The 118,374-nt window shown below is 45.9% G+C and overlaps 1 protein-coding gene across 2 annotated transcripts; it reads right to left on the reverse strand.

Moving 5' to 3' along the window:
* Positions 1 to 17,940: 17,940 nt before the first annotated feature.
* Positions 17,941 to 72,315, reverse strand: RNMT (RNA guanine-7 methyltransferase). Of its 2 annotated transcripts, XM_068127946.2 has the most exons (11): positions 72,216 to 72,315; positions 61,536 to 61,720; positions 61,249 to 61,381; positions 53,726 to 53,857; positions 31,795 to 31,901; positions 29,174 to 29,355; positions 28,456 to 28,695; positions 28,025 to 28,142; positions 26,818 to 26,922; positions 18,505 to 18,538; positions 17,941 to 18,369 (listed from the first exon to the last, which is right to left on the reverse strand). In XM_068127946.2, the coding sequence occupies exons 1-11, from the start codon at positions 72,247 to 72,249 to the stop codon at positions 18,335 to 18,337; spliced, it is 1,305 nt and encodes a 434-aa protein (XP_067984047.2). In that variant the 5' UTR covers positions 72,250 to 72,315; the 3' UTR covers positions 17,941 to 18,334. The 2 variants fall into 2 exon arrangements, with proteins under 2 accessions (XP_067984047.2, XP_067984048.2); XM_068127947.2 differs by lacking the exon at positions 31,795 to 31,901 and having other exon boundaries at positions 53,736 to 53,857; positions 72,216 to 72,295.
* Between the last annotated feature and the right edge of the window lie 46,059 nt (positions 72,316 to 118,374).

Here is a 118,374-nt window from a genome sequence, read left to right on the forward strand (position 1 = left end):
GATGAAAAGGGTATGATGAAAAGGGTATGATGGAAAGGGTATGATGGAAAGGGTATGATGAAAAGGGTATGATGAAAGGGTGTGATGAAAAGGGTATGATGAAAAGGGTATGATGAAAAGGGTATGATGAAAAGGGTATGATGAAAAGGGTATGATGAAAAGGGTATGATGAAAAGGGTATGATGAAAAGGGTATGATGAAAAGTGTATGATGAAAAGGGTATGATGAAAAGGGTGTGATGAAAAGGGTATGATGAAAAGGGTATGATGAAAAGTGTATGATGAAAAGGGTATGATGAAAAGGGTGTGATGAAAAGGGTATGATGAAAAGGGTGTGATGAAAAGTGTATGATGAAAAGGGTATGATGAAAAGGGTATGATGAAAAGGGTATGATGAAATGGGTGTGATGGAAAGTGTATGATGAAAAGGGTATGATGAAAAGGGTATGATGAAAAGGGTGTGATGAAAAGGGTGTGATGAAAAGTGTATGATGAAAAGGGTATGATGAAAAGGGTATGATGAAAAGTGTATGATGAAAAGGGTATGATGAAAAGGGTATGATGAAAAGGGTATGATGAAATGGGTGTGATGGAAAGTGTATGATGAAAAGGGTATGATGAAAAGGGTATGATGAAAAGGGTATGATGAAAAGGGTATGATGAAAAGTGTATGATGAAAAGGGTGTGATGAAAAGTGTATGATGAAAAGTGTATGATGAAAAGTGTATGATGAAAAGGGTATGATGAAAAGGGTGTGATGAAAAGGGTATGATGAAAAGGGTATGATGAAAAGTGTATGATGAAAAGGGTATGATGAAAAGTGTATGATGAAAAGGGTGTGATGAAAAGGGTATGATGAAAAGTGTATGATGAAAAGGGTATGATGAAAAGTGTATGATGAAAAGGGTATGATGAAAAGGGTGTGATGAAAAGGGTATGATGAAAAGGGTATGATGAAAAGTGTATGATGAAAAGGGTATGATGAAAAGTGTATGATGAAAAGGGTATGATGAAAAGGGTGTGATGAAAAGGGTGTGATGAAAAGTGTATGATGAAAAGTGTATGATGAAAAGTGTATGATGAAAAGGGTATGATGAAAAGGGTGTGATGAAAAGGGTATGATGAAAAGGGTATGATGAAAAGTGTATGATGAAAAGGGTATGATGAAAAGTGTATGATGAAAAGGGTGTGATGAAAAGGGTATGATGAAAAGGGTATGATGAAAAGGGTATGATGAAAAGGGTATGATGAAAAGGGTATGATGAAAAGGGTATGATGAAAAGGGTATGATGAAAAGGGTATGATGAAAAGGGTATGATGAAAAGGGTATGATGAAAAGGGTATGATGAAAAGGGTATGATGAAAAGGGTATGATGAAAAGGGTATGATGAAAAGTGTATGATGAAAAGGGTATGATGAAAAGGGTGTGATGAAAAGGGTATGATGAAAAGGGTATGATGAAAAGGGTATGATGAAAAGTGTATGATGAAAAGGGTGTGATGAAAAGGGTATGATGAAAAGGGTATGATGAAAAGGGTATGATGAAAAGGGTATGATGAAAAGTGTATGATGAAATGGGTGTGATGAAAAGGGTATGATGAAAAGGGTATGATGAAAAGGGTATGATGAAAAGGGTGTGATGAAAAGGGTATGATGAAAAGGGTATGATGAAAAGTGTATGATGAAAAGGGTATGATGAAAAGGGTGTGATGAAAAGGGTATGATGAAAAGGGTATGATGAAAAGTGTATGATGAAATGGGTGTGATGAAAAGGGTATGATGAAATGGGTGTGATGAAAAGGGTATGATGAAAAGTGTATGATGAAATGGGTGTGATGAAAAGGGTATGATGAAAAGGGTATGATGAAAAGGGTATGATGAAAAGTGTATGATGAAATGGGTGTGATGAAAAGGGTATGATGAAAAGGGTATGATGAAAAGGGTATGATGAAAAGGGTATGATGAAAAGGGTATGATGAAAAGGGTATGATGAAAAGGGTGTGATGAAAAGGGTATGATGAAAAGGGTGTGATGGAAAGGGTATGATGAAAAGGGTATGATGAAAAGGGTATGATGAAAAGGGTATGATGAAAAGGGTATGATGAAAAGGGTATGATGAAAAGGGTGTGATGAAAAGGGTATGATGAAAAGGGTGTGATGGAAAGGGTATGATGAAAAGGGTATGATGAAAAGGGTATGATGAAAAGGGTATGATGAAAAGGGTATGATGAAAAGGGTATGATGAAAAGGGTATGATGAAAAGGGTGTGATGAAAAGGGTATGATGAAAAGGGTATGATGAAAAGGGTATGATGAAAAGGGTATGATGAAAAGGGTATGATGAAAAGGGTTGATGAAAAGGGTGTGATGAAAAGGGTATGATGAAAAGGGTATGATGAAAAGGGTATGATGAAAAGGGTATGATGAAAAGGGTATGATGAAAAGGGTATGATGAAAAGGGTATGATGAAAAGGGTATGATGAAAAGGGTATGATGAAAAGGGTATGATGAAAAGGGTGTGATGAAAAGGGTATGATGAAAAGGGTATGATGAAAAGGGTATGATGAAAAGGGTATGATGAAAAGGGTATGATGAAAAGGGTGTGATGGAAAGGGTGTGATGAAAAGGGTGTGATGAAAAGGGTGTGATGGAAAGGGTATGATGAAATGGGTATGATGAAAAGGGTATGATGAAAAGGGTATGATGAAAAGGGTGTGATGAAAAGGGTGTGATGAAAAGGGTGTGATGAAAAGGGTGTGATGGAAAGGGTATGATGGAAAGGGTGTGATGAAAAGGGTGTGATGAAAAGGGTGTGATGGAAAGGGTATGATGAAAAGGGTATGATGGAAAGGGTGTGATGAAAAGGGTGTGATGAAAAGGGTGTGATGGAAAGGGTATGATGAAAAGGGTGTGATGAAAAGGGTGTGATGAAAAGGGTATGATGAAAAGGGTATGATGAAAAGGGTATGATGAAAAGGGTGTGATGAAAAGGGTGTGATGAAAAGGGTGTGATGGAAAGGGTATGATGGAAAGGGTGTGATGAAAAGGGTGTGATGAAAAGGGTGTGATGGAAAGGGTGTGATGAAAAGGGTATGATGAAAAGGGTATGATGAAAAGGGTATGATGAAAAGGGTATGATGAAATGGGTATGATGAAAAGGGTGTGATGAAAAGGGTGTGATGAAAAGGGTGTGATGGAAAGGGTATGATGGAAAGGGTGTGATGAAAAGGGTGTGATGAAAAGGGTGTGATGGAAAGGGTGTGATGAAAAGGGTGTGATGAAATGGGTATGATGAAAAGGGTATGATGAAAAGGGTATGATGAAAAGGGTATGATGAAAAGGGTGTGATGAAAAGGGTGTGATGAAAAGGGTGTGATGGAAAGGGTATGATGGAAAGGGTGTGATGAAAAGGGTGTGATGAAAAGGGTGTGATGGAAAGGGTGTGATGAAAAGGGTATGATGAAAAGGGTGTGATGGAAAGGGTGTGATGAAAAGGGTGTGATGAAATGGGTATGATGAAAAGGGTATGATGAAAAGGGTATGATGAAAAGGGTATGATGGAAAGGGTATGATGAAAAGGGTGTGATGAAATGGGTATGATGAAAAGGGTATGATGAAAAGGGTATGATGAAAAGGGTATGATGAAAAGGGTGTGATGAAAAGGGTGTGATGAAAAGGGTGTGATGGAAAGGGTATGATGGAAAGGGTGTGATGAAAAGGGTGTGATGAAAAGGGTGTGATGGAAAGGGTGTGATGAAAAGGGTATGATGAAAAGGGTATGATGAAAAGGGTATGATGAAAAGGGTATGATGAAATGGGTATGATGAAAAGGGTATGATGAAAAGGGTATGATGAAAAGGGTGTGATGAAAAGGGTGTGATGAAAAGGGTGTGATGGAAAGGGTATGATGGAAAGGGTGTGATGAAAAGGGTGTGATGAAAAGGGTGTGATGGAAAGGGTGTGATGAAAAGGGTATGATGAAAAGGGTATGATGAAATGGGTATGATGAAAAGGGTGTGATGAAAAGGGTGTGATGAAAAGGGTGTGATGAAAAGGGTATGATGAAAAGGGTGTGATGAAAAGGGTATGATGGAAAGGGTGTGATGAAAAGGGTATGATGGAAAGGGTGTGATGAAAAGGGTGTGATGAAAAGGGTATGATGAAAAGGGTATGATGAAATGGGTATGATGAAAAGGGTATGATGGAAAGGGTGTGATGAAAAGGGTATGATGAAAAGGGTATGATGAAAAGGGTATGATGAAAAGGGTATGATGGAAAGGGGGTGATGAAAAGGGTGTGATGGAAAGGGTATGATGAAAAGGGTATGATGGAAAGGGGGTGATGAAAAGGGTGTGATGGAAAGGGGGTGATGAAAAGTGTTTGATGAATAGTGTATGATGAAAAGTGTTTGATGAATAGTGTTTGATGAAAAGTGTATGATGAAAAGGGTGTGATGGAAAGGGTGTGATGAAAAGGGTGTGATGAAAAGGGTATGATGAAAAGGGTATGATGAAATGGGTATGATGAAAAGGGTATGATGGAAAGGGTGTGATGAAAAGGGTATGATGAAAAGGGTATGATGAAAAGGGTATGATGAAAAGGGTATGATGGAAAGGGGGTGATGAAAAGGGTGTGATGAAAAGGGTGTGATGGAAAGGGTGTGATGAAAAGGGTGTGATGAAAAGGGTGTGATGTAAAGGGTGTGATGAAAAGGGTGTGATGAAAAGGGTGTGATGAAAAGGGTGTGATGAAAAGGGTATGATGGAAAGGGTATGATGGAAAGGGTGTGATGAAATGGGTATGATGAAAAGGGTATGATGAAAAGGGTGTGATGAAATGGGTATGATGAAAAGGGTGTGATGAAAAGGGTATGATGAAAAGGGTATGATGGAAAGGGTGTGATGAAAAGGGTGTGATGAAAAGGGTGTGATGGAAAGGGTGTGATGAAAAGGGTGTGATGAAAAGGGTGTGATGTAAAGGGTGTGATGAAAAGGGTGTGATGAAAAGGGTGTGATGAAAAGGGTATGATGAAAAGTGTATGATGAAAAGGGTATGATGAAAAGGGTGTGATGAAAAGGGTATGATGAAAAGGGTATGATGAAATGGGTGTGATGGAAAGTGTATGATGAAAAGGGTATGATGAAAAGGGTGTGAAGAAAAGTGTATGATGAAAAGGGTATGATGAAAAGGGTGTGATGAAAAGGGTATGATGGAAAGTGTATGATGAAAAGGGTATGATGAAAAGGGTATGATGGAAAGGGTATGATGAAATGGGTGTGATGGAAAGGGTATGATGAAAAGGGTATGATGAAATGGGTGTGATGGAAAGGGTATGATGAAAAGGGTATGATGAAATGGGTGTGATGAAAAGGGTATGATGGAAAGGGTGTGATGAAAAGGGTGTGATGGAAAGGGTGTGATGAAAAGGGTGTGATGAAAAGGGTGTGATGAAAAGGGTGTGAAGAAAAGTGTATGATGAAAAGGGTATGATGAAAAGGGTGTGATGGAATGGGTATGATGAAAAGGGTATGATGAAAAGGGTATGATGAAAAGGGTGTGAAGAAAAGTGTATGATGAAAAGGGTATGATGAAAAGGGTGTGATGAAAAGGGTATGATGAAAAGGGTATGATGAAATGGGTGTGATGGAAAGTGTATGATGAAAAGGGTATGATGAAAAGGGTGTGAAGAAAAGTGTATGATGAAAAGGGTATGATGAAAAGGGTGTGATGAAAAGGGTATGATGGAAAGTGTATGATGAAAAGGGTATGATGAAAAGGGTATGATGGAAAGGGTATGATGAAATGGGTGTGATGGAAAGGGTATGATGAAAAGGGTATGATGAAATGGGTGTGATGGAAAGGGTATGATGAAAAGGGTATGATGAAATGGGTGTGATGAAAAGGGTATGATGGAAAGGGTGTGATGAAAAGGGTGTGATGGAAAGGGTGTGATGAAAAGGGTGTGATGAAAAGGGTGTGATGAAAAGGGTATGATGAAAAGGGTATGATGAAATGGGTATGATGAAAAGGGTATGATGGAAAGTGTATGATGAAAAGGGTATGATGAAAAGGGTATGATGAAAAGGGTATGATGAAAAGGGTATGATGAAAAGGGTATGATGAAAAGGGTATGATGAAATGGGTGTGATGGAAAGGGTATGATGAAAAGGGTATGATGGAAAGGGTATGATGAAATGGGTGTGATGGAAAGGGTATGATGAAAAGGGTATGATGAAATGGGTGTGATGGAAAGGGTATGATGAAAAGGGTATGATGAAATGGGTGTGATGAAAAGGGTATGATGGAAAGGGTGTGATGAAAAGGGTGTGATGGAAAGGGTGTGATGAAAAGGGTGTGATGAAAAGGGTGTGATGAAAAGGGTATGATGAAAAGGGTATGATGAAATGGGTATGATGAAAAGGGTGTGATGAAAAGGGTATGATGAAAAGGGTATGATGAAATGGGTATGATGAAAAGGGTATGATGAAAAGGGTATGATGAAAAGGGTATGATGAAATGGGTATGATGAAATGGGTATGATGGAAAGTGTATGATGAAAAGGGTATGATGAAAAGTGTGTTATGAAAAGTGTGTGATGAAAAGTGTATGATGAAAAGTGTGTGATGAAAAGTGTGTGATGAAAAGTGTGTGATGAAAAGTGTGTGATGAAAAGTGTGTGATGAAAAGTGTATGATGAAAAGGGTATGATGAAAAGGGTATGATGAAATGGGTATGATGAAAAGGGTATGATGAAATGGGTATGATGAAAAGGGTATGATGGAAAGGGTGTGATGAAAAGGGTATGATGAAAAGGGTATGATGAAATGGGTATGATGAAAAGGGTATGATGAAAAGGGTATGATGAAAAGGGTGTGATGAAAAGGGTATGATGAAAAGGGTGTGAAGAAAAGTGTATGATGGAAAGTGTATGATGAAAAGGGTATGATGAAATGGGTATGATGAAAAGGGTATGATGTAAAGTGTACGATGAAAAGTGTGTGATGTAAAGTGTATGATGAAAAGTGTCTGATGAAAAGTGTGTGATGAAAAGTGTGTGATGAAAAGTGTATGATGAAAAGGGTATGATGAAAAGGGTATGATGAAAAGGGTATGATGAAAAGTGTATGATGAAAAGGGTATGATGAAAAGTGTTTAATGAAAAGTGTATCATGAAAAGTGTTTAATGAAAAGTGTATGATGAAAAGTGTGTGATGGAAAGTGCAACCCCGCTTTGATGCAACCCCGCTTTGATGCAACCACCCTTTCATTGGACACGCTTTGATGCAACCTCGCTTTGATGCAACCACCCTTTCATTGGACACGCTTTGATGCAACCCTGTTTTGATGCAACCTCGCTTTGATGCAACCACCCTTTCATTGGGCACGCTTTGATTCAACCTCGCTTTGATGTAACCCCCCTTTCATTGGACACGCTTTGATGCAACCCTGCTTTGATGCAACCCCCCTTTCATTGGACACGCTTTGATGCAACCCTGCTTTGATGCAACCCCCCTTTCATTGGACACGCTTTGATGCAACCTCGCTTTGATGCAACCACCCTTTCATTGGACACGCTTTGATGCAACCCTGTTTTGATGCAACCTCGCTTTGATGCAACCACCCTTTCATTGGGCACGCTTTGATTCAACCTCGCTTTGATGTAACCCCCCTTTCATTGGACACGCTTTGATGCAACCTCGCTTTGATGCAACCTTGTTCGTGTCGAACCAAAACGTTGTTCGTTTGATGCAACTTTGATGCAACAACAACTTTGTTCGTTTCCCATTAATCGTACACTCTCTAAAATCCAATCTCACCCCTTCCCTCCAAATCTTCCCCATCACCCCTCCCCTCCAAATCTTCCCCATCACCCCTCCCCTCCAAATCTTCCCCATCACCCATCCCTTTCAAATCTTCCCCCTCCCCTCCAAATCCTCCCCATCACCCATCCCTTTCAAATCCCTACCCTTGTCCCTTCCCTCCGAAACTCCCCCCAACCCCTCCCCTCATAAACTCCCCCCTCGCCCCTCCCCTTAAAATCTCCCCACCCTCATTTCTTCTCCATTTCCCCCCTCTCACCCCTCCTCCTCAAAGCGTCCTCCCCTCTTCTTCCCCCTTCCAACTCTCACCTCCATCTCCCCCAACCTTCTGCCTCGCTCTTCCCCCTCCTCAAATAACACCTCATTGTGCCTCACCCAATCACCATCAAACCTTTTGTCCGCCACATCCTTCCCTTTCTCCAAGCTATTCTGAAATCTCTGACGCACCTTCAACAGCTCTCCCTACCTCTTCCACATCTTACCCTACCCCTCCTCCCCCCTGTTCTGTATCCGATGCTCCCCCTTCCTCTTCATTAACGGTATGGACCTCAAACATCCGGGGCCTTCATTCAAACTTAACTGATCTCTCCATACAGGTTGCTTCTGACAAACCAGACGTGATCTGCTTAACAGAATCTTTCCTCCTTCATGTCTCTGATTCCTTAGAATCTCTCCCGGGTTACTCCCTCCTCCGGAATGATAGACCTGATCCTTGTCCTGGAGGTGGGGTTGCTATCTTTATCAAAAACTCTCTTCCTCACTCGCCCTGCACTGCCCTCTCTCCACCACACCCCCAGGAATACCTCTGGCTTCGGCTTCCCCTTCGCTCCCACCTCTTGTTCATATGTGTTGTACCGTCCACCAAACAGTGATGACTCCATCTACATCTCGCTGTCTGATAATATGGACCAACTTCTATCTACTTATCCCAACTCTCTCTTCCTCATATGGTGATTTCAATTGTCACCATGCCAGTTGGCTGGGTGTGGGTACCTCTCTCACCAGCCATGGCTCCTCAGCAAAGGACTTATGCGACTCACTGGGACCGACACAATCTGCCAATTTCCCGACCCAGATCTCAGTCAACGGAGCATCTTCTCTTCTGGACTTCGTTATGACTAACTTCCCTGCAAATGTCTGCTGCTCTTCTTCTGCTCCAATCGGCTCATCTGATCATGTGCTTGTTAAAGTGGACATCTCTCTGACCATTCTCAGGGAGCCTGCTCAGCGTCGACGAGTCTGGCATTTCACTCTGGCCAACTGGCACGGTCTTCAAGCAGCCATCAATCATCTGGACTGGTCTCCCATCTCTACCACCTCTGACATCAACTCATCCTGGGAATTCTTCCAAAGTAAATTGCTCTCTCATGCACAGTTGCACAGTCTCTCATGCACAGTCTCGCCTTCAGTTGTCATACCCTTCCTCCCGTCCATGGTACACAGAATATTGTGGTGAGGCTGTTGCCCAGAAACAACCTGCCTTCGTCTCCTGGAAAGCAAATCCAACGGAAGGAAATCTCATTTCCTTTCACAAAGCCCGAAACATGTGGGTGTCCCCCCTCAGGAGAGCCAGGAAACAATATCTCTCCATTCTCAAGACCGAACTCTCTTATCTGTCTCCCTCTTCCAAATCCTGGTGGCGTCTGGTCAAATCTGTTTCTGGTGTTTGTTCCCCCTCCATCCCCTCCCTTACCTCAAACGGCTACACAGCTGACTCCGCACGTGACAAAGCTGAATGTCTCAACTCTGTGTTTGCCTCTAAATATTGTGTCCCAAACCCATCCCTCTCTGTACCCACCGTACCCAGTCGTACCCAGCTGCTCCTGGACTCCGTGTCCTTTCCTCCTGACAATGTGGAAAAGTTTCTGTCAACCCTCGACTCCGATTCTGCAACTGGACCTGACGGCATCAGCCCACGGGTCCTAAAATCCTGTTCTTCCGCTCTTTCACTCCCTCTCTCTGTTCTCTTCACCCTCTCTTTTGCTCAAGGTCAACTGCCATCTGCTTGGAAATCAGCCAACATCACCGCTTTGCACAAAAAGGTGCAAAAACAGATCCTAGCAACTACAGACCAATCAGCCTTCTCCCAATTATCAGGAAAGTCATGGAATCCATCATTGCTTCGGATATGAAAGCTTTCCTCTTCTCCAATGGCTTGATATCTGATCATAAATTTGGTTTCAGACCAGGTCACTCTACTCTGGACATGCTGCTTCTGCTGTCTCAACAATGGATGAAGGTTCTCAATGCCAAACAGGAAATTAGAGCTGTCTCCCTCGACATATCACGTGCCTTCGATACGGTCTGGCACCCCACTCTGCTCACCAAACACTCCTCCTTTGGTATCCATGGAAATATCCATGCATGGCTGGCGGACTTGCCCCTGAATGGGTTTCTCTCATCCCATCTTCCTGTTCAGGCTGGAGTTCCCCAAGGCAATGTTCTGGGCCCTGTGCCTTTTCTGGTCATCATCAATGATCTCTCTGACTCTCTTGAAAATCCTCTCTATCTCTTTGCTGATGACTCCACTCTCTGCCGCTCCATTCTTCATCCCTCAGATCGGCAGTCTGCAGCCTCCTCACTCTCTGCAGACATGGACAAAATCACAGACTGGGCAAACAAGTGAAACATGTCTTTCAATCTTGACAAATCTCACACTCTTACGATGTCTCTCCGAAAAGACCGACTGGACAACCCTCCCTTCCACTTTCTGAATAATCCTCTCCAAGAAGTTCTGTCTCTCAAGCTTTTGGGTCTCACTATCTGCCATGATCTTTCCTGGGAAAACCACATTTCCAAGCTGGCCTCCAAAGCCAGTCACCGACTGGGCATCCTCCGTCGTGCGAAGTCCTTCCTTGGCACACCTGAGCTCCTCACCACATACAAGGCTTTCATCCGCAGCTCAATGGAGTACTGCTCTCCCCTCTGGACTGGTGCTCCTGCCTCACACCTACCTCGTCTTCACGCTGTTGAAACCAAAGCGTTCAGAATCATTGGAATCTCCCGCGATGACGCTATCTCCGAGGGCCTTTCACTTACTCACCGCAGGCAGGTTGGTGGTCTTTCCGTTTTCTACCGACTCCTCTCCGGCCTTGCTCCCCAAGCTCTCTCTGGGCTCTGTCCCCCAAATATTCCTACAGGTCACACAAGATCTGCCTGCAACCCTCTTATTGTTAAACTGCCAAAATCAAGATTCTCTGCTCACCTTCAGTCCTCTTTTCTCCCATTTCTGGAACAAACTCCCTCACTCTCTTCAATCCCACTCCTCCCTCCAGGTCTTTACAACAGCTGTTCACCACCATCTCTTATGTTCCCCCATCCAAAACCTTGATCTTTTCTACCCCCGCTAATTTCACCCCAAATCCACTTTTTTGAAATACCAACTTCTTTCCTGGAAGTCCTTGGTGTCCTTGCGTTTTATACCTATCCTGCCTCCCCCCAAGCCCTCTCCCTGCCACACATCTCCTGATGTCCCTGCTCTGAAATGTTGTGTTTGTGTGCTTCCCCTTCTCTCCCCATCTTGTCTCCCACTCCCCTTTTTATATTCTTTGTTTGCTTGTTTGATTTGTTTGTTTGATAAATGTTAGCTCTTTCACGAGCCTCGATTCTGTATACAAAAAAAAAAACGTTTCATTGGACACGCTTTGATGCAATCCCCCTTTCATTGGACACGCTTTGATGCAACCCGCCTTTCATTGGACATGATTTGATGCAACCTCGCTTTGATGCAACCCCCCTTTCATTGGACACGCTTTGATGCAACCCTGCTTTGATGCAACAAAAAACAAAAACGTTTCATTGGACACGCTTTGATGCAACCTCGCTTTGATGCAATCCCCCTTTCATTGGACACGCTTTGATGCAACCCTGCTTTGATGCAACAAAAAACAAAAACGTTTCATTGGACACGCTTTGATGCAACCTCGCTTTGATGCAATCCCCCTTTCATTGGACACGCTTTGATGCAACCCGCCTTTCATTGGACACGATTTGATGCAACCTCGCTTTGATGCAACCCCCCTTTCATTGGACACGCTTTGATGCAACCCTGCTTTGATGCAACCCCGCTTTGATGCAACCCTGCTTTGATACAACCTCGCTTTGATGCAACCCCCCTTTCATTGGACACACTTTGATGCAACCCTGCTTTGATGCAACCCCGCTTTGATGCAACCCCACTTTGATGCAACCCTGCTTTGATACAACCTTGCTTTGATACAACCTTGCTTTGATAAAACCCCACTTTGATACAAACTTTGGTACATTATGGGTGATGAAGGTTGTGGTGAAGTTTCATCAAAAGTGTTTGTAGTTTCAAAGGAAAAATCTAATTCCTTTTTTGGGGGTCAAGCCTGGATCCACTCTGACCCCCGGTGGACCCCAGTTTTTTTTAATGCCGTGAACAAACTTTAGTCACAACATAACAAATATCATTTGTGCCAAATTTTGTCGCAATCCCATCAGCAGTTTCGGAGAAGTTTCAAGTGTTTACGGACTGACGGACGACACGCCATCGCAGAAGCTCTCCTGAACTTCGTTCCAATTGAGCTAATGAGGGAGGAGGTAGGTTTTAAATGTTTATGCTTCAAAAAATCATAGCTCACAAACCATGTGACCGACGACGTCATCACCCCAGAACTTTTGTTGGTCATGGTTAAAACATTATGCATGCAAAATTGGCCTCGATCTATTCAGCCGTTTCGGAGAAGGGTTCGTGGTTTTTATGGCTTTTCCTTTCAATCAATATGGTGGCAGAACCACGTGACCTTTGACGTCTTATTTTTTTCTGCGTCAATTTATACCGAGATGATGCTCAAGAAATTTCATCCTGACCAGATGGGTTTTTATTACTTGTCAAATTATGATGTCATAAGGGAGGCACCTATGACATCATTCACATGTTATTCTGCATGGAGAGTTCTTTACAATGAGCCATGTCTCTCTTTTCTATGCAGCGCTTTTGGAGATACAGAGGCGCAATGTTTTTTCATTTATTCCAAGATGGCGTCCGTACCACGTGACCTATGATGTCATAATTGCCATTATAAGATTCTGCAGTCCGACGCGCTCCTATGGTGAAAATTTCCTGTCAATCGGTCCAACGACTGCAGAGGAAATCTATATATAATTGAGCAAGTGTTTGTATGTATGTATGTCTGCTCTTCACCCATCGGTTGGACAGCGGACTTGATGCCACCCACAATTGTAACTTGAAATACTTAACCTTAAGTACCCAGAGGACCCTAAAGACTGCCCCCCCCCCCTTCCTACCAAGGACCCAACAGACCGAGAAGGTCCCCGAGGACCCAAAAGTACCCCAAAGACCCAAAATATTCCAAAGACCCTTAATGACCGCAAATTCCCAAAAGAGCCCCGAAGACCCTTAACGACCCAAGAGAACCAAAAGACCTCGAAGACCCTAAAAGACCCAGATGGCCCAAAGGACCCCGAAGACCCAAAATACTCCAAAGATGCTTAAAGACCCAAAATACCATGAAGACCTAAAATACTGAAAAGATGCAATGGACCCCCAAAGCCCAATAAATACCCTGAAGACTGACATTACCCCAAATACCCTTAAAGACCCCGAAGACCAAAAATACCCCAAAGACCAAAAAGACCCAGAAGACTGAAAAGACCCTTTGGAGTTTAGACCCAAAAGACCCTCAAAGGGGAATCCAAACGCAAATAATTTTTTTTCTGAAAAGCCATTGGCAATCATTAATCCTGGTCTAATTTGAAAGGAATTTTATTTTTTGGCATTCACAAAGTGCTGAAAAAAAACCCCTCGAGTCCTAGACTGTCGAGTTTGCCAGTGACGTGACATTGCGAACTCGCCGTGATCATGCCAGCGACGGTACATAGAGAAACGGTGCATTGAGATCTCGGATTCCGATATGGTGGACGGGGACGGGGGACGGGGGGGGGGGGGGCAGAAGAGGTGTGGGGGTGGTCGTGGGTATTGTTAGTTCGGGTGACTGTTGAAGGGGGATTGTGGAGGGATGGTGTGGGTTGTTGTAGGTATTGTTAGCTAGGCTGATGGTGTATGGGGGATTGTGAGGGGATGGTGGAGGGGGTTGGGGGTGGAGGGGTGTGGGTCAGGTCGTGGGTATTGTTAGCTAGGCTGATGGTGTATGGGGGATTGTGAGGGGGTGGTGGAGGGGGTTGGGGGTGGAGGGGGTGTGAGTCAGGTCCTGGGTATTGTTAGCTAGGTTGATGGTGTATGGGGGATTGTGAGGGGATGCTGGAGAGGGTTGAGGGTGGAGTGGGTGTGCTAGCTAGGCTGATGGTGTATGGGGGAGTTTGAGGGGATGGTGGAGGGAAGAAGGGTGTGTGGGTCTGGTCCTGGGTATTGTTAGCTAGGCTGATGGTGTATGGGGGATGGTGGAGAGGGTTGAGAGTGGAGGGGGCGTGCTAGCTAGGCTGATGGTGTCTGGGGGATTTTGAGGGGATTGTGAGGGGATGGTGGAGGGAAGAGGGGTGTGTGGGTCTGGTCCTGGGTATTGTTAGCTAGGCTGATGGTGTATGGGGGATTGTGAGGGGGTGATGGAGAGGGTTGAGGGTGGAGGGGGTGTGCTAGCTAGGCTGATGGTGTATGGGGGATTGTGAGGGGATTGTGAGGGGATGGTGGAGGGAAGAGGGGTGTGTGGGTCTGGTCATGGGTATTGTTAGCTCGGCTGATGGTGTATGGGGGATTGTGAGGGGATGGTGGAGGGAGAAGAGGGGTGTGTGGGTCTGGTCATGGGTATTGTTAGCTAGGGTGACGGTTGTTTTTTTTGTCTGGAAAATTGAGATGCCTCAAAAACCAAGAACACCAAAATTGAAGAAAAATGAGCAAGAGCAATATTACCAAACAAAATCAGCAAGAAATCCAAGTCAAAGTAGTGTCAGCAGAAAATCTCCGACAGCAGACAAATGTGTTGCACGCTTGGAACAAAATTGCACGTTGGGCAGGTATTCTGCTAATGGTTTTTAAAGGAAATAAATCCGAAAAATGGCAGCGGCACAATCATTCACATGGCCTGAGAAGAAAATAAATGTAGAGTTTCTTCCAACAATACCAACTTCTAGCTTCCAGACCGTTCAACCAATCATGTTGAAATTGTAAATATTTATTCCCCTTGACGAGAGCTACATTACATTAAAGCTTCAGGTCAATCAATGCAGCGGTTCAAGAGATAGAAGGTTTTTAAGATTGTCGTTCAATTACTTACTGTGGCCAAACCTTGTGACTTATCGCAACTTCCCAAATGACGTTTTAACTTCCCCACATGGGGAACATTTGTATAAAGTTTCCACTCGATATCTTCAAAAATGAGGGAGGATCTAGGTTTTAAAGTTAGTGCTTCAAAACGTTACAACTCCTAAACCATGTGACCTATGATGTCACGTGACAAAGAAGAAGAGTAAATTATAGGAAAAAAACAATAGGTATTCCTCTACATTGTATGTAGAGGGAACCTAACTAGGAGCGTGCATTATAACTGAGCAGTATTAGAGGTTAACAAGTCGCTCCACTTTGATCGCACACCTGATCCATGTCGTCACCTTTATTAAATTAAATTCTGATTACCCATTCTATCACATCTTTAAAGTTTAGCATTCATCAGACACAGATACAGTTTTTATCTAATGTGGCAGCAAGACCATGTGACCGATATCAAAATTTTCAACCAATATTCCCTATGCCTAGTCAATCTGCATATTAAAAAATTCCCTCTGAAACCGCTTAACCTATCGATGCGATACTTCAAAAACATGATCCACCAGCGTTGGTGCAAATCAATAATGATAAAAGACAATGTGTGTTAGTCGGTGTGTCCTCCATAACTCCAAAACAAAGAAACCCAGCGGCACCAAACATTGCATGCATGCTTCCCGACCTCCAAGGGAACGAATGAATGAATGAATGAAAACTGGGTGTTTGGGTGTTTTTGAAGATGCATCAAAAATACATTTAAATTGTTCCAGTAAGGAAATCCAGTTCTGTCCCCAAGTATCCCTAAAAAATCCGTCTAAGAGGAGGTGTGTGTCATTGTCCCCCGTCGCACAGCGGAGCGAAAGGGGGAATATGGTTTTCCCCTCCGTCCGTGTGTGCGTCCGTCCGTGTGTGCGTGCATGCGTACGTAAGCGAAGGACCGAAATCTAATTTGGTGTGTGGGTGCAACCCACGTCAAAATCCAAGATGGCCGCCGCCATGTATGTCTGACGCCATGTATGTCTGAACCATGTGAGCGGAATATCTTGAAAAATAAGCGAAGTACCAACTTCTAATCTGGTGTGTGGGTGTATCTAGGCACAAGGAAGAACGCTATTGAAAATTGGGTCGCCACGTCAAAATCCAAGATGGCCGCCTTGCGTCTTCCACTTTGTCAACTCGCATCACTTCACCGACGGGTGACCTAGGCGTAACGCTCGTTTTAATGAGTTCGTTAAACAAATGGACGCATTAAGGAAATGACATCAAAGGTGGGAAAAAGGTGGAAATACACATTGTACAGATTAAGTTATTATTTATATTCATCTTGAAAAAAGCTGGAACTTGTAGACTGAAGCAATCCAGTTGGTCGAGTGCATTGTCCGTTGGGAGTAGAACTTTATTAACCATTTGTTGTTCTTTGCACAATTTTGTAGATCACGTGGATTTTCTGGGAAGAACTGCCATTGTTTTACATTTTATCGCATGTCTAGGGACAGGATTCCATTGTAGTTTTCCCAGGTACCACAAAATTGAAACGTTCACAAATAAACACGACAAGTTCAGCAAGTCTGGGGCCTGATGAAAACGTTCATTTATCCAAATTAAACCTTTCGACATTTCCATCCACAACCTCAACCGTGTCTAGTAATGGAAAAACAATTTCAACATTTTATACAAATTATTGATGTAAAATGGTGTTAGACTTGCTCATCGGTCCTTGTGAAAGAATCACGGCGTCACGTGTGAAGTCATTCAGTCAACAGTACAGAGGAGCACGGAGGGCGGCGCCATTGATCGGATAAACATTGGTTTTGATAAACGCTCTACAGGGATTCTTTTCGAAACAGACTAAACAGTCCAACCAGTTTCTCCGGTGCATTCTTGTGTTTATTGATGACATTCATAATTTAAATTGTAATTATACACCTCGGTATGAATTATACAGACTTGTACACCGACGTATCTTCAGTAGTGGGATGAACGAGTTGTTCCGAGTTATGCGATAGATTATGACCAAAATTGACTAACATGGTCCTCAAAGATCATGTCACAGGACCTTCTTGATATGAAAGACCAGGTGCTATCTGCTGACAGGAATTACAGGAAGACTTGGGCAGAAAAAACCATAGCAGTGTTGCTCACGCTTTTATCACCTCCAGCTAAGGGGCCCCACGTGATTTTAACATGGCTATCTGGCTTTTTTCTTGTCATTCTCATCAAACTGTGTTACATTGGTCGGTTCTATTTCATCATTTGTCACTGATGGTGCGGATCAAAAACCCGCCTCACACAGAATACGGTGGATTAACAAAGGCCTCAACTAGAGACATCGTGTCACGATGTTATCATGTTCATCATGGTCGATTGTAAACACAACCCGGTTAAACACCCATGTCGCCACACCACTGTCTAACAATACCTGCTATCGTTGGCTGATAAAGCACGAGCTTCTCAATAAAACCTATCGGCATCGTACGTATCACTGCAATGTGCTAACTGGAGAGGCGGACGTACCAGCGTCAAGCCAATTGTCACACTGATGCACCATTGTGAGTGTGCTTCAAAACAAGGCAATAAAGGCATCAACTTGGCCATATTGCTCCGGTACCCAGCCTCCATACCCAGCTCACCTCATCTCATTGTGAGCAAGAAGTTTCAGCCTCTTGGACTAGCTTTGTTGAAGGTAACCAGAAAAAGACAAGCCATGTAATTTCTGCTGGAAATCAATTCCACCACCACAGCTGCACGCTCAAGGTCCATTTCATAAGGAAGATAGTTGTAAATGTTACTCTTCCTCTCAGTGAGCAGCTTTATGCCAAATGACATTCAAATTTTTTTTTAAAAAAGTACAAAATGAATTCCAGAAAATGGAATAAAAAAATAATATAACATTACAGGTGATAACATCCCAAAATGCTCTGTGGAAAAAAAACAAGCCAAAAACATTTTATTTGAAAATAACAAACTGAACAAAATAACAGGGGTAGGTCTACTACTACGACTACTACTACTACTACCACCAATAATAATAATAATAATAATAATAATAATAATAGTAACAGGGAAAACAAGAACAGTGATGAAGTGAACAAGATGATAACCATAACAACTGATTGCAATGATGAAAAATAAAAATCATTGCATTCCTCATCCTAACGAAAGAGGGTAAGGAAGTAGAGAGTGAAACGATATTTCCAAAACAACAATACTAAACACAGCATCTCTAACCCCATTGCTCACTATTTGCCAACATTTGTGGTTGATGGAGAGAAAAACAAATCGATGACAGAGGCTTCGGCCCAACTGCTGTGGTGTTTACTCCTTTGTAAATGCAAACGCAAGATACATGCCTGGGGAAGAAAAATACATGAAGAGCATGGTGAAAAACAAGCAAATGAGATGGGAATCTCCAATGAAGAGGAATACGATAAAGGAAGATATGTGGAGGTGGTGGGAAAGAAAAGTGAGTGAAAGAAGGAACTCACCTGCAGCTTCCCACTCTGATTTGGACATGGTACCCTGAAATAAAGAACAAAGAAGATAGTTTATGATCATAATCTTGGTTAGAAACGCTGTGGGGATGGAGGGGGGAGGGGGTACGGCGTGGAATCTGCAAGGGAGTCAATCAGGCAGGGAAACGGGGAGGGAGAAGTCAAATGACCAAGGTCATAGAACGTGCAATAGCAGAAGGCCTGTTGGAGGGTACGTATGGGGCCAATCTGTCGTGACTCGGTGCCAAGCCGAATCACCACACAGTGATCCATTTCTACTCACAAAATAAACAAATTCAAATAAATTCACTTTTTTTTTTTCCATTCTTTTAGATTCAACAAGAAGACACAAGACATGTTTAAGAAAATGCCAAATAGAATAAGCAGAAAACCTCAATGAAGGCCTACTAAATGTTATCTTCAAGTCAGACACAAACGTGGTTTTTAAGAATGCTGTTAAAGAAAAATGGCATTTTCTTTAAAAAGAAGGTGTTTGTTCATCAGTAAAATAGATATATTTTTTCCATAGTGAAGTTAAGTGAATATTGTTCCTTGAAGAATTTCAGGAGAGTGCACACAATTATGCGGTGATATGCGGTACCGGACACACAAAACCAAACATGATCATTTGGCCAGAGAATGCCACGGTGTATCGGGGAGAGTTGTTTAACTTGTAACTAACGGATAGCAACAAACTCTCATACTGATCTAATCCACCAAGTCACAAACAGACAGCGCAAAATATGGTAAGGATTACTGTAAGGATTACAAACATGCAAAATATACGCAATTATCGTAACCAAAAAAACTACAAACGCTTCCCTCAACCAAATAAATATAACTTTGTAAACTACAAACATCCGCTGCCTCCCAGGGCAAATTGTTTTGGGGAGCAAATTATTTTTTATCCCCATGCAGAGAAATACCCACTCCCTTTGGCAGGAAACAACGTCCACAGTTGAAAACCCAGAAGTGTCAACCCACCCTGGTGGGTAGGGTGCATCAAACGCCCTTAGGTTCTTGGATTTTAATGTCTATTCTCTCAAATGTTACACTTGTTGGTAGAAGTATGTATGCAAAAAATAAATGAAATCAGAGGTGGTCCTGGGTGGCCACCGGCCACTTTTATATATTTAGGGCCATTTTCGGGGCCGCACTATGTAAAAATGTTTGATTTTGTTATTTTACACCCAAACCTAGTCATGTTTGGTATCAAATTGAAGGTCTTGATGAGAGGAATACAAATATAACAATTTTATGCAAAAAACGATGGTTTGATAATTAGTTTGTATTTTTACATGAATGAAATTGGAGGTCTAATCGTGGGTCCCATACTAGTAGTCTAATAATATCCTTTATTTTCTTTCAGATGGCAGATAAGAAGACCAGATTAGCAAGTGCCATTTTTGGTCTTGGCAATGCTTTTACAGAAGCAGATGGTACATTGACAGGAGTCCGCCTCCCAACTTGCCGGCAGGTTCTTCGATGCGTGATGTGGTACATCCAGAAAGAAATATGTGAAGGCAAACAAACTCAGCCACTGAAATGGAAATCTGCCAGCATCGTCCTTATCCAGCTGAAAAAATTCTACACTAAAGCAAATATTCCTATGCTTTCAGACCATCAATGCTGCAAACTAATACTTGACCTTCTTAATGACAATAACAAATTGCGTCAAATACCTGTTTCTCGCCGAGAATCTCCAAGCACTTTGGCTAAGTTGCAAACCATGAATGAACGTCTTGATAAGACCTTTGGTGTATGGACAAAAGATGCAATGACAAACATTAAGAATGAGGAAGATAGAGTATTTTTAGAGTCAATGAAATCTGACAGAGTAGCCTCATTTGGTGGTGTTGACAAGAAGAAAGTTGATAAAGATCATAGAAAAGAAAAACGCCTCTTAGCGGAAGCTTCAAGACGAGAACGTCATGAATCATCCAGTGTACAAGAGATGACAATTAGTTCTGTATGCTCTGATGATAGTGACTCTGCAGATAGCTTGGAAGAAACTGAAGAAGAGGCGATTCCAGAGTTTCAAAGGAAGCGTAGTCACCACAGATCAACATATGCAGGTACATCTGCCTTTATTCCTCATGATATTCTGAAAAGACATTCAGTTGTGTCTGTTGCTACTCGACTAAACATAACTCCTGTTCAACAGGTTGCGCTCACCAAAGCTGTAATTCAAGAGGCAGGAGGTGATCCACGTCGTGTGGCCAAGTCGTACTCAACTGCTGATAAGGCTCGACGATCAATAACAAGTGCTATCGCCAAAGATATTCAAGAAAATTGGATCGCCCCAACAGCTGCAACACTTCACTGGGATGGCAAGCAGATACCAACGCTCACAAACAAGAATGTCAAGGAAGAAAGATTGCCAGTGTTGGTTGGGAATGCCACTGATGTAAAGCTACTGGGGGTGGCTAGATATCCTCCTGGAAGTGATAGGTCATCAGGTGACATCATTGCCGAGCACACTTACACGTATCTACATTCATGGAAGTGCAAACAATCAGTTGTCAACTTATGTTTTGACACAACAGCATCAAACACTGGACACGTTACAGCTGCCTGTGTTACCATTCAATCAAAACTGGACCGTGCTCTTCTGTGGTGTGCATGTCGCCATCATGTTGGAGAGGTAATCCTGGATCATGTGTTTGACGTTCTCAAAATTGAGGCATCAAAGTCTCCAGAAGTATCTTTGTTCCAAAAATTCCAGAAGAATTGGGAACGCATATCGCATGCAAAGAATGAAAGTTTAACCAAAATTGACATTTCCATGTACAATGACTATGCACAACAGCTGCTTTTATCCTGCAAAAACAAGGTTTTAAGCACAATCCGCACAAGCGCTTCATACTGTAGGGAAGACTACAAGGAAATGGCACAACTCTGCCAGGTAGTCCTCGATGATGATGTCACAAAACAAGGAACACTCCACAGACCAGGGGCCATGCATAAAGCAAGGTGGATGTCAAAGATTCTTTATTCCATCAAAATATGCCTACTTGAAGAGCAAATTTCTCTACTACCTCGAGGAACTGTAACAACACAACATCAACAGAAAAAACTGAAGGAGTTTGTTGTTTTTGTTGTTTATATTTATTGTGATTGGTGGCTCATATGTCAGTCTGCTTCAAATGCCCCATGGTTTGATTTGTGCTTTTACAAGACTCTGCTCAACTATAAAGCTGTCAACTCAACCATTTCAGTCAGCGCTGTGAAAGCCTTTGATAGACATTTGTGGTATTTAACCCCAGAACTGGTTGTTTTGGCACTGTTCAGCAATGCAATTCCTCAAAAGGATCGTCGTGCCCTTGCAGATGTGTTACTGGCCATACAACCAGATGAAATGCCAAGCACTCCAAAACACCGCTACGGTTCTGGATATGGCAAACCGTCATTTCCAAAAATTACAGAAGCGACAACCCTGGCTGATCTTGTGAACGAGGACTCGTGGTTTACAGTAAACCTTCTTCACCTAGATATGACCTTCCTAACAGAGGATGTTGACACTTGGCAGAACAATGAGCACTTCAAGGCAGCCAAGTCCATTGTGGATGGGCTTAATGTTGTGAATGACCCTGCGGAGAGAGCAGTAAAGCTCGCAACTGATTTTGTCTCAACTGCAAGAAGAGAAGACCACTTCCAAAATCTTCTTCAAGTGGTTGAATGTGACCGCAAAGCGAGGCCAAATTTGCGGAAACGAGCAAAGTTGGAGTAGTGACATTGGCGTTGTGCTTAATACATTTTCAAACTTTTAATCAATGAAAGTACAATACTACAACACTGTACTACAACTTTGTAATATGAAGAACGATTTTGGTTAATTTTACATTGACATGTAAGGTTGTTTTAACTGTTTGATATTAGGCATTTAGTAAAAGTAGGACTTTACTTTTGTATATAGGTATAATGGTTAATTTTACATTATCTTGTAGTTAATTTTACATTATCTTGTAAAGTAGTTTAGCTGTGGCCCTAAATGGCCCTAAATATATAAAAGTGGCCGGTGGCCACCCAGGACCACCTCTGATTTCATCTATTTTTTGCATACATACTTCTACCAACAAGTGTAACATTTGAGGGAATAGACATTAAAATACAACAACTTTTTGAAAATCATGGGGCGTTTGATGCACCCTACTGGTGGGGGTAGTGAGGGGAACATTGTTTTGTCTCCATGACCTGAGAATGGGTACCCCCAGTACGTACCGGTATGTAAAATTTTGTGGCGATCCACCAAGCTGAGTCAATAAGCGAACAGACAGACAGACACACAGACAGACAAACATCAAACTGACAGGAATGCTAAATTTGGTGGAGATTGGCTCAGCCATTTTAATCATGATCAAACGTACATGCATACATACACTTCATGGCCAAAAGTATGCGGACACCCCTTCTAATTAGTGTATTCGGCTGTTTCAGCCACACCCCATTGATGACAGGTATATATTGTTGCGAATATGGAATTTGGCCTCCATATCCGCTTGTAAATATTCCCCTATTTTCTCCAATACTCCCCAACTTTCCCCGATCCCCCATTCCCTAGTCCCATTGCATGTAAATAACAATCAGTAGAGCCGACCTTCCCCTTATTCCCCCATTAAATGTCGTGCCCAGGTCCACCGCACCACACGTAGACAACTTTCGGACATCTTCCTAGTTATTCTTAATCTATGTCAGTTAAGGCCTCGTCTCCATTAATTATGACTCTTCGTTGCACCAGAATGTGATTATATGGCATCAGTAGTGAGTTTAGGACCTTTCCCATACCTCCTCCCATCTTCTTCCCCAAACAACAACAATAACAACAACTACAACAACAATTACAACAACAACAGAGGAGATGGCGGCGGAGGGGGGGAGGATGCGTCCTCACACCGGCTCGATTAGCTCCAGACCATGCGCTCCACGGGGTTACCACGAAGGGGCTCCTTGTCAGCTCCTCGTCAAGGGCGGAGCCTGGTAAACCCCCCGCACGCACCCAATGAGAAGCAACGTGCCGATTCCACGAGGCGGAGCTAACGAGCCGAGGGCGTGTCACTCCCCGCCGGATATACGCGGCCCCGCGCCGGATGTGACGTCAGATGCGCACCCAGCTTGGAGAAGGAAAGCCACCTGCGAGCGCTGAGTCAGATGCGCCTCAGCTTGGAGAAAGAACGTCGCCTTCCGAGCGCTGTGACCTCCCTGCATCTCTGGACCGGACCGAGTCGATTCTGCCTTGAGCCAAGAGTGCACCTTGAGCCATCGATACCCGCTGTCCTTTTCATCAACCCCCGTGTGAGTCAGCCTTTTGTCCCGTTTATCTGTCGTCTGTTGGGGTTAATATAAGAGTGTGTCTAAGTGCTTGTCTTTCTATGCTGTCCCTCTTGTAGTTGTAATCTAACCTTCCGCCTTAATATAACCTCCTCCGGAGGTCTTGAGAACTGAACCCCTGGTGTCGTATTGTGTTATTGTAATCCAGCCGGGTGTCTTCTTTTTCTTATTGAGCCAGCATCGCGCGACTTCGTCAACGTCGAGTATAGTCGGGTAATTTGTGCGGACACGACGGCCATTCCGCTCGGCCCACTTTAACATCAAAGTCGTGTCTGTAACAATATAATCAAGCACACAGCCATGCAATCTCCATAGACAAACATTGGCAGTAGAACGGGCCGCACTGAAGAGCTCAGTGACTTTCAACGTGGCACCGTCGTAGGATGCCACCTTTCCAACACATCAGTTCGTCAAATTTCTGCCCTGCTAGAGCTGCCCCGGTCAACTGTAAGTGTTGTTATTGTGAAGTGGAAACATCTAGGAGCAACAACAGCTCAGCCGCGAAGTGGTAGGCCACACAAGCTCACAGAACGGGACCGCTGATTGCTGAATCGAGTAAAAATCGTCTGTCCTCGGTTGCAGCACTCACTACCGAGTTCCAAACTGCCTCTGGAAACAACGTCAGCACAACAACTGTTCGCCGGAAGCTTCATCAAATGAGTTTCCATGGCCGAGCAGCCGCACACAAGCCTAGGATCACCATGCGCAATGCCAAGCGTCAGCAGGAGTGGTGTAAAGCTCATCGCCATTGGACTCTGGAGCAGTGGAAACGCGTTCTCTGGAGTGATGAATCACGCTTCACCATCTGGCAGTCCGATGGACGAATCTGGGTTTGGTGGATGCCAAGAGAACGCTACCTGCCCGAATGCACAGTGCCAACTGTAAAGTTTGGTGGAGGAGGAATAATGGTCTGGGGCTGTTTTTCATGGTTCGGGCTGGGCCCCTTGGTTCCAGTGAAGGGAAATCTTAACGCTACAGCATACAATGACATTCTAGACGATTGTGTGCTTCCAACTTTGTGGTAAAAGTTTGGGGAAGGCCCTTTCCTGTTTCAGCATGACAACGCCCCCGTGCACAAAGCGAAGTTCAAGCAGAAATGGTTTGTCGAGATCGGTGTGGAAGAACCTGACTGGCCTGCACAGAGCCCTGACCTCAACCCCATCGAACACCTTTGGGATTAATTGGAACACCGACTGCAAGCCAGGCCTAATCGCCCAACACCAGTGCCCAACCTCACTAATGCTTTTGTGACTGAATGGAAGCAAATACCCGCAGCAATATTCCAACATCTAGTGGAAAGCCTTCCCAGAAAAATGGAGGCTGTTATAGTAACAAAGGCGGGGATCAACTCCATATTAATGCCCATGATTTTGGAATGAGATGTTTGACGAGCACATATAGGTGTGATGTTTGGGTATCCACATACTTTTGGCCATGCAGTGTACATGCATACATACATACGTACGTACATACATGTAGTGGACAAAAAATGGAAACACCAATGTAAAGTCACTTAATAGGGCTTTGGGCCACCACATGCAGCCAGTGCGGCCTGTATGCGGTGCCATAGAGTCTGCCAGTGTCTGGAATTCTGCAGGAAGGATGCGGCACCATTGTTCCAGGAAAAAGTCAATCAACTCATACCTGTTTGATGGAGGTGGAAAACTCTGTCTGAGGCGTCGTTCCGCAATATCCCATAAATGCTCAATTGGGTTCAGATCTGGTGACTGAGAAGGCCATGATATATATGGATAACATCAGTGTCATGCTCATCAAATCATTGGGCAACCACATGTGCTCTTTGCATTGGGGCATTGTCATCTTGGAAGACACCTCTCCCAGCAGAAAAGAAATGCTGGACAAAGGATGGAAAGCGCAGAGGTGCAAGGAGGAGGTAGAGGAAAGAGAGACCCCCAACCTGTCGGCGATGGCGAAGTGATAGGCCCTTAGACTCAGCTTCATTGCATGAGATTCAAAAAATCTTGAAGGCCTTGGTTTCCACAGCATCAAGCTGAACAAGATGGGAGGCAGGGGAGTCAACCCAGAGGAGAGAGCAGTACTCCATCAAGCTGTGGATGAAGGCCTTGTAGGTGGATAGGAGTTCAGGTGCTCCAAGGAAGGACTTGTTCGATGGAGGATGTCCAGTCGGTGTCTGGCTTTGGACGCCAACTTTGAAATGTGGTTTGCTCAAGAGAGATCATGGCTGATAGTGAGACCCAGGAGTTTGAATGAAAATCGAAAAAACAAAAATATGATGAGACCGAGTTGGTCTTGGTTTCTGGAGGAGCTAAAAGACAGGTACAGGCTGGCACCAAGTCACCCTGGCACAAGCAGAAATGCAATTTTGCCTTAAAATGAAACACTTCTTCAACTGGAGACTTCACAGAACACCTTCCCAATGCGGTATTGAGAAAAAGGGACATGGGCGGGGTCTGCAAGCGGCAAATTTGATTGGTCGAGATGATGTAAAATGCCGTGATATTTTGTCCAAGTACAGCTAAATGGAAGGTTTTTGAAAGTGCCAAAAGGACTATTTGTGTTGTGTGCAGTGTTCACGTAGGAAATGCTTCAAGTCAAATAAAGTAAAGAGTTTCAAGGTTGAAGAAAATACATTCTTGGAAGTTTACTGCCGATGATGCAACGTCTTTTACACTACCTTATTTAACATGTTACATTAGTTATTTGTGCCTATTGTTTCCTATTTGGAATAACTTTCAATTCTGTTTGTCTGCCAGACAGGCAGAGTAAAAATATGACCCATCTTCTCTTTGCGTATGTCTGATCGGGACAGATCCGGAGCCAAAGTACTGAAAATACACGGTTGGTTTACGATTAATGTTGAAAATAAAACGTTTAATTGAAATTAAATTGTTCCTCAATCATAAACTGATGTTTGTGGACAGACAGGATGAACCAATTGCGTAACCCCGCTTTTGGCTTAGCGTGCGTGGGGTAAAACCATTCCCTGAGCCTCCTCACCACAGTGCCACTGGGGTTAGAGGAGTTCTGGAGGAAATCGGCTGCGTGTTTATACTCCGACTCATCTGCACTCAGTAGCTGAGAGCCATTGCCGGCCGGATACGTCTGCAAACACAAAAGCAAATAGAAATCGCAGCAAATATTGTGGTGTCAACCCGGAAATTGTCGTTATATGAAGCAGTTCACATGTCACTTTCATCCCTCGACTCTTCCTTCCCCTCCCCGACATAGTTTAGTTACCGACATAGTTTAGACCTCGTCGGGGTGCTAATGCATTCTCCACTTGGGTGCATTTTATGATCAAATTTGGCTTTAAGCTGGCTATCCTCAAGGCCATCGACTTCCACAGGCTTTGCCATTACTGCATTCATGCGGTTGACATGGAGACCATACAAATAACAATATAGAAGCATCCGATTTGTTAGCTCCATGCTCTTCCCTCGTGTCCTTCACCCCTACCCACCTCATCACCTTCCCCAATTCTACACCTTCACCCCTACCCACTTCATCACTCCAGTCTCCTTCCCCATTCTTCACCTTCACCCTCCAACCACCTCATCACTCCCATCTCCTTCCCCATTCTTCACCTTCACTTCTCACCCCCACCCACCTCCTCACCCCCATCTTCTTCCCCATTCTTGACCTTCACCCCCTCACCCCCTCCCCCCCACCTCCTTCCCCATTCTTGACCTTCACTCCTCAACTCTACCCACCTCATCACCCCCATATCCTTCCCCTTTCTTCACCTACATAGTTGACAGTTCCCTGCTCTTCCATCCAGACCTGAGCCCCTTCCTCCCCGCCCCAAAATTCTCGTATACTGTATATGGAGCCTTCTGATTTGAGAGGTTCATGCTTTTCCCTCCAGTCCTTGACCCAGCCACCACTAACACCATGACCACAACCACCCACTTCCACATTCTCTCATCAATGGAACCTTCTGAGTCAATAGTTTCATGCTCTTCCCTCCAGTAATCTCAGATTGATGTGAGATAGTTATTGATCGTAGTTATCAAAAGCAGCAAACCAAATAACCATTTTGACATTAAATACACAAATAGATTTAAACATTAACTAACCACTTGTTGGCTAACACTACAAAAATTATCCAAACAACGTCATAAGGCATCACAAACACCAACGAGGCTGCTTGCTGTGCAAAGATTAAAGAGAAGATTCAGATTTTGAAATTTTCTCCAGCGAGTACCTCGAGTGCTTGCATTACGTTGAGTAAATGACGACCGTAGTCCTTCTTAGCAAATGTATGGAACAATTCGGAAAACGTCTTCTTCATCACAAGTTTCATTCCAAACTTCTTCGCCATGCTGTAGGTGGGCAAAGGTAACTTACTGTTTAGACACGAACAACATCAATGCATACTTGTATATTCCGTGCAGAGTCCGGGGAAAGGGGAAGGGTTGGGGGGGATTTTGATGATGTCATCAATATTCAATCAATGCTCAATGAAAGTTGGAAAGGGCTCGGGTGTGGGAGATGGAGATGACGAGGTGGGAAGTGGAGATGTTTGAAATGGTGGTAGCGGATGTGTGATCTGTATGAGATGAAGGGGTGCAGGTGAAGGGGTGCAGGTGAGGGGGGTGGAGAGTAGAGTAAAGAGGAAGCATATATCACACGTACCATTCTAAGAGTGGGAAGTGGACAAGGAACTCTGGGCAGTCGACTACACCCTCAAGGTGGAAATCGTACTTAGCACCAAAAATGGGAGGTGGTGACGTGCCAGAGTCATGGAATCGGACATTATAAACTTCATTTCCAAAGCCCACATTAGACCGAGCAGCAGTTCCTTCGTTTTCACGTTTCGCAGCCTCCCCATCACTCTCCTCGCTAGCACGCACATTTGTCATTTGATGGCGTCGCCTGGGAGGGGTTGGAATGCAAACGTTATTCTGAGGCCAATTCCAGGTTTATGAGTTTTTTGGGGGCTAATAATTTGGGTACAGTAGGAAATTATATAAAACAAGAAGGTGAGCAATAAAGACACCGTTACAACATTCCAATGTGAGCTTTGAAGAATCTGCACACATTGGAGAGGAAGAGCAAATATTGTCCGAAAACCGGGCCGAGGATCACTCTTCCCTTTGTCCCGCCTGTTATTTAAATTTTCCAACCACAAATTGAATACTTGTAAATACCATTTTTTAACTGATCAAGAATGGCCATTGAAAGTGAGCAGGAGATCATCACAAGACTCATGCTTCCAATAGGCAGAACATATAGATCTCATACAAATGAGTTGTAACATTAATGGCATCAAAACAACCGACAAGGACATACAACAGGAGAGGACCACAACCGGTAACTTTCCCCACTTGAGCCCTCTTGTCGTGTTCCTCACATTAGTTCACGGGCATCAGACGTGGTTCCAAAGAAGAATCCACCACGGCGCAGGTGAGCACACGCATTGCGTAACATCATCTCGACCTGCGCACGGCTCTCCATCGCATAGTGAAATGCAAACTGGCATGAGCAAAGGTCGAAAGGCTCATCTGGCTTCTGAAATTTGTTTCTGAGCTCGTTCTATGGTTCGTGCGACAGGTGAAGTGGTTGTAAGGAAATGTGGTTTATCAATGGAAAACGACGCAACAAAAACAAGGCGCATTCCGATGAGAAAAAGTCTCACCATGAAAAGAGCCTTTCACATCAGATAAGAAGCACGTGACATGGTCCACATCAGCAAACATGATGTACAGTGGACTGACTGGTTTACCTACTCTTTAGGGATTCCCTCCAGGCCATAGTCAGACCTTTCTTAAATATGTGAAGAGCACAACAGTTTTAAATGAGACAGTCCTGATGATAATGACAACTCTTATTCACATCTGATCATGAAATGAAGACATACAGTTACGTGAAAAAGTAAGTACACCCCATGTAAAGTTTTGACTTTTCCAACATATTTCAACATACAGCTATTTGATCTTCATTTCAACAATATTGAGAGATAAAGGTGATATAATATAACAAATATCATGAAACAATTACATTTTGTAGTCCATTGTATAATTTAAATAAACATAAATGCAAGTTTCGCATGTGGAAAAAGTAAGTACACCCTTGGCTCTAATAGGTGGTATTGCCCCCTTTATCAGAAACATCAAGTAGGTGTTTCTTATAACTGTCTACCAGTCTCTGGCATCGACTGGGAGAAATTTTTGCACACTCCATGCAGAATTCTTTCAGCTGTGCGATGTTTGAGGGGTTTCCTGCATGCACAGCTCGTTTCAAATCCCCCCACAACATCTCGATGAGATTTAGATCCGGGCTTTGACTTGGCCATTCCAGAACCCTCCATTTCTTTCTTTTCAGCCGTTCCTTGGTGGATTTACTGGTATATTTATGGTCATTGTCATGTTGCAAGGTCCACCTTCGGTTCAGCTTCAACATTCTGGGGTTCTTAGAGACTTCTTTCAGCATCTTGCGGTCTGCTCTCGGGCTGAACTTGCTGGGGCGGCCTGGCCTGAACAAGTTGGCAGTTGTTTGGAATCTTCTTCACTTGTAGATGATCTTCCGGACAGTCGAATGATTGATTTCAAATCGTTTGGAGATCTTTTTAAATCCCTTCCCAGACTCGTAGGCATCTCTAACCTTTTTTCTGAAGGCCTCAGAGAGCTCTTTTGATCGAGGCATGGAGACGCTGCACACTTCAACAACAAAGAGCAAACCAAACTAAATGTCTGAGGTTTAAATAAGACAGGTTTTTTTTTTTTTTTTGTGTACTGAATCGAGGCTCGTGAAAGAGCTAACATTTATTCCACAAACAAATCAACCAGACAAACAAAACATACAAAAAGAGGGAGCGGAAGACAAGATGGGGAGAGGAGGGGAAGCACACAAACACAACACCTGAGCAGGGAGAAGCGCGGGAGGAAAAGGGCCTGGGGGGAGGAGGTGTGGGAAGGGGGGGGGGGTAGGTGTAGGAATTTGGGTGAAATTAGTGGGGGTAGAAAAGATCAAGGTTTTGGATGGGGGAAGATAAGAGATGGTGGAGAACAGCTGTTTTAAAGACCTGGAGGGTGGAGTGGGATTGAAGAGAGTGAGGGAGTTTGTTCCAGAGGCGGGAGAAAAGAGGAATGAAGGAGTGAAGATGAGCAGAAAGTCTTGATTTTGGCAGTTTAACCATAAGAGGGTTGCAGGCAGATCTTGTGCGACCTGTAGGAATATTTGGGGGACAGAGCCCAGAGAGAGCAGGGGGGGGGGGGGGCAAGGCCAGAGAGGAGTCGGTAGAAGACGGAAAGACCACCAACCTGCCTCGGGGAGTGAGTGAAAGGCCCTTGGAGTTAGCTTCATCGCGGGAGATTCCAATGATTCTGAAAGGTTCCTCCAAGATCCTCTCTAACGATGTTCTAATCATATGCACCTGAGCTGGTGCACCTGATTCTAATTTTAGGTATTTGAAGTAGTGATAAATGTAGGGGTGTACTTACTTTTTCCACATGCGAAATTTACATTTATGTTTATTTAAATTATACAATGGACTACAAAATGTAAATGTTTCATGACATTTGTTATATTATATCACCTTTATCTATCAATATTGTTGAAATGAAGATCAAATAGCTGTATGTTGAAATATGTTGAAAAAGACAAAACTTTACATGGGGTGTACTTACTTTTTCACGTGACTGTACACTGTGAATGGCAGGCCGAAGGTGACTTCACGTCTGATTTTGGAAATGCATTTACAGCCTTGTAACCCAGAATATTTAAACCTTACAAGGTGTGTATTTATCGACTTATTTATGTGAGCACAGCTCTTCATTTTGATGATGTTGAAATTTCCACCAACATCTCAACCTATGAGTCTATGACCCCTTGCTTCGTTCTGACTCATCCCATGTCACATCACTACTCCAACGCCCTTCACCCTGCAAACCCCACCCACCCGTCCCCAGGGTGAGTCCTAGGCACAACATGCATTCCTGTAACCTCAAAAAATAATCAACCTTCCCAGCATGCCTTGCTGCAATCTGCACAGATGAACTCGGCTGTGAAGAGGCGCCCACCACGATTTTTCATTTCCGAGTATCGCTGATGGCACTGATCCACCGCTGTGCTCGCCATGTCTGCAACACGCAATGCGTCGTATGAAATGCACTTTGCAATTTCCTTATCGTCACAAGGAACCAAACAAAATTATTCAAATATGAGAGCTGAATAACAAGTCGAAGAATAATAAGTAGAACACATCGTACAATCTTGGGCTGGCAGGATGGCCTAGAGGTACACACCCTCGCCTCGGTTTGAATCCCACCCCAGCTATAAACTGTCATCCTGTTGTTACACAGGCAGAGCGATTCATCAATGTGCGTGCCGTCCTCGCATGGATGTTAAACGGGTGTCCCATATGCCAGTACTCCTTAGTGCACATGAATGACCTCATGGTGTGCTTTGCCAAGAGTAAGCAACCTATCGCTGGCACCCTGAACAAATTCCTGCCCAAACTGCTGCCGGGAAAGCAGTGGCAAACCACCCAGCATAACCATCGCTAGGGAACCTGCTTCGGTGGCACCGACGCTTTGTGAAGCATATGGTACATCAGGAAGCACAATCTTGGGGTACAGCTACCGAATATGTAAGCTTACATAAAAACGTTAACGTTATCAACCTGAAACCACCCAATTGTCGACTCGATCTTTGTGCCATTCTAGAAATAAGGTAGCACATCAAACAGCAACAAAGCAGCATCAGCTTAGTACACCTAACCTTAACATGACGGATGAGGCACACTGTAGAATTATAGGCAGGGTGTTGTGTGGTGGCCGAGATAATTGTCCAAAGGAACCTTAAGATTTGTGTAGGCTCTGTTTGTACTTATAGAAAAAATGAACAGCAAAAAGTTTGACGACATTTTGACTTGGAGAAAAGTAGTTTGCCACATCACAATCTCTCCGCAAACACTCACAGGCCTTCTCATAGCTCAAATATGTGCATATCAAATGGATGACCCAAAAGTAATAGCAACGGTTAGCATCACACAACATGGGGTGGGGGGAGGGGAAAACATCAAATGGAATGATTTAACTATGCATAGAAAAGTTACTTTCCATTATTTTAAATCCTGCATCCTGAAAAGGCCATTGTACAACTTCACTCAAATTTTTTTTTTTTTTAATAATCAGCAAGACGTACGGCTACTGTTATACCTAGATCCATGGAAAATGTCATGAAGGACAAAGATGAGCACAAACCTCGGTAGCGCACAAACCCCTGTAGCGCACAAACCCCGGTAGCGCACAAACCCCGGTAGCGCACAAACCCCGGTAGCGCACAAACCCCGGTAGCGCACAAACCCCGGTAGCGCACAAACCCCGGTAGCGCACAAACCCCGGTAGCGCACAAACCCCGGTAGCGCACAAACCCCGGTAGCGCACAAACCCCGGTAGCGCACAAACCCCGGCAGCGCACAAACCCCGGCAGCGCACAAACCCCGGCAGCGCACAAACCCCGGCAGCGCACAAACCTCGGCAGCGCACAAACCTCGGCAGCGCACAAACCTCGGCAGCGCACAAACCTCGGCAGCGCACAAACCTCGGCAGCGCACAAACCTCGGCAGCGCACAAACCTCGGCAGCGCACAAACCTCGGCAGCGCACAAACCTCGGCAGCGCACAAACCTCGGCAGCGCACAAACCTCGGCAGCGCACAAACCTCGGCAGCGCACAAACCTCGGCAGCGCACAAACCTCGGCAGCGCACAAACCTCGGCAGCGCACAAACCTCGGCAGCGCACAAACCTCGGTTGCGCACAAACCTCGGTAGCGCACAAACCTCGGTAGCGCACAAACCTCGGTAGCGCACAAACCTCGGTAGCGCACAAACCTCGGTAGAGCACAAACCTCGGTAGCGCACAAACCTCGGTAGAGCACAAACCTCGGTAGAGCACAAACCTCCACCAGGATGAACAGTTTACATTTTGTATTCCACTGATAGGTCAGATCTTGATCAGGACCTGAACCAAAAGCGAACGGCTCGTTCTTGTCACTTACACAACTCGTCAACCAACTTTCGTCATAAGTCGTCCACAACTCTTTGAAACATCATGCTATACAGGGTGTTCCAAAAATGCCTGGACAACTTTGGTTGCTAATATATTTAGTACCACAAATTATACGATACCTTTGTCTCATCAGGTCAGGTCAGGTATGGGAGCATGCGCCGGAGCAGCATGTCGCCGCATCCACTTTCCGACGGTACTCCAGGGGCCTCCGTCTGGCCATCCCCCAGGCTGATGCCTTGCACATCCCTATCTCCTTGAGATGCCGATCAACCTGCTGCAACCACGAGGTACGCGGTCGGTCCGTTAGCCTCCTCACTCACGAGGCTCCCTTGCTGAGAGTATCTGATGAGCTGGATCAGCATCCGGAAAACGAGCCACATGCCCATACAGCCGCAGCTGATGCTCACGGACCATACAGGAAACAAATCTCATCTGAGTCTCTCTCAGCAACCGCTCGTTGGACACAAAGTCTGACCAGCGATAGCCAAGGATTATCCAGAGACCTGGTTCCAAAGGAGTCAAGTCCCATTCCCTGGCCCCTGGTAAGGGTCCAAGTCTCGCATCCGTAGAGCAAGACTGGAAGCACCAAGGACTTAAAGACTCTGACTTTCGGCTTCCTGCATAGATACCGACAGCACCACACCCCATGATCCAGTGAATCCATGACTCCCCAGGCCCGACCCAGACGTCTACCAACCTCTGGCTCACAACATGCCGAGGAGACATGAATAACACTGCCAAGGTAAGTGAATCTCTTCGTGACCTCAACATCTTCACCACAAACAGGCACAGACAAGACACCAGCATCCAATATGTCATTGAAAGCCTGGATCTTGGTTTTGACCAAGGACATCTGTAATTCCAACGGCTCTGACTCCCCATTTAGTGCATGGAGGGCCCCTGTAATAATATCCAGCGTCTCCGCAAAGATGACTGCATCATCTGCAAAATCAAGGTCAGAGATCTTGACACTCCCAAACGATGCACCACAGCCTGACCTCTCTGACATCCTCCTTAGAATCCAGTCCATACAAGCACTGAAGTGTGTGGGAGCCAGTGCACACCCCTGCCGAACTCCAGTAACAACTGGAAATAAGTCAGAGATGGAGCCACCACACCTCACAGCACTCTCAGTACCAGAGTATAGTTCAGAGATCAGATTGCTCAGCGTTGGTGGCACCCCACGAAGACCAATAATCCTCCAGAGGGCATCCCGATTCACCGAATCGAACGCTTTGCAGAGATCAACATAGGCTGCAAGCAGCCGCTGACAAAAAACTCTTGCTTGCGTTCGGTGAGGACCCGAAGGACAAGGATACGGTCAATCCTTGACCTCTTCGGTGTAAAGGCCGATTGTTCTGGTCGCTGGTGCTTGAGCAGATGGCAGTGAACCCTCTCAAGAATGATCCAAGCAAAGACCTTGCCTGGCACCGAGAGTAGCGTCACCCCTCAGTAGTTGTTGCAGTCCTGGTGATCACCCTTCCCTTTCCAGAGGGGGACAACAACGCCCCTCTTCCAGTCAGTTGGGACGATGCCTGTGCTCCAAACAGAGCACAGAACTGCATGCAACGACTCAAGTACAGTATTTCCACCAGCCTTGAGAAGCTCAGCATGGATGCCCCAAATCCCAAGAGCTTTGCCCCCATTTCAGCCGGTTCACCGCAGCCTGCGTTTCCACAAGTGAAGGTGGGTCACAGTTAATTGGGGGGGGGGGGGGGGTCAGCATTTGGTACAGCAACACCCCGAACATCCAACGCAACAGCCGGTGGGTCAGCCTAGTACAGCCGCTAAAAGTAACCGGCCCAGCGGGTCTTCACTTCAGCCTCCACTGTCAAGAGGTCACCACCCTCTGCTCTAACTGCAGTACACTTAGGGACAGGCTTAGAGGAATGCAATGCATGGATTCCTCTGTCAGCAGGACGAGAGTCGCATGTCCACAAGTGATGCTCCTCCCTTTCACAGATTCCTCACACATATAGTCTAGTAGGAAGACTAGGTCCCCCTGCACCCCCCGGAGATATACTTCTAATCAGTGTTTCTAGATTGGAAAAAATGTGTAGAAAATGACTAGCTATGGCCCCAAGCTGAAAAAATGTCCCACATACCATTTTTATGCAAATTACTGCTGCAAATTTTATGCAAAATTATGCAAATTTTATGCAAATTTTTGATGAGGAGTAGAGTTGAGGGGTCTTTGAGGGCTTCATCGAGGTGCTCTCGGTTGCAAGACTGGGTCATTCTGAGAAGCACAGCAGGGTCAGAGATCATGATGTTCTCCTCCTCAGTGAATCTCTCCATCAACAGCCTCTCCATTGCCTCACACACTGTTTTGAGGCAAAAGAGGGACTTTGCGTAGGCCTTTCCACTGAGAACACCTTTGAGAGATCCACTTGTTACTAGTTGTGCCTCAAAGAGAATCTCTGCATATCCAGAACCACGCATCTTGTGTCCAGTGAGCATCCCGATGTAGTTCATGGATGTGTGGAAGGGTCCAATCGTTACTACATGACTAGCAAATTCATTTGGCCAGCGCCAGATGATGGGAAGGGCTTTCATGCAGACACCCAGATCAAATGTATTCAGGACCCATCTCTGACCCACCTCAGCAGTTGCTGCCTCGGAACGCTTCAGTAGCTCACGAACAACTGCGTTGTCTGTGATCGGTTGGTGGATAGGCGTGCAGTAGTCGACTGTTGATTTGCTGGGTGGGGGAGAACCAGTTGCAGAGGTGAAACCCCCTAGCCCAGGCACAGGCTGCAGGCCATTGCCATGCCATGCAGGCACCAGGCACAGACCGATCACAGACAACGCAGTTGTTCGTGAGCTACTGAAGCGTTCCGAGGCAGCAACTGCTGAGGTGGGTCAGAGATGGGTCCTGAATACATTTGATCTGGGTGTCTGCATGAAAGCCCTTCCCATCATCTGGCGCTGGCCAAATGAATTTGCTAGTCATGTAGTAACGATTGGACCCTTCCACACATCCATGAACTACATCGGGATGCTCACTGGACACAAGATGCGTGGTTCTGGATATGCAGAGATTCTCTTTGAGGCACAACTAGTAACAAGTGGATCTCTCAAAGGTGTTCTCAGTGGAAAGGCCTACGCAAAGTCCCTCTTTTGCCTCAAAACAGTGTGTGAGGCAATGGAGAGGCTGTTGATGGAGAGATTCACTGAGGAGGAGAACATCATGATCTCTGACCCTGCTGTGCTTCTCAGAATGACCCAGTCTTGCAACCGAGAGCACCTCGATGAAGCCCTCAAAGACCCCTCAACTCTACTCCTCATCAAAAATTTGCATAAAATTTGCATAATTTTGCATAAAATTTGCAGCAGTAATTTGCATAAAAATGGTATGTGGGACATTTTTTCAGCTTGGGGCCATAGCTAGTCATTTTCTACACATTTTTTCCAATCTAGAAACACTGATTAGAAGTATATCTCCGGGGGGTGCAGGGGGACCTAGTCTTCCTACTAGACTAATAGGCTTCCTTGTCTGCCCTCAGCGAGCGTACAGTTTTACGCCTCAGCTCCCGGAACAGTTCAGCTCTGCCATCGAGCCTGGCCCTACGGCTCTGGTCGATGGTATCAGCGTCTCCTGAGAGACAAAGTTCTTCTTTTCCTGACGGTGGGTTCCAACACAGCCACCGGTAACATCAAGGATGGTGGTCTTGAAGGCACTCCACACTCCTCAGAATCCCCCGAAGCATCCAGACCCCCCAAAACCCTACTCGACCTGCTCGCAAACTCCTCAGCTACCTTCTCCTCCTTGAGCTTGCCCACATCCAGCCTAGGCTGGGATGATAGCATTCTCTTGGATTTGAGCTGCAACTTCAGAGTTGCTACAACAAGCCTGTGGCCACTGTTGAGGAACTGAGCACTCCGGTAGACCCTGCAGTTCTGGAGCATCTGCCATCGACCATCAATGAGCCCATGGTCAATCTCCTTTGCCATACCACCAGCATTGGAATACTAAGTCCAGCGATCAGGCTGAGGGTGCTGAAACCATGAGCCAGCCACCCGAAGTCCATGACTTCTTGCAAAGCCGAGGAACTTAATGCTATTCTCGTTCACAGTCCCAGATCCATGGGGACCAACACATGCCTCATAACCATCCCTGTCAGTGCCAGTCGATGCATTGAAATCCCCCAAGACTAAAAGAGTATCTCTCCTGGGGCACTGATCAACCACAGACTCGAGCTTGGCATAGAATGCCTTCTTCACAGTGAGATCACCTTCCTCAGTCAAAGCATATACAGAGACCAGGGAAATGACACCCAGAGTGCAAATCCTGCCTCTGAGAAAGAGGTAACCCGACTGCAGGAGGACGTCCGCAGACACAGTTGGGCACCGGATATAGATGGCCGTTGGCTCACTACACAGGGAGCTCCTCCACCCTTTGACTTGTCTTGTTTTAGCCCTGCAAGGTGTCCATATCCAAACACCCCCTGGGGGCGACTATACCAGGTGGGAAAAAAACAAAAACTTTTTCAGACCCCAAGAAAATGTGTGACTAATCTTAGTCTGGCTCCTACCTATTGACCTGCCTGGCTAGGTAAGACATACCAGGAGCAAAGCTCCCGCCAGTATAGCCCAAAGGGTCACAGGAGCACGAAAGCCTCCCCACTACGATCAAAGTGGTAGTCACAATCGGGGAGGATCTGTTTATCTGATAGAGATTTGTCTTATCTGATAGAGAAACTAAAATTTTTCTTTATTTTCAAGTCTGGTGGTTTAATGCAAAATAAAATGGCGACGACACAGGAGAAAGCTCAGTGCGTCGAATGGTTCATCGAGACAAGATCTGACACACAAGTTCAGCATAATTTCCGTACAAGGTATGGAAGGAATCTGCCATCACGGACTAGTATCAGAGAGTGGTACTCGGGGTTTAAGGAGACTGGAAGTTGTCAGAAACAGAAAAGAACCTGTCGACCAATCACAAGTGCAGCAGACGTTGAACGAGTGCGTGAATCATTTCAACAAAGTCCCAGAAAATCAATCTGGTCCAAGAAAAGCATCAAGAGAACTGGGACTACCAACAACCACTGAACACAGGATTTTTTTCATCCAGAGAACTGGGACTACCAACCACCACTGAACACAGGATTTTTGCATCCAGAGAACTGGAACTACCAACCACCACTGCACCCAAGATTTTGCATCCAGAGAACTGGGACTACTAACCACCACTGTGCACAGAATTTGCATCCAGAGAACTGGAACTACCAACCACCACAGCACACAAGGTTTTGCATCCAGAGAACTGGGACTACCAACCACCACTGTACACAGGATTTTGCATCCAGAGAACTGGGACTACCAATCACCACTTTACACAGGATTTTGCATAAAAGACTGAAACTTTACACCCACAAGGTGCAGATTATGCAGGAACTCAAAAACCAAATGACGGACCCAAACGCAAGGCATTGTACAGTGACCTCAACAATTTACGTGAACATACAAACAACAACAACAACAACAACATGCATTTTAAGGCCATTTTCCCTGCTAGAGCGGGGGTTAGCCTTGCGGTCCCCATGACAATCTTCTCCATTTTGCCCTATTTTCTGCATCTCTCCTTGTTAACCCCCTTGCCCGCATTTCTTCTTCCACCATCTTTAGCAAAGTCTTTCTCGGTCTTCCCCATCCTCCACTTCCTTCTACATTCATTTCCATCACTCTTCTCAACCAGTCACTTTCATCCTTCCTCAACACATGACCAAACCATCTCAACCTGTTCCTCTTCACAGCATCAATCACAGGCTCTATTCCCATCATCTTTCGCAATTCATCATTTGTCTTCCTCTCTCAACGATACTCCGCACATCCATCGAACCTTACCCATGTCTCGCTCCCATAAATCATAACACTTCTCACACATGCAGCATACACCTTTCCCTTCAGCTTCAACGACACTCCCCTCATCAGCACGCCACTCAGTTACCGAAACTTCTTCCATGCACATCTCACTCTAGCAACCGTTGCCGAGAATGATCCACCTTCTCCATTCAGCATGTCTCCGAGGTAGCAAAATGTTTTCACACCTTCCAGCTTCACGCCGTCTCCAAGATCTAACTCAACATTTCCTCCATCTGCAGCTCCCTCTGTGCATACCTTACATTTGAATGTAGCTGCCACACTGGTTAATGACCCTCTCAGACCACTACATTTTTGATGAACCCACTCAGCGCACATTGTACATTGAAGGGAGTTCACTCCGACACCCTTAATGCACACAGCACAGAGCCACTTCCCAGTTCTTTCCACCTCACCACATGCTTTACCACTTGCCATCACCTTCGTCTTTCCGATATTCACCTTCAGACCTTTTGTCTCCATACATTCCTTCCACTTGTTCATCTTTTCCTTCAGTCCATCCATACTTTCCGCAATCAACAACTCCCACGGTAATCCCTCCTTTACGTTCTGAGCCAGCACCTCCATCACAGCTACAAATAGTAGTGGCCTTAGTACCGACCCCTGATGCACTCCCACCTTCACCTCAAACTCACCACTGTTCCCGTCCTTCGTCCTTACAGCTGTGCGTGCTCTTTTGTACATTGCCATCACTACTCTGAGCAACCATTCCTCCACTCCTAACTTCCTCAATGCCCATGTCAATACTTTGCGTGGAACCCTATCGAATGCTTTCTCCAGATCAACAAACCCAAGAAACAACTTCTTCCTCTTCTCCATGTACTTCTCCTGCAACTGCCTCACAATGAAAAGCACGTCTGTCGTTCCTCTTCCTGATATAAATCCAAACTGCATTTCGTCGATCTTCACTTTCTTCCTTATCCTCCTCTCCAACACCCTTTCCAATACCTTCATTCCATGCTCCAATAACTTTATCGCTCGGTACGAGCCACACTCCAGAGGGTCACCTTTCCCCTTGTATAGAGGGACGAGGGTACTCAGTTCCCAATCCACTGGAATGCGGCCTTCTTTCACCACCAGATTACAGATCTCTGTCATTCTCTTCACACCCCAACTTCCTGCTGCCTTCAACATATCTTCCACAACTACCGTCGGCCCTCCCGCTTTTCTACTCTTCAATTTACATGAACATGTTGGAAGGATTTGCCTTCCCATAGATCGAAGACCTGCAACCCAATATCATTTTCCAACAGGACTGCGCTCCCCTCATTGGGCCTTAGTCATTCGAGCCGTCCTGAATGAAAATTTTCCAGCTCGCTGGATTGGCCGAGACAGACCAAACGCCTGGCCCCCACGATCACCAGACATAAACCCCTTGATTTGTGTGGGGGTTTGTCAAAGATGTTGTCGTCAACATCAAGGTGGCAAACCTGCAGGATCTTCGTTCTCAGATCACAGCTGCATGTGCACTGGTGGACGCAAACATGCTGAGCCGAACATGGCAAAAACTCGTGAACCATCTTGATGTCCTGTACATGACAAACGGAGCTCACATTGGAGTGTATTGATGATGTTCACAAAACACTACGAGTTTCTGTATAATATAAACCAAATGGTATCGTTAGGGATAGTCCTACACGTGGTGGTGTCCCCACCTTTTCCCCTTCAATAGGGGGTGGTGCCTCCACTGCCGACGCAATATCACAATTTGTCGGGAATGACCTTCCCGACTTCCTTGCGTTTTATCCCTGTCACCCAGTGTGACCGTTCATCTTATTCAGAAGGGTCCTCTGAATAGACTGAATCTCACTCTGTGTACAGCAGGTGGATCCATTTGGACACAGTGACTGCCTCTTCCACAGTCATCGTAGAGAGGAAATAAAAGGCCAAACCACCTGCTGGGTGCACGGTGGGTGCAGGCCCATATATCTTAATGTTGATCATTTCTACGACCTACCCTCCAGGGGAATCTGCTTCCTTTTCTGCTGAGGCAGATCCCAGAGAGGTGCAGCAGATTGTGCAGGCAGGGTTGGCAGCAAAGGCCTTGTTACACCGATAGCTTCCTCAAGTGGCACCACAGACACTGCAAGCTGAGTTTTCTCCCCCTGTGATCTGTCAAGAGCCACAAGGGCCTTCAATCAGGCAGGATGTCCGGAGAAATCGGACTCCGTGCTGTTACAAAGAGAACAACGACCGATTTCACATCGAACATCCGCTCAACAGGGCACTCCTGGTATGAAACGTGCTTTACACTTTAAACCTGAAGATTACAAGAAGTTTTCTTTGCCATTTCCCATCCCTCCCCAATTTCTTCACTTTCCTAATCAAGCATCCTGTCCAAACTTGCTAGGTCCTTTATTTTTTTTTAATAATAAAGTTGTTTTTTTATAATAAAGTAAAATTTTGTTGTGTACAGCCTGAATTTAAAATGGATTAAATTGAGACTCTGTCACTGATCTACACATAATACCCCATAATGTCAAAGTGGAATTATATTTCGAAATTTTTAAACAAAATAAATAAAAATTAAAAGCTGAAATGTCAAGTATTCAACCACCTTGCTTTGATACTCCAAATTGAGCTCAGGTACATCCAGTTTCCTTTGATCATTGTTGAGATGTCTCTACAAGTTGATTGGAGTCCAGCTGTGGCTAATACAATTGATTGGACATGATTTAGAAATAAACACACTTTTCTATACAAGGCCCACAGTTGACAAGGCATGTCAGAGCAGAAACTCTACCATGAAGTCCAAGGAATTGTACGTAGAACTCAGATAGAATTGTGAGCAGGAGTAGATCTGGGGAAGGGTATAAAACAATTTCTAGAGTGTTGAAAGTTCCCAAGAGCACAGTGAGCTCCATCATTAGGAAATGGAAAGAATATGGAACTACCCAGACTCTTCCTAGAGCTGGCTGTCTGACCAAACTGAGCAACAGGGCAAGAAGGGCCTTGGTCAGGGAGGTGAAGAAGAACCCAAAGACCACTCAATGACCGACGACAAGAACCCAAGAACGAAACAGTTCCTTGGGTGAGATGGCAGAACCTGCCGGAAGTACAAGAGTCTCTGCAGCACTTCACAAATCTAGGTTTTATGGGAGAGTTTCCAGACGAAGCCACTCCTGAGAAAAAGGTGCATGACAGCACACCTGAAGTTTTCAAAAAGGCACGAGAAAGACCCTGAGAGCAATAGGCAAAAGATTAAGTGATCTGATGAGACGAAAATTGAACTCTTTGGCCTGAATGCAAAGCGCTAGTCTGGTCTGATGGAAACAGAGCACAGCTCATCACCCATCTGGCCATCCAACACCAACCCTACCGTGAAGCATGTTGGTAGCAGCATTATGCTGTAGGGATGCTTTTCAGAGGCAGGGACTGGGAGACGTACAAGGATAGAGGGAACAATAAATGGAGCAAAATACAGGCAAATCCTTGAAGAAAACCTGCTTCAGAGTGTAAAAGACCTTACAATGCGGCGAAGATTTACTTTCCAACAGCACAATGACCCCAAGTATACAGCCAAAGCAACACTGGAATGGCTCCAGAACTAGAACGTGAAAGTCCTTGAGTGGCCCAGCCAAAGTCCAGACTTGAATCCCATTGAGAATCTGTGGAAAGACTTGAACATTGCTGTTAACCGACACAACCCCATCCAACTTGACAGAGCTTGAGCAAATCTGCAAGGATGAATGGGAGAAACTCCCCAAATCCAGATATGTAAAGCTGATAAAGACATACCCACGAAAAGTCGAAGCTGTAATCGCTTATTAAGGTGCTCCTACCAAGTATTGACTCAGGTGGTTGAATACCTTTGTAAATTACACGTTTCTGTACGGTATTTTATTTTGTATAATTCTTTTAAAATTTCAAACAAAAAAAAAATTCTACTTTGACATGATGGGGTATTATATGCAGATCAATGAAGAAAAAAAATCTCAGTTTAATCCATTTTATATTCAAGCTGTAACTCAACAAAATATGAAAAAGTCAAGGTGTGTGAATACTTTCTGAAGGCCCTGCATCTCTGCTGCAAGTCACACATCTCGCTAACCCATATAACTCCCTGAATGAACCACTCTTGCTATACCAACACCGACTGCCACTTGATGCCAATCGAGTTTATTTGAGGTGAGTAACTTGACAGGTAGGTATAAATTATGAATGTACATTGTAATGTTCAGAAGTGACCATTCTATTTGTGAGTAACTTATACCTACTAGTCCGGGATCCACATGGCCAAAAAGGCTTTATTTTAGGATGGACCGGACACCTCTTCCTATACTTTGCAGGCCTCAATTATATCTTAGTTTAATGTCCATATATTCAGAATCAACAGGCCTGCTCAGCCACCTGTCTTGCAAAACCACAAGAACAGGGGTTTGAAGGTAGGTACCCCTTCGTAAAATGGGTGAGATTTTCGGCATCACTTGTTTACCAAATAATGTCTATAACTACATAATACATGAAGATAATCAGGTGTTTTGAAACATATACAAGAAATATTATATCCTATTTCATTTGGTGATCTAATGTAGCCAATACATGTGACAAAATGCAGCTAAACAAATTCTAGAATCATCTCCTGTAGATCCATGCATCGGTCACCTGCTACTAAATCCACAGACCAAATAAATCAGTGCTTCATTTGTACGAAGGAACGAGATCGCAAGGGTGAACATAAACTACTGCTTGTGAGCACGATGGATCGACAAAATGAAATATGGGAACAAGTCTGATTATTTAATATCTCTTCCTGGTTACTCCCTCTTCCGGTATGACAGACCTGAGCCTCGTCCTGGTGGTGGGGTTGCTATCTTTATCAAAAACTCTCTTCCTCACTCTCCCTGCACTGCCCTCTCTCCACCCCACCCCCGGGAGTACCTCTGGCTATGGCTTCCTCTCTGCTCCCACCTTTTGTTCATATGTGTTCTGTACCGTCCTCCAAACAGTGATGACTCCATTTACATCTCCCTGTCTGACAACATGGACCAACTTCTATCCACTCATTCCAACTCTCTCTCCCTCATATGCGGCGACTGCAACTGCAATCATGCCAGCTGGCTGGGTGTGGGTTCCTCTCTCACCAGTCATGGCACCTCAGCAAAGGACTTCTGTGACTCATTGGGACTGACACAATGTCAATTTCCCAACCCGGATCTCAGTCAATGGAGTATCTTCTCTTCTAGGCTTGGTATTGACTAACTTCCCGCAAATGTCTGCTGCTCTTCTTCTGCTCCAATCGGCTCTTCTGATCATTTTCTTGTTAAAGTGGATATCTCTGGCCATTCTCAGAGAGCCTCCTCAGCGACGATGAGTCTGGCATTTCACTCAGGCTGACTGGCATGGTCCTCAAGCAGCTATCAATCATCTGGACTGGTCTCCCATTTCCACTGCCTCTGACATCAATTCTTCCGGGGAATTCTTCCAAAGTAAACTGCTCTCTCTCATGCTCAGATTTATCCCATCTCGTCTTCAGTTGTCATACCCTTCCTCCCGTCCATTGTACACTGAATCTTGTGGTGAGGCAGTTGCCATGAAGCAACATGCCTTCAGCTCATGGAAGGCTAATCCAACTGAAGGAAATCTCAGTTCCTTTCACAAAGCTCAGAACAAGTGGGTGTCTACCCCCATGAGAGCCAGGAAACAATATCTTTCCACTCTCAAGACTGAAGTCTCAAACCTGTCTCCCTCCTCCAAATATTGGTGGCGTCTGGTAAAATCTGTTTCTGGTGTTTGTTCCCCTTCCATCCCCTCCCTTACCTCAAATGGCTACACAGCTAACTCCGCACGTGAAAAAGCTGAATGCCTCAACTCTGTGTTTGCCTCAAAATCTGGTGTCCCAAACCCATCCCTCTCTGTACCCACCATACCCAGTCATACCCAGCTGCTCCTGGACTCTGTGTCCTTCTCTCCTGACAAGGTGGCGAAGTATTTGTCAAACCTCAACTCTGATTCTGCAACTGGACCAGACGGCATCAGCCTACAGGTCCTAAAATCCTGCTCTGCCGCTCTATCTCACCCTCTCTCTGTTCTCTTCACCCTCTCTTTTGCGCAAGGTCATCTGCCATCAGCTTGGAAATCAGCTAACATTACCGCTTTCCACAAAAAAGGTGCAAAAACAGATCCTTGCAACTACAAACCAATCAGCCTTCTCCCAATTATCAGCAAAGTCATGGAATCCATCATTGCTTCGGATATCGAATCTTTCCTCTTCTCCAATGGCTTGATCTCTGATCATCAATTTGGTTTCAGACCAGGTCACTCTACTCTGGACATGCTGCTTCTGCTCTCAACAATGGATGGAAGTCCTCAATGCCAAACAGGAAATTAGAGCCGTCTCCCTTGACATATCATGTGCCTTCAATACGGTCTGGCACCCACTCTGCTCACCAAACTCTCCTCCTATGGGATCCATGGAAATCTCCACGCATGGCTTGCGGATTTCCTCTCTGGTCGTAGTCAACGTGTGGCCCTGAATGGGTTTCTCTCATCGCCCCTTCCTGTTCAGGCTGGAGTTCCTCAAGGCAGTGTTCTGGGCCCTGTGCTTTTTCTGGTCTTCATCAATGATCTCTCTGACTCTCTTGAAAATCCTCTATCTCTTTGCTGATGACCACACTCTACCGCTCCATTCCTGATATCTCAGATTGGCAGTCTGCAGCCTCCTCACTCTCTGCAGACCTAGACAAAATCACAGACTGGTCAAACAAGTGGAACACGTCTTTCAATCCTGACAAATCTCACACTCTTACAATGTCTCTCCGAAAAGACCGAGTGGACAACCCTCCCATCTACTTTCTGAGCAATCCTCTCCAAGAAGTTCTGTCACTCAATCTTTTGGGTCTCACTATCTGCCATGATCTTTCCTGGGAAAACCACATTTCCAAGCTGGCCTCCAAAGCCAGTCGCCGACTGGGCATCCTCCGTCGTGCGAAGTCCTTCCTTGGCACACCTGAGCTCCTCACCACATACAAGGCTTTCACCTGCAGCTCAAGGGAATACTGTTCTCCCCTCTGGGCTGGTGCTCCTGCCTCACACCGAGCTTGTCTTCACGCTGTTGAAACCAAAGCTTTCAGAATCATTGGAATCTCCCGCGATGAAGCTAACTCCAAGGGCCTTTCACTCACTCACCGCAGGCAGGTAGTGGTCTTTCTGTCTTCTACCTACTCCTATCCGGCCTAGCACCCCCAGCTCTATCAGTGCTCTGTCCCACAAATGTTCCTACAGCTCGCACAAGATCTGCCAGTAACCCTCTTCTGGTGAAATTGCCAAAATCAAGACTCTCTGCTCACCTTCACTCTTTCATTCCTCTTTACTCCCACCTCTGGAACAAAGTCCCTCACTCTCTTCAATACCACTCCTCCCTCCAGGTCTTTAAAACAGATGTTCACCACCATCTCTTATCTTCCCCCATCCAAAACCTTGATCTCTTCTACCCCCGTTAATTCACCCCAAATCCACCTTTTTGAAATACCGACTTCTTTCCTGGAAGTCTTAGCAGTGTCCCTTTGTTTTATACATCTCCCACCCCCACCCTTTCCCTCCCACAGATCTCCCAATGTCCCTGTTCTCCACCATTGTTGTGCTTGTGTGCTTCCCTCTCTCTCCCCATCTTGTCTCCTGCTCTCTTTATTATGTTTTATGTGTCTGTTCGTTTTGCTTTTTTTGTGATTGGTGTTAGCTCTAACACGAGCCTCGATCTTGTATACAAAAAAAAACCAAAAAAAAAAAACAATTACAGATACATTCAAAGTACACCGCCCCCATGCCAAATGATGAAGTATCCTACAGCGCGGCATTGCCGGGGCGCCTCTGGCGCCAGGCAATACTGCAGTGCAGCTCATAGAGAATGTATTGGGAGGGACAGGTGTACAATAATTGATTGATCAATTGCATAATTAAAATCAATAAAAGATTATCATAAAATATTTTCTTAATCAATTGGCTAATGGCATAACCAAACCACTAGTGCTTCATCCGAAGATGTATCTTTTAGAAATTTAATTAAATAATTCATTAATAAAAGTTAAATAATTAATTGATTAATCAATAAATAATTAATCGATTAAATGATTAATCAATAAATCAAAAATATCCTTTATAGCCACATCACCTGGTCATCGTCATGTCCAAATATTAGCTTCCCAGCTCAAAAGGTGTCTGAGATATTGCCCAGATGAGAAAGAAAATAAATAAATGACTAATAATAAAAATAAATAAATAATAATCATAAAAAAATTAAATAGTTCATCAATTGGCTCATAGAATACACAAGCGTTACGCCTAGGTCCCCCGTCGGTGAAGTGATGCGAGTTGACAAAGTGGAAGACGCAAGGTGGCCATCTTGGATTTTGACGTGGCGACCCAATTTCCAATATCGTTCTTCCTTAAGCGTAGATACACCCACACACCAGATTAGAAGTTAGTAGTTCGTTTATTTTTCAAGATATTTCGCTCACAAGTTTCAGACATATATATGGTGGTGGCCATCTTGGATTTTGACGTGGCGACCTAATTTTCAATAGCGTTCTTCCATATGCCTAGTTGCACCCACACACCAAATTAGAATTCGGTCCTTCGCTTACGCACGCAAGCACGCACGCATGCACAGGAAAACCATAGTCCCCTTTCGCTCCGCGGTGCGACGGGGGACAATAAACCACTACCAATTCATCTGAATCTGTAACTGAAAAAAAAAAATTAAACAAGTCATTCATCGAATAATTAAATAATTAATCGATTACTTAATTAATGAATAAATAAAAAATACCTTTTACAGCCAAATCACTTGGTCATTGTTGTCCAAATATCAGCTTCCCAGCTCAAAAGGTGCCCGAGATATTGCCCAGCTGAGAAAGGAAATAAATAATTAATAATGAAAATAAATAAATAATAATAATAAAAAAATGAAATAATTAATCAATTCGCTGAAAGAACACAAACACCACAATTTCATCCGAATCTAACAAAAAAAATTAGTCATTAATCAAATAATTAAATAATTAATCGATATTGATTAATCAATAAAATCAAAAATAGACTTTGCAGTGAAATCACTTGGTCATTGGCATGTCCAAATATCAGCTTCCGAACTCAAAAGGTGCCTGAGATAATGGTCAGAAGAGAAAGTAATTGTATAAGTACTTAATTAATCGCTAATAATTAAATAACTCATCAATTAATTGATTAATCAAAAAACAAAAAATAACGTTTTTGACAAAGTACTTGCTCACTATTGTGCCGAAATTTCAGCATCCTCGCTCAAAGGATGGCTGAGATATCGCCCGGACAAACAAGAAAACAAGAAAGAAAACAACCAGAGTGAAAACCAAGTACTCCCTTTGAGCGTGCGTCACTGCCGAGCCCCCTTCGGTGCCCAGCAGTGACGTTATGCAGCGCCTGGAGGTGGCATAGGAAAGGTGCGGTGTACAAAACAAAAAAAAAACCCAAGGCACTCGGTGATGATATGTTACATCGTATCGGATCCAGGGATATGGTGACAATTGTGTTGATATGATTGCTAATGACCAGGCACCACAAGTTGTGTCTGTGTGCATATTTGACAAAGTCCAACCTACAGATGAAACACACCTGTGATCCAGCACATGATGATGCTCTGCAGCGGATCACTTCTTACATAGAAGGTAAATTATCTGAAGATCCAAACAGCATCACCTTTCTGAGTTCACTTTGTGACAAATACAGGAGCTGGTTGTCCGAATGTGGTATAGTGAAATGTGGAATAGTGAAATGCCACTTTATACAGGACGTCCATTCTCAAAAAAAGAATTGACGATTTGTACACAGACGGTGGTTCAAAGATCATGATAGAACCACAAAAAGGCCAATCTTCCATAAATTGTTCACGAGATATGTCAATAGGTTATCTTGTATCAAAGATTATGAAAGATAATCACCGCCAACTTCACCGTCCCGCCAACTTCACCGTCCCGCCAACTTCACCGTCCCGCCAACTTCACCGTCCCGCCAACTTCACCGTCCCGCCAACTTCACCGTCCCGCCAACTTCACCGTCCCGCCAACTTCACCGTCCCGCCAACTTCACCGTCCCGCCAACTTCACCGTCCCGCCAACTTCACCGTCCCGCCAACTTCACCGTCCCGCCAACTTCACCGTCCCGCCAACTTCACCGTCCCGCCAACTTCACCGTCCCGCCAACTTCACCGTCCCGCCAACTTCACCGTCCCGCCAACTTCACCGTCCCGCCAACTTCACCGTCCCGTCAACTACACCGTTCCGTCAACTACACCGTTCCGCCACTATTCCGCTACCTACTTTGGCACAAGCTCACTTACCGTAACAGGAACAGTGATCGAAGCATGTCGAGATTTCAACAGCGATCCACACCAGTTACATGCCCACACCTTCTGACATACCCAGGGAAGTATAAAGAAACTATCTCCAACTGAGTGCCTTCAAATGCCATATGCTTCGTAGTCTTTATCAATCAGATTGCCGTATGCAAGAGAGCCCATCAGTGTGACCTCACCTTGCACGATGCCACATTGTTTGGTAGAAAGCTTGTAGACAGACAACTGGTTCCCATCATGATGGATAAACCACCAAGGCCTTCAATAGCCAAGCAAAAGCACTATTACCAAAGTGACAATAGCAAGTGCAAACGGAATTGCTCTTGTGCTGCTGAAAGTAAATGTTCAACGAATCCAAACAAGTGTGCTCGTATCATTGATGGCGATGATGAATAGGAGTAAACCTGTTGATACAAAATACCGGTTGCACTGATGAACTAGTTTGACGTTGTAAAATGTACTGTTGGGCAATGAGCAATGGATGCTACAAGGTTTGCTTTGCATTAGGTTCCTTCATATTTCACCCTGATGGTGAACCAGTCTTGGATCGTTTAAAACACGTATTCTTACTTTGTAATATTGTTACACTTGTCACCTCCATCACCGAAGGTGTATGGAGGTTATGTTTTCACCCCTGTCTGTTTGTCTGTGAACAGGATAGTTCAAAACGTTATGGACGGATTTGGATGAACTTTGGTGGGGAGGTAGGGTACGTGACAAGGACGAAAGATTAGATTTTGGTGAAAACCTGGATCTGGATCTGAGAATTTTAAAATGCTTCTTCTCCATTGAGTGACCGGGCCAAAACAGTACATAGCACGATATTTCAAAAAGTTGTGGACGACTTAAAACAAAACTCGGTGGATGAGTTGGGTCGGTGACAAGAACAAGCCGATTAGATTTTGGTTCTGGTCCGAATCCAGATCCGGCCCATCAGTGGGATACAAAACGTAAACGCCTGGTGGAGGTATGCGCTCCACTGAGTGCCGTTCTAGTTACTTGCGTATCAATGTATGATAATGACATCAACTGTTCACGAAATGAAAGTTCACAAGGTGAAATATGGAACAATAAAATGAACTGAACTGATAATTTGGGTTTCATAAACAGTTTTGGTGATTTTGGTAAGAAAACAGTTTCCTCCTGCATACATCATCCAACATGTAACCTCATCAAGAGGTTATCTGAAAATATATGAAATGGACAACCATTCGGCATTCATTCATACCAGTGATTCATTCGGCATATATTAGAATGAAAGTGTACTGTTTGACTAGATCATTTTAGTTTCATTAACGATATTGATGATTTTAGGACTAGAATTACCTCATTTTCACCTCTCAAGGTCATTAGAGGTCAAATATTAGATCACCAACTGAAAGGATACAATATTTCTTATACAGTCACGTGAAAAAGTAAGTACACCCCATGTAAAGTTTTGACTTTTTCAACATATTTCAACATACAGCTATTTGATCTTCATTTCAACAATATTGATAGATAAAGGTGATATAATATAACAAATATCATGAACATTTACATTTTGTAGTCCATTGTATAATTTAAATAAACATAAATGCAAATTTCGCATGTGGAAAAAGTAAGTATATAGATTATTTGGTAAACAGGTGATGCCGAAAATCAGACCTATTTTACGATGGGGTACCTACCTTCAAACCCCTTTTCTGGTGATTTACCAAGACAGGTGGCCTGTTGATTCTGAACCTACAGACATTAAACTAAAATAAAACTGCGCCTGCAAAGTATAGGAAGAAGTGTCTGGTCCATCCCAAACTTTTGGGTCTGGATCCCAGACTATACCAATCAAACCCACATATCCGCTCTTACGGACTGTATCTGCCGAGCGAGCGTTTGGTAGTCTAACAATATCTTGAGCTGGTGCTCCTCAAGATGAAGTGCCGGATCACTCGCAGTACAATGTGGGTGCGAGCTGGAATGGAACAATTGGAGTTATCAGGGGTGAGTTAAAATTTGTCTAATATTTGTTGGTATTTGGAGGACTTTTGAAGAGAAAAGCTCATTTGAAGAGACTTGACAGATAGGTAAAGGGTACGCGTACATATAATGATCACTCCTGATCATCATACTCTGTCTGCTAGCATTCACTGGTGGATGTAGAAGATTCTATAGCACAGTATTTTTTTAAATTTAAATGACAGGCCAATGTATTGTCGTGTTCCTCGCGATTTAAAAACCGACCAAGCAAACAGATTAACCGAGCAAGCTTTAACTCCGAAGGCGTTCAGTTCAAATATGACAGAGTTTATACACACGGGGAGGGAGGAGGGTGAGAAGGACGCTGAAGTTCCTGACCTCACAGTTCCGACGGCAGCCCTCAAACCTGTGAAGATTAAATCAAGCGAAAACCGAATTCAATGTACAAAAATAAACTATTTATTACACGGAAGCCGATAATACAAAATAAAACGCGCCGGTATAATCCCTCTAACTGGAGCGCTCCTATTACAGACACACACATGTACAGATGGGGAGGATATATGAAAAATAAACGTTGTGTGTTTTATCATGCACTTAGCTCTGATCGCTTCGGTGCGTCGTCTGCAATTATCCAGGCCCCCCGTTCCCGCACGGGGTGAAGGCCACAGCCCACTTGGTTCCACGCGCCGCTCGGCCTCACTGGCGTCTCTCCCACCCCGGCCTCATCACGCTTCAGCGGCAAGCAGCGCTCGTCCACGCGTGGTTCCTGCCTGTCAGCTGCTTCAATCCCTGATGCCAAACGAACAGGGGAATGAGGAGACGAGGCCAGCACGTAACCACCTATGCCGAGGACCAGAACGCCTTTCGTCCACACTCACTCGCAGGCAGGCTCCAGAGCAAGAGGCAGTCCAACCACGAGAGAAACCGGAACCAGAACCAGAAGAGAGGGAGCAAATGTCAGTCTCCGACCATTTGCTATCGCGTTCAGAACAAGAGAACAAATGGGGACGTCGACGCTGACAAATTCAAAATGCGAACGCTCGCTACGGGATCCAGCACGAGAAGGGCAAGATGTTGGCTCACGGTTCGTGGTGTGGCTTCTCCTCTGACGTCACCGGCCCCACCCCTCGACCAATCCTTCGCAAGGTGGGCTTGGCCTCAGCCTGCCTGAACAATGAGTGTTACTTTGTGGTGATGTAACTAGCTGCAGCTGCATCGGCGGTGCCCCGAACTGGCTTCCGGTGGGTTTTATGGTTATTGTGGCGGAGGGGGATTAATTAATGTGTGTGCTAATGGGAATGGATTCCTAATCTACATGTCTATGTGTGTTGCCATCAGAGACACAGGGATGATCACAGAGGGAACAACACACCGGGGAATTAGCATAATCCTGAGAACTACTTAACATGCCCCGCCCCCTCATGGTGGCGGGAACACATATCCAACTTATCCGACATCCGGGCTACAGAACTGATTACATCAAGATTCCCTATCACAACAGCCGAAGCACAATACCTATTCAGATCTACCTGGATCTAGATATGCCCTACCCGCAGACATAACAGTATGCTGCAGGCATGCTTGCATCAGCTTAGCATAGCCAAGCCTCAATAGTGATGCAACCAAAATAATAGATTCACCATTGATTCCCAGTCAAAAATGCATTCACGAGATAACAACTTCAATACGTGCATGCACAAGTACAAAAGGGGGTCAAACCTACCTGCACATACCAGATGAGCTATGCCACCCTTTCTCCATTTCAACAGGTCTCCTCCTTTGCCACAACCCAGATCCAACACACGAACAGGTTGGTTTGGATCCCTCCCCCTTCGCACTTGGTCTAGGAACTCATCTGAGAAAGACAAACAACATTGGTCTGAACTAAAACCCAGAATCAAAACTCAAGCTATGGAGGTGAGGCATACCAGAAAATAACCTTACTGATGCTACAACAACAACAGGCATTTTAAGGCCATTTTCCCTGCTAGACCGGGGGTTAGCCTTGCGGGACCCATGACAATCTTCTCCATTTTGCCCTATTTTCTGCATCTCCCCTTGTTAACCCCCTTGCCCACATTTCTTCTTCCACCACCTTCAGCCAAGGCTTTCTCGGTCTTCCCCGTCCTCAACTTCCTTCTACATTAATTTCCATCATTCTTCTCAACCAGTGACTTCCATCCTTCCTCAACACATGACCAAACCATCTCAACCTGTTTCTCTTCACAGCATCCATGACAGGCTCTATTCCCATCATCTTTCACAATTCATCATTTGTCTTCCTCCCTCTTAACGATACTCCACACCTCCACCGAACCATTCGCATTTCCACCCTTTCCAGCCTTCGTTGCTGCACTACGTTCATTACCCATGTCTCTCTTCCATAAATCATAACACTTCTCACACATGCAGCAGACACCTTTCCCTTCGGCTTCAACGACACTCCCCTCCTCGTCAGCACGCCACTCAATTCCCGAAACTTCTTCCATGCACATCTCACTCCAGCAACTGTTGCCGAGTCTGATCCACCTTCTCCATTCAACATGTCTCCTAGGTAGCAAAATGTTTTCACACCTTCCAGCTTCACGCCGTCTCCAAGATCCAACTCAACATTTCCTCCATCTGCAGTTCCCTCTGTGCACACCTTACACTTGAATGTAGCTGCCACACTGGTTAATGACCCTCTCAGACCACTACATTTTTGATGAACCCACTCTGCGCACATTGCACATTGAATGGAGTTCACTCCGACACCCTTCCTGCACACAGCACACGGCCATTTCCCAGTTCTTTCCACCTCACTACATGCTTTACCACTTGCCATCACCTTCGTTTTTCCGATATTCACCTTCAGACCTTTTGTCTCCATACATTCCTTCCACTTGTTCATCTTCTCCTTCAGTCCATCCATACTTTCCGCAATCAACACCAGATCATCTGCATACAACTCCCACAGTAAACCCTCCTTTACGTTCCGACTCAGCACCCCCATCACAGCTACAAATAGTAGTTGACTCAGTACTGACCCCCTGATGCAATCCCACCTTCACCTCAAACTCACCACTGTTCCCGTCCTTCGTCCTTACAGCTGTGCACACGCTCTCGTACATTGCCATCACTACTCTGATCAACCATTCCTCCACTCCTAACTTCCTCAACGCCCATGTCACGACTTCGCGTGGAAACCTATCGAATGCTTTCTCCAGATCAACAAACCCAAGAAACAACTTCTTCCTCTTCTCCATGTACTTCTCCTGCAACTGCCTCACAACAAAAAGCGCATCTGTCGTTCCTCTTCCTGGCAGAAATCCAAACTGCATTTCGTCGATCTTCACTTTCTTCCTTATCCTCCTCTCCAACACCCTTTCCAATACCTTCATTCCATGCTCCAATAACTTTATCGCTCGATACAGCCACAGTCCAGAGGGTCACCTTTCCCCTTGTATAGAGGGACGAGGATACTCAGTTCCCAATCAACAGGAATGCGGCCTTATTTCACCACCAGATTGCAGATCTCTGTCATTCTATTCACACTCAAACTTCGCGCTGCCTTCAACATATCTCCCACAACGCCTGTCGGCCCTCCCGCTTTTCTACTCTTCATTGCTTTTATCGCTTTGTTTTTTGTTTGTTTGTTTTTTTTTGTATACTGAATCGAGGCTCGTGAAAGAGCTAACATTTACTTCACAAACAAATCGACCAGACAAACAAAATACACAAAAAGAGGGAGCGGAAGACAAGATGGGGAGAAAAGGGGAAGCACACAAACACAACATCCGAGAGCAGGGAGATGTGTGGAAGGGAGAGGGCCCGGGGGGAGGAGGCATGGGAAGGGGGGGGGGGGGGGAGGGAGAAGTATAAAGCACAAGGACACCAAGGACTTCCAGGACAGAAGTTGGTATTTCAAAAAGTGGAATTGGGGTGAAATTAGCGGGGGTAGAAAAGATCAAGGTTTTGGATGGGGGAAGATAAGAGATGGTGGTGAACAGCTGTTTTAAAGACTTGGAGGGTGGAGTGGGATTGAAGAGAGTGAGGGAGTTTGTTCCAGAGGCGGGAGAAAAGAGGAATGAAGGAGTGAAGGTGAGCAGAGAGTCTTGATTTTGGCAGTTTAACGAAAAGAGGGTTGCAGGCAGATCTTGTGCGCCCTGTAGGAATATTTGCGGGACAGAGCCCAGAGAGAGCTGGGGGGGCAAGGCCAGAGAGGAGTCGGTAGAAGACGGAAAGACCACCAACCTGCCTGCGGTGAGTGAGTGAGAGGCCCTTGGAGTTACCTTCATCGTGGGAGATTCCAATGATTCTGAATGCTATGGTTTCAACAGCGCGAAGGCGAGCTAGGTGTGAGGCAGGCGCACCAGCCCAGAGGGGAGAGCAGTATTCCATTGAGCTGCGGATGAAAGCCTTGTATGTGGTGAGGAGCTCAGGTGTGCCAAGGAAGGACTTCGCACGACGGAGGATGCCCAGTCGGCGACTGGCTTTGGAGGCCAGATTTGAAATGTGGTTTTCCCAGGAAAGATTATGGCAGATAGTGAGGCCTAAAAGCTTGAGTGACAGAACTTCTTGGAGAGGATTATTCAGAAAGTGGATGGGAGGGTTGTCCAGTCGGTCTTTTCGGAGAGACATCGTAAGAGTTTGAGATTTGTCAGGATTGAAAGACATGTTCCATTTGTTTGCCCAGTCTGTGATTTTGTCCAGGTCTGCAGAGAGTGAGGAGGCTGCAGACTGCCGATCTGAGGAATGAAAAATGGAGCGACAGAGAGTAGAGTCGTCAGCAAAGAGATAGAGAGGATTTTCAAGAGAGTCAGAGAGATCATTGATGAAGACCAGAAAAAGCACAGGGCCCAGAACACTGCCTTGGGGAACTCCAGCCTAAACAGGAAGAGGAGATGAGAGAAACCCATTCAGGACCACACGTTGACTACGACTGGAGAGGAAGTCCGCCAGCCATGCGTGGAGATTTCCATGGATACCAAAAGAGGAGAGTTTGGTGAGCAGAGCGGGGTGCCAGACCGTATCGAAGGCACGTGATATGTCAAGGGAGACTGCTCTAATTTCCTGTTTGGCATTGAGGACCTCCATCCATTGTTGAGAAAGCAGAAGCAGCATGTCCAGAGTGGAGTGTCCAGGTCTGAAACCAAATTGATGATCAGAGATCAAGCCATTGGAGAAGAGGAAAGATTTCATATCTGAAGCACTGATGGATTCCATGACTTTGCTGATAATTGGGAGAAGGCTGATTGGTCTGTAGTTGCTGGGATCTGTTTTTGCACCTTTTTTGTGCAAAGCGGTGATGTTGGCAGATTTCCAAGCAGATGGAAGATGACCTTGAGCAAAAGAGAGGGTGAAGAGAACAGAGAGAGGGAGTGAAAGAGCGGAAGAACATGATTTTAGGACCTGTGGGCTGATGCCGTCAGGTCCAGTTGCAGAATCAGAGTCGAGGGTTGACAGAAACTTTTCCACCTTGTCAGGAGGAAAGGACACAGAGTGCAGGAGCAGCTGGGTACGACTGGGTACGGTGGGTACAGAGAGGGATGGGTTTGGGACACAAGATTTAGAGGCAAACACAGAGTTGAGGCATTCAGCTTTTTCATGTGCGGAGTCAGCCATGTGGCCACTTAAGGTGAGGGAGGGGATGAAGGGGGAACAAACACCAGAAACAGATTTTACCAGACGCCACCAGGATTTGGAAGAGGGAGACAGATAAGAGAGTTCGGTCCTGAGGACGGAGAGATATTGTTTCCTGGCTCTCCTGAGGGTGGACACACACTTGTTTCGGGCTTTGTGAAAGGAAATGAGATTTCCTTCCGTTGGATTTGCTTTCCAGGAGACGAAAGCAAGTTGTTTCTGGGCAATAGCCTCACCACAAGATTCCGTGTACCATGGACGGGAGGAAGGGTATGACAACTGAAGACGAGAAGGGATAAATCTGTGCATGAGAGAGAGCAATTTACTTTGGAAGAATTCCCAGGATGAGTTGATGTCAGAGGCAGTAGAGATGGGAGACCAGTCCAGATGATTGATGGCTGCTTGAAGACCGTGCCAGTTGGCCTGAGTGAAATGCCAGACTCGTCGACGCTGAGGAGGCTCTCTGAAAATGGTCAGAGAGATGTCCACTTTAACAAGCACATGATCAGAAGAGCCGATTGGAGCAGAAGAAGAGCAGCAGACATTTTCAGGGAAGTTAGTCATAACCAAGTCCAGAAGAGAAGATTCTCCGTTGACTGAGATCCGGGTTGGGAAATTGACAGATTGTGTCAGTCCCAGTGAGTCACAGAAGTCCTTTGCTGAAGACCCATGGCTGGTGAGAGGGGTACCCACCCCCAGCCAACTGGCATGGTGACAGTTGAAATCACCACATATGAGGAAGAGAGAGTTGGGATGGGTAGATAGAAGTTGGTCCATAGTATCAGACAGCGAGATGTAGATGGAGTCATCACTGTTTGGTGGACGGCACAACACGCATATGAACAAAAGGTGGGAGCGAAGGGGAAGCCGTAGCCAAAGGTATTCCTGGGGGTGAGGTGGAGAGAGGGCAGTGCAGGGCGAGTGAGGAAGAGAGTTTTTTTTATAAAGATAGCAACCCCACCTCCAGGACGAGGCTCAGGTCTATCATACCGGAGGAGGGAGTAACCTGGGAGAGATACCAAGGAATCAGAGACATCATGAAGGAGGAAGGTTTCTGTTAAGCAGATCACGTCTGGTTTGTCAGAAGCAACCTGTATGGAGAGATCAGTTAAGTTTGAGCGAAGGCCCTGGATGTTTGAGGTCCATACTGTTAAGGAAGAGGAAGGGGGAGCATCGGATACAGAACAGGGGGGGGGGGGGGGGGGGGAGCGGTAGGGCAGGATGTGGAAGAGGAGGAAGAGGTAGGGAGAGCTGTTGCATGTGTGTCAGAGATTACAGAATAGCTTGGAGAAAGGGAAGAATGGGGCGGACAAAAGGTTTGATGGTGTTTGGGTGAGGCGCAGTGAGGTGTTATTTGAGGAGGGGGAAGAGTGAGGCAGAAGGTTGAGGAAGATTAAGGTGAAAGTTGGAAGGGGGAAGAAGCGGGGAGGACGCTTTGAGGAGGAGGGGTGAGAGGGGAGTCTAGGAGGGGAGGAGTGAGGGAGAGTCTCGGAGGGGAGGGGTGTGGGGGGAGCTTAGGAGGGAAGGGGCAGGGGGGGAGATTTGAAAGGGATGGGTGTTTGGGAAGATTTGGGGGGGAGGGGCAAGGGGGAAGATTTGACAGAGATGGGTGATGGGGAAAATTTGGAGGGGAGGGGTGTGATTGGATTTTGAAAAGTGTACGATTTATGGGAAACGAACATTTATTGCAAAATGAGTTTCTTGAGACATTCGAGTCAAAAATACGTTTGAGGACGCTGAAGGATGGGTGGAGTTCTGGAGAGTTTAGGGAATGAATGAAAGATGCACTGTAAGACATGGAATTTTTTTTTGGAATGAATATAATAGGTGAGCAAGTCGAAAGCATCCTTTTATAGAAGAAGTAGAAAAAAGTGTTATAGAATTTGACATAATAATAAAGTTCTTCAGGGGACACATGAAACATGTATTAACAACTTGATCACGTGATCTCGAACAACGTGGTCGAAGAACGAAAGAACAAATAACGAAGAACGATAGAGCAAAAGAACGAAGAACGAAAGAACAAATAAGAACGCACAAGCGGATAAGAACAGGGAAGGAAAAAATATTTTTTGTTTTTTTTTGAGATTTTAAAACAAGGGAGTATGGGTGAAAAGACCGTGAAAAACAGAGACCGAAAGTAGTTGCAGCGCGATCGAAGAACCGCTGAGAGAAAAAACAAAAGCCTCAAGCCAAGGTCTGAGGACACGGTAGCCTACTAGTACTACACTAGGCCTCAGAATACATGATACGAAAAAACCGACGATTCTGTACACAGGTATGAAAAACCAACACCGAGAAACCTATTAAAGTCACCCCAATAGGTACATGCACCGAAAGAAAGATAAAGATACGACAAAAACACAAATGTGAAAGATCACTTAGCTTCGAAAGCGTGAGCGCATGGAACAGCTTCGAAAAGACGTGACCTCGCCGTGATCTCGCGAGAACATGAGTGCTTCCTCAACTTCCTTCTCAGTTATCTTCTGTGCCGGTCCTAAAACTGGGTTACTCTCTATGTTTCCATCCCATTCATTCTCTGCATTCAACAGCATTTCCATATATCTCTTCCATCTTCCTTTAATTCCATTTGGGTCCACAATGATTTGTCCCACTTCATCGTTTAAGCAACTCACCCCCATCGCATCGCACCTCTCTTTCGCTATCAGCTTTGCAATCCTGAATACCGCTCTCTGACCCTCTTCCAAATCCAAGCGTTCTCCGAACATTTTCCGACATGCCTCCTGCGCCTTTGCTCCCTCTTTCTTTACAGCCTTCTTGGCTGCCTTATAACTTTCATGCTCTGCCTTTTCTGCCCCCGTACCCTTTGCCTTCTGCCACTCCTTGAACTTCTTCCTCTTCTTGTCAATCCTCTTTCCAACTTCATCATCCCACCACCATGTTCCGAGTACCTCGGTGGTCCTTTTGTCCATCCACATACCTCACCAACGGCTCCCAACAGACTATCTTTCATCGACTTCCAACCACTCCCAAGCTCAACCACATCATCCTCTACCATACTCGGCCTCTCTTTTGATGCCTCCCTTACTGTCACCTCTTTCAACCTCCACACCTTCATTCTCGGTTGGTACTTTACCCTCCGAGCTCTCGCACCTTTCACCCTTATGTTGCAGACAACAAGTGGTGCTGTGAAACAGCCTCCTCCCCCGGGATCACCTTTGTGTCCCGGAGGTGCCCCCTATCTCGCCGACGCACCAGCAGGTAGTCAACAGTTGTCGTCGACCCACCTGACGTGTATGTTGCAAGCTTATTATCCTCTTTCTGGAACTGAGTATTACAAATCAACAAATCAGCTCCATCAGCAAACTCCAAAATCCTTTCACCTTCTCCATTCCTCACACCACATCCGTAACCCCCATGAACTCCCTCAAATCCATCTATACTCCTTCCCACATGTCCCTTTAGGTCTCCTCCTACCACAACAACTTCCTCATCTTTCACGTTTTCCATCAGCTTCTCTATTGCACACCAGAACTTGTCCTTTTCTTCATCGCTCTGACCGACCTGCGGAGCGTATCCCGAGATGACGTTCACCAAGAGCTTTCCAATCATCATTTTCACCATCATCAACCTTTCACTCATTCTAGTCACACTCTCACTTACTGATGAGAACACTTTTTATCCAGTTGTTGAAGTTCCGAAGATAGAAAATACGGCTGTGGCTGCGTGCCTCCAAACCAATCTCCTTTTGCATGTTATAGTGTTTGGCAACCACCGTGCTGTGTTCATCACCGTGCTGTAAGGAACATACACGTGTTTCATTTCATCCACACAACAATCAAACACAATGTTTACATATCTCTATCAATTTTGGCTAACCCAATTCACCCAACCTATGCATATGCCTCAGGGGCAGTGTGACAAAAGGAAGAACAGTATAATAACTCTACCATTCTTTTGCGAGTGGAATATCCATCGGCAGCATCTTTGGCAGTATCTTTGGCAGTATCTTTGGCAGTGTCTTTGGCAGTATCTTCGCTGCGCATTTTCTTATTTTCTCTTTGTTCAGGTGCAATAGTATCCACTCGATCTCGTTTCATTTTAACACCAATCACCTCCTGCTCCTGTGCCAATGCTGGAATTGGTGGAGGTAGAGGTCAACTGTCATCATCATCATGGTGGTTCCTTTCAAAGAGTAAGTTTGTCATAATCATACAACTTTGAGGACAAATAAAAAAGGCACACAAAACAACAACAAAAATAAACTAGAACGGCACTCAGTCGAGAGCATACCTCTGCCTGGTTGGCCATATCACTCAATGGTGAAGAATCACTTTAAAAAATTCTACTAGCTGGATCCGAATCTGGATCATCACCAGAATTGAATTGATTCTTCCTCGTCACACATACAACCTGTCCAACAAGTTTCGTCCAAATCCATCCATAACTTTTTGAGAGATCCTGCTATATGTTGGTTTTTGCTGCATCTCTCAATGGTGAAGAATCACATTTAAAAAATTATATTCTCATATCCGAATCCATATTCAGATCTTCACCAAAATCTAATCAATTTGTCCTTGTCAGACACCCAACCGGTCCACCAAGTTTCGTCCAAATCCGTCCACAACCTTTTGAGATATGCTATGTATCGTTTTGGGCCCTATCTCCCAATGGTGAAGAATCGCTTAAAGATTCTAGTGGCCGGATCCGAATCCAGATCTTCACCAAAATGTAATCATTCTGTCCTTGTGACATATGCTACATCTCTGCCAAATTTCGTCCGAATCCTTCCACAACTTTTGAGACATTTTGTTCACAAACAAACAAACAATCAAATGGACAGACAGACAGGGGTGAAAATATAACCTCCATCCACCTTTGGTGGCGGAGGTAAAAATATGGGCGTAAGGGAAGAATAAATAAAGAAAAAGGGTGTCCAGGCCAAGGTACAATAAACATTAATAATGGTGTACGAGAAAAGTGGATTAAAAAAAAGAGCAAGGGTGCCCAGGTCAAGAAACAATAACATTAATGAAGATGTTAGGATAAGGTTTTTTAAAAAAATTGGGGATGGGCTGATGTGATGATCAAAAATTGTGATGTTAGGACAAGGTCATGTGTTGAGGAAGGAAGAAAGTGACTGGGTGAGAAGAGCGATGGAAATGAATGTAGAGGGAAGTAGAGGATGGGGAAAACCAAGAAAGACTTGGCTAAAGATGGTGGAAGAAGAAATGCGGGCAAGGGGGTTAACAAGGGGAGATGCAGAAAATAGGGCAAAATGGAGAAGATCGTCATGGGGACCGCAAGGCTAACCCCCGCTCTAGCAGGGAAAATGGCCTTAAAATGCCTGTTGTGCTTTGTATGGGTCAAGTAAAAAAAAAAATATATATATATATATCACAAGGATGTATGGGCCAAGAAAATAAATAAAACAAGGATGTACGGATCGAGTAAATAACAAGTAAAAATACATTCAAAGTACACCGCCCCGATGCCAAATAATTAAATATCCTACAGCGTGGCTCATAGAGGCTGCATTGGGAGGGAGAGGTGTACACTAATTGATTGATTAATTGTATAATTAAAATCAATAAAAGATAGTGGTGTTGGGCTAGCGGCTAGCGGCTAGGGTGCCCTGGTGTTGGGCTAGCGGCTAGGGTGCCGGCTTAGGATCCTAGGATCCTGGGTTCGAATCCCGGTCGATCGCTGAATTAACGCCAGGGGGGTTGACTCAGCCTGTCATCCTTCCGAGGTCGGCTAATTGAGTACCAGTTCACTGGTAATTCCCTGTTTGTCGTTAAAGGCGGCAAAAAGGGTTGGCGTCAGGAAGGGCATCCGGCCGTAAAACATTGCTTCAAAAAAGGGGACAAAAAACAACAACAACCACGGTCCCCGAAAAAGGCCAACCCCTGCTTGCGGGGAAAAATGGCCTCTAAAGGTGGTTATTTTTTTTTTATATTAAAAGACAGTCATAAAATATTTTCTTAATCAATTGGCTAATAGCATAACTAAACCACTCGTGCTTTATCCGAAGATGTATCTTTTAGAAATTTAATTAAATAAGTCACTAATAAAAAATTAAATAATTAATTGATTAATCAATAAATAATTAATCGATTCAATGATTAATCAATAAATCAAAAATATCCTTTATAGCCACATCACCTGGTCACTGTCATGGCCAAATATTAGCTTCATTGCTCAAAAGGTGCCTGAGATATTGCCCAGATGAGAAAGAAAATATATAAATGATTAATGATGAAAATAAATAAATAATAATAATAATAAATTTTAAATAGTTAATCAATTGGCTCATAGAATACATAAACCACCACCATTTCATCCGAATCTGTAACGTAAAAAAAATTAAGTCATTCATCGAATAACTAACTAATCAATCGATTAATTAATAAATAAATAAATAAAAATACCCTTTCCAGCCAAATCACTTGGTCATTGTCATGTCCAAATATCAGCTTCCTAGCTCAAAAGGTGCCTGAGATATTGCCCAGATGAAGAAGAAAATAAATAAAAACAAGGACGTACGGGCCAAGTAAATAAATAAAAACAAGGATGTACGAGCCAAGTAAATAAATAAAATCAAAATAAATAAATAAAAACAAGGATGTATGGGCCAAGTAAATAAATAAAACAAGGATGTACAGGCCAAGTAAATAAATAAATAAATAAAAACAAGGATGTATGGGCCAAGTAAATAAATAAAACAAGGATGTACAGGCCAAGTAAACAGATAAAAACAAGGATATACGGATTATGTAAATAAATAAAACAAGGATGTATGGGCCAAGTAAACAGATAAAAACATGGATATACGGATTATGTAAATAAATAAAACAAGGATGTATGGGCCAAGTAAATAAATAAAACAAGGATGTACGGATCAAGTAAATAAAAACAAGGATGTACGGATCAAGTAAATAAATAAAAAGAAGGATGTATGGGCCAAGTTAATAAATAAAACAAGGATGTACGGGCCAAGTAAATAAATACAAGGATGTGCGGGCCAAGTAAATAAAACAAGGATGTACGGGCTAAGTAAATAAATAAAAAGAAGGATGTATGGGCCAAGTTAATAAATAAAACAAGGATGTACGGATCATGAAAATAAATAAAACAAGGGTGTATGGGCCAAGTAAACAGATAAAAACAAGGATGTATGAATCATGTGAATAAATTGAAGACATGTGAATATTGATTGAAGTCTCGCGAGATCACGGCGAGGTCACGTCTTTTCGAAGCTGCTCCATGCGCTCACGCTTTCGAAGCTAAGTGATATTTCTCAATCGTGTTTTTGTCGAGACTGTATCTATCTTTCGGTGTATGTACCTATAGCGTATCTTTTGGAAAATTTTCGGTGCTAATTTTTCGTACATGTATACACAATCGTCGGTTAATGGTATCGAGTATTCTGCGGCCTAGTACTCGTAGGCTTGGACTACCGTACCGTCTCCGACCTTGTGGTTTGTTTTTCTCTCAGCGATTCGTCGAATGCGCTGAAATTATTTTCGTTCACTGTTTCGTCCCAGTCGTTCACCCCGTACCTCCTTGTTTAATATCTGTACTCACAAAAAAAAAAAAACCCCAAAAAAAAAACCCCAAAAAAACTATTTCCTTCCCAGGTCTTATTCGTTTATTTGTTCTTTTTGTTCGTTCGTTCTTCGTTCGCGATCACGCGGTTAGAAATGTATAATCTCTCCCCTGAACAACTATTTTCTCTCATATATTATAACACCCTTTTCTTCTTTTCCTACAAAAGGATGCTTTCGTCTTGCTCACCAAATCTATTCATTCCAAAAAATATATATAATACCATCTCTTACAGTTCCTCCTTTCTACATTCCCTAAACTATCCAGAACTCCATCCCTCCTCCAGTGTCCTCAAACGTATTTTTGACTCGAAGGTCTCAAACTCATTTTGCAAAAAATGTTCGTTTCCCATGAATCGTACACTTTTCAAAATCCAATCTCACCCCTCCCCTCCAAATCCTCCCCATCACCCATCCCTTTCAAATCTCCCCCCTTGCCCCTTCCCTCCTAAACTCCCCCCACACCCCTCCACTCCGAGACTCTCCCTCGCTCCTCCCCTCCTAGACTCCCCTCTCACCCCTCCTCCTCAAAGCATCCTCCCTGCTTCTTCCTCCTTCCAACTTTCACCTTCATCTCCCCAAACCTTCTGCCTTGCTCTTCCCCCTCCTCAAATAACACCTCACTGTGCCTCACCCAATCTCCATCAAACCTTTTGTCCGCCCCATTCTTCCCTTTCTCCAAGCTATTCTGAAATCTCTGACACACCTTCAACAGCTCTCCCTACCTCTTCCTCCTCTTCCACATCTTACCCTACCCCTCCCCCCCCTGTTCTGGACCCGATGCTCCCCCTTCCTCTTCATTAACGGTATGGACCTCAAACATCCGGGGCCTTCGCTCAAACTTGACTGACCTCTCCATACAGGTTGCTTCTGACAAACCAGATGTGATCTGCTTAACAGAAACTTTCCTCCTTCATGATGTCTCTGATGCCTTGGTATCTCTCCCAGGTTACTCCCTCCTCCGGTATGATAGACCTGAGCCTCGTCCTGGAGGTGGGGTTGTATCTTTATAAAAAACTCTCTTCCTCACTCGCCCTCCACTGCCCTCTCTCCACCTCACCCCCAGGAATACCTTTGGCTACGGCTTCCCCTTCGCTCCCACCTTTTGTTCATATGTGTGTTGTACCGTCCACCAATCAGCGATGACTCCATCTACATCTCACTGTCTGATAATATGGACCAACTTCTATCTACCCATCCCAACTCTCTCTTCCTCATATGTGGTGATTTCAATTGTCACCATGCCAGTTGGCTGGGTGTGGGTACCTCTCTCACCAGCCATGGCTCTTCAGCAAAGGACTTCTGCGACTCACTGGGACTGACACAATCTGTCAATTTCCCGACCCGGATCTCAGTCAACGGAGCATCTTCTCTTCTGGATTTGGTTATGACAAACTTCCCTGAAAATGTCTGCTGCTCTTCTTCTGCTCCAATCGGCTCATCTGATCATGTGCTTGTCAAAGTGGACATCTCTCTGACCATTCTCAGAGAGCCTCCTCAGCGTCGACGAGTCTGGCATTTCACTCAGGCCAACTGGCACGGTCTTCAAGCAGCCATCAATCATCTGGACTGGTCTCCCATCTCTACCGCCTCTGACATCAACTCATCCTGGGAATTCTTTCAAAGTAAATTGCTCTCTCTCATGCACAGATTTATACCATCTCGTCTTCAGTTGTCATACCCTTCCTCCCGTCCATGGTACACGGAATCTTGTGGTGAGGCTGTTGCCCTGAAACAACTTGCTTTCGTCTCCTGGAAAGCAAATCCAACGGAAGGAAATCTCATTTCCTTTCACAAAGCCCGAAACAAGTGTGTGTCCACCCTCAGGAGAGCCAGGAAACAATATCTCACCATTCTCAAGACCGAACTCTCTTCTCTGTCTCCCTCTTCCAAATCCTGGTGGCGTCTGGTCAAATCTGTTTCTGGTGTTTGTTCCCCCTCCATCCCCTCCCTCGCCTCAAACGGCTTAACGGCTGACTCCGCACGTGAAAAAGCTGAATGCCTCAACTCTGTGTTTGCCTCTAAATCTTGTGTCCCAAACCCATCCCTCTCTGTACCCACCATACCCAGTCGTACCCAGCTGCTCCTGGACTCTGTGTCCTTTCCTCCTGACAAGGTGGAAAAGTTTCTGGCAACCCTCGACTCTGATTCTGCAACTAGTCCTGACGGCATCAGCCCACGGGTCCTAAAATCATGTTCTTCTGCACTTTCACTCCCTCTTTCTGTTCTCTTCACCCTCTCTTTTGCTCAAGGTCATCTGCCATCTGCTTGGAAATCAGCCAACATCACCGCTTTGCACAAAAAAGGTGCAAAAACAGATCCCAGCAACTACAGACCAATCAGCCTTCTCCCAATTATCAGCAAAGTCATGGAACCCATCATTGCTTCAGATATTAAATCTTTCCTCTTCTCCAATGGCTTGATCTCTGATCATCAATCTGGTTTCAGACCTGGTCACTCTACTCTGGACATGCTGCTTCTGCTTTCTCAACAATGGATGGAGGTCCTCAACGCCAAACAGGAAATTAGAGCTGTCTCCCTTGACATTTCACGTGCCTTCGATACGGTCTGGCACCCTGCTCTGCTCTCCAAACTCTCCTCCTTTGGTATCCATGGAAATCTCCACGCATGGCTGGCGGACTTCCTCTCTGGTCGTAGTCAACGTGTGGCCCTGAATGGATTTCTCTCATCTCCTCTTCCTGTTCAGGCTGGAGTTCCCCAAGGTAGTGTTCTGGGCCCTGTGCTTTTTCTGGTCTTCATCAATGATCTCTCTGACTCTCTTGAAAATCCTCTCTATCTCTTTGCTGACGACTCTACTCTCTGTCGCTCCATTCCTCATCCCTCAGATCGGCAGTCTGCAGCCTCCTCACTCTCTGCAGACCTGGACAAAATCACAGACTGGTCAAACAAGTGGAACATGTCTTTCAATCCTGACAAATCTCACACTCTTACAATGTCTCTCCGAAAGGACCGACTGGACAACCCTCCCATCTACTTTCTCAACAATCCTCTCCAAGAAGTTCTGTCGCTCAAGCTTTTGGGTCTCACTATCTGCCATGATCTTTCTTGGGAAAACCACATTTCCAAGCTGGCCTCCAAAGCCAGTCGCCGACTGGGCATCCTCCGTCGTGCGAAGTCCTTCCTTGGCACACCTGAGCTCCTCACCACATACAAGGCTTTCATCCGCAGCTCAATGGAATACTGTTCCCCCCTCTGGGCTGGTGCTCCTGCCTCACACCTTGCTCGGCTTCACGCTGTTGAGGCCAAAGCTTTCAGAATCATTGGAATCTCCTGCGATGTAGTCAAAGCCGAGGGCCTTTCACTCACTCACCGCAGGCAGGTTGGTGGTCTTTCTGTCTTCTACCGACTCCTCTCCGGCCTTGCTCCCCCAGCTCTCTCTGTGCTCTGTCCCCCCAATATTCCTTCAGGTCGCACAAGATCTGCCTGCAACCCTCTTCTGGTTAAACTGCCAAAGTCTAGGCTCTCTGCTCACCTTCACTCCTTCATTCCCCTTTTCTCCCGCCTCTGGAACAAACTCCCCCACTCCCTTCAATCCCACTCCTCCCTCCAGGTCTTTAAAACAGCTGTTCACCACCATCTCTTATCTTCCCCCATCGAAAACCTTGATCTTTTCTACCCCCGGTAATTCACCCCAGAGTCCTTGCAGTGTTCATATGTTTTAATCCTCTCCCACCTCCCCCCAAGTCCTCCCGATGTCCCTGCTCTCAAATGTTGTGTTTGTGTCCTTCCCCCTCTCTTTTGTGTCCTTCCCCCTCTCTCCCCATCTTGTCTACCGCTCCCCTTGTTTTTTGTGTTTTGTGTGTCGGTTTGTCTTTTTGTGTGATTAATGTTAGCTCTTTCACGAGCCTCGATCTTGTATACAAAAAAAACAAAAAAACAAAAAGCAAGGATGTACGGATCAAGTAAATACATTTTAAAAAGGATGTACGGGCCAAATAAATAAATAAAAACAAGGATGTATGGGCCAAGTTAATAAATAAAACAAGGATGTACGGATCATGAAAAGAAATAAAACAAGGGTGTATGGGCCAAGTAAACAGATAAAAACAAGGATGTATGAATCATGTGAATAAATAAAAAACAAGGATGTACGGATCAAGTAAATACATTTTAAAAAGGATGTACGGGCCAAATAAATAAATAAAAACAAGGATGTATGGGCCAAGTAAACAGATAAAAACAAGGATGTATGGGCCAAGTAAACAGATAAAAACAAGGATGTATGGGCGAAGTAAACAAATAAAAACAAGGATGTATGGGCGAAGTAAACAAATAAAAACAAGGATGTATGAATCATGTGAATAAATAAAAAACAAGGATGTACGGATCAAGTAAATACATTTTAAAAAGGATGTACGGGCCAAATAAATAAATAAAAACAAGGATGTATGGGCCAAGTAAACAGATAAAAACAAGGATGTATGGGCCAAGTAAACAGATAAAAACAAGGATGTATGGGCCAAGTAAACAAATAAAAAGAAGGATGTATGAATCATGTGAATAAATAAAAAACAAGGATGTACGGATCAAGAAAATACATTTTAAAAAGGATGTACGGGCCAAATAAATAAATAAAAACAAGGATGTATGGGCCAAGTAAACAGATAAAAACAAGGATGTATGGGCCAAGTAAACAGATAAAAACAAGGATGTATGGGCGAAGTAAACAAATAAAAACAAGGATGTATGGGCGAAGTAAACAAATAAAAACAAGGATGTATGGGCGAAGTAAACAAATAAAAACAAGGATGTATGAATCATGTGAATAAATAAAAAACACGGATGTACGGATCAAGTAAATACATTTTAAAAAGGATGTACGGGCCAAATAAATAAATAAAAACAAGGATGAACGGGCCAAGTAAATAAAACAAGGTTGTATGGGCCAAGTAAACAGATTTTAAAAAACCCCCACGTGGACCCTTAAACGAACAGTTTTTAATGCCGTGAACAAACGTTGCTACATCACGGGTGGTGAAGATTGGGGTCAAGTTTCATTGAAATTGTGTGTGTAGTTTCTGAGAAGAAAGCAAATAGCTATTTTGGGGGGCAACCCCCATACACCCCAAAGAGGCAGAATTTTTTTAATGCCATGAACAAACTTTGGTACATCACAGGTGGTGAAGGTTGTGGTCAAGTTTCATTGAAATTGTGTGTGTAGTTTCAGAGAAGAAAGCAAATACCTATTTTGGAGGAGTCAAACCTGGATCCGCTTTGACTCCGGTAAACCCCCTTAGATCCCGATTTTTTTAATGCCGTGAACAAACTTTAGTCACAACACAACAAATATCATTTGTGCCAAATTTGGTCGCAAACCCATCAGCGGTTTCGGAGAAGTTTGAAGTGTTTACGGACGGACAGACTGACTGAAGGACGGGCGGACGGATTGACTGACTGACTGACTGACTGACTGACTATGCGCCATCGCATAAGCTCCCCTGAACTTCGGTCCAGGTGGGCTAATAAAAACAAGGATGTATGGATCAAGTAGGCCTAAAGAAATCTCTGTCTTTTTGCTGATATCTGATATCTGTCTTTGAAAAAAATAAAAAAATAAAAAAATAAAACCAAGGTCGTACCAGTCAAGTAAATAAATAAAAAGTAGATGGTATTCAAAGAATACTTACCCCATGCAGTCAACCTGGTGCAAGCCAACTCGATATTGCTGCCCGACCACGTGACAGATGACATCATAAATTTCACATATATAATTGTTGCAAAGATCACGCTAAGAAATTTAAAACCGATTGGACTAAGCGTTGTACTTGTCAAATTATGACTATAATTAAGGCACCAATGACATAATCATCACCAACACTTATTCCCCATGCAGAGTTCTTTGCAATGAGCAGGGTTTCACATTTTTCTCCATGAAGCAGTTTTGGAGATTAGAGGTGTGACATATTTCCAATATGGCGCGCGTACCACGTGGTCTATGACGTCATAATTATCTTCCTTGTCACCCTCCACCTCACATATGTGACACCCTCCTTCCTTGCCAAATCTGAGATGCTCAGTATACAAAGGCTTTGTCTGTAACTCAATAGAGTTTTGCTCTCTCTCTCCTATTGGGAAAGCACCACGCAGCAATGTCTCCTGGAATCTAAAACTGTTGACATCCATTTAATGTCCCAGAATGAGGCCCGAATGGAGGACCTGGCTGCTCTTACATTGCACACGAGTCGGTCACCTGTTTTTAACAACTCTCATCCGATCTCGGTCCCTCTCAAATCGCAGCACTGCGACCCCCCAGTAACACCCACCTGGTTCAACTTCCCAAACTCGACCTTACCGCACACCTCCACTCGTCTACGTCCATTTGTGGAACCGCGTTCTCGAGATGGTTCAATTGGTCTCTTTCCACCAGGATTTCAAGCCGTACCGCCATCTTAGATCTTCCCCCGTAATCTTTTAATGTTTAAACCCCAAACACGCAAACCAAACGAACCCTCTTCCTTGCAGGTTGTAGTGTTTGTTACCTCTCATTCTCTTGCATCCGACTCTGGCCCCACTCGAAGTTTGTTACCTTTTTGCCTGCGAACACCTTCACTCTTCAATGAGCCTCGACATCGTAACACTTCGCGAGTTTTGTAATCTGTCGGAATTTCATGAAATTATACAAACTACAGTACGAACTGCTAACTGATCGCAAACACCGGATCAAATCAGAGCTCAAAGTCAAACGGTCCGTCCTGAAGAGGTCTCGCTGTGAAGAAAAGAAAAGGTATTTATACGGAATTGTGAACGGAACGTTCTTGGACAGAATTTACAAAGTTCAAGAGAACGAGAAATAAAAACAAACAAAAAATAAGGACCAACGAACCTGTAAATAAACGCTTCACCGACCAAGCAACGCATCGACGAACAGAGTAAAACAGACAAGAGTGCAAAAAACATTCCATGTAAATATACAGTATCGGGAATGAGGGATTTCAAAGTGAGTAAAACATCATCACAAACGACACGAAGCCACTGGATACACTCATTGATTTAGATGCTGACCCGCCACAGCCGCCGAATCAGGGGAATCCGCCATTGTTATCACCGGAACCGCTCGCCAAACGTCACATCCGGCGCGCTTGTTGTTGGTGTTTCATACACTGGAATATACTTTTTACATCCGCAAAATAATGATGAACCCGACTTTTGTTTTTCTAAATAATATTAACATTTATATCATTGTCTGAAAGAAACCATCTCAAAATAAATGGTTATTGGTCAGACAAATGGGTTTTATAAAAGGTTTTTAAAAATGTAACAAGAGTACAGATCACGGACGTATATAAAAAAACCTGGACCCGCAATGCGCCTGATTGGCTGAAGTCAGAGAGAGTCTGTCGGCTGTGGATTCTGGAGTGGAGGCCAGAGTGAACCAGCATTGGTTTGCTCTGCTTTCGTTTCCCGTGTTCTGCTGTGTTCGTCCTGCACGTGTTCATTTCCCCGTTTTGTCGTTTTCGTTTTCTCTTATTAGTCCCCTACTATAGGTTTGCACTCCGTCCCTCCGTCCGTCAGTCCGTCACGCAAAGAACAGTTTTCCGGACTTTTTTTCTAAACTCTTCATGCTAATGATTTCAAACTTGGCACATGGTTTCCTCATGATAAGTTACAGATCAAGTTCGAACTTCACGACGTTTCGATCATTTTTAGCCGCGTCGCAGACGCTGGTCATAGAGTGCCCTCTGCTGTTGTTGTTGTTATTCTTGTTCTTCTTGTTCTTCTGCTTGTTCTTGCAGAGAAGACAAAACCTCAAAGCTCCACCCATTCTGGGAACCATAGCTCCACCCATTCTGGGAGAGGCTTCATATAAACAAATATCCACCATTTTATTAACTCGCATAGCTTTGAGGCCTGTTTTGTAGGCCCGTGGTGTCTTCCTCGCTCACACAGTTTTATTTCAAATCAAATTCGATGTATCATTTCATTTATCACAGTCGCTAACATAGTTTTAGACTCGGTTGAAAAAAAACGGGAAGAAAATCCGATGAAAGTTGCCCTTTATAGAACTAAATGAATTCTCAAAGGCCTGTAACTTCAAGTCCATTGAGATTTTTTTTTTTATCGCGGCATGGTCAGTCATACACCGCCCGAAATAACAGACGGGAAAATGCCGAGATATATATATTTTGTTTAAATCGCGGCATGGTCAGTCATACACCGCCCGAAATAACAGACGGGAAAATGCCGAGATATATTAAAAATTCGTCCATTTGATGACAATCGTCACGATGAAATATTTAATTTATACGTCGTCACAATAATGTGGAGAGAGGAGCATAGCTTCGTTCACGTGTCGCCACATACGGGAAATTGCCGAGATATGTTTTTTTTAAATCGCGGCATGGTCAGTCATACACCGCCCGAAATAACAGACGGGAAAATGCCGAGATATCTATCTATAATTCCAGCAGTGTGTGTGTGTGTGTGTGTGTGTGTGTGTGTGTGTGTGTGTGTGTGTGTGTGTGTGTGTGTGTGTGTGTGTGTGTGTGTGTGTGTGTGTGTGTGTGTGTGTGTGTGTGTGTGTGTGTGTGTGTGTGTGTCTGTGACTGCTGTTTCTCGACAACCACGGGTCCGATATACTTTAAACTTGCCAGGTATATTGCTGGGGACCCGAGGATGTGCCTTTTCAACGTTTTAAATTAATCGCAGAAGTAGTTACCGAGCTATGTCCAAAAAACGATTCAACCAATCAGAGAGCAGCGAGCTATCACGTGTGCCGAACGTGGCGAACACACTCTGCCTCGGATGGCACATTTGAGAGCGTATTCATTTATTTCCCGTCGGCAAACTATGTTGGCGCTATGTTGGCGTTAAACGATGTTTTAAAACTAATTAAAACTAATTTGCGATTCTTTCGCTTTCCTGCGATATGCGACCTTCCGGCTTCCGCCTTCCGGAGCTCCTGTGAGAGCGTGCGCCATTACGGATAGTACGGGTATGGGCATGCCATATGTTGGCGTTAAACTATGTTTTAAAACTAATTAAAACCATTTCATGTAAATAGAGGGGGGGGGGGATTGTCACTGTACTCGCAAGCCGTTCGCCGTTCGCTTTGGCGTTGCGAATGGACCAAAACATTTCATGGACCAAACCATTTCATGTAAAGCGTTCGCCGTTCGCTTTGGCGTTGCGAATGAACCAAAACATTTCATGGACCAAACCATTTCATGTAAATAGAGGGGGGGGATATAATTTTAGATATATATATAGTACGGGCATGCCCTAGTATTAAAAATTCGTCCATTTGATGACAATCGTCACGATGAAATATTTAATTTATACGTCGTCACAATAATGTGGAGAGAGGAGCATAGCTTCGTTCACGTGTCGCCACACACGGGAAATTGCCGAGATATATATTTTTTTAATCGCGGCATGGTCAGTCCGCCTGAACCCTGAAATACACCGCCTGAAATAACAGACGGGAAAATGCCGAGATATATTAAAAATTCGTCGCCACACACGGGAAATTGCCGAGATATATTTTCACTTTGCACAAAAATAACATCAAGTAATCGAATCAATAGGAATGTCCTGTGCCTATAACATCGACGTTATAGGCACAGCTGCATCTAGGCATTGTGTAACATCGACGCGGCTTTTGTTTTAATTAAAACTTTTTGTACTTGTTGACAAAGTTATGGCACTTTGTTTATTCTAGAGTTCTCCTCAAGCCGCACCGCGCACCCTCAGCCTCGTCTCGCAAACGTCAAAAGCGCGACGTAGCGCGTGCTTTCGGGAGGGGCGGAGCCAAGCCTTATGTAAACAAGCATTCTGAGTATTGCGCTGCAATACATGTCCCCTACCGGCAGTCTGTCGTCCGGAAAACTGTTGGGGAAATTACCAAGGGTTATTTCCCCACAGGTTCTGAATCGTTCCCAATCGCTAATTACCTCAGGAAGGGCTCACCTGTGATTCGCAGACGAGGCTGAGGGCGCGCGGTGCGGCTTGAGGAGAACTCGAGAATAAACAAGACATATCCATTTTTTAAGGTCAGCTGGACAGTTACGGATTCGTCACTTCCGTCTTTGTAGTTTTCATCCACTGGAAACATTTTTAGGTCCATGTACTATTATTGTTATCGTTTAAGTGAAATGGAGATAACTGTTTTCAAAAGGAAAAATTAGTGTTTTAAAAGAAAAACGAAATGGATCGGGAGAAACCGGAAGAGAAAAGAGGAAGCGAAAAGCAGAGCAAGTGAGGTCGGGAAGAAAAGCCGAGCTGCTTTGAGGACTCGAGCGGACGCTGGCGAACGTGGGTCATGAGCGAAGATTGGTTTTCCCGGGAAAGGGATTCCTGTGACAGAGTCATGATCGCTTTGACAGATAAACCTGCGTGACGGGTTTTGCGGTTGATTCCGAAGAGAATCATTGTTGGAGAGCAGGTACGCCTCCATTACGGGCCCATCCGCCATTTCGCCTCGCTCCAGCCTTTTCACCTCGCTCCAGCCATTTCACCGCACCCAGCCGTTAACCTGGTTCGCGTGTGTAATGTGGATTTCGATTGGGAATTTGCGGTTCTCCGTTTGGGAGCCGCTGAACATTCATACCAGCGTCATTGTCTGGTGAACCGAAGGTGTGAATTCCCAGTCGCCTTTTGGGTGCACCTTTGCCTGACCGACATCGGCCCGACACCTCACCAAAGGGCTCTTCGGCAGCGTTGACTGTCAGCTGACCGGGATCGTGGTCTCAATACGACCTGTTTCTTGTGATCACTGGAGCGTGGATCGACTTTGGCCTCGTGCCGGGACAGTGACTTTGGGAATGTTACATTTCGCTCACGTGGAGCACCGTGAGTTACCGAGTTAAGAAACTGATGGTACCATCATAGGAATTATATGGTATTTTGGTTGTGCAATTGAAAGTATATTGTACTTGTGCTGTTATTCTTGTGTGACATTAATACTGTTGCGGTTTTGGAATAAAGGATAACCCCCCTCGTAGGTAGACGCACCACAACATGTAGCCTCGTGGTAGTTCAGTTATTTCTTAGTAAATGTAAGCATAGTCTCCTTTCCTGTTAGTTTTGCGTTGAGCAGGCTAGTAGGTGTAGGCCTCGATTAGGCTGGAATACCATGTGCTCGGCCTGAACAAGTCTGGCAAGGCCGAAGGGAGGAGCTGCAGGGGGAGTGGCCAGCAAGCAACGAGCCGACAATCACAGCTCGAGGGGAGTGGCTCACCACGGCGACGAGAGGAGGGGCATGGAACATTCGGGTAAGGCCAGGGCGGAGCCATAAACCCTGCCCCGGGCCCCCCGCCTCAGTTGAGTTGAGTTGTCGGATAGTTGAGTTGAGTCGGAGCCCCTGTGAGAGTCAGAACCAAAACGAGTTGAGAATCAGTCAGACAAGAGATAGAGTCGACCAGCCCCTGAACGAGTCGGAGTGCTTGAATTGAGTTGCTTGTTATAGCCTCGCTGTACACGAACATTCCCCGTGCCCTGTGCCCTACGCTCTGCGACTGTATTAATCGTGTTTGTGGAGACGATCCATTCCGGAGCCACCTATGCCAACGATCCTCCTGCCTGGGCCAAGATCATAAATACATCCTAGTAGTTATGGACTATTTCACCAAGTGGCCGGAGGCCTATGCCCTCCCTAACCAAGAAGCCGGGGTCGTTGCACAGGCCTTCGTAGAAGGATTTGTATGTCGGCATGGGATTCCGGAGGAGCTGCACACCGACCAGGGTCGAAATTTTGAGAGCCAATTATTGAAAGATGTGTGCAGGCTCCTATCAATTCGGAAAACAAGAACAACGCCCTTAAGACCTCAATCTGACGGGATGGTGGAAAGGTTCAATAGAACCCTGATCCAGCAATTGGTACTATTCACCACCACCTGTCAGGACGACTGGGACGAACATCTCCTGTATTTGTTAATGGCCTACCGAACTAGCCAGCACGGGGCCACCACGTGCAGTCCAGCGCTGCTCATGTGTGGGCGGGAGTTGCGGGATCCCGCCGATCTGCTATGCGGACCCGTGCCCGAAGTCCCTGATAGACCACCGAGGGAGGGCTATGCATGTCACCTAGAGGAAGGCAAGGAGAGGGTCCATGCCTTCGCACGTCGCCAGCTTCAGCTGGCGGGTGCCAAGATGAAGCGCAGGTACGACCACTGGAGCCAGGGGAGCCAATATTCTCTGGGGATGAAGATTTGGTTCTTCAATCCCCGGAGACGGAAGGGCAGATGACCGAAGCTCACGTCGTCTTGGCAAGGCCCGGGGGTCGTCCTGGTGCAAATTTGTGACGTGGTCGTTAAGATCAATATGGGACCACGAGCCCCCCCTCGGATCGTCCATGCCGACCGTAGAAGACTATAAGACCCTACACGGCCGAGCAGGTGCCCTCATGGATCGCCTTGGCCTTAAAGGCCAAGGCAGGACCCAGTACCTCTGATAACGGGGGCTCATCGTTTAGAGGACTGGGGGGAGTAGTGCACCTCACGTGGGGGAATGGTAGTGTCACCATTCCTCACACGGGGGGGGGGGGCGCATGAGCACTAGTTTAGGGGGATGGCAATGTTAGGCCCATGGAGGGGCCAGCAATGGTTGCCAGCTAGCCGAGGGAAGGCGAGGATAATTGATAGGGATCTAGAAGACAGTAGAGACAAGAGATTTAAGTAGCGACACCTGAACTATAGAGGGGACGTAGAGAGTTTCGGTGGATGTTAATAAAGGGAGTGCATAGTGTAAAAGGACGATGGGGAAGCACGAGTTTTAGGGGAAAGTAGTTAGTTAGATGATGCTGTGTGTTTGAGGAGTTGTGTTGGAGAGTCCAAATGGAATTGTGTTGAGGTGTGTGAGAATAATTGGTGTGAGAATGCTTGGTGTGGAATAAAAGGTGCGGTATGCATGGTGCGATGGAGTGAATAGGAGGAGTGGAACCCATTCACGAAAGCCCGGGGGAGGGGGGGGAGGGTAGTAGTGTAAAGCCAGGTAGAGGGCATAGGTAAATTACATGGATATTGACACCTGTGGTGCGGGTAGTAGCAAGAAGTGCTTTAAAGGGTGCAGGAGTCTGTGGAATGGCTGGGCGTGTGGCTTAATTGGTGCGTATGGTTATTGGGGCACTCCGCCACTGGTTGTTTGTCGGCCAGGTGAGGCCGCAGGTAGGCTCTGGGAGCTGGTTAGGGTAGTTTGTGAGTGGGGCCCAAGGATCCCAGGAGAGGACCCGGGTTGCCCGATGCCAAGGTGGGCATAGAGGGGGTAAGCAGCCAGGGAGGGCCTTTCCCAGTTAGGTAGTCGCGAGGAGCAGGCAAGCTCAGGGGGCGGCTTCAGTGGCGGAGGTGCACAAGCAGTTAGACCTGCTGGTAGGGCCACACGACCCAGCCCGAAATTGTGCAAGGGCACAGTGTGAAAATTTGTGGGGGGTGAGACCCAAATTTGGAGGGCACCACAGTGTGGGCAATGGGAATTCGGGTTCTTAGAACCACATAGTTTAAAGAGGCCGATTGGCAGGGTACGAACCCGCGTAGTTTAGATGAGTAAATGCTATTAGTGTAGTTAGGATGTAAGAAATCCCTTCGCACCATACACAGCCATTCACCGAGGAGGACGAGCTCCACACTGAGGCGATGTAAACGATTGAGTAGTGAGACGCATCACGACGTAAGTAAGACAATGTGTTCCATCCTTTCCTTCCTGGGAGGGATTTGGGAACGAATTTGGCATAGAGGGGGATATGGGAGACAAGACATAGAGATGGATTGTAAATACAAGTGGGGCTAGGGTAATGCAGCCAACGGTGGGGGGTACAGACGGCTTGGGACGAGTTTGCTCTGCTCGCTCTACCGCGTCCCTCGCACCGCACCAGGCATGGTGGTGCCTGGACACCTTGTTTTTCATGTGCCACTGCGTCCTTTCTGTTTTGCTTGTTGTGCCTTGTCTTCCCTCCCCGCCCCAGGACCATTTTGGAGGCCGAACTGTGCAGCATCCATTCTGCACCGGTGTTGCACCAGTGCAGCCGACCTGTGCAGCACTTTGCTGCCAACCCACTTTTTGCTGCACCCTTGTCACTCATCATGGATCACAAGCCTTGTGGCTCGCACCTCTGCTGTGCAGCATCTTGCTGCGAAATCATCTTGCACCTTTGGACCACTTGTTTGAGTGGCACTGATGCCATGCAGTTGGACCACGTGGGAGTGGCCCTGCTGGCCAAATAAAAGAAAGTGTGTGCATTATTTGCTGTTGTGTGCTCAGGATTAAGAAGATGTGTAAGTTTAGATGGCCCTGATGCTTCAAATGGCCTGTATGCCGGTCAGGGCCAGCCGGTTTTGTTAGCCGCACACAGAAGATGCAAGATGCAAGCAGCAAGTGCCACATTTTTGAGTGTTTTGTTGTTTCTCTCCCCTCCAATTTTCTCTTCCTAAAGTACAGGTCCTGGGTCATAGAATTGTAAATAAAAGTTAAGTTCTGTGCATTGTACATATAAGAATGTGCCCACCGGCTATGTGTTTAGTTTGAAATTCCGAAAATACTCGGGTAGTTGTGGGTGTGAATCTGTTAGATAGCTGCTCAACACAATAGGGGGGACATATTAAGTGTAAAAATTTCGCACACATGGGTCAGAGTAAATGCTAGGGGGAATCACACCTATGTGTCACATGTAAAAGTAAGGTTAAATTTGCATGCCAGGCACTACTGGTCATTCCATTGTTGGGGTCGACTCGGGTCGAGTCTGGTGAGAGAGGGATGTAGTGTTGCGGTTTTGGAATAAAGGATAACCCCCCTCGTAGGTAGACGCACCACAACATGTAGCCTCGCGGTAGTTCAGTTATTTCTTAGTAAATGTAAGCGTAGTCTCCTTTCCTGTGTTAGTTTTGCGTTGAGCAGGCCAGTAAGTGTAGACCTCGATTAGGCTGGAATACCATGTGCTCGGCCTGAACAAGTCTGGCAAGGCCGAAGGGAGGAGCTGCAGGGGGAGTGGCCGGTAAGCAACGAGCCGACAATCAGAGCTCGAGGGGAGTGGCTCACCATGGCGACGGGAGGAGGGGCATGGAACATTCGGGTAAGGCCGGGGCGGAGCCATAAAACCCTGCCCTGGGCCCCCCGCCTCAGTTGAGTTGAGTTGAGTCGGAGCCCCTGTGAGAGTCAGAACCAGAATGAGTCGAGAATCAGTCAGACAAGAGAGAGAGTCGCCCAGGCCCTGAACGAGTCGGAGTGCTTGAATTGAGTTGCTTGTTATAGCCTCGCTTTACACGAACATTCCCCGTTCCCTGTGCCCTGTGCTCTGCGGCTGTATTAATCGTACTTGTGGAGACGATCCATTCCGGAGTCACCTACGCCGACGATCCTCCAACCTGGGCTTCCTGCATACGTGCCGTGACCACCAGAGGGCCACGCCTGGCGAGCTGTACCGGAGCGACCGACGGCAAGGCGCGTTTGGCGCACGAACTTGCTGTACAGAAGGGTAACAAGGTTTTCTTTGGATGAGTGTTTTTCCAAAAACTACGAAAAGCATCCTTAAAACAGCAATCCTCCAACAAGCTGGTATTGAAAGTCCAATACGCACTTTTACGAGTTGACTGAGAAAAGGATAGACCAAGTACAACCAGGTGGTGATCAGAGAAAGTAGAAGGGAAATGATTACAAGACACGAGTGCGTTTCTAAAAGTGGAATTAATATACTGTGGCGGACACAAAAGCCCACTGGCGTGGTGACATCATTCCGCGCACCAAGTGGGCAGTGGCCACGCCCGAGGGGTAGGCGTGGCCTCATGATATACACCGGGCGCGCAGCCCGGAGTGCGCCAGTGTTACAGTGAGCTCCTGAAATAAAGACGCTTATAAGTTACCGCTTGTCCGCTTCCTCCTTGCTCGCAAGCAGCGCGCGTAACGCCGCGCTTTACTGGTGACCCCCTCGACGTTGGATCTGCCAGAGCGATCCTTCCACTCGCGACGCCATTGCCATGGCCAACTTCATCAAACTTCCCGAATTTTGGGAGGCTCAGGCCGAAGTCTGGTTCGTCCAGGCCGAAGCCCAATTTCAGCTTCGGCGCCTCACCGGCGATGACACGCGCTATTGCCACGTCGTCGCCTCCCTCGGGCCCGGCACGGCCGCTCGAGTTGTGTCCGTCCTTCGCCACCCACCGGACGGCCACAAGTACGAGGCACTCAAGCGGCTACTCCTAGCCACGTTCGGCCTCACGGAGGACGCACGGGCCGACCGCCTCCTGGATCTCCCCGAGCTCGGTGACACGCGCCCGTCGGTCCGAATGGACCATATGCTGTCACTGTTGGGCGACGAAGCCCCCGGTTCTCTATTCCGGGCGCTTTTCCGTCGCCAACTTCCAGCGCAGGTTCGCCTCGCATTGGCTGGGACCGGGCTAACTGAACCCCGAGCATTGGCAGCCGAGGCGGACAAGTACTTCGCCGCTTCGGACACGCGGGCGAGAGTCGGCGTCGCCGTCACGGCCCTCGTGGCTGATGCTGCTGATGCTGCTGATCCACAGCATCAGCTTATACAGCATACGCAGCATGCTGATACGCACCTCGTGACCGCCGCCACGCCCCGCCCACCGCCGCGGCGAAAACCGCCACCGCGGGGAAACCCGCCGACTCCACCGGCCTGGCGGAGCCAGCCGCGCTCCTCCAGCTCCACCACCTGGTGCTGGTTCCATGCCAAGTTCGGCCACGAAGCTCGGCAGTGTCATCCGCCATGCTCCTTCAACAGGTCGGGAAACGCCCGGGCCGGCGCTCAATAGTGGCGATGAGCGCCGGCCGTTCGAGCAGCCTGCTGTTCATAACGGACACCTTCTCCGGGCGCCGTTACCTGTGCGACACGGGAGCGCAGGTGCGTGTCGTTCCCGCCGGCACGTCAGACAAGCACGCCGCGGGTGGGGGCCCCGCGCTGCTTGCCGCGAACGGGACGCCCATCCGTATGTACGGAAAACGCTGCCTCTCTCTGCGGTTCGGAGGGCAGGTTTTCCGATGGACGTTCGTCACCGCCGACGTGCCCATGGCACTGCTTGGCACGGACTTCCTGTGCGCTAATGGGCTCCTGGTCGACGTCAAGCGCAGACGTCTTGTCCAGGCCGAGACGTTCAGCTCGCTCGCTTGTGCGTTGCCCAGCTCAACGAGCGGCTTGCCAAGCGGCTTGCCGAACGGTTCGGTTCCGGCCACGTTGGTCTGTACGCTTCCGGCAGCGGACGCATTCACCCGCCTCTTCGCCGGCTTCCCGGCCCTCACGCGGCCCACCTTCTCGGCGGGGGCCGTCAAGCACGGGGTGGCCCATCACATCCCCACCGTCGGGCCACCGGTCTATGCCCGGGCACGCCGCCTCGAGCCGACGAAGCTGGCGGTGGCAAAAGCGGCGTTCGCTACCCTGGAGCGACTCGGCATCATTCGGCGCTCAGAGAGCGCTTCGGCGTCGCCGCTGCACATCGTGCTGAAGCCCGGCGGGGGATGGCGACCGTGCGGGGACTATCGCCGTCTCAATGACGCCACGACTCCCAACCGCTACCCCGTCCCCCACATTCAGGACTTTTCCGCCCGTTTGGCGGGCATGTCCTTCTTCTCGAAGGTGGACCTCATACGTGGCTACCATCAGGTCCCCGTCAGGCCGGAGGATGTCCCGAAGACGGCGGTCATCACGCCATTCGGACTCTTCGAGTTCCTGCGCATGCCCTTCGGTCTGAAGAATGCGGCTCAGGCGTTCCAGCGACTGATGGACAGCGTCCTGTGCGACTTGGATTTTGTCTACGTCTACCTGGACGATATCCTCGTCGCCAGCGCGTCCTGCGAAGAGCACCTACGCCACCTCCGCACGCTCTTCGAACGCCTGGGCCAGCATGGCCTGATTGTGAACCCCGCAAAGTGCCGGTTCGGCACCACCATAACCGATTTTCTGGGGCACCGTGTCACCAGGCACGGAGCCGTCCCCCTGCCGGCCAAGGTGGAGGCGGTGAAGGGGTTTCCGCGCCCCCGCACGATCAGAGGGCTGCAGGAGTTCCTGGGCATGGTGAACTTTTACCATCGGTTCCTGTCCCGTATCGCCCAGCTCCTGCGACCCCTGCATGAAGCTCTCCGAGGTAAGCCGGGCAAAGGCGACGTTACCTGGACCGAGCAGATGGACACGGCGTTCACGAGCGCGAAGCTCGCTTTGGCTAACGCCACCATGCTTGCGCACCCGGCGCCCGATGCACCGATCGCCCTCACCACCGATGCCTCGGACTACGCGGTGGGCGCGGTGCACGAGCAATGGGTGCGTGGAGCTTGGCAACCGCTGGCGTTCTTTAGCCGGCAGCTTCGCCCGCCCGAACGCCGTTACAGTACCTTCGACCGCGAGTTGCTCGGGCTTCACTTGGCGGTCAGGCACTTCCGCCATCTGCTCGAGGGCCATGCGTTCACTGCCTTCGTCGACCACAAGCCGCTGATCTTCGCGATGGGCAAGGTCACCGAGCCGTGGTCGGCCCGGCAGCAGCGTCACCTCTCGGCCGTGTCCGAGTACACGACGGACATCCAGCACGTCGCGGGGAAGGACAACCCGGTGGCGGATTGCCTTTCCCGGGCCGTCGCCCACGCAGTCCACCTCGGCATCGACTATGCCCGGATGGCAGTGGACCAGGCCGCTGGCCCCGACGTCCAGGCCTTGCGGACCCGCCGTCACGGGCCTCCACGTCACCGAGGTGTCGTTCGACGACGCGGGCGCGGCCCTCTTGTGCGACGTCTCCCTCGGGCGTCCTCGCCCCATCGTGCCCGCAGGCTGGCAGCGCCAGGTGTTTGACGCCATCCACGGCCTGTCCCACCCGGGCGCGAGGGCCTCCCAAAGGCTGATCGCCGACAAGTTCTTCTGGCATGGCCTCCGGAAGGCCGTCCGCGGCTGGGCCAGGACGTGCCTCGCGTGCCAGCGCGCCAAGGTGCACCGGCACACCCAGGCCCCGTTGGCCCCGTTCACGGTGCCGGAACGCCGGTTTGACCACGTCCACGTGGACCTGGTGGGACCTCTGCCCCCCTCGCGTGGTTTCACCTACGTCCTCACCATGGTGGACCGCACCACCCGGTGGCCGGAGGCCGTGCCCTTGGCGTCGACAACGGCGGCCGATGTCGCGCAGGCTTTCATCGCCACCTGGGTTGCCCGGTTCGGCGCCCCCTCAGACATCTCGTCCGACCACGGCCCCCAGTTCACCTCGGAGCTCTGGGGGGCGGTCGCGCAGGGGCTCGGGGTCCGGCTGCACCGAACCACGGCCTACCACCCCCAGGCTAACGGCCTGTGTGAGCGATTTCACCGCTCATTGAAGGCCGCGCTCCGGGCCACCCTCCGCGACGGCGGCTGGGTCGACAGGCTCCCCTGGGTCCTGCTGGGCCTCCGGACGGCGCCCAAGGAGGACCTGCGCGCATCCGCGGCGGAGTTGGTCTTCGGGCAACCGCTGCGGGTGCCGGGCGAGTCCCTCCCCGACTCCACGGCACCATGGTCCGCGGCACAGCAGCGCTCCGCTCTGCAAGAGACCGCCCAGAGGTTCGCCCCGGTGCCAACGGCATGCCACGGGCACCCACCGACGCACGTCGCCCCGGAGCTTCGCACGGCGGAGTAGGTCTTCGTCCGCCACGATGCCCACCGGACACCACTGCGGCCCCCGTACGACGGGCCTTTCCGCGTGCTGGAGACCGGGGCGAAGCACTTCACCCTGGACATCGGCGGTACTCCTGACCGCGTTTCGGTAGACCGCCTCAAGCCGGCCCACCTCGACGTGGACCATCCACCGCCAATGGCCCGACCCCCACGTCGGGGCCGCCCCCCTGTGGGCGGACCCCCGGCACCGCCCAGCCCCGCCGCCCCCCGGTCCTGCACCCATCCCAGGGGCAGCCAGGGGCATCCCACCTGGCATCCCTGCACCCCGGACGCCGCCGATCGCCAGGGGGCGCTTCGGCCGGGTCATTCGTCTGCCCCGCAAACTGGCCCTCCAGGTGCGCGGGAATTCTGGGGGGGCGCGTGTGGCGGACACAAAAGCCCACTGGCGTGGTGACATCATTCCGCGCACCAAGTGGGCGGTGGCCACGCCCGAGGGGTAGGCGTGGCCTCATGATATACACCGGGCGCGCAGCCCGGAGCGCGCCAGTGTTACAGTGAGCTCCTGAAATAAAGACGCTTATAAGTTACCGCTTGTCCGCTTCCTCTTTGCTCGCAAGCAGCGCGCGTAACGCCGCGCTTTAATACCATCTATCAAGCCTTGCAAGTGTTATTAACCCACTAGCACAACGGCACCATGTGTACTGAGATGTTGTAGGGTGCTGTGTATGCCATGCGTCAAGTAGACCAAGTGATGAGAAACAATTCAATAAATCTTTATGAGATTCTGGATGTGCTTCTGGTGTATTTCTATCTAAACTCGGTTCAAAGGTGCAATTGAAATCTCCTCCAATACAGATACAATGATCAAAGGCTACTGTGTGAAGGTAATTGGCCAGACGTGTGAAAAAAATCTTTACGAGATAAACTGCTACTAGGAGCATATACATTGAGTAAGGTGAGGTGAAATCCTTGATAAACCAACTCAAAGGATGCTAAGTGTCCTATATCTATTTCATTGAAATTACAAGAGTCAGGAACAAACCCCGGACGAAGCAAGAAAGCAATTCCCGCAGAAACAGAGGACAGATTGCTAAAGAAGCACTGCCCAGTATTAAGGCGAAGCCAGTCAGGCTGTGAAGTCTCTGTTATGTGTGTTTCCTGCAATAAACATATATCGATATGTTTCTGAAACAATAAGTTTTTAACTTGGAGCTGACGTAAATCGTTAGCACCACCACCATTCATGTTTAAGGTGCCAAACAGCACTTCCTTCCTTTTCATGCCTTATCAAGGGGGGTTTAGCTGCTGATGAGACAGTTCCAGCCTTGCTTTTGTAATGAATTTCCTCAGTCGATGAATTTGTGCTTTTGTTACTTCAAAATCTTTAGAATTTCTAACTATACACTTTGCAGTCTGCATGAAGGAAAGCAAGTCAGGAAAATGTTTTTGAATCATGACATTTCGCTGCCTCAATGTCTCATTTACAAAGGTCACAATAACCTCGGGGGGTATTTGTAACTGCTCAGATGACGACTGTGACGGCTCAGTCACCTCCATGTCATCATCTGAAGCAGACAGCCCAGATAGTATTCCACCAGGTTCGTAAATTTCAGTTTGGACCTTTACCAACTCGTTTATAGACTGGTCTTGGGTCTGGGGGGGGGGGGCCTGGGGAGGTCTACTTCAACATGAGATGGGGCTGTTGCACCACCATCTTGTACAACCACGTCGGGCACCTCCGTCGGGGCCACACAAACTGTATTCTGATCATTTGTTGCAGTGGGAACATTGGGAAGGATTGACGCACTATTTTGTTGAGGCTCAGGCAATGGTGATGATGATGATGATGATGGTGATGTCCCCTGACATTCAACCAACGTCTCATCAATAATAATAGACCCTTCTTTTGTACAACTATTTGATGGAACTGTACCACCTTGTGCACTTTGGATTAAAAATTCCATCATTGGAAGGTAATCCATCTTTTTCCTCACTACCTTGAGGTTCCTCAGCTACTGCACCACTCAAATCCAGTACAACTACTTTGGGGGCACTAGTGGGGCCACGAGGAGCGGGGGCTCTACGTTTTTTTGCCACAGGCACAAAACCCTCCTCACTCTGTAAGGACACAGTGTCAGCGGAAACATTTGAGACACTGGGTGTCACCTCCTCCACCACACGAGGTTGTGGGTTGTTAACCATTTTACAATCTTGATCAACGTGTCCTGATTCCCCACACTTTGAACAAGCAGCTTTCGGACAGATTCTCTTTAAATGCCCAAACGCCCCACAGAGAAAACATGTTAAGGTCGCTGATGAAGCATATATTTGATAATCACGGTCATCAATTTTAATCTTAAATGAAATCTTTAAACCCGTAACATCCCCGCGGTCTGGAAGAACCATGTGAAGCTGCCGTCGAAAGCTCATCACGTGCTCCGCTTTTTCATGGCGGCACCCGAGGTGGATCATCGAGATTCTCGAAACGATTGTACCATATCGAGACAAAACAGACACGAGTTTTTCATTGGACACGAAGGGAGGACAATTTGAAACGATTATTTTCATTGCCGAGACATCCATCGGGGAGGCCATAACAAAGTGACCACTTTCTGTGGTTCACCCGGAACTCACGACATCGTGAACTAGATGCTTATCCGCAACGAAGACCACGACCTTCTGGTTCATACGTGATGCAGCACGTACATGTTCAATTCCGATAACCTCTCCAACCGCCAAGACGATCTCTTCGGTCGGAATCCCTTCAGGAGGGACACAAACCAGAGCATGTTTGCGGGTTAACGATTCGAACGCAGCGTCTTGCTGCGAACGGGTCGTCGCCATGACTAAAACAAAAGAACTCCGTTTTACTCGAACAACTCGGGTTGAGGAGATTAAAAAGAAAAAAAGGAAAAGGTAGTAATAATTAAACCAAACGAAAGAAAATAAATAAGATTTAAAGTGGAACGTCTATACTCCTGCAAGATGCAGGATTAACGACGAAGAGAGGGAAAAAAACGAAACCAAAATTTATCAATATAACCACCGCCCAAAATGGGGAAAGGCCTACCGCCAATGCCTCCAAATGGCTGCTCTCTCGCCCTCTCCTTCTCCCTCCCCCTCTCTCTCTCTCTCTCCCTCTCTCTCTCTCTCCCTCTCTCTCTCTCTCTCTCTCTCTCCCTTTCTCCCTCTCTCTCCCTCTCTCAATGTTTCGCTTAATTTAATTAAATGCTTAATTTTGCTCTTGATGTGGTCATAGCTCTTGCATGAGCATTTCCTTTGAAATTGTTTGTGGTTTTGTTTGTGTCTTCACCTTTGGTTTGTAAAATTTTTATACTTGCTGGTTTCCTTTAAATATCCTTTGCTCCTTTTGGTGAATTCATGATCCTTACGGAATGTTTCTTTAAACTGGTTGCTTTGCTTACAACCGCTTTGTGGAATTGCTTGTATTTTTATAATAAAAGGGCACAAAAGTCTCTTTCTCTTTCTCTTTCTCTTTCTCTCTCTCTCTCTCTCTCTCTCGCGCCCCCTGCTGGTCGTTTGTATGCTGGTTGTACTGTCATGGCGTCTGCTTGTGGAGGCCTGTGAGTGCTCTGTGTTGTTGCTCCACCCCCCCTCCCCCCTCCCGTTTTCCCCCCTCTGTGTCCTTGTACCTGTTCGTGGAGTCTTCCTGGTGATTCCCATATACGTTGAGACGGGAGAGAGAGCCGGAGAGCACAGGGTGATCGCTGGTAAGGGTTCGCCGTTTTTAGGCGTCGCCCGATCGGTGTTTGCTCCTTCATCTTAAACCTCTATTTCCTTTTTTTTCCTTTCGTTTATCCTTCCTTCAGTTTGTTTTGTTGCCTCCCTTTTCCGAAGTTAGGGAAATCGGAGAGGTCTGATTGCTTCCCATTCCCGGAGTTCGGGTAGGGAAGATTGTATTATATATTCACCCTCCCCGAGTTGGGGAGGGGTTGTAAGTGCAGCTGTTCCAGCATGGCAGCTGCACTATCTCGATTTACGGCCTTTCAGAGCCTGACCCGTAAACACGGGTTCTTTTGTGTACCTCCGGAACGTGAGGTTAGTGTCGAGGACGTTGTCCTCGCAACCGGTCGTGTTGTCGGGATCGACAAGGTTGTTGCCGCTTCAAGGATGAACAAGCGGATCGTTATTTTTTTGTCCGACGTGGATTGTGTCCCACAAATTGTCGAACAGGGTTTGACAATCGATCCAGATTTATTTGTAATGATTTCCCCACTAGATAGCCCAGCGATAAAAGTCGTGATATCAAATTGCCCCCCATTTGTATCCGACGATGTACTAATTAAAGAGTTGTCCCGATACGGTACCATCGTGTCTCGTATCTCCATGATTCCCTTTGGGTCACGAAACAACGATTTAAGGCACGTGGTTTCATTCCGGCGGCAAGTGTTTATGATTTTAAAAAATTCCCAGAAGGATTTAAACCTTATAATAAAATTAAAACATCAACAGAACGAATATACAGTGTACGTGTCCACCAACGTTCTAAAATGTTTTGGCTGCGGACAATTTGGGCATGTTAAGCATGACTGCCCCCGAAAAGAGAATTCTCCACAAGTGCAACCTCCCCTCCGAACCGGGAATAAGCAACCCCCCCACCTTCCCACCACCGGTCCAAACCCTTCCACCACTGACCCAAGCCTTCCCACCACCGAACCAAGCCCTCCCGCCGCCGAACCAAGCCCTCCCACCACCGACCCGAACCTTCCCACCATCGACCCAAGCCTTACCACCACTGATCCCAATCTGTCCACCACCGACCCAAGCCCTCTTACCACCAATCCAAACCCCCCCGCCGTACCCCCTTCCCCTCCCCTTGAAACAGGGGCCCCTCCCTCTACTGAAGGATCTAATTGCAGCCATCTCCTGTTAACTATAGATCTCACCCCCCAGGCGACATCGTCCAATCACAGCTTGTTGCCTGCTATAACTGATCCTACCTCTCCCGCCGTGGTAGCCGATGGGAATCCCCTCCCGATGATCACGTCCTCCCTCCCCCCCCCCCTCCCCCCCAAACCCTTGCAATCTCTTCCCACGAACCAGGACGAGTTTCAATTAGTCTGCCCAAAAGGAAAAAGACATCTGCAAACAACAGATGAAAACGGTCATCTCTTTAAAAAACCTACAACTGAAAACCGACAGCCCCCCCTCTCTGGCCTAGATTTGTCCCTCGTCACAGAAAATCGTTTCTCGGTATTGGAGGACATAGATGTGGATGAATCCTCGCCCTTGTCTACTGACCTAGAAACTGATATGGTTGAACCGCAAAAATTAGTACCCCCCCCCCTGCTCCCCTGAAGATGCCCTCCCCGTCCCCCCCCTCTATGGACTATGCCCCATCCGATAACGTGGAGGGATGTGATGACGGTGAGGAGATAAATGATGAAAACCAGTGTGACACACCATCTGAGCCATCTGATATAGATGACTCTGTTAGTGAATGTGGTAGCCTCAAGGAAGAAGAAATCCCTCCAATCCCTCCCTCCGAGATAAAAAGGTTTCTTAAGGACACATTCCGAAAAAGGAATGTTGTAATAGAAACCTTTTTTCCGGAGCTACCTGATTTTATACATTCCGCTAAACTGATGGTAAAACGGCCCCACGTTTTTAATTTCAATTCCTCCCAACGTCACCGTTTAAAGAAGTGGTCGCAAAAAGCTAAGAATGAACTGCTATCAAAAAATTGAGTGGTGGTCACTCCTCCTTATAGCTGTAATGAGTTTTTCCATTTGTAGCTTGAATATTAACGGAGGATGTAGCTCTGTCCGCAAAGTTCAAGTAAGGGATTTTTTATTACAGAAGAAAGTTGACATTGCCCTCTTACAAGAGACCCATGCCAACGACTACTGTGTCGCAGAGTGGTGTAGGCTCTTCCCCGGCCTGTCCTTCTTTAGTAACGGTGACTCCCGCAAAGGCGGTGTCGCAATAATTCTTAGCCCCTCCTTTTCGCCTTCATCGCTTAAATTCGACGAAATACACAAGGGATCCCTAGCATCCCTAGAATTCCACGACTGTGGAAAATTCTATACTATTTTTAATATCTATGCCCCAAGTACGCCTGTAGCTCGGCGAGTTTTTTTTAATGACCTTGGGACACACCTAACGTCCCTCGACAGCCAAAACGCCCTAAAAAACCGAGACAATCATGTTTGTATTGGTGGATATTTTAACTGCACCCTTCAACCCCAACTAGACAGGAACAGTGCAGAGCCCCATCCTGCCTCCACAATCCCTCTCACCAAATTTTTAAAACAAATGAATTTGACAGATATATGGCGGGTACAGCACCCATCAATCAGGCAATACACATGGTGTCGATGCATTCAGGGTAATATTGTACTTGCTCGCTTGGACAAGTTTTATATTAATCCTCCACTTGAACGCCTCGTTCTGTCATCCAAAATTTGCCCATCAGGATTCTCGGACCACAGCGCAACATTTCTCAAAATTTCTGCCCCCTGCCCGAAACACAAGAGTGCTTTTTGGAAATTTAATAACAACTTACTTGATGATAGTACCTTTAAGGACATTTTTCCAGAAATTTGGAATATTCTGGTTGCCTCCCAAGGGAATTTCTCAAACCTCAGACAATGGTGGGATAATGCCAAAACGCACATCAGACTATTCTGCCAACAATATCGTGCGTATGGTGTTCAAGAGGAAAGAAAAACCACAACCTTACTTGAAGATGAAATCCTGGAATTACAGGAACAGCTTCAGGGAACCGCAAGTGTGAGCTACCAGGGAATGAGGCAACAAATCCATGGAAAAACGGCCTTACTGAATTCCATATCCGAAAGGCGAGCACAAAATGCTTTATTGCGCCTGAAGATGAGGTACATACACGACCTTGATGCTCCAACCAAATTCTTCTTCAGCCTTAAAAGGAGGGCCTCTTCGTCAATGATTACACGCTTGCTCCATGATGGGGAACTCCTTTATGAAGATGGCAGAATCAGGGAATGTGCCCGGAAACATTTTAAACAACGGTTTATGCGGCATGACATTAACCAGGATGCAATATCGGAACTTGTTTCTAACCTTCCAACATTGGCGGAGGATCAGAAGCAGCAGTTGGAGGATCCTCTTAGGTTACCTGAGCTCACCGCTGCCTTGAAGGCCTTAGAACCTGATAAAGCCCCTGGACTGGATGGACTGACAAGTGAATTTTTCCAGTTTTTTGGGGACACCATTGGACCTCACCTACTGCGGGTATTGAATGAATGTTTAGAGGATGGACAACTGCCGTGGAGTTGCCGGAGAGCAGTCACCACCTTAATTCCTAAGAAAGCGGACACTCAACTTATAGAGAACTGGCGTCCTATTTCTGTTTTATGTACGGATTATAAAATTTTAGCCAAAGCCTTGTCTAATCGAATGAAACCTTTTATGAATGTACTAATAGGAGAACATCAATCCCTTTGTATTCCTGGACGTACTATTTTTAATAATATCTTTCTTATCCGTGATACCATTCGGTTTTGTAACAATTTTAATATGAATGTTGGTCTGTTTTTTATTGACCAAGGAAAAGCCTTTGACTGTATTGACCACATGTACCTTTTTAGAGTTTTAGAGAATTTTGGGTTTGGACCTATTTTTATCTCGTACGTTAAACTTTTGTATTGTAATATATCCAGTGTTCTTAAAATTAATCAAGTATTGTGTAGCCCCATTGCTGTACAACGGGGAGTACGGCAAGGTTGCCCGCTATCTGGACTTTTATACTCTCTTGCCATCGAACCTCTTCTGCTACAATTACGTACGCACATTTCTGGCTTCACTGGATCAATTCTTACCACACCGCTAAAAGTCTCTGCCTATGCAGATGATGTCTGTATTTATATAAAAAATAGTGCTGACGTCACTGCGGTGGCTCAAGCACTAAAAACATATTGTCAGGCTTGTTCAGGCCAGGTAAACTGGAAGAAGAGTGAAGCCCTTTGGATAGGACCTGGAGATTGCCCGCCAATTGTCCTACCAGGAGGAGTGAACTGGCAGAAAAGTGGCATTAAATACCTCGGTATTTTCCTCGGAGACAACACCTTTGAGCAACAGAACTGGGTGGGATTACCAGACAAGGTAATGGCAAAACTGGCCCGCTGGAAAGGACTTCTTTTTCAACTTTCGTACCGCGGAAGAACTCTCGTCATTAACAATCTTGTCGCCTCTATGCTATGGCATAAGATGATATGCCTACAACCGCCCGGGAGCCTTCTTATTACACTGCAAAAGAGCATTGTCGACTTTTTCTGGAGCGGGAAACACTGGCTCCAACCCCCCGTGGCATACTTACCACTCACTGAAGGTGGCCAAGGTCTTATTGATATCCGCAGCCGGATTATGGTCTTCCGGCTTCATATCGTGCGCCAACTTGTATATGGAGATGAAGCCCTACTCTGGAGGCCTCTGGCTAACTGCATATTACAGCTTACATGCAAGCTGGGTTACGACCGAGAACTTTTCTTGATGAACCCTCATCAAATCGATTCATCCTTGCTGCCCACCTTTTACCAAGGGGTGATGAACGCCTGGCAAGCCCTGTCCTTTTCCCGTGAAATGGCAACATACAACATGGAAATGTTGATGAATGAGCCCCTATGCTACAACCCCTTCCTGGAAAACAGCTTGAATAATAGGGGACTCGTTCAACGCTTTGTTGATGCCAAGCTGCTGCGAGTGAAAGACCTCATGACAGAGTCTGGGAGCTACCGGCTGAGTGCTGCCACTGTGGCACAAAAAACCGGAATAAAATCTGTCAGGATCATCTCTCGGTTCCTTCAAGGGATATCCACAACGTATCGTAATACCTGCGAGGAACTTGGCCCTTCCCCCGAGGAAACAGCGGGTGACTTCCCCAAACTCCTAGTCTTCAGCCCGCCACTTAATCTGTCCCCTGGCCTGAACAGCCCTGATGATACTGCATTATCCCTTCCCGCCTTTCCAAAGAAAACTTTGTACAACGCGTACGTTAAAATTTTATACGCAAAAACATTTTCTGGGCACCCGAGGCTTCGATGGCGGGATGTTTTACCCCCAATACCCCCCAATTGCCCCAATTGGCGAAGTTTTTATCTTTTGCCTACTCCAAAGTATGTTGGAGATATTCAATGGAAACTTGTACACTGGATTTTACCTTATAATGTTTTACTGAACCGGTTTTCTACTACTAACTCTAATCTATGCCCTTTCTGTGCATCCATTGAAACCCTACCGCATATATACCTTGAGTGTGAACGATTGCAACCTCTTTTTACATTCCTTCAGGAACGCTTTGTGAAGCTTGGTTCCCTCTTCAATCACAATGTTTTTATTTATGGTGTTTTAGGACCGTCTTCCCTTAGAAATGTGGTTTTAATGAATTTTTTAATTGGCCAGGCCAAGTTTGCAATTTATAAATCCAGAAAGAAAAAAATGGGAAACGCTTCTGACTCGTCATATGATGTACTGCTCACCTTTAAGGCTCTTGTAAATGCAAGACTAAAGCTAGAGTACCGGTTTTTTTAAATGAACAAGAATTTAACATGTTTTAAAGAAAAGTGGGTTTTTAATGATGTCATATGCACACTTGATGATGATGATTTGATAATAATTTTTCCTTGAGACCATTTTTATTGTGCTTTGTTTCTTTATGACTGAACATTACTGATTTTTTGTACTCTTGTAATAAAAGGAAGAAACAGTCTCTCTCTCTCTCGCGCCCCCTGCCGGCTGTTGCGATTTGGGTGTGGTGTCATGGCGGCTGTGAGCAACTGCTCTGTGTTGTGGTGAGTCCTTTGTGTGTTTCTCTCCTCTCCTGCCCTACCCCTCCCTCTCCTTTTTCAGTCCTGTGTGCTTTGGCGTTTTGTTTTCATCTTTTCTGTACTTTTGTGTGTGAGAGAGAGAGAGAGAGAAAGAAAGAAAGAAAGAGTGAAAGTGTTGAGAGGGTCCCAAGCCGGCGGTCTGGAATGGTGAACGTTTCCGGGGGGAGGTCTTTTCTTAACTTTGTGGCTGTGTTTAATGGCTTTAGGCTACAGCTGATCTGTTTGTTGGTGTTCGACAAACATTGGGTTCTCTCGGTTCTCGGTTACGAACTTGTCTTTGGTCGAGGTAGAATGGCGGGCGAACGTTTCCGCATTGATACTTACGAATCGCTAACTCGTAAACACGGGCTAGCTTGTGTTCCTCCCAACGAGGTGGAAATTAACGATGTGCTTTCCGCCATTGGAAACATCGTTGGTGCACACAGTATTCGCGCTGCCTCTCGTATGAATAAGAAATTCGTCGTATTTTTGTCCGAGGAGCACATGGTGGCGAGTGTAGTTGAACAAGGCTTGTTCATTGAACCGAACACGTTCCTCTCTGTGTTCGCTTTACAAGCCCCTATGGTAAAGATTAACATCAGTAATATCCCGCCATTTATTAGAAACTAGGGCATGCCCGTACTATATATATATCTAAAATTATATCCCCCCCCTCTATTTACATGAAATGGTTTGGTCCAAAGCGAACGGCTTGCGAGTACGGTGACAATCCTCCCCCTCTATTTACATGAAATGGTTTGGTCCAAAGCGAACGGCTTGCGAGTACGGTGTTTTTTATCGGACCCGTGGAATTATAGATAGTAGTTTTAATTAGTTTTAAAACATAGTTTAACGGCAACATAGTTTTCCAACGTGAAATAAATGAATACGCTCTCAAATGTGCCGTCCGAGGCAGAGTCTGTTCGCCACGTTCGGCACACGTGATAGCTCGCTGCTCTCTGATTGGTTGAATCGTTTTTTGGACATAGCTCGGTAACTACTTGTCCGATTAATATGAAACCTTGAAAAGGCACATCCTCGGGTCCCCAGCAATATACCTGGCAAGTTTAAAGTATATCGGACCCGTGGTTGTCGAGAAACAGCGGTCACAGACATACAAACATACAAACATACAAACATACAAACATACACACAGAGATTACTGGAATTATAGATAGATGAGGATTTACGTGAACAATTAAGCAAGTTCGGTAAGGTCGTATCGAGGATTTCGATGGTGCCGATGCGAAATGTTTGCGATAGATTCAAACATGTCATGTCCTTCAAGAGAGTGGTGTGCATGATACTGCCTGCAAATGTAAAAATGCTCAATGTCGTGTTGAGTGTGAAAATCAATGGCTTTGAATACAAAATGTGTGCCTCCTCGGAGGCTATGACGTGTTTCGGGTGTGAGGCTTACGGGCATGTGAGGAGTGCCTGCCCCAATGCGGTTACACCGCAGGAAAGCGGAGGATTGGGGAGGAGTGACTCCTCTTCACCGCACACTGACGGGGAGGAGGGGGATGGAGTGGTTAATCCACCCACCGCACCTACTGCAGTAAGCAAAGCGCCAGACCCGTCCACCCCGACCAGGGGGGAAGTGATAGATTTAGAACGTGAGGTGACTAACCCCGCCCCCCCCCCCACCTAAGGTGGGAATGAAAGTGGTTGAACCCTCTCCCATTTCGTCCACTGTACACGGCAGTGCGGACGATAACATGGAAGTGTCCGTAGCGGACACCAGGAAAAAAGGTCAGAAGCGTTCAAGTGATGAATCCTGTGATTCCAAAGAAAAACAAAATAAGATTCAGATCGTGTCAGGCTCGCAGGACCTCCAGGGTGAGGCCTACACCGGAAACTCCTTGGCGGTAATGGAGATGGTACCGGAAGTGTGTGTACGTGAGGAAGATTCGCTTGCACCACTTGCTGAGATTGAGTATGACCCGGAAAATAGTCGATCCTCTCAGGATGTGGTAAGTCCTTGTCCTGATAACCAAACTCGCTCAGACTAGTTAGCAGCTGGATCGGCTAGTGAGGAAAAAATAGATAAAGGGGAAAGTCCTTGCGACTGTGAGGATAACGTTAACCCTTCCCTGACAGATAAAAACGAAAGGGATGATGAGGTGGGGGACATACTCATAGCCACAGGGGATATGGTAAAATTGGAAGGGTCTGCAAAGAGTGCGGAGGTCCTTGGCCCTGTAGAATTGCTGTTTCCAAAACTAAGTGCTCAACAAATAGTAGGAAAAGGAGCAGATCAAGATGAAGCACTTGATTCTGATGAAACCTCTTCTACTCCACTCTTTAGTGCTTTAAGTGCTCAAGAGAGTGAGATGCGTGATGACAACACCATCACCAGGGTTTCTGAAGAAAATGTTATTAAGTTCCTTGATGAAACGTTCAGGAAAAGACATGTAAAAATCAAAGACTACTTTCCGAATCTGCATGATTTTATTTTGACTGCAAAGAACATGATTCGTGAACCTATCAGGTTAACATGTCAGAACCTCAATTCCAGAGGCTAAGAAAATGTGTAACTCGAGCGGGTAAGGAACTTCATGAATAGTTAACAGAATGGAGATAAAAGTAGCATCCTTAAACATCAACAGTGGTCGCAGTTGTGTGCGTCACCTCCAGGTGTTTCAAATGTTTCAGAATGAAAAAATTGATGTGCTGATGGTACAAGAGATGCACGCAAATCAGTCTTCTGAGGTTGAGTGGCGTAAAATATTTAAAGGTTGTCACTTTTTCTCCAGTGCTTTCGCTGATGCCAAGGCTGGTGTGGCAGTAGTGTTACATCCTAGACTCCAGCCGTTGGAGATCAGATGTCGGGAAATTTGCAAGGGCCATTTACTATCTGTGGAGTTTGTCAGTGGTAACCAAAAGATTTGCACGACTAATGTATACTGCCCTCGTGCTAACTCTGCAAGAAGTGCTTTTCTTCACAAGTTAGCAGGTTTTTTAAGCACTATTTACCTGTCCATGTTGGTTTGTCTGGGGGGGAGACTACAACTGTACCCTCAACACACAACTTGATAGAAACACTCCTGAGCCTCATCCACCGAGTGCAAGGCCTTTGGCACAGCTCGTTTTAAAATTTCAACTTGTGGATGTGTGGCGGGTACAGAACCCGAACATCCGGCAGTACACGTGGGTTTGTGCCGCAAGAAATCTTTTGACAATGGCTCGTTTGGATAGAATTTATGTTAACCATGATAAGGTAAATCTTGTTAAGAATTCTTATATAAGTCCATCTGGTTTTTCTGATCATCACATGGTCGTTGTTGTATGTGGCCTACCTCATCACGTGTGTAGAAGTGCATATTGGACTTTCAATGTCAAACTTTTACAAAGTGACCATTTCAAAGAAGCATTCACAATGGTATGGAAGGAATGTGAAATGCAAAAGTTCTCCTACCTAAATTTAAGGCAATGGTGGGATTGCACAAAATCCCAAATTAAGTGTTTTTGCCAGCAATACTGCCGTTATAATATTATAATACATGTAACACACTCCGTGTGATATCTGCCTTAAAAAACGATATACTTTATTGTGAGCAGAAATCTGGAATGTCCAACGAAAATGTCCAGCAGTTGTCAGAGAAAAGAACACTACTGGCTGAAATGGTGAAAGAGCGTGCATCTGGTGCTTTCGTCCGACTGCGAATGGACAATATCCAACTTGACAAACCCAACAAAGACCTTTTCCATTTGGAAAAGACAGCCAAGATCCCTCAACAAATTCACGCTTTGCGCTCTTCTGCCGGTGCACTTCTGTCTTCTCAAAGTGACATCAAGAATGAATTACGAAACTTTTATTCAAAGCTGTTTGCCTTGAGAACGGTGAACTAGGAAAACAGAAACGGGATGTTTGAACTGCTCCCATCTCTGTCTGAAGACCAGCAACAACAACTGGAGCCTGGCATCTCTCTCGGAGAACTTACTGCTGCTCTTAAAGGAATCCAAAATGGGAAAGCCCCTGGACTCGACGGCCTCCCAGTTGAATTTTAGAAGGCCTTTTGGGACATTCTAGGCCCTACTCTACTTGACATCTTTCATGATAGCCTTGAACAAGGTGAATTGCCATTAAGTTGCCGGAGGTCAGTTTTGTGTCTCCTTCCTAAAAAAGGGAACTTGCAAGACGCCACAAATTGGCGGCCTGTGTCACTCCTAAATACGGACTATAAAATATTGTCGAAAGCGCTCGCGATACGTCTAAAGGAAGTCATCCCCCTTTTGATTGATATTGATCAGTCTTATTGTGTTCCTGAGCGTTCTATTTACGATAACATTTTTTTGGTGAGAGACTTGATCAGTCTCGGTCGTACTACATCTCATGGTTTTGGTTTGGTTCTTTTAGATCACGAAAAAGCTTTTGACAGTGTTGACCATTCTTTTTTGTTTGCTGTACTAAGGAGAGCTGGTTTTGGACAAAATTTTGTTTCCTATGTTAAGTTGTTGTATGAAAATGCATCCTGTCTGTTGAAGGTAAACAACAGCTTATGTCGCCTTTTCCCTTTCAGCGAGGCATCCGTCAGGGCTGCCCGCTTTCAGGTATGCTCCACAGTCTCTCGGTCGAACCTTTACTGGCTTTGCTCCGCAACTCAGTGGAAGGAGTCTCCTTAACAAAAAACTACAAAATGGCTTCAGCTTATGCGGATGACATTTGTGTTGCTGTTTCCAGCCAAAATGATGTGGGTGAGGTCTCTCGATGTCTGTCCCAGTTTGAGCTCACTTCCACGGCAAAAGTAAATTGGAACAAAAGTGTTGCCTTATGGGTGGGCCCCAGTCCTCCTTCCTCAGCTCTGCCTGTGTTACCAGGAGGAATGCAGTGGAATAAAGAGGGTCTTAAATATTTAGGGTTATTTCTAGGAGTCCATCAGTCCAAGCAAATGAACAAAAAAATTGGGAGGGTTTCTTGGAAATAAATAAACAGAAACTAGCTGGGTGGAAACGGTTGCACCACCTTCTATCGCTCAAGGCAAGGGTGACAATAATAAATAACCTGGTGGTTCCATTTATTTGGCATAAAGTTATCCCCCTCCAACCTCCGAGATACTTGGTCACAGGCATTCAGAGGGTTCTAACTCAGTTTTTCTGTGGAGGCCACCATTGGCTTGGACCAGACATGGTGTGCAGACCCTGAAATGCAGGTGGCCAAAGCTTGATACATGTTCCGAGTCGGATAATGGCTTTCCACATGTTGACGATAAAGCGTTTATTCTATGGTGAGTGTGTCCCGTGGCGGCCTCTCACAAATGCTTGGCTGCAGGAAGCAGATGGGTTGAAGTATGACCGAGAGCTCTTCCTCATGGACCTGCAGCATGTCAATACGACTCTGCTCCCCAAGTTTCATCAGAGCCTTTTGAATGCCTGGCAATCCTTGGAATACAACAATTAGAGGTGTAATACGATGCCAAAAAATATATGCATGAGCCATTGGTTTTGAATCCCTTATTCCCTGAAATTTCAACCTCCAGGTCATTTCTGCATTGCTTCACCAGTAATGGAATAAACAGAGTGCGAGACCTGATGAAGCCTTCCCTAAATGGATGGTTATCCACCGGTTCTCTCGCATCAAAAGTGGGGGTTCGGTCATCTAGAATGGTGGACAACGTTTTGAGAGTTGTGATTAAAACTTTCAGGGAATTAAATATCGGGTGGACTGGGGCAGATGAAGTGGTGGACTCTCGTCTCTATTTCCCCGAGCTCCAAATCACCTCAAAAAAACAACAGTTTGTCTTTTCAAATTCAGATGGTTGTGGTGTTCCATGTGATGGGGAAAAAAGTTATTTATGGGATATGCCAAGAGGTGCTTATACTGGGTTTCACAAAACCTTTAAAAAATCGGTGGGAGGAGATCATTCCGGCTAGTTCGTTCCTATCTCCAGTTAGTAAGGGCATTTTATGAGATATTTCACAAATCTGTTAACTAAATTATTACCAAAAAATTTCTTCACCAATGTGTTTGTAAAGGTGTGTAATAACGTGTTAAAATGTTGAAGTTCAACTCCCGTGGGAAACCCAGAAAAAAGCTGTTGAATTCGGGAACCGAAAAATTATTTTCGAGTATTTTTTTTTTTTAAAATCGGCCCTTAAGTAACTTATGAGGGGGCAAATAAGGGTTTTTCATGATTCTGAGTTGATTGTTAACATTTATATTTTCACTTTTACATTTACACACAAAGTAGCTTTTTACTCTAGTAGCTCATGGTGGTTGAGTATGCACTTTATTGTACAGACCTAAACTCTTCAGGAATTCACTAATTGAAGGTCCAGGAACAATATTTGGTTGGTAACACATTTGCCACTGACGGCGAAATAGCTGAAATGGCCATACCCCTTTTTGGGCCACGCCCCCTTTTTTGCCGTGACTGTATCTACAGAACCGTTGGACCTAGGAGGTTGCCCGACCACTCAAAATTTGCGCAATGGCCACATTATGGGGGGTCAGTAATACATTTTCATATCCAAAAGTCAATGGTTTTTAAGATAATTGCCAAAAACCGATTTCAACATGTTACGAACTACAATTGTATGATACCACCAAGGCCACAACATTATATGACACTTATACCTTTTGCATCATCCTATTTTGGAATTTACTTATTTGGATTTCTACACTTTTCGCCTTTACTACAGCCACAAAACGTGACACATTTAATGTTCCTGTCTCTGCAAGTGCACGTTTTGGTACTCATACATGCTCTTGGGCATTTGCATGGAGGAGGCAGGTCATCGGGCCTGCACGATACTGGCAGTATCACTGGTGTTATGCCAACGTCCGTTGCTTCATACCCATACTGGAGTGGATCTGGTTTGGTGACGGCAGGAGTTGGGGCTTGCAACCACATCTTACACTGAAGAAATGCTCGCTTTATGTGTTCTCGTAGCGTTGATGAACAGCACACAAGCTGGTTGAAGTCCAGTTCTTTCTTGGAGTTGTGGTACTGCTCCCATCGATATTCATCGAAAGTGGAACAGTCGGTCTTCTTTAATCCAGACACAAGGAACTTTTCAGCATTGCTTGTTATCTGTGGTGACAGTTCTTCTACACCAAACCCTTCCAGTAGGGAGAGATCGATGGATGCTTTCAGGCCAGACAGCTTTGGACCCACCTTGCTGGTACTGTCGCAACCGCTGAGAGCATGAATGGCTGGGAGACACGACACCAAACCGTTGTCCAGTTGATCAACCAACATGTGGACTGGTACAGTTTTCTTTGTTTTCCGGTTACCAAGCTTCACGTACAGCTTTTGTAGTTGCCAGGTTGTGTTGAAGTGGAAGATGAGGTTGACAAAGACATCTGTGTCAGGCGAGTCGACCAAGACTGATTGAACCCCGTGTTTCACAACACCATCATTAATATGGAACATGATTCTGTCGTCGGCTTCTTCTTGGTTGCTTGAGAGCTCTGCGATCTGTGTTTCAGTGCCAGCTAACAGTTTCCTGCATTCACCCCCATATACTCCTCCAAAGAATATTTCCTTGTCGGACTCGACATTCTGCAGCATCCACTTGAAGACATACTCCTGCAACCGAACTTTGTTCAACATTGAGCTCCAGAACATATCAAGATCGACAGGGAGTTTCTGATTGTCAGACCCAATGGTGATTGTGATTTGTTCTGAGGAACTTCGCTGTGCCCGTTCCATTTGCTTGATTGATGATTTTTGATAAACATCAAAAATAATGTCTATTCTTGTGGACACGGAGCCTGTAGCAAGAATCCTGTTGGAAAGACTCTCAGCCAATTCCCCGAATGTGTGAAGGCCCATCTTTTTCATCGGTAGTTTACGCACAAGTGCCATGAAGTCCACTATTGTCATCTGAGCGTCACTCTTTACATTCCTCGTCTCCTGTGGAAGGCGACTGACAAGTTCCCTGGCTAAGGAGGCTTTATCGGGCTTCTTCAATTTGATGCCATCTTTACATTCAGTGGTGAGGAACTGGGATGTGCTGGTCAATTCATACTTCAGGAGTTCTAGCATGCTGTACCCTCTTTCTCTAGCATAGTCAATGTACCTAACCGTTTCCGCTGCATCCTTTTTCGCCATCGATTTCTTCGCTGTGAACGGAGTAGAAGTACGTTTCACGAAAACAGTCTTGCGGTTGGTAGGGATTGTATCATGTAGGTGCTTCTCCTTATCCTGAAATCTGGTCTCAACAAACTCTTCATAACTCTTCTCACCAATTTCCAGGCATTCAAGTAATCCGTCGACAACCTCCTGGGGAATGTCAGCTCCAGTAGAGATGTTCTGAAGTCTGATTCCAGCGTCGAACGGATTGTTGATGGATTTTATGTAATCCAGAAGGGCCTTTGCACGAACATGGCCAATCTTCGTAGAACTTGGATTGAACTCATGGTGTAGGCTCAGCTCACTGTCATCTTTGTCTCCCAAGTTGCACCATTCCAGCAGCTGTGCCACATGAAGATCTTTCTCATGCTTTAGGAGATTCCATAAGGCTACTGCTTCTTTCTGTCTGGTCATCCCAATGATACCTCCAGCAACCTTGGCGGGTTTATTGTAACACTTCTCGAGTGCCATGTCAAATCCTACTGCACTGCCTTGTCGGGTAGTGTGGTACATCACCCATCCACCATCTGTAAAGCATCTGTAGATACCCGGGAACTTCCTTTGTAGGTCCAGGCAATCTTCAAGGAACAGCGTACCCCATCTGCTATAGTTTGTCCGGCCAAACCCGAAGAACAAAGGCATGCACCTCCGCACAGCTGAAACGAAAAGATGCCAATCGCCTTGCCGAATAGAGTGTGTAAGATCTCTCAGGATAGGATACAGCTCATCCAGAAACAAGCTCCAGTACCTCACATTCTCATTACAGGCCGTTTCTTTCCATTCGGTGAAATACTTCTTCAAGTCTGCATGTAAGATCTTGCTTTCTTCCCAAATCTCTCTGAACTCTGTATGGTCACTATCTAAAGCCTGCTGCATCTTAGTTTCCATGGTCTCTATTTGCTGGTCTAATTCACAACTAGTACTGTCCTGGTCAGGTTGAAACTTCTCAAACATAAGAACTGTCATCACCTCTGATACAAGACTCATTCCCTCCTTGCCTTTGCAATAGTGACCTCCAGTCATGACACTATTATCTACAACGAGCTTGCCAAAGGCTTCAGTCTCAATCAAAGCCAGATCAATACCGATACAGCCTAAAAACTTCCCAAGGCAAGCGATGACAATCTTCTCCATGTGAAAAGGTCCCATTCCAAGGAATATGTTACCAAACTGATCTGGCTTCAACAGCTGGATTTCCTTGGCGATTGCATACACCCCTTCATCAGACCACAATGCCCCTGACACGGCATTCTTCTGCTTCAAGACATCCTGAAAGTTTATCATGGATGTAAATATTGTGTCCATTTCGGTTGCGACATATGGAAGGATGGGTACAAATTACGTCTTTGTAACATCAAACTTAAGTGGATCCTGGAGTGCACTCATTGTTGCTGTGAAGCTAGGAAAAGAGCCCTCCTCACGATCGGTGTACTTCTGTCTTGCCATGCACCAAAGGAAATAATCATCATCAACACTGTGCTTTCGATTATCCTTGTATGGTGTAGTTGAAAATGTCTCCGGTATATCACCAGTGCCTTTGACAAGGTGTGACTTCTCAATGACCTGACATGGCAGCACACCAGCAAACTTTCTCTTTCCTAGTGGTGTTGAGCAGCTTGTCGTCTGAATGTCCTCAGAATCGCTATCTCTCGGTTGGTTCTGAAATATGACTAGAACAGTGTCATGGCTGCCATCTTTTCCTGAAACTGTGTTCTCTGTATGGTCAAAATTGTCCATTGCGCCTTGGACAACATGCCATTCAGAGATCATTGACGATACAGGACATCTGTTGGGTAGGGTATCCTCCACCATCTTTTGGGCAGCCGAAGCATTGATCCTCTTCATTGAATCATAGCTGATGGCTAAGTTCAACCTATTCATGATGTCAATCAGCTGTCTTGATCTTGACAGGTTGTGGACAGTTTGAACAATAGGAACAGGAACAGGAACAATTACGAATAATATTGTAGTTCGTAACATGTTGAAATCGGTTTTTGGCAATTATCTTAAAAACCATTGACTTTTGGATATGAAAATGTATTACTGACCCCCCATAATGTGGCCATTGCGCAAATTTTGAGTGGTCGGGCAACCTCCTAGGTCCAACGGTTCTGTAGATACAGTCACGGCAAAAAGGGGGCGTGGCCCAAAAAGGGGTGTGGCCATTTCAGCTATTTCGCCGTCAGTGGCAAATGTGTTACCAACCAAATATTGTTCCTGGACCTTCAATTAGTGGATTCCTGAAGAGTTTAGGTCTGTACAATAAAGTGCATACTCAACCACCATGAGCTACTCTAGTATTTATTTCACATACATATATAATACTCAAGAGTTATTTCTCATTCACAATGTCAGAAGTTTCAACAGTCATTGTCTATGTCTTCTTCAGACTCAACAACATCATGACTGCAGTTTCTGCATGTAATGCCATTACAGACTTCACAGGCCGAGATGCACGTGACCCCATTCTTCTTGCAGCTGCATCGCCGGTTGCTGCAATCTCCATGCCAATTACAGCTCGTGAACTGCAATAGCTCCTCAGGAGCCGTGGGGTCCAGTGTTGGAACTGGCTCATACCCATGCACACCTATTGTCCATCCATAGTCACTGGGGTTCAGAGACATGCTCTGTAGAAGGATCCAGTCCCGGGTCTGCAGGTAGGCACGGAGTGAATGTTGTGCAGCTGCACCCTCTGTTGGAGGTAGAGTCTCTGGTTTGATCACTCCTGCCGCTGCCTTCCTTGAGAACATGTTGTACCGAATTTCACCCAATGTAGTATCTCGTCCATGGTAAATGTACTTGAAAATCGCAGTACCAGCCTTGCAGGAACAAGTGTCAGCTGACTATCGATGTCAGTCATACTGTGTGTGGTGGGGTATGACTTTGGACCTAAATCAATCAAGGCAATATCATTGGATATGAACTGGAGTGCCGTCTTTATGATCTGAGTCTTCTCATCTCCATGGTCAAGATTATCATGATGCTCTCGCAGAATATTGTCGGTGCCATCTTTGAGACAGAGTACATCTGCCCTTCTTTCCTGTGTTGTGAAATACAAGGTGTCTTCGTATTTCTCTAGAAGTTTTGTCTTTAGCCAATGCTTTGAAAAAGAAAGGCTCTTCTCTGGTGACTGATCAAACTCCTGCAGCTTTTCATTGACTTGGTCCATGTTCATTACCCCATGCTCTAATTCTGAGTCTAACCATTCGCAGAATTCAATAAAAACTGCCTCTCGCTCCTCATCAATACTCCTCTGTCCTCTCTTCCTTTTTCCTTCCTCATCAGTCTTGGACAAACTGTCACCTCTCGCAAACATAAGTTTGCATCGCAAATGGTACAGTGTTTCTTCTGCTACCAAGTCGTTGATCCCTTCCAGGCGTCCAGTGACTTCAGTGCCCCAGTCATCCCCGCGACTCCGTGCTGTCTTCAGCAAGCTTGCCTTCAGTGTATCTGCAGTCAAATTATCTGGCACTCTGTATTTCTTTCTAGCTTGTGCTGGATTATTTTTGTAGAGCTGGGCTGGTTGGTTGCAAAGAATGCATACATCCTTATACAGGAGGTCAACTGACTGTGATCTTCTAGAACTGCAGCCAGTTGATGAACTGAACTCACAAGTAGTGCGTCTTCTCTTCAACTTTGATGACTCTTTCTCTGCCTTTGATGCTTGAGCTGACTTCTTGGTGGTTGCAACAAAGTTGTTGTACAGATCATTTTTACACTTCTGGTGGTACCTCAGTTTTCCTTCCTTTTGAGCCTCCTTCATACGTTCCACAACAGTAACATTTTCGACAGTTTCTGCTTGTTTCAATAAAGTTGAGTATCCCTTTGGAGTTGCCTGTATGAGCCTTTCAGCTGGTGTAACCGAGCGTGCACAGATGAAGCAATTGAGCACAGGTGGAGTAACGTCTTCATCCATATTGCTAGACTCCATGTCCTGCAAAGTAGAAAATGAGATATATTTAGAAATTATTTTTCCACAAAGGAGTGTCTGTGGTGAAATATAAATGTTAACAATCAACTCAGAATCATGAAAAACCCTTATTTGACCCCAAATAAGTTACTTAAGGGCCGATTAAAAAAAAAAAAAATTCTCGAAAATAATTTTTCAGTACCCGAATTCAACAGCTTTTTTTTCTGGGTTTCCCACGGGAGTTGACCTTCAACATTTTAACACATGTTATTACACACCTTTACAAACATATTGGTGAAGAAATTTTTTGGTAACAATTTAGTTAACAGATTTTCATGTTTCCCTTACTAAGTGTGGAAAGAGATGTATAGGGGCCCTCTCCCCCTCCCTCTCCCCCTCCCCCTGCCCCTCCCCCTCCCCCTCCCTCTCCCTCTCCCTCTCCCCCTCCCCCTCCCCCTCCCCCTCCCTCTCCCTTTCCCCCTCCCCCTCCCCCTCCCTCTCCCCCTCCCTCTCCCCCTCCCTCTCCCCCTCCCCCTCCCCCTCCCCCTCCCTCTCCCCCTCCCCCTCCCCCTCCCTCTCCCCCTCCCCCTCCCCCTCCCTCTCCCCCTCCCTCTCCCTCTCCCCCCTCCCCCTCCTCCTCTCTCTCCCCCTCCCTCTCCCCCTCCCCCTCCCCCTCCCTCTCCCCCTCCCCCTCCCTCTCCCCCTCCCTCTCCCTCTCCCCCTCCCCCTCCTCCTCTCTCTCCCCCTCCCCCTCCCCCTCCCTCTCTCCCTCCCCCTCCCTCTCCCCCTCCCTCTCCCCCTCCCTCTCCCTCTCCCCCTCCCCCTCCTCCTCTCTCTCTCTCTCTCTCTCCCAGAGCCATCAGAGCCTCTTGAATGCCTGGCAGGGCGTTTCGATAAGTCGCCAAACAGACTCGTATGGCACTAACATGTATGCACACGAGCCTTTATTTTTCAACCCACTTTTCCCCGATATCCCTAGGAGTCGCGATTTCTGCCAGCATTTTATAGTGGCCAACATCCTGAAAGTGTGTCATCTCCGACACGACTCTGGACAGGGATGGAAGCCTGCGAACGAGCTGGCGGACCTAACAGGTGTTCGGTCCAGGAGGCAAATCGAGAACATACTAAGAGCGGTGATCCGAAGGGGCCACCAGCTAGGCCTACATTGGACGCAGAGGTTGAGCCCACAGTCCCAAAATTAGGTGTCGCTTTTACCCCAAACGAGCTGCCCCCCATGAGCGCAGGGTCACCCCCCTTCCATGTTATGAGCAGCAAGAGTATTTATAGGTCTTGTGTGAAACTTCTTCTTGGGGACCCACCTCTAGCTGGGGTTACCCGGTGGAAAGGACTCTTGCCTCCCGGTCCCCCCTCTGAGCCTTTATGGGATACAATGTATGCTGGACTTATTTCTAAAAGAACAGGTGACCTTCAGTGGCGTTTGGCCCACTGGATTGTTCCTTCCAATGCTGTCATTCGTTTTTTTTCCCCCCATTTCCGGCTGTTGCCCCTTTTGTCCGGTGAGGGAAGATTTGTTTCATGCTTTCATTAATTGTGAAAGACTTTCTCCTTTGTTTCATTGGTTAAATTTTATTGCCCATAGATTGCAGGTTACCTTTTCTTTGAAAGCTTACATCTTTGGCTTTCCTCCCAAAAAGGGAACCACATCTATTGTATTTGGGTTCCTAACCGCTACTGCTAAACTGCTAAACTGCTAAATTAAACTGACTTCCACTTAGTGGAAGGGTCAATTAAAATAACTAGGGCATGCCCGTACTATATATATATCTAAAATTATATCCCCCCCCTCTATTTACATGAAATGGTTTGGTCCATTCGCAAAGCCAAAGCGAACGGCTTGCGAGTACGGTGACAATCCCCCCCCTCTATTTACATGAAATGGTTTGGTCCAAAGCGAACGGCTTGCGAGTACGGTGACAATCCCCCCCCTCTATTTACATGAAATGGTTTGGTCCAAAGCGAACGGCTTGCGAGTACGGTGACAATCCCCCCCCTCTATTTACATGAAATGGTTTGGTCCAAAGCGAACGGCTTGCGGAGTTTGGTAAAGAAATCGCCATAGCGTGCACAAACGCGCAGGAAAGCGAATGAATCGCAAATTAGTTTTAATTAGTTGTAAAACATAGTTTAACGCCAACATAGTTTGCCAACGTGAAATAAATGAATACGCTCTCAAATGTGCCGTCCGAGGCAGAGTCTGTTCGCCACGTTCGGCACACGTGATAACTCGCTGCTCTCTGATTGGTTGAATCGTTTTTTGGACATAGCTCGGTAACTGCTTGTCCGATTAATATGAAACCTTGAAAAGGCACATCCTCGGGTCCCCAGCAATATACCTGGCAAGTTTCAAGTATATCGGACCCGTGGTTGTCGAGAAACAGCGGTCACAGACATACAGACATACAGAGATTACTGGAATTATAGATAGACTAGGGCATGCCCGTACTATATATATATCTAAAATTATATCCCCCCCCTCTATTTACATGAAATGGTTTGGTCCAAAGCGAACGGCTTGCGGAGTTTGGTAAAGAAATCGCCATAGCATGCACAAACGCGCAGGAAAGCGAAAGAATCGCAAATTAGTTTTAATTAGTTTTAAAACATCGTTTAACGCCAACATAGCGGCAACATAGTTTGCCAACGTGAAATAAATGAATACGCTCTCAAATGTGCCGTCCGAGGCAGAGTCTGTTCGCCACGTTCGGCACACGTGATAGCTCGCTGCTCTCTGATTGGTTGAATCGTTTTTTGGACATAGCTCGGTAACTACTTGTCCGATTAATATGAAACCTTGAAAAGGCACATCCTCGGGTCCCCAGCAATATACCTGGCAAGTTTAAAGTATATCGGACCCGTGGTTGTCGAGAAACAGCGGTCACAGACATACATACATACATACATACATACATACATACATACATACATACACACAGAGATTACTGGAATTATAGATAGATAGCAAGTTTGAACATAAACGGCGGGCGTAATCCCCTGCGCAAAGTTCAAACGATGCAGCTGATAGAGAATGAGAAGGTAGACATTCTTCTCTTACAAGAAACTCGCTCGACTGCGAGTTGCATGGCAGATTGGAGGCTGAAGCTGAAAGGCACCTGGTTTTTTAGTAACACGTCCTCGGTTAGTGCTGGAGTTGCTTTCTATATATCTGCACATCTTCCCGTCTCCTCTCTCGTTTTTAAAGAAATTGTACCTGGATATCTAGCTTCCATCGAATTTTTATATCACCACCAGCAGATGGTAATTGTCAATGTTTATGCCCCAAGTGACCGCACAGCCAGGACGGCTTTCTTTACCGAATCCTTTACCTTCCTTAATCATCTTGCCCCTGATACCCTTTTGTGCTTAGGTGGTGATTTTAATTGCACATTAGACCCAGCCAAAGATCGGAACAGCCCTGAACCCCATCCAGCTAGTGCTAGGCCCCTGTCTGCGCTTCTGTCTCGGAACGACCTTGGTGATGTTTGGCGACTGCAGCACGGAAACACTCAACAATTTACTTGGTGTCGTTGCCTGCTAAACAACTTGTCGCTTGCAAGGCTTGATAAATTTTATATCAGCCTCTCCTTTTTAAACCTTGTTCGTTTTACTGATATTACTCCTTCCGGGTTTTCTGACCATTTTTTAATTAAAATGCGTCTTTCTTTCCCTAGCCCTCAGAGGCATACTTCTCATTGGTCTTTTAATATTTCTCTTTTAAATGATCCCTTTTTTAAACTATCCTTTAAAAATTTCTTGCTTCGAATTCTAGAATCACGGAATGATTTCACCAATCTTTGCCTATGGTGGGATTATGTAAAGGCACAAATCCGAGTCTTCTGCCAGCAATACAGTAATAATTTTACTAATGCAAAGCAAGCCAGGGTATGCATTTTAAAGCAAGAAATTCTTGACCTGCAGGAAAACGCGACCAACATTGACGAGGAGGTACGATGCCATCGGCTTCATGAGAAACAAGCCCTACTGAATGTTTTAACTAAAGATGATGCTCTCGGGGCGCTAACACGACTTCGAGTAAAAGGTTTATCTACCTCAGAAACGTGTTGTAAAGATTTTTTTAGCTTCGAAAAAGCCGCAAAATCTAATAGATTGTTGCTAAGCTTACGTTCAAGTGACGGACAAATTATTGAGGAGAATGCTCAGTTGAAGTGTCTTATCAGAGACCTCTTCAAGAACGTTTTTCTGCAAAGGAAAGTAATGATCAAGAAATGTTTGATTTTACCCAAAATCTACCACGATTAGAAGAATCACAGCAGCGCTCTCTAGAACAAGATTTTACAGTAGGTGAACTTTTAACAGCTCTTAATAGCCTTGATGATAATAAAGCGCCTGGCTTTGATGGCTTACCCGTGGAATTTTACAAAGCATTCTGGGACTTGCTCGGTCCGACACTTTTAGATGTTTTTAAGTATAGTTCACAAGAGGGTGTGTTACCTCTAAGTTGTCGCCGTGCAATTGTGTGCCTTATCCCAAAGAAAGGAGACTTACAGTCTTTACAAAATTGGCGGCCTATCTCTCTGCTTTGTGTGGATTACAAAATTCTTTCCAAAGTCCTTGTTAACCGCATAAAGCCCCTTCTTAGTTTTTTAATACATTTTGATCAATCCTTTTGTATTTTAAATCGGTCGATTCATGACAATATTTTTTTAATTCGGGACTTGTGGGATGTCTGTGCTGCACAAAAACAGAATGCTGGCCAAGTTTTACTTGACCAGGAGAAAGCATTTGACACTATTAGCCATGAATATGTTTTTCATACCCTAAAACAGTTTGGTTTTGGGGCAGCCTTTATTTCTCACGTTTCATTGCTGTACAATCATGTTTTTAGCATCATTAAAGTCAACAACAGTTTCTGTGCACCACTAACGGTTGAAAGTGGAGTCCGCCAAGGGTGTCCTTTATCGGGCATTCTCTACTCCCTCTGCATTGAACCTCTACTAATCCGCCTTCGTGCTAGTTTACCAGGTTTTCCTGTGCTGCCAACTGAAAGGCCAATTGTCACCTCAGCATATGCTGATGATGTGTGTGTTGTGGTGCGTAGCAGTGATGATGTCACCATGCTACTAAATAATCTGGAAAAATTTTCCTTGGCATGTACAACTGCAATCAATTGGAACAAATGCAAAGCTTTATGGATTGGCCACCTCCCTGCTGTTGGTTTGCCTTGTCTTCCCAGAGCCTTGCAGTGGGAGAAGGAAGGCATCCTTTATCTGGGTGTGTACATTGGCACTCCAGCGTTCATGGCAAAGAACTGGGTTAACACAGTCAATAAAATTGATAATAGGCTAGAGAAGTGGAGAGGAATATTATCTACATTGTCATACAGAGGACGTGCCCTAGTAATTAATAATGTAGCAGCTTCCTTGTGGCACAAAATGATTGCTTTGCACCCTCCTGAAGCACTGTTGCTGATACTCCAGAAACACCTACTGGATTTCTTCTGGGACGGCAAGCATTGGGTCAAGCCTGAAGTCCTTTACCTTCCATTGGCAGAAGGTGGCCATGGCCTCATAGACATTGTCAGCCGTCTAATGGCTTTTCGAGTCGCCACTGTTCACCGTTTTCTGTTTTTCACTTCACTGCCGTGGCGGCTCACTGCCAACTACCTGTTGAAAATGGGTGGCATGCTTGATTTCAACAAGGAACGTTTTCTTATGGACCTGCAATATGTTGACATCTCCCCATTGCCTCCTTTCTACCAGGACCTGCTGCAAGCCTGGCAGCCTCTCGTGGTGCACCGAGATATGGCTCATTACAACATCAACAACTTCCTCGACGAGCCTATCTTTTACAATGCCCTCTTTCCCAACATACTTCGATCACGTGCCTTTGTGCAATGTTTCACAAGTTCTGGTGTGCATGTCATACGAGACCTGCGGGATAACCGGAAAGAAACTTGGCACTCAGCAGGACATATTGCAACCGCTGTTGGAATGCACTCTGTAAGAGCTGTTTCCCAGCTCATTCAAGAAGTGTTGCATACCTTCAGAGGACTGGGTCTTTATTTTGATGCCAACAACAATGACTCTGCAATGCATGTTCTCTCCCTTCATCAGGTGCAAATATCATCGGCTGCATGAACAGAATCTGTGTGCCTGTCTTCCTCTCCACTTCCTAGCGCTGAAAAAAAGTGCCTGTACCACCTCTGTGTTGCCATTCGGCATCCTTACGTATGCAAGGATAGGTTTGGATCCCGATGGACAGGGACGTTACCGCCGGTCCCTCCCCCCTTGCCCACAATGGGCCAACATGTATGCTCCACCAATTGTAAAACGGACTGGTGATATCTCTTGGAGAATTGTACATATGATTTTACCTCCCAATGTTTTATTATACCGTTTTAGTGTTTTAAATTCTGCTTCATGCCCCTTTTGTACGGCCTCTGAAGATTTACATCATGCCTATGTTGACTGTGCAAGGCTGACCCCACTTTTTACTTTGTTATCGCAATTGTGCTGCCATATGAATGTTTCTTTTTCTTTACATATGTTTATTTTTGGTTTGCCTTTAAATCCTAAGAATGCTGCCGTATCTGTGCTCACCAATTTTTTAATAGCTGAAGGGAAGCTAGCAATTTATAAAACAAGGAATGCTAAACTTCTTGCCAACCCTGATGCCGACTACAATGTTTTAACAGTTTTTAAGGCCCTTACCGTGGCCAGGCTACGTGCAGAGTTTTATTTTCACCAAAACGTAAATAATTTAGAACTTTTAAAGCAAAAATGGTGTTGCAAGAACGCACTGTGTAAAGTAGTCAACAATGATCTCACCTTTTCTTTTTAAATGTGCACTTGTATTATTTTTATGCTTTATTTTTTTACCTTCCTTTTATGATTGCTTTTTGTTGGCTATGTCTAGCTGTTGTTTTCTAAACCTTGCTTAAATAAAGGTATACAAAAGTCAAGTCTCTCTCTCTCTGTCGCCACCTGTCGGCTGTCAGTGCGTTGGGTGCGGTGTCATGGCGTCTGCTCGTGTTTTGGCATTGTAGCTCCGTGCTCGTGGTTTGTATCTTTACCCTCCCCTTACCTCTTCTCACCTTTGTGCTGTCTTTTGTGTATCACCCTTCCACGTTATCATCCCTCCCCCCCCCCCTCTTGAGAGTGAGAAAGTGAGAGAGCACACGTGGTGAGACCGGTAAATGTTCCCCCTTGGGGCGGTTCCCTCTTCGGTTTTTTTCGCTTCGTGTTACAAATCATAATACTTTTTTCCGTTTCTTTTTTTGTAAATATTTTTATTTTTCGCTAGTTTACTGGAGCCTTTTGGCTTCATTAACCCTTTATACATTTATCCTTTGTTTAAATGTGGAAACGATGGCGGATAGCTCTCGTTACACGGCTCTTGAAGCGCTAACCCAGAAGCATGGGTTAGTTTGTTCACCTCCGTCGGGAATCAACGTCGAGGCCATTATCCTTGCCGTCGGAGAGATAATCGGTTTGGATAATGTAAAAGCGGCTTCTCGCATGAATAAGCGTGTGGTAATCTTTGTTTCCACAGTGCCCATGGTTGCTCAAATAGTCGAGCACGGGCTTTTCTTTGCTCCCGACGTGTTTGTTCAGGTATGTCCACTCGACACGCCGGCAGTTCGGGTTTCTCTCTCTAACGCTCCTCCGTTCCTTAAGAACAAAGACCTGGTTACTGAACTAAACAAACTTGGTTCTGCCGTCTCTTCAGTTACTATGGTTCCTGTATGAGGGGAAAATAACCGTTTAAAACACGTCATGTCCTTTCGTCGTTTAGTTTATATGATTTTACCGCGTGGTGTAACCTCTTTAAATGCGGTATTGCCCTTCAAGGTCGAAGGTCACACTTATCGGGTCTTTGTCTCCACAGAGTCTCTAGTTTGTTTTGAGTGTGGTCAATATGGTCATTTAAAGGACTCGTGTCCGAAAAAGTCCACAGATAGAGTCACTAGCCTGAATGGTGATGAACAGCAGGGCTCTACTGAGATCGTTGTCGATGATGTAAACAGTATGCATGGTGCTGATGCAAACCCCATTGTAGACAAACAGAGAACCAGGAAAAGAACCCTCCCACCTTCTAGCGACCTCAACGAGCCTGATAATAAGGTCTTGGCCGGTCCTCCAACCTTCGCTCAAGTGGTTAGTGAATGTAATGGTGGAGCGCGACCTCCTCCTCAGCAGTTGCCTCCAGTTGAGGTAATCCCTCAGCCTCCTCTGCCTTCAGAATATTCTGAGGGTAATGTGATAAATGCTGAAAATTTATGTGTTGGCCAGACAGCACCTGAGTCTCTCCGGTGTTCTGAGGGTAAACCTCCATGTGAGGTTGAGCCTCCATGTGTGTCCCCTGCTGAAGCTTGTGTTGATTGTGCCACCCCTCCCTCTGTGGGGAGTGGTGAGTGTGTTGGAACTAGTGATGTGTCTGTGATCGAATCCTCCATTGAGGCAGCTGAGCCTTCTCAAGCTCAAGGTCAGCAGGGTGATAGTGCTGAAGTCTCAGATTGTCGCATTGATGAGCCCGTTGCTTCGGCAATGGACTCTCAATGCAATGATTGTGACTCTGATGGGGGTTCTTCCGTTGCCTCACTGAGTGATGGTGAGGCCGACTTCTCATCGGAGCATGTCTCTGGAGACTCTGTCCCTCCTGCTGAAATCGTGGGTTTCCTACAAAAAAACACCGTAAAAGGCGTGTGAAAATTTGCGATTTCTTCGTTGACACCCACGCCTTCATTAGTGGGGCTCAGGAAGTTGTACAACAATCTGCGGCCCTTCATATTTCTGATCAATCACTGAAAAGACTGAAGAGGTACCTTGTCACAGCAAGGAAAGAATTAAACCTGTAATGGCTGTGTTGCTGCCTATGTTTCTATGAACATAGCAAGCTTGAACATTAATGGTGGGTGCAGTCAGCTGCATAGGTCCCAGACTGTGCAATTAGCCAGGAGAGAAAAGATTGATGTACTTTTATTGCAAGAAACTCGTGCCACTGCAGACTGCATGGCTGATTGGCAGCAACAGCTGATTGGCACTTGTTTTTTTTAGTAATACAGATTCTGTGAGTGCGGGTATTGCTTTTTTTGTCAGTTCACGTTTGTCTGTCTCCCCGCCTATCTTTAAGGAAATCGTACCAGGCTATCTAGCCTCTGTGGAGTTTGAATACAATCAGCAACGATTTATGCTTGTTAACGTCTATGCTCCAAGCGATAGCACAGATAGAGGAACTTTTTTTAATCAGTCCTTTAATTTCCTGAGACACTTCTCTTCTGATACGTTGTTGTGCTTAGGGGGTGACCTTAATTGTACTTTAAACCCAACTTTAGATAGGAACAGTGCAGAGCCACATCCAGCTTCAAGTAGGCCTCTTTCCAGTATAATTTTGCGGCATGACCTCAACGATGTATGGCGGCAACAACACCCAAACCTGCAGCAATTTAGCTGGTGTCGGGTTTTACTAAATCATCTTTCACTTGCTCGTCTTGATAAATTTTATATTCCTAACTCTGCTGTCAATCTTGTGACATATACGGCTATTGTCCCTTCAGGCTTCTCTGATCATTCTTTGGTAAAACTGTGCTTTTCTTTTCTTAGTTTCAAACGCCGCACCCTGTATTGGTCCTTTAACACCTCACTTCTGAGCGATCCTTTCTTGAAATCATCCTTTGTGGTTTTTTGGGACAAGGTTGTGTATTTCCAACATCGTTTCCTAAATCTCTGTCAGTGGTGGGACTATGCTAAAGCGCAGATCCGTGTTTTCTGTCAGCAATACAAAACCAATTGCTCTCAAAGTAAACAATTATGTATCGATGCCTTGAAACAAGAAATTCTACGATTGCAGGAAGGTGCTGAGGTCCTCAGTGATGAAAGACGGTGTCAACTCCTCTTTGAAAAACAAACTCTGCTTAAGGAATTAATTCAAGAAAATGGTATTGGTGCCTTAGTCAGGCTGAGAGTGAATGGTTTACTGTCTTCAGACACATGTTGTAAAGATTTCTTTAAGTTTGAGAAGATGACGAAGGCGAGCCAGCAAATGCTTAGTCTTCGGGCTAGTGATGGGCATATTCTTAGTGATAATACGGAGATTGTTCATTTTGTTCAGTCTTATTTTGAGAATGTGTTTTCCTTTAAGCCTAATGTGTGCCTTCAATGCAGAATATTATGACCAATTTACCCCAGATCGATGAGCATCAGCGGCATGTCTTGGATGAGAACATTACCCTCGGTGAACTTAGAACTGCGCTCGATGACCTTGCTGATCATAAGGCTCCTGGTTTTGATGGGCTACCAGCTGAATTTTATAAAACCTTTTGGGACATGCTTGGTCCTCTTTGCATTCAGTGTTTCTATACAACCTGCGTGAGGGATTGTTACCCCTTAGTTGTTGACGTGCAGTTGTTTGCCTTATCCCTAAGAAAAACGACCTGCAATTGATACAGAACTGGCGTCCAATTTCTCTTCTCTGCACAGATTACAAGATTTTTGCCAAAGTGCTAGCTAACTGTGTAAAGACTGTTTTAAGCACAGTTATACATCAGGATCAATCGTACTGTGTTATGCACAGATCTATGCACGATCACATTTTTTTGGTACGAGACCTGTGGGATGTGTGTGCATTTCAACAACAACATACCGTTCTCTTTTTTATTGACCAAGAAAAGGCTTTTGACTCTGTTAATCATGAGTATTTGTTTCACATTTTAAAGCAATTCGGTTTTGGGGCATCTTTTATTTCTTATGTATCCTTATTGTATAATCACATTTTTAGCTTGATCAAAATCAATGATGGTCTCTTCACCTTTGCGGATTGGGAGGGGAATTCGGCAAGGTTGTCCCTTATCTGGAATCTTGTACTCTCTTTGCATTGAGCCCCTTTTGATTCGTTTACGATCTTCTCTTATGGGATTTTCAGTGACTCCATCAGAAAATCCCGTTATCATTTTGGCCTATGCTGATGATGTATGTGTTGCTGTTCGCAGCAGTAATGACATTGCTCTGCTATTTGAGTGTCTACGGGTCTACTCTCAAGCATGTACAACGCAAATTAATTGGTCGAAATGCAAAGCAGTTTGGGTCGGCGGTACGCCACCTTCTGCCCTTCCAATTCTCCCTATGAATTTGACATGGGGAAAAGAAGGTGTGAAATACCTCGGTGTTTATCTTGGAACCCCAGGTTTTGTCAAAAGGAATTGGGATGGTTTGCTCCACAAAATTAGCAATAAACTAAACAGATGGAGAGGAATTTTGTCGACCTTGTCTTTCCGAGGTCGTGCCCTGGTCATTAACAACCTAGTGGCCCCTCTCTTATGGCATAAAATGATTGCCTTGCAGCCACCTGCAACGTTGGTGTTGTCAATCCAAAAATGTTTACTTGACTTCTTTTGGGGTGGCAAACACTGGCTAAAGCGAGAGACTATTTGCCTTCCACTGGCAGAAGGGGGTCATGGGCTTGTGGACATTCTTTGTCGGGCGGTGGCCTTCCGAGTCTCTACAGCTCGTCGTTTTATATTTCTGGAGGCCTTGCCCTGGAAATTTACTGCAAACTGTATATTAAAACAAGCCGGCATGCTGGGCTACAATTGTGAACTCTTTTTCATGGAGCTGCAACATGTCGATGCTTCGCTGCTCCCTGACTTTTACCAAGATGTCTTGAACGTCTGGCGGTCCATTTCAGTAACTCGGCAAATGGGGACATACAACAGTGAAAGGTTCCTCCGGGAACCCCTTTTCTACAATGCCCTCTTTCCTACTATTCCTCACTCATGTGCTTTTGTGCAACGTTTTTTGAGTGCTGGCATGAAAACGACTCGGGACCTTCGTGACTGTAACAGGAATAGTTGGTTCTCCGCAGGACATCTTCAAGTAAGAACTGGCATCAGATC

This window comes from Myxine glutinosa, chromosome 9, assembly GCF_964187855.1.
Source record: "Myxine glutinosa chromosome 9, kmMyxGlut1.1, whole genome shotgun sequence".
Lineage (NCBI taxonomy): Eukaryota > Metazoa > Chordata > Myxini > Myxiniformes > Myxinidae > Myxine > Myxine glutinosa.

Bases quoted from the DNA above. Each gene is read 5' to 3' on its own strand.
- RNMT (XM_068127946.2), bottom strand. From the start codon at position 72,249: ATGGCGGATTCCCCTGATTCGGCGGCTGTGGCGG. The intron at 31,902-53,725 runs GTAGGTTTGACC...TGCGTGTTGCAG, and splicing joins AGCTCATCTGGTATGTGCAG to ACATGGCGAGCACAGCGGTG. The intron at 28,143-28,455 runs GTACGTGTGATA...GCCCACCTACAG, and splicing joins CACTTCCCACTCTTAGAATG to CATGGCGAAGAAGTTTGGAA.